The sequence below is a fragment of the Grampus griseus genome (genome assembly GCF_964374135.1).
Source record: "Grampus griseus genome assembly, chromosome: 1".
Taxonomy (NCBI): Eukaryota; Metazoa; Chordata; class Mammalia; order Artiodactyla; family Delphinidae; genus Grampus; species Grampus griseus.
The window spans coordinates 176,076,224-176,219,398 of NC_139017.1; the positions used below are offsets into that span (position 1 = coordinate 176,076,224).

Genomic DNA, 143,175 nt, shown 5'->3' on the forward strand with positions numbered 1-143,175 from the left:
ATATATATTTAATATACATATTACATATATTTTATATACATATATATATATTCTTCTTCAGAGTCCCTTCCCTTATAGGTTATTACAAAATATAGTTTCCTGTGCTATACAGTAGGTCCTTGTTGGTTGTCTATTTTATATACAGTAGTGCATATACGTTAACCCTAACCTCTTAATTTATCCCTCCCCCTACCCCCCTGCTTCCAATTTCTTGATCATAAACCCAGCAGCGACCCTCCTTGGCCCCTACCTCTGCCAATTCCTGGAGCAAGACTGTTTCCACATTGTAGGCCAGGGGCTTGCGAGCTGAGCTGAGCCCCAGCCAGTGGGAATGTAAGGTCCTCAGCAGCACGGGATGGCAGTGTCGGGGAGATGTTTCAGTTGGAACATCCAGGCTGAGAAGGAGCGAGCGGCGGGTCCAGGTGTGAAGAATGTCTTGGCAGGTGTTGCGGAAGCTTCAGGGCCCTCAGGGGGAGGCTGGCACAGGGGCCGGGGGCCGGCATGTGCCACGTGACAAAAATCACAGGGGCCCCGTCTCGGATTCTCAGTGGGTGAATCTGGGCTCAACTTCCTGCTCACCCTGAGGCTGCCCCAGCATCAATCCCCCATGATCCCTTGCAACCTGAGACACACACTGATAAAAAGAAACCAGCCCCCAGTGTGGGGAGGGCAGCCTCTCATGGGGTATTCCCATAGAGACACCAGGGAGGCCTCTGTATGAGTATCCTCTAGTTGCTGTAACAAGTTACAGCAAATTTAGTGGCTTCAAACAACACACGTTTGTTGTCTTACAGGTCTGTGGGCAAAATGTGCGACATGGGTCTCCCTGGGCTACAGTCAAGGTTTTGAGAAGCTGTGTCGCTTCTGGAGGATCTAGGTGAGAATCTGCTTCCTCGCCTCTTCTTCCAACTCTGTTTGACTCTAGCAGGTCCCGGGAATTAGGATATAGATTTCTTTGGGAGTCATTCTTCTGCAGGCTTCCATCTCCTTTTAATGAATCTCACCCACATGAAAAATTGGAACCACTTACCTGAGACACTGAAAGAGTTGTTTGTTTGTTTTTTTACAAGCCCTTCTTTTTTTAAAAAAAATAAATAAACTTTTTTTTAAAAATAAACTTTTTAAAGATATAATTTATGTACTGCTAAGGACATCCATTTACAGTGTCCCATTGGCTGAGTTTTGGCAAACGTATTCACCCCAGAAACATTGTCTCTGTCAGGATGAAGAACATTCCCATCACCCCCAAAGATTCCTGGGGCCCCTCCATATCAATCCTTCCCTCCACTGCAGTCTCAGGCAGCCACTGATCTGTTCTGTTTTTAATCATCACTATGGATTAGTTTGCATTTCCCAGAATTTTACAAAAATGGGCTCATACTGTAGTATTGCTTTGTATCCAGCATCTTTCCCTTCACATAATGATTTTGATACTCATTCTTGTTTTTGGTTGTATCAGTAGTTCGTTCCTTTTTGCCAAGTACCATTCCATTTTGGGGATGTGTCACATTTCGTTTATCCAGTCATCTAGTAATGGATATTTGAGTTGTTTCTAGTTTTGTCTATTGTGAATAAAGCTGCTACGAAATTTCATGTACAAGTCTTTTTGTCACATATGTTTTCAATTCTCTTGGGTGTGTTTCTAGGAGTAGACTTGCTGGGTCATTTGGTGACTCTATGATTAACATTGAAACGTTTGAGGGTTCCAGTTTCTCCAAATTCTCATCCATACCTGTTACTGTGTGTCTTTTTTTGCTACGGCCATCCTAGGTGTGAAGTAAGATCTCGCTGTGGCTTGGATTTGCATTTCTCTAATGACTAAACGGGGGAGGGGTGAATGCCGATGGGCACAGGGTTTCTTTTTGGGATGATGAAAATGTTCTCTAATTAGATAGTGATGATACTTATACAATGCTATGAATTTACTAAAAATCACTGAATTGTACACTTTAAGATGATGAATTTTATAGTATGTAAATTATGTCTCAATAAAGACATTATTTTTTTTTAAATTTTTTTTTTTGCGGTATGCAGGCCTCTCACTGCTGTGGCCTCTCCCGTTGCGGAGCACAGGCTCTGGACGCGCAGGCTCAGCGGCCATGGCTCACGGACCCAGCCGCTCCGCGGCATGTGGGATCCTCCCGGACCGGGGCACGAACCCGCGTCCCCTGCATCGGCAGGCGGACTCTCAACCACTGCGCCACCAGGGAAGCCCAAGACATTATTAAAAATAGAAGACTAGTATATAGAGTATAGACAGAGTATATATCATAGACATTCATAAACTTTCAGTGATCTATAGGGTTTTTCCAATTATTAGACACAGCCCAATTCTAGGAACCAATAATGTCCTTAAAATGAGGCAGAGAAGCCCCTAGTTCCTTCATTCCCTACCCCAACTTGGACATATTCTGGTTCTCTGCACCAGACTCTGAAGAAAGGATCTCAGTTTGACAGCGTTTGGGCTACTGCAGTGATCCTCAATCTTGTGTCTACGTTAGAATAACCTGGGGAACTTTTAACTTTTTCAGCTTTATATTGAACTATGTCATCTGTATTAGTTTGCTACTGCTGCCATAACAAAATATCACTGACTGGGTCGCTTAAACAACAGAAATTTATTGTCTCACATTTCTGGAAGCTGGAAATCCAAGATCAAGGTGTCAGCAGGTTTGCTTTCTCCTGAGGTCTCTCTCCTTGGCTTGCAGACGACCACCTCCTTGCTGTGTCCCCACGTGGTCTTTCCTCTGTGCACATGCGTCCCTGGTGTCTTTCTCTCTTCTTAAAAGGACACCAGTCCTATTGGCTTAGGACTCTATTCTTATGACTTCATTTAACCTTAATTACCTCCTTAAAGGGGCTATCTCCAAATACAGTCACATCGAGGGTTAGGGCTCAACGTATGAATTTTAGGGGCACACAGTTCAGTCCACAACATCAATCATACAGGAAGCACAGAAATCCTGTGTACAGCTTGGTACGTTTTCACAAGCCACACCAACGGCATCCAGCTTAAGAAGTAGAACATTACAAGCACCCAGAGCCTCACCCCTCCAGGCCCCCTTCTAGGTACTTCCCATCCCTCATAAGAGTAACTGATACCAAGCCAAACTTGGGTCTGCTCACCCGACGCACAGGAAAGCCAGTCTACTGATTGTGCATTGTGGTGAAGGAAAATACAGCGTTTAGTGCAAGATGCCCAACATGCGGCCAAGCAAGGAGAACAGGCAGCTCGTGCTCAAAAGACCCGGACTCCCCAGTGGCTTTTGGGGAAGGGATTTTAAAGGCAAGGTGAGGGAGAAGGTCGCGGGGCGTCTGATCAGTTTGTGGACATTCTTCTGATTGGTTGGTGGTAAGGCAACCGGGTGGTATTTTGGGAGGCGGCATCATCACCCTTCTGGTTCCAACTGGTCTGGGGTCTACGTGTTGTGGTCAGCAAGAGGTTAACTTCTTCCACCTGGTGGGGGTCTTAGAATCTGCAAAACAGCTCAAAGGACATGGCTCATGATATTATCTACAGCCCTTGAGGAGGAACGGAAGGTCCTTGATTTTGTTTTACGGCTAAACTATTATTTTTTTGTCTTGCTTGACAGTTTTCTTTTGTTTCCGCATTTTCTCACTTCTCTGATTAAATCTGCTCTTTGGAACTCAGAGAAGACTTAGGAGGCTAAAGCTTTTATATAAACAAGAGGCCGGAGGGGGACACTGGGGTCTGTCCCCAGGAAGACCCCACAGGGTCCTGCTTAGTTTCATAACCACTATTGTGATTCTAACCTTATAGATTATTGTTGTCTGACTTTGAACTTTTTATATATGTATTCATTTGTGTCTATCTTCTTTCATTCGATGTTGTGTTATAAGTCCATCCATGTTGCATAGCAAAAATCTGCTCATTTCATTGCTGTGTCAATGTCCACATGTGTCAATGTCCACGTTTTCTGTAATTTTTTATCCATTCTACGGTAGATGGACGTTTGGTTCGTTTCCTGTTTTGGGTCCTGCGGTAACTGCAGGAGAGCAAATAGGGACTACGCTAAATAAAGATCAACCTCTGAGAATCTAACAGGTGAAGGAATCAGATTTTTATTGAGCACCTACTATTGCCAAGCTTCTTCATATAGATTATTGCACTTGTTTATCTCTCCTTCCTCTGGGTCCCCAAGCTGCTTTGTTTGGAACTCTTGCGTTTATCTGTCTCCTTGTATTCCACCCCCCTCCCCCAAGCTCAGTTAGCTCATCAGGGGACTTCCCTGGTGGCCCAGTGGATAAGACTCTGCGCTCCCAATGCAGGGGGCCAGGGGTTCAGTCCCTGGTCAGGGAACTAGATCGCACATGCATGCCGCAACTAAGAGTTTGCATGCCACAACAAAGGAGCCCATGTCCCGCAACTAAGGAGCCCGCCTGCTGCAACTAAGACCCAGTGCAACCAAATAAGAAAAATAAATAAATAGGCTCATCAGAATCTTTGGGGGTGGGAGCCGTCATCAGCATTTTTAAAAGTTTTCCAGGGGATTCCAATATCCTGCCAAGGTTGAGAATCAGTGAGTTAGCCTCAAAATTTTAGGGCTATGTGTTAATAAGGCAGGGCAGTTCCAGCAGGCCTGTGGGCATCACTTCGGTGGCCTTGGTGAGCCCTGCGTCAGGTAGTGGGTTATAAACACCAGCCTGGGGCTTCCCTGGTGGTGCAGTGGTTGAGAGTCCGCCTGCCGATGCAGGGGACACGGGTTCGTGCCCCGGTCCGGGAAGATCCCACATGCCGCGGAGCGGCTGGGCCCGTGAGCCATGGCCGCTGAGCCTGCGCGTCCAGAGCCTGTGTTCCGCAACGGGAGAGGCCACAGCAGTGAGAGGCCCGCGTACCGCAAAAAACAAAAAAAAAAACAAAAAAAAACAAAAAAAACCCACCAGCCTGGGATCAGAAGGAAGATTGGGGGCCGTGGGGAGCAGGTGGTGCCTCCTGGAAATGCCCTCAGGATCCCTTCTCCTGGTAACAGACTATGAGCAACATCTTTGAAGCACCACACCCTTGGGCACTTGCTGGAAATGCAGATTCCTGGGTCCCTCCCAAGATCTAAGGTTCAGACTTTTAATGAGTCCCATGCACACAAAAGTTTGAAAACCACTGATTTAAAAAGTTGACAAGTTCAGGATCTGGAAGCCAGAGCATGCATAAGATCCCTGCTGATGTTCTGTGTTATCATGGGGAGAGGCAGTGCCTCAGTTTCCTCATCTGTAAAATGGGTCTTATGATCTCTAAGGTTGTTTCCTGCAAAAGGCTCTGGTCAAATTTGAACTGAGTCTGAATTCGTTAAAAGTTGAAAGCTTTTAAGTTGCCATCAAGTGCTATGCTGATACCTTTAAAAAGATACTAATTTCAAAAACTTAGCTGGTGTGTTTCTACTGATGAGTTAGGGACCAAGTGAAAGATTAGGGATGTTTATTAGGGGAAGAATGCATAAGAAAAATAACTAAAGCAACCGTCCCATTAAGCAGTATTATTGTAATGGCCAAGGATTCCCCCAAGTTCTGTAAATAAATTTTTTTAAATAAACTTTTTATTTTGGAACAATTTTATTTCTTTTAAATTAAAAAAATATTTGAAGTGAAGTACTTTAAAAGATTAATTAATTAATTAATTTAGTCTATGCCACATCTTAGTTGCGGCATGTAGGATCTTTATTGCGGCATGTGGGATCTTTTAGTTGTGGCATACGCACTTCTTAGTTGCGGCATGCTTGTGGGATCTAGTTCCCCGACCAGGGATCGAATCCTGCATTGGGAACGGAGAGTCTTACCCGCTGGACCGCCAGGGAAGTTCCTGGAACAATTTTAGATTTACAGAAACGATGGTACAGAGAGTTTCTGTATACCCCACATCTAGCTTCCCCTATTGCTAGCACCTTGCATAATTATGGTACAATCTTCACAACGAAAGAACTGATATCACTACTAGAAAAACTCTATAATAAGGTTTTGTTTTTAAATAGGTTAATATATTGGAGATCCATACCAATTCCATGTATTCTAGTGACTTTGTGGGGCAAAAATACAGCTGACAAGCAACTTCGGACTGGTTACTGCTTACTCAGCATGGAAGCAGAAAATGGGACCTGCTGATTTGGTCTCTTTCTACACTGCTCGGTTGTGCCTGCGGTCACTTGGGGCCATTTCCACCAGCCCTTCTATAAGGTCATCAGCTAATGCAGTTGGTGAATTGGCAGTGTGGAGTGAAGGGGCCAAATACAAGTGAAATATTCAATCCAACTCCCCCACCCTTTTTGCTATTTATAAGGTCAAAATAGAGATCCACGTCCCTCAGGCTCCACCACAGTGAATTTGGGAGGTGCAAGTTCATGACAAGCTGTCAGTGTCCCTGAAAACAGAAAACCAAATCTCTAGAAAAAATCCCAACTCAGCAAACCTCTCAGCAGCTGCAGGGAGGCCTCAAGGTCATAAAATGCCTTGACCAGTGATAGATGGCCACCCCATACTAGGCCTGGCAATAAAATCAACTTCAGAAAACCGCAAACTTTTCCTTAAACCAATTAGTCTTCCTGCATTATGTCTACAGCAAGTTGAAAGGGGAAATCATGCATCTCCTCGCCGGAAGGCAGCACGAGCAGTTCTTGGGGAATGTGCTGGCGATCTGGTGGGCAGGTGAGAGCTGTGCTACGTGGACTTGTGCTAATACGTATAATTTAGATGGATTAACTTGGAAAGGTCCACTAGTATTAAAAGGAAGAGTTCAGGTTGTTTAAAGAAATTCTATAAAGTGCACCAAGTGGCCCCAGCAGCGATGCCCTGACACACAGGCTGCCCGATGCTAGCTAAGGTGCCACAGGCAGTGAGGAAACCCCTACATATGTATCGTTATTAATTTCCACACGCGATTCAAGCTAAGTAGCAAATCATTCAGCTAAGTAGAGGAAAACACCAAACACAGAAAATGCTGCTATGCTCATGAATCTTGGACTCAGATCTTGGTTCTCCAAAAATTGAACAACTTTTAGTTAAAAAATAAAAAAAATCACCACCAGAAAACTCTTTCCACCTTCAGAATGGAGGGGAACAGTGAAAGGACCCCAGCAAAATTTTACCTGCACGTTTAGCCCTGGGTAGTTAGGCTACTTAATGCACTGAGTGGGGTAGGTAAACCCCCTGGGACTCACACCCAAAATTGCTTTCTGTGGGACTTCACTGGCAGTCCAGTGGTTAAGACTCCTGCACTTCCACTGCAGGGGGCACGGGTTCAATACCTGGTCAGGGAACTAAGATCCCACATGCCCCACCATGTGGCCAAAAACAAACAAACAAAACCCCCAAACAAAAACCAAACCAAAACAAAATTGCTTTGTTTAACCCCAAAAACATATAGTAGAAGTGTCACTATTTCTGCCCCAGGGGACTGTTTCTTTGACATTGCATGTGATTTTCTGGGCAGCAAGGGCAGAGCCGAAACCCAGCATCCCAGTCGGTTTGATTTTTCCCCTTCAAATCCCAGGGCTTGGGCCCAGTGGGAGACTGTCCACTCTAAGCATGGTTACTTGTCCTTACTTGGTTTAGAAGGGGAAGGACAAATCTCCCCAGAGTCAGCTGCAGCTTCATCCCTGGTCCTGTCCAGGTCCAAAGCCAGCAGCTCTGCCCATCGCCGCTGCCCACGGTCTGCTCGTGCCCCTGAGGTAAGAGGTTCCATCCCTGGGGTAGTGGATGGAACAGCCAGAGCTCGTGTCCCCACCTCTGAGGTGCGGCCTCCGGGCCGGGTGGTGGACCTGTTGTCCCTGTGAGGTCCCTCCCCACGGCCCCCAGATCCAGCCTGGCCCCTTTGCCTTTGTTGGGGTGAGGGCAGGTTGGCGGGGTCACACCAGGCCAGATATTCGCCCATCTGCATCCTCCCCATGAAGACTCTGCCTGGACTTCCCTGGTGTCACAGTGGTTAAGAATCCGCCTGCCAATGCAGGGGACACAGGTTCGAGCCCGGGTCCGGGAAGATCCCACATGCCACGGAGCAACTAAGCCCATGCGCCACAACTACTGAGCCTGCGCTCTAGAGCCTGCGAGCCACAACTACTGAGCCCTCGCACCACAACTACTTAAGCCCGTGCGCCTAGAGCCCGTGCTGCACAGCAAGAGAAGCCACCGCAATGAGAAGCCCCTGCACCGCAACGAAGAGTAGCCCCCGCTCGCCGCAACTAGAGAAAGCCTGCGCGCAGCAACGAAGACCCAAAGCAGCCCAAATTAAATAAATACATAAATTTATTTTTAAAAAAGGGAAAAAAAAAAAAGATTCTGCCTACCCCGAACCCCAGCCCAGCCTTAAACCACACAGAGACCTCACCTCTGAGTGTGGGTGGCAGACACTTTCCTCCAGACGATCCAAGAAGACAAAACTCCTAAATCAGACCCATTCCCCAGTGACTCCCAGTACGAGGTTAGAGGTGGGCTTCTCTCCCACGCCTCCCGCAGCCTGGCTCTCACAGGGACCCTCTAGCATCCTGGTTCAGCTCAGAGAGGAGGGTCAGAGCTTGTGTCTCTCAAGCCTGAAGTGTCACCACACCTGCAGGACCCCTTCTCGACAGTGGCTTCTGCCACCTTCTGCCTTCACCTCCCCCCATCGTGAGCAGCCCTCCCCACCTACTCCAGGGTCATGGCTTCCTAGGTGGGAAGGGGCTTTGGATGCCTCCTGGCCTCTGTTGTCCTACCTGCCCTCTGGGTCCGTGAAAGACCCTCCAAAGGGGCTCTGAAGCCTAGCATCTGACACTCTCCCCCTGGCTTCAGGGAGCCCTAAGTGTGTGTCCTTCCCGACACCTCTCCTTGGAGTTGAGACCCGGACATACCTGCACGCTGGCAGCCTAATGGACATTTCATTCATTATTCATTCAGGCATCAACAGCTAATGAGCCTCAACTCCAAGCCAAGTTCTCTGCTCTCATGGAAATTATGTTCTGAAGGGAGAGGCAGCCGAGGAAGTAATCTCGGTGGGCAACCACCACTTGTCACTCATGGAAGAAACCGTACGATATTGAGAGAAGAGGGGAAACCATTCAGAGCGGGCCTCTCAAGGCGGCCTTTTAGTGGGGCCTGAAGCTGTGCAGTCAGAGGAGGAGAGCTCCAGGCAGGGGCACAGCTGCCTCCAAAGGACCTCATGCAAATGCCCAGCCTATGCTCTGCCCCTGCCACCACGCTAGTTTCCCTAGGTCGGGAGAGATCCCTTCAGCCAGCCAATTGTGCTCACTAAAAACCCAGGGGTCAACCTGGACACTCCTCTGCCCCTATCTCCAATCACCAAGTCCTGTGGGTTGCCCCTGGAACCTGACAGTGTCGCTCTGCCTCCATCCCATCCCAGCTGCCATTTTCTCTCTCCTGAACCATGTAGCAGCACCCCTCCCCACTCCCAATGGTGCCCTGGTTTCGTTCCTGTGCTCTTCCTACCCATACTCATTGTTCTGATAAATCATCTTTTAGAAATGCACGTTTGCTGGGACTTCCCTGGCGGTCCAGTGGTTAAGACTCCGTGCTCCCACTGCAGGGGGCACGGGTTCGATCCCTGGCCGGGGAACTAGGATCCTGCATACCGCGTGGCACGGCCAAAAAATTTTAAAAAAGCACATTTGCTCCTGTCCCTCCTTTGCTTATACTCGACACTGGCTTTCCCGTTGGTTTTAGGATGAAATCTGAAATCCCTCAGGTGCCCCTCATGGCACCCTTGCGGGTGGCTTCTGCTCTCCTCCTGGGCTCACCTGGAGCTACTTGCACACTCCCTCCCTGGGTTCCTGCCGCACTAACCTTTCGATTCCTTGAAAGCCACCCCAGGGCCTTTGCATAAGCACTTACTCCCACTTACAGTGATACGTCTCATCTTGCCTTAAAGTTACATCTCCAACCTCAAGGGGCCGTGACCCATGACCTCACAGCTCTTTCAGGTGTGTAATTATGTACTGGGTACTTACCTAAGCCCACCCTCCTGCTCCAGGTAGGTTCTGGGGGGCAGGGGCATCTCTGTTCTGCCCACCTTGTAGCCCCAGTGCCTAGCACAGCCTGGCACATGCTAGGGGCACCACAATAATTATCGCGGAAATCTGGCTGGCAGTGGATGAAGATGCTGCGGAAATCCTGGATCTCTCGCCTCCTTCACTGTGATCCAGCTCGCCCTCACCTGCCAGACCCTTCGGGGACGGAGGGCAGCTTTCCCCACTTCTACCCCCTGCGGCAAAACGTCCCCAGAGCTCCTACCACAGAAAGCATTTTGCAGCAGTGGAGCCACTCCGGACCCCTCAAACATCCTCTAATGGGGGGCTTCTGACTCTGATCGCCCCTTAGACCCTTCTAAGGAGGTCATCATCTAGGTCCTTCAGCTCTTGTTGCACAGAGGGGTCCAGGCATCGCACGGTTGGTAAAGTAGCTAGTATGCTAGCAGCGATTTTCAAAACTTTTACTTTTTAATCTGCAGAACTTTTTTCTGACATACAACCCAAGTGGAGCCCAGCACTTGAAAACTGAGCTTCTCTGCTAGACATGGTGCTGGGCACCCTGCTTGCTGCCCTTCATCCTCCACCAAGTCCCTCCCTGGAGCCTGAGGTGCGGCGGGAACCATCTCTTTACAAATGTGACCAGAACTTCGATCTGATCTTTCCACCCCACCACATAAGTTGTCTGGTTACCAGGTGCAGATTTCCAAAGCAAAAGTCAGCTCCAGAGTTTTGAAAAAACAAACAAAAAACAACTCATCATTTTCTGTAGCTTTCTAGAATGCAACCAGGCAACGCATATAAAAAGCTTCAGAATCCTGAAAACCTTTGAATTATCCTAAGAAAAGTCTTCAGTACAGAAGACGTAGGTTCCTACCAGATGCTTACTGCTGTCCCAATTATAAAAGCAGGGAGAAATGATAAGCCTTCTAGATGCTCAGCTGTAAGGGAAGGTAAAATTACCTGCTTGTGCTGACGGGGAAGGCAGCCTTTAAGAGGGACGAGAAGTCACACTTGATATGGAAATAGGCCCATGATGGTGTAAAGTGAGAAGTAAAGTGACAAAATGTTGTGGACAGAAAGATCCCACTTTCGTAAAAGAAAAGAAAAAAAAAAGAAGATATGTATGTAGAAGAAAAGGGTAGATGCCAATATTTTAATTGTGGGATTATGAGTTTTTTTTTGCTCACTTGTATTTCTAGATTTTCTACAATAAACGTATTTCCCTTTTATAAGAAAACAACAGGACTTCCTTGGTGGTCCAGTGGTTAAGAATCCGCCTTCCAATGCAGGGGAACATGGGTTTTGATCTCTGGTCGGAGAACTAAGATCCCACATGCCACGGGGCAACTAAGCCCGCACACCGCAACTACTGAGCCCGCACGCCACAACTAGAGAGAAGCCCGCATGGCACAATGAAGAGCCCGCACGCTGCAACGGAAGTTCCCGTGTGCCGCAACTAAGACCCAATGCAGCCAAATAAATAAATATTAAAAAAAGAAAAGAAAAAAAAAACAGATGACATTAGTAAGATAATAACAGACACACCTAAAGGAAGAAATCCCTCACAGAAACAACTGTGTTTGAGCCTCCCCGCGGCCCCCTCAGCTGGGTTTCCTCTTCCCAGCACAGGGCTGGGTGTGAGCCCTGAGCAAGGGGACCCGCGTGATTTTTAAGGGAGCCTCTGGTTCTTCCTGAGCAGGCACCTCGCAGGCTCAACGGAGGAGAGGGCTCCTAAGAAGTGGGCCCTTTGGCCCCCTGAGGTCACAGCCTCATGGGACATCACACCCCTGAGGTCAGTGAACTCAGGGTGTTTGTGGCTCCACCTGCAGGCAGCTTGGTCCTGCTGCCCCAGAAGGTCGGCTGTGACCTGAGTGCAGTCGGAGTGAGCAGTCCAGCCCCGTCCCTTCCCATCTGCCCCGCTGGCCTCAGGGAGCCAAGCACCCACCACCCACCCTCCCCATGGCTGCTGGGCCCGAACGAGGCCCTCTGCATCGTGTGGTGCTTTAATTATCCCCAGCTCAGCCCTGGATGGTGGGCTTGTTACTTCACAGCATCAAAATGAAGCCCATAAAAATGCAGACTCCGCAGTCACCAGGCAGCCTGGGCCCAGAACCTGTGCTGGGACGCTTAGGACGCTGGCCCGCTGGTTGGGACGGGATCTCGCAGAGACGGCTAAGCCCCTGCTCACGCCGTTTGCCCAGAGCCTCCCGTCTCTGCTCAGCAGACTCTGGTTCACCCTCCCGCCGCCCAGGCCCGTCCAGGCCCGTCCAGGCCGATAACGTCCTGTTCAAACCCTTCAGTCCTTCTGGGGACACTGCCACTCAGAACCCACCACCCCGGGCTCTGTATCCAAGAAACAAGCGAATGAAGTCACTTCCACGGCAGCCCGGGCTCCCCTGCCGCCGCCCCGGCCCCCAATCCGAGGCCTGGGCTGCCCAAAGAGAATAAAGACGAGACAGACTGAGGTATAGTTCAAAGGTTGGTATCTTTTTTGGTTTCCTTTTTTTTTTTGCTTTTGTAAAGAAAAATAAGGTTGTGTTTTTTGTTTGAAAGAAAACGTAAGTCAGCCCTCTCCCCGCCCAGCCTCTCCCCTGCCCCTGGGGGGTGCTAGGACCACCGGCCCTGGGCAGGAGGGGCCAGGCGGGCCCAGGCGCGAGAGGAGGGGGCTGGGCACTCAGTCAGGGCTTCCTCAGAGCCAGAGAGGAAGGGTATTCGGGAATGGAATTTGGCTTGGTTAGGCAAACAGTAAAATTAAAAAACTCGACGGCCACGCCCACTGTACGAATGGAGGCCAAGAGGCACCACCTCCGAGTTGGAACCATCTCTGGCAGCTGGAGTCTGGGACGTGGCGTGGCCCCTGGCCCCCAATCCCCCTCGTTCTGGGGTGAGGGGTAGGGCAGGAAACAGTAGCTCTCAGGAGTGGGGGGATGTCAGAGCAACCTCCTTCCCCACATGGTAAAAAAAAATTACTAAAAAAGCACCCAAAGCTTAATAAAACTAAACCTCCCCGGCAGGGAGGACTGGGGGCATCCTGCTTCCCAGCAGAACGCCTTGCCTGGCAAAAATGTGTAGAAAAATAAAATTAAACTTTATCCCTGAATGACAGAGTGAAGGCCCTTCCCCTGCCGTCGCGAGCCTCCCCACACGAGTCTCAGAATTCAGAGGCTGCTGCTTCCTCCTGAAGTGGCACGAACGCGTGCACTGACACACGCACGAGTGTGCACGCACACACGCACACACGCACACACACACACACAGCCCCACACCTGCGTCCAGGGCCCAGGGCAGCGGGACGGGGATGCTGACACCCACAGGCAGTCTCTCATTCCTCACGGCATCTTGAGGGTCCCTGTGCCAGACTGAGACCCACCCTTCCTCTTCTCGGGGGCAGGATGGGACCCCAGCACAAGGGCAGGTGTAGGGGGCAGACCTGCCGTATCGGTCGGAAGGGCAGTGGCAGGACCAAGGGGCGTGGGGTAGGAAGCAGGCTGGCCACAGTGGCCTGGAGACAGAGGTCGCGCTGAGCCCACCACGACAGCAGAATGCTGAGGGTGGGCGTGAGGGTCCAGTCTCATCAGAGACCTGCAGGCTGAGGGGGTCAAACAAGGCCCCTGTGGACAGTGCATGAGGGAGGGGCCTGGAAATGGGGCGGGGCGGGCCCTGGGTAGTGCTCTCACGGCTGCAGGGCTGCTGCCAGGGAAGGTCACCAGAGGTAATAAAATGGGGACACAAGCAGGGAGAAGTGAGTCTGGGGGGTGGTGCTTACATGAGTCCAATTGGGCCCCTGAGACCCAGGAACTCTGAGGGGCCCTGGGCAGGAAACTCACCTGCCCGCCCAGGAGAGCCAGAGGGAAGGCGTCACCCACAGCCCACAGGAAGGGGCAGGACAACGGCAAAAGATGCCAGCCCTCAACGGGGCCTGCCAGGGGAGGTTTATCCTCCACCCGGCTGGAGACCTCCCCTCCCTCCTCCCCCAGGGAGCCTGAGGCGGCCCACGGGACAGAGGGGTACAGTACGAAGATGTAATCACAGCCCGCGGCTGCGGGCTCAGGGCCACAGCTCCTGATCCCGTCACAGCAGTCGTGGCGTTCCCGCCAGGCAGGGCTGGATGGTGGGGAGGGACCCCAGGGTCATGCAGCCCCTCGGGGACCCCTGGCTTCAGGATCAGAGCGTCAGCACCAAACACACAACTGATGTCAGCCAAAGAGGTGGGCGGGGAGGGCTGGGACCCCCAAGACCATGCCCAGCCCCGCAGTCTGTTAGGTGGGGAGAAGGCTTCCGGGAACAGGGCTCCCTCTGGCGAGGTCCAGGGCCCTGGAGAAAAGGGCGGAGGCGGCAGCCCCTCGAGGAGGGCTGAGGCCGGCAGTGGTGGAAGCGGCATGCACCTGGGCGCACCCTCCGAGATTCTCTGGGTGCCGGGAGGCTGCGGACCGCGGGTCAGCGCAGGCTCTGGTACAGGTAGGCCGAGGTGAAGAGGGCGTTGACAGTCAAGCTCACGGCCAGGAGGCCCCGGATCAGCGAGGGGGCTAAACGACCTTCCAGAGAGAAAACGAGAGACCTGTGAGCAATGTGGGGCTGAGGCCCCGCCCCCAGGGAGGCTCTCCTGGGCTGAGGCCCCGCCCCCAGGGGAGGTGCTCCTAGACTGAGGCCCCACCCCAGTTCTTTCGGGGCACCCAGACGCCTCTCCATCTGAAAAGACCCAGGAACGTGGGGTCACTTAGTTAGATTCTGACTCCTTTTTTTTTTCGGCTGTGCCCCGCAGCTTGTGGGATGTTACTTCTCTGACCAGGTATTGAACCCGGGCCCTCAGCAGTGGAAGCGGAGTGCTGACCACTGGACCACCAGGGAATTCCCAAGTCCTGACTCCTTGAAGATGCCTCTCTTCCTGACCCTGTGCCACCAGGCAGGTCCCGGGCTAGGGTGGTACACACCTGCACCTTGCCATGGGGTACACCAGCTTTACAGACAGGACAGGACGAGTACCCTGCCCAGGCCTCAAAGGCGGTAAGCTGCTGACTGGGGTCCCCCACCCCAAGCTGATGCTGCTGGGTCACATCCCAGACCCCACCTGATTTGGGAGCAGCGCCCATTTCCAGGAAAATCCTGTCAACATACACGTCTCCCACCCACCTGGAGGGGGCACCAGGAGCCGACCGCTGGGCTTTACACTGAACTGGGATCTGACGTCACAGCCCGCCCCCATCCCACAAGCAGAGGAGCCAGGATTTGAACCCAGGCAACTCAGTGCCCTGCACAGCCTGCAGCCTCTGCACTGGCCCCAGGGCGCCCACGCTGACACCCTCCTGGGGAACTTTCTCCAAATGTGAAAGTGTTCTGCATCTGTTCTGTCCAGTCAAGCAGCCACAGGCCACACGCGGCAGTGGAGCGCCTGCAATGCGGCTGGTGCAGCTAAGCAAGTAGATTTTTATTGTTGTTACATTTTAACTGTTAGGTGTAAACAGCCGCCTGTGGCCAGAGGCTCCTGTAAGAGCGCAGATGCAGACCCTCATCTGAGTGGGGAGGCTGCCACAGACGGGGGCCAGGAGGCCTCGGGTGGGCCGTCTCACCCTCTTCTGTCACCCAAGAGCCCTCGAGGGGCTGTTCTCGGACAGCTCTCAGGAGGCGGCTGCAGACCTGGAGACCCCGTGCTCCCCTGCCCCCCTCCCGCACGTCACACGGGGTGCAGACCTCGCCAGGTGGGGGCCTCCTCCGCGCACCCTCTGGTGGTGGTGTCCACCACACAGGAGGACGACCGGGACGAGTCGTCCTCTTTCTTGATAGAGCGGCTGCTGCACGTGCTGCCCCCCTCCGGCGCTGACTTCATGTCTGCAGGGAGAAGGGGTGTTTCAGTGGGAGCTCATGGCTCACCCCCAGGGACAGACGCGGGGCAGCTCCACCTCCAATCCCAGGATGGTCCTCAGATGTGGCCGGCCAGCCAGCCCTGCCGGTCCCAACTTGCTCGGCCCGCCCCAGGCAGTGGGCAGTGGGAGGCCAGGTCCTCATTCAGGTCCTGTCTGTGTAGCTGCCATGAAGGGAGCTGGCTTTAGATCAGGAGCAACAAACTCAAACACCGCCAGGCGGTAGAAGACGACGGCCACAAGCGAGGCTGTGGAGGGGGCAGGTCGGTGGGGCAGGGAGTGGCAGAGGCTGGGGCGTGGGACCTCAGCCTGCCCTTCTACCTGTCTGGCCCAGCGTGGCCAGATCTTCTGATATAATACGAGACACAGGAAATCCACACATTCATGTGAAAGTTCTAGATTTTAAAGGTTGAGGCCTAATTTTAAAAATTCTAAAATGCTTTGCGGAAAAACTTCATTTGAGCAAAACAAAAACATCTGCAACCAGATGCGGCCTGATGCATTTCTGACCATCCCAAGGGACAGAGGAGCCTCCAGGTCAATTGCAAAAGAAGAAAATAAAATCAGCCAAAAAAGGGCAACGTCCTGGAGGGTTCAAGGTCACCAGAAGCCAGGCCAGCCAGGCCAGGGACTTGGGAGAGTGGCCACACAGTCAGATAAGAGCCAGGACAGGCCCCGTGTGACCTCTTGACGGTGTCCCCACCGCTGCACACTGACCAGAGGCCTCCCACGGCCCGCTGGGCTCTCCTGCCTCTGAGAGGGCGGTCAGAGGGCCGTACCCACGCTGTGCTTCGTGTCCCGCGCCGGCTGCCTCTGCGGGACGGCGGGCGGCTCGATGGTGAAGAGGCTGCCGTTGCGGGGCGAGTGTTCATCGGAGCTGCTGGGGGTGTTAGGGGCCTCCCCGGGGGGCGATGGGAACAGCAGCAGCTTCTGCCCCTTCAGGTTGAGCCGGGCAGGGCTGATGAGCGGCCTGCGGTGGCGCAGGGAGCCAGAGCTGGAAGCCACGGAGCCAGCCACGGAGGGCGCTGGGGAAGGGACGGGGGAGGAGGGGCAGCTCCCCGACAGCAGAGAGAAGTAATCTGGAGGGTGGGAGGGTGACAGAAACAAAGATGACAATATCGTGTCAATGTCTGCTCTGGTTATAGGACCGGCTGTGGTCCTGGGGCTCTTTCCTGTATTGACCCAGGGAGAAAGGCGAGGCTGGGCCTAGACTGGGGGGCAGAAGGGAGCCCTGCTGAGGACTGAGGTAGGAGGGGCCTGCACCCCACCAGGCACCCGAGAGAGGGGAGAGGATCCCGGAGCCTCAGCCATGCCCCCTCTGCCCCCTTCCCCCTGACTTCTATCCAAAGCCCCTGGTTCCTCCCTCAGCTGAGAGCAAGGCCTGGGGAGAAACCAACCCTGGAGACCTGAGGTCAGCGACCCTGAGCCTCGCTGACGCCGGCACCCCCAGTGCCGCCTCCCTCTGTCACCACTGTAAGGACAGCAGCATCGCAGCTGATCCTAGAAACTCTCACGCCCACTTCCCGGAAGAGGAGACTGAGGCACAGGGCGTGAAGCACTTGCCCAGGGCTGCACAGCTGGGAGGCACAGGGTTGGGGTTTGAACGTGACCCCCTCTGGGGGCCCGTCTGACCCCAAAGCTCACGCTCAATGCGGCTGCTGTCCCGCCCTGCACACGCTCTGGAAACGCCGGCCCATGCGCTGCCCTGCCTCAGGCGGCTTCCCGGTCACTCCTCTTGGCGTTCTGTCCTCCTCACCTGAAACCGGAACCTCTCTGGATCGGGACACCTGAGACGGTGGGCGGCTCCCACTGAACAGATAACCTGAGTCTGGAGAGGAAAGAGAAAGGCAACACAGGTCCCTGCGGAGACAGGGCCCCGGCTCCAGCCCCCTCCCCCCCTCGCTCTGCCAAGACCGTCACCGTGTGGAGTTTTCACGAGGGCACGTTCCCGCCTCGCGGATGAGGAGGCCGAAGCCCACAGCAGGCTGCACGGGAGGTCGCGTCCCGGTACCTGACCTGCGCCTCCTTTGCTTCAGCCGTTTGGAATCCTGCCCTGCTCCACTAACCGGTCGCCTGACCCCCCCGCGCTGGGCCTTGGTGCGCAGAGCCCGCTGCCCCTCCCTCAGCCAAGTGCACCCCAAGGGCAGGGGCTCCATCTCACGAGCCCCTTGGTCCCCCAAGTGCCCTGCTGACAGCCGAGCGTGGAAAGAGCCGGCGGCCTCCACGCGCCCGCGTGGGGGCTGCTGCCCCACTGCCCCAAGGGCTCTGAGGGGTCCGTCAGGCACAGAGCCCCGCCTGCCCCTTCCACCCACCGGTCCGGGGACACAGACCCAGGTCAACCCCCAAGTGACTGTGTGAGGATGGCCACGTGGCCCAAGCACAGCCCGAGTCCTTTCGAGAACTGGGGAGGGGCCTTCCTGCTGGGGCTGAGCTGCAGGGACGCAGGGGTGAGGCCTGCAGCGAGAGGTGCAGAGGCCAGTAGAGCAGAGAGAGAGACGGGAAGACGGACCTGGTACTGCGCCCGCGCCCCGGACCACCAGGGCCTCCTGACACCTGAGCCAAGGACCCGCCCCAGCAACGGAGACTCCGGGATCCCACCTGAGACCAGCCTGCGTTCCACAGAACTGCTCTGCCACCCTCGGGGCAGGGGGCCTCCTGAGCCCTTGCCTCGGGCCTCCCAGGGCAACCCGGAGGCTGCCTGTTGACACAGAGAACACTCTTCTGGGGAAGGGCCCAGCTTCCGGGCCCTCCAGGTCCCTGGGTCCAGGGCATTCCATGTCCACTCTGCTCCCCTCCCCCTGGCTCCAGCTGCTGTTCACGGAGGGCCCGCAGAGGCCCTGTCCGTCAGCCCCAAGGCCTGAGCTGCGACTCGCCGGCCACGGGCTCAGGAACTCTGCTGAACAGCCATTTTCAGAGGAGGGCAGGCGGCAGCCACCCTCTGCCAGCAACACGGCTCACATTCGGTGACACAGAAGTCCCTGGAGTCCAGGTCTCCGTACGGCTCGGGGCTCTCACCCCTTCGATCCCAGCCTGAAGGCCTCAAACACTACCCACCGCTCAGCTCACGAGCTGTGTCCAGCGAGCCGTGTCTCCTGCACTGTGGCCCACCCTCTACCTACGAGGATGCTGGACTGCACACAGCAGACGCTGGGCGAGTCCCGGAGGGAAACAGGTCCAGAGGGGTGTCGGACTGGAGGGGGAGCCCCCTGCTTGGGGGAGCTGCTCAGGGGCGTAAGAGAGACACTGCACGTCAGCAAGCCCGGCTTAACCAAGATGCCGCCCACCTTCCTAGAGGCTGGATCCTGCCGCACAGCCCCGCACCCCAGGCCGCACCCCGAGGGTGAAGCAAACCCCGTGGGCACCGGGTGGCTTCCCAAGGTGAGGAGGGTCGTCACGGAAGACCCTGCTGGGGAAGGGGAGGGATGAGACAAAGCCTCCGGTGACAGGGACCAGGTGCTGGTCACTCCGGGGCTCCATAAATGTAGCAGACCTGAACCGAATCCCTGCCCTGTGGACCACACAGGAAGGCCAGGGGCAAAATTCCCAGTCCCCAGAGTCTCAGAACAACGGCAGTTAATAATAAGGGTGAGAACGGTGATAAAAGACAGAACCCCACGGGAGGGGACACGGACCCACCGGCTGCCTAAGCACGTTAAATCCACCACCCGGTTTAACCCTCATGACCACCCATGGAGTGGGTTCCACCACTGGCCTCAATTTTGAGGGCAACTGAGGCTCAGCATGGTTAAGCCCGTTGGCTAAGGCAGCCCATGAGTGGACACAGCAGGGTCTGAACCCAGTTCCGCCCGTCTCTAAGCAGAAGCACCACCACCCACCCCGGGCTCAGCCAGAGTCCCCGAGCCCGGCTGCCCCCAGCCCCGCGCTGCCCACCACGGCCCGAGCGCCACTTACCTGCTCGCGTCAGAGAGGGGATGGTTCCCAGTGAGAGGGCCCGGCTGAGGCGGCCGGGCAGCGAGGAGGGCGAGGCCCGGCGGGGAGACCGGAACAGCTGCTGGTTGGCAAGTGGCAGGAAGCCGGGCGGGGCGGGGATGAACAGAGCCGGCGAGGGGCCTGCGACGCTTCGGCAGGGGACGGCCAGGCTGGGGCCGGCGGGGAAGAGGCCGGCAGAGTCTCCCGGGAAGTACCTGCGAGAGAGAGCCCAGCGGGCATGGGAGAGGGGACTGGGTCAGCCCCGGGGGCCCCCGGAGCGGCCTCCGCACGGCGGGCCCCCTCCCCTCCCACGGTGCGAGGTGGGGCACGAGTCGGGGTCCCAGAGGAGGCGTGTGTTAGTTGCAGCAGAAAAGCAGTCCGACCACATTCACGCCATTAGGAGCGGGTGGCTGGGAGGCGCCAGCGTGACCCACCCCTCCCGGCATGCCCCCTCCGATCCCCTCAGCCTCACAGCAAACTAGGTCCACTACGAGTCTCGGTATTAAAGTGACACTGTCGCCCTCACCAGCCTCACGCCAACCCTTCACCTCGAAGCAAAAAACGCCCAGCCCTGTGCTGGCCGCTCAATTGGGCCGACGGCCTTGGGCTCCTCCGCGCCGCTACCCGCTTGGTGCCCAGAGCCTCCCGGCAGCGGCCGAGCTCGGGGAGCCCCTGCTCCCCAGGGCCCGACCCTGGGAGTCCTGCCGCTGCCCTCTGGTCTCAGACACTCCTCGAAAGCCCCTGGAAGAGCGGGGCGGAAGGCAGCCAAGCTTGGGAATCTCAGGGAAGAGGCTCTGGCCGGACACCAACTTGAACTTAGAAAGACCCGTAACGATCGCAAGGCTGCCCGAAAGACGGAAGGTGACAGTGTCTCTTTAACTCGAGAACGGTACAGATCACACGACAGGACCCGGTGGCCCCAAGCCAGAATGTCAACCATGCTTCTGATTAAGGCAACCGATTACAGAGGGGGAGGGACAGAGACAGTTAATACATGATTAGTCCGCCGTCTGGACGGAGCTGCGGGAGGTCCAGCCTTACCTCGGTCCCCAAGGGACAACTGAGCCCATGGATAATGTGCCGACGGACGGGCAGGCTGGCTCAGTCCCTGCAGCAGAGCCGGGGGGCTGCCTAAGGTACCTACCCCGTGCCCACCACGACCTTGAGCTCGGGGCACCGCTGGCCAATATCTCCACGCCACTGATTTCCCTATTTCTCATCTCTGCCCCTCTCTTTAAACAAGTTTTATGAGGAAAGTGTGGGGTCAGCTGACGCCCTCCTGGAGAATCGCGTGGCCTCCTTAAAGCCTTCCAAAGCACCAGGAAACCACCTGGACTTCAGAACCAAAGCCGGGGCCCAGTATCTGGGGGACACGGGGAAATCAAGCAAATCTACGGCAGAGTCTGGGCAACCTGGCTGGCCCCAGGCTGGACGCGCCTGCATTCCACCCGCTGACCCATCCTGCCTAAGCCTGTCTGACCCCTACACCTCCTTTCCCCCAAAACGCCTGCGGAAGGTTCTGCCTCTAAATACAAGATACGATTTTGTGCTGTCATTTTAGAATGACATACCGTTTGGCAGGACAGACGACCTTGAGGAGTGGCCTGCAAGGTGGGGGGACACTCAGCACGACAGTGAAGGGCGGTGAAGGTGCGCTGGGACCTTTGGCCAACTCGCTCCAATCACGCACAAAGCCCCGCCCCCTGCTGGGGCCTGCACCTCCCAGAGGACCCCGTCTGCCCTGTGCAGGAGCAGCCTGATGAGGGCGGGGCACGTGGGCCATGGGGGCGGGCACGCCCGGGCCCTTCCAGCGGGCGGCAGCGCGACTCTGCCTGCGCTGGGCTTCCTGTGCCGCCCCACCGGGCAGCCCACAGGCCAGGTCAGGCCGCGAGTCGGCCGAGGGCCACCTGCAGTAATCGGCAAGTAAGAGGAGAGGGTCCAAGTCAGGCTGCAGGTTTCAGAGGTGGCCAGCTGGGCCCAGGAGAAGCTGGGTCTTCTCAGCCCTTTCCTACGCTTCCCAGATCCTGCTCACACCTGGCGCTGCCCCAGAGCTTATAACCTGAGTCTCTCATCCGCCCGGTACAGGTGTCCCAATCTCTGATGCTACTAAAAATGGTGGCGCCGAGGGGGAGACGGTTCTGTGGTCTGACCCTCTCACTGGGACATGCAGTGGCATCACTCAACTAGCAGATCCTTGTGAAGCGCCAAGCGTGAGCCCTTGTCCTGGTTCCGCAGAAGACAGGCCCCAGGAGGCCCCTGTCAAAGGAGCCCCATCTCCGCCAGGCTGCCGAGCGCTGCACGGGGACCGACACTTCCTCTGGCGAGGCCCGCCCAGACCGCCTGTGCCTTCAAATCCCATCTCAGAGAGGCCCCGGCCCGGATCCAAGTCTGTGTGTCCGCCGGGACACAGGGGCTCCAGCGAGGGGGCGGGCGGCTGGCTGCACTGCCTCCCATCTGACACTGAGGGGAACCTTTGATTTTCCAAGCCAACCCCAGGCCAAGCCGGGAACAGGAGAGAGGACTGCATTTTAAGCAGCAGTTTATGGAGACGAGGAGAAGCACGAGCCAGCAGGGCGCCCGAGGATGGGGGGCCCTGAGCCACTTGGTGCCCACGCTGCCAGCTCCCAAACCTGGCTCTGGTGGGCACCCCCGTCCCCCGAAGCCCCCGCCCCCGGCACAGAAGCCTCTGAAGGAACGTGAAAGAAAAAAACCAGAAAAGACGTGGTGCCTGACGCCCACCGGTCAAAGCAGGGCCCCGGAGGCATTTATTGAAAATACAGCATCAAAAACACTACATCTATGGCCGGGAGTTGCGGTTACAGTAATTGGAGGATCACTAGACAATCATCCACGTCTGCACAAGAGAGGACGGGACACTCGGTGACAGCTGCAGGCAGAAGGGACACGGGCCCCTCCCGGCGGGCTCCTGGGCACGCGTTACGAGTGAGCCTGCTCGGCCTGGGGCGGGGACCCCAGAGCTGGAGGGAGAAGACGGCCCCTTGATCCCAGATGGTGACTGTCGTCCCCAGCGGAGGGGAGAGAGGCCCCAAGCAGGGCCGACACGTTCCCAGGTAATAAGCCACGATCCCAGTGGTGCCCGCACTTCCTCAGCTGTCGCCAGTAATGTCGGAAGGTGCTGGAATATGCTCTACGTAATGAAACTTTAAGGGACAGGTGGGTGATTTTAAAACATCACACCAAACACTAAAGAGGCCAGGAAGCCTTCCTCGATGAGCTCCATCTCAGTGACATGAAGGTGTCTTTCCGTCCCCACTAGAGGGCAGGAGCGACATCTGCTCAGCAGGCTCCTGGCCAGCAAGAGAGCTGGTTAGGGTTGTTATAAATAATTTAACTTAAATACACACGTACACACAGATGTCCTGCTTCTACTCAACACCAAGAAAAACAGTAATTAGCATCGCGCTGCCAGCTTCCTTGAGAACGGGAGATTCCAGAGGGCAGGGCACGCACAGCCAACAGACACTGGCTCCCTGCCTGGCGCCCGCCGCGCCTTTTCCCCGAGGCCGGCGGCCGGCCAGCCCACTCCCCCTCTGCCTCGCCAGCGCCCTTCCATCTCACGCTCCACCCGGGCGCTCCCCACCCGGCCGGCGAGGGGTGAGTGGCGAGGGGTGGCCGCCTCGGAGCCCGAGAACCCGAGGACGGAGGGGCCTGGGCACGACTCCTGTTCCCCGGGGGCTCTGCGAGGGGCCTGAGCCGGGCACGCTCCACCTGCCCCTCAGGCTCAGCCAGCTGGCCGCCCTTTCCTGAGTGTGACCCGCACATGCGTGTGATCCGCTCTTGCCTTCCCTGGGCTCCCATGTGTACAGCGGAGGGGCTGGCACACTTGGGGCCACACCTGGAGGGGGCTCGTGCCTGCAGTGAGGAGTTGCAGGACCCAGGGCCCTGGAGGGGCGCACGGCCTTGGTCCAGCCTCCTGCCACGGCCCTGGGAGGGCAGCCCCCAGGCTGGGAACTGCCTCCAAACGTGGACGGCACGTCAGCCTCCAGAGCACATCCACACCAAGGTCAGCACTCAGGGGCCCTGGAGAGGGGTCCAGCTCTCCACCCACAGGCAGTAAATAGGCTGGCACAGCAGGGCCTGGCCCAGGGAGAGCGAGGCTGAAGGCCTGTGGGGTCTGCGGCTGCCCTACAGGGAAGTGGGAAGCAGGAGCTGTGGTGCCCTCCCTGAGGGGCTCTAGGGGCCAGGAGGAGGGCAGTGACAGGCCAGAGAGGGACAAGGTGACAATGACCTGGTGTCATGGGCCTGCGTGTCCCTTGGGCTCCTTACTCCAGGCTAACCTTGGGCAGTTGGGACATTTCCCAGGCATCATGCTGGAGGAAGGGGGTGAGAGGAGGAAACTGGGGACACCCCTGGTATGGGGGGAAGGGAACAGGGCCAACGAGAGCAGTTCAGGTCCCGCGCTGCCTGCCAATCAGGGCCGCCTTGGCCCAGGAAGCCTGAACCCCAGTCCCTGCAGGGAATGAGTGGAGGGCTTGGCCATAACGGTTGGGGTCCTGCCTTTCGAGGGCAGAACCCAGGGGCTTCCCAGGAGAGTGGGCAGAGTGTGTGTGCCCAGGTTCTGCCTATCTGGCTCACAGTGGTGCCCAAAAGATAGAGAAGTAAAGGAGAGAGTATTTAGACCTTAGACCTCCCCCCAGCCTGGGCCAATTCTCACCACGGCCTGGCTGTTAAGATATCTGCTGACTACAGGAGAGGCAGGATTTCCTCCTGTCCACCTTGAGAAAGGCCTCCCCCCACACACTCATGGTCAAGGCCTGTCTGAGCCTAAGAACTGCACTCTCCATTCCTGGGGAAGGAGGCTGAGGGATAACAGGGTCTCAGAGCAGGGAACCCAGGGGGCAGCCCTGTCTCTTCCTGGTTTCACCAGCTCCACGGGGCTTACAGGGCAACGGGCAGGACCAAAGGGACAGACCAGAGAAGCGACGGTGGGACGAGGTAGGGGACTCTGCTCTGGCCCCGGCTCAGCACCACCTGCCCATGCCAAGCAGCCCACGTGGTCAGGCCATGCGGCCAGGGCCCACCCTGCAGCCACCACCACCAACCCATGTCAGGGGGCCCAGAGGCGGGGCAAGGTGAGAGGAGAAGCAGGCAGCAGGCCTGCAACCCTCTTCCCGTGGTGTCAGAGCCAGGAAAAGGGCCGTGGCCAGTGTGGGGTGCCTGGAGCTGCCAGCAGGAAGCCACGGGTCAGAGGCAGGCAGCATGGGCGCTGCCCGTGTTCCAGGCTCAGGACGGTGAGGGGGTCTTTGGCCAGAGGTGGAGGCAGTGAGCAGCTAGAGAGCACTCGGTGGGCTGGGGGCCTGGGCTGGGGAATGGCTTGGTGGAGCCAGAAAGGAAAGGGGGGCAGGCCTGACTCCTCGGGGAAGTGGAGGGGCTGGGCCAGGACCGGGGGCCCTAGGCTGGGCAGGGCCGGAAGTGAGGCAGGTAAGAAAGATGCAAGACAGAGGGGCACTGTCTGCGCTGCGGGCAAAGCCCTGGGCCTGTCCGTCCGTCTGTCCTCCCCCCGCAGTCACTGCTGCTTCTCTGACCTTCGGGGCCGGAATCTCCGTGGGCCCGTCGCCTTCCTCGTGGCCACAGCTGCTGTGAAGCCCACCAGGCAGCACAGGGACGTGGTGCTGAACTTGAGCGTGTCCAGCCAGCTGGGCGAGGCAGCCTGCAGGTACTGCTCGGCCAGGTGCAGCGCCAGCAGCAGGGCCCACAGGCCAGTGGAGAAGGCGTCGATCCTCCGGAGCCTGCGGGGAGAGCGGGAGTGAGGGCCCAGCGAGGCGGGATACGGCGACCCCTCCCACTCTGCCACCTTCATCCACCCCCAGCCCTGCTCAGAGGACAGAACCCAGGGCCATGAGGAGAGCGTGGGCCTCTGAATGCCGCTTCCAACAGTTACAGGCCGCATGACTCCGAGTCAGTGCTTCTCTGAGCCTCAGTGTTCTAGTCTGTACGATGGGGCTAAGAAACCTCCCTCAGAGTCACTGGGAGATGATGTGGACACCGTTCGGTACAGGGTCTGCAACCGCACGGGGAAGCAGAGCAAAGGCCCAAGGGCGCCCACTCGACCCTCCAACAGCCCGTGAGCCAGGTTATCGTCAGCCGACTGTGCAGATGAGGAGTCTGAGGTGGAGCAGCGAGGCGGTGTGGCCCCAGTGGCCCCTCAGAGCCCCGCCCCTCCAGCCTGGAGCTTTGCTCCCACCATGCCCCGCCCGCCTGCCCCCCACGCACCTGAGGCGGCCGGCCAGCAGCATGGCCAGCAGGCAGGTGAGCAGGCCCAGCCCCACGACGCCCATCTGGTGGCTCTGCCCAAAGGCCCAGGCCTCGTGCAGCTTCTCCGCCGCATGCTTGGGCAGCAGGCCCAGCAGCTGCCGCCAGCCCTCGGCCCCAGGGGCTGTGCTGTTGTCAGGCGGGGCCGAGCCATTGCTACCAGGTGGCAGGGCCGGGGGCAGGGGCGCCCCCGGGGCAAAAGGGTTGCTGGTGCCGTACAGCGCGGTGGTCAGCAGGAAGGCGCAGGCCAGGAAGGCGAGGGCTCGGAGCACGATGACCTGGAGCGGGGCCTTCACCACGGACGAGCAGAAGCTCTGGGGGAGGGAGGGAGGGAGGGAGAGACTGGTCGGCAAGAGGGACAGAGCCACCAACACCCATCCTGGTGCCCACTCTGTGCACAGGGGTCTGGCCGGGGCCCACCTGCCGAAGAACCCACCAGTTCCTGATGATCAGAGACGCCCTAAATTCTCACACCCTCTTGGCTTTGTTTCTGGTTCACCACTGGGTCCCATTATTCTGTCTCACTTCTGGGCCGTCACCCCACTGCGAGCTCCTGTGTGGGGAAGAGCTGTGCTGCCACATTCTCTACAGAAATCCTTTTGAAGTGATGGTGACCTCTTCTTTCAAGTACGTTTTTTTCAATCGTTTTCAAATTCTCATAAAAAATTCCTACTGCGGCTCTAACTGGAATTGTAATAAGTATACAGATAACTCTGGCCAAAATTAAGCTTAAAAAAACAGCAGTAAGTTGTTCAGTCTGGGAACATGGTGGAGAGGAGGAAAGCAAGGGTCAGAGCATCCCACTGTGCAAGTGGGCGTGTGGCTGGCGCGTGGCTGTGTGGTCGGGGGCCTGGCTGCAGACTGGAAACCACACACCAACCAGTCAGCGAGATGGCCACAACCAGAAGGCACCTCCGGGGACCCAGGGGGTGGGTGGGAGTTTCTTTGGGGAGGATGGATTTTACTTCTAAACCCACTTGCTACTTATATCACATTTTTTTAAGCCAGGATATTCCAGCATCTGAGTACAGTGATAAAAATTAACAGTGGTTTTAGCCAGCCAGTCCTGGGCTCAAATCCTGGTGACACCACACACCAGGTACGTGGCCCTCCGCGAGTGACTTAACCTCCCCAAGTCTGGTTTCCGTGGCGCCTTGGAGAGCACCCACCACGAAGGCGCTGGGAGGAACCCACACAGGTGTTGGCAGGTGCCCAGGCTCAGCAGGGCAGCTCAGAAACCCCTGTCACGCACGCAAATAACTAACATTCTCCTTAGGACCCCTGGTCCGCTCCGTGTCTGGGGACAGGTTGGGATGTGGCCCCACGGGACAGTTGCTGCCCCAGGGAAAAGGGCCTCAGCTCTGCAGAGCTGCCCCCCAGTCACTGGCCCAGCCCTCTGGGAAGGGGTTTCCTGCACAGACCCCAGGGCTGGGATGCCTGGAGTGCCCCATGGACGCCCCTCGGACCTGCGTGTGCGTCTGGTCGGCCTCCCGGCGCTTGAACTGGTGGCTGAGCAGCAGGGCGCGCAGCTGGCGGTTCTGGTGCTTGATGTAGTGCTCGACGGCCGCCTGGCACGGCCGGCACAGCTTGTACATCTGCTCCAGGTGGTGCCGGTACACCTCGATCTCCTCGTCATATCTGCCCTGCGGAGGGAGACAGAGGCTCAGGGTCTCCAGGGGGCGACCGTGTGCAAGTCGTCCCCAATCTGCACCTGCTTCCCCCGCTGCCCAACAGGACAAACGGCTGGGAATAAGGGGCCCCCAGAGGCCGGGACACAGCAGGGCCCTCAGCTGACAGCAGACACTCCAGCCAATTCTGTCGCTCCGAAGGACGCACGTTGAGGCCAGAGTCTGGGACGTGGCCCCTGCTTCAGGCCCTGCTCCCGGACTCCAGAGCTCCAGGAAGGCAGGTGACCCACGGGGGAAGGTAGCTCTGGGCTGACACCACCTGGACGCGGGCAGATGGACAACCCAGAGGTGGGGCTGCCTCCGCCCTTAAGCCCAGTGGTCTAGAAGACACCGGAGAGCCCCTGGCCGGGCCAGGGCCCTAGCAGAAACCAAAGGGCCTTTACGTTTCAGGAACAGCCCAGGAGACTCGAGTCCCCTCCCACCCCTCCTCCCCCAAGAGACGCAGCAACAGGCCCCTCCCTCCCTGCTTCCAGGGGAGGGTGGGAGGGTTATCAGTTTCATCTCTTGCTGGGACTGAATGTGCCAGAAGAGGTGCCCTGGCTGCCTCATCGCACATGCCTGCCCTTCTCTCTGCAGCCTCCCTGCCTCTCCCCTCCCAGCCCCAGCTCACCTCCATTTCCCTCCCTCCCCCACTCCCAGGCTGGGCCTTGGGAAAGTCAGTGTCTCTGGGCTTCAGCTGGGATTTTCTCCTGAGATCACAGAACCCCCAGAATGGTTGAGGTGACACCAGCTAGATGACAAGGCTGCTGGGCTCCACGGTGGACCCGGGGGAGGCAAAGCCCTAACACCAAGCCTCTCGGCAGCACCTGTGTCCCCTCCTCTCCCACAAGCCGGGACATCGTCTACCAACTCCAGAGCAAACTGCCCGCCAGCCAGTGGCTAAGACTGACTCAGAGGGACACGGACAGGATGGTCCAACAGGGCCCCAAGCTGGAGCCCAAGGACCCTACCTCCCCCTACCCAGGGACAAAGCCCTCTGGGCTGGCAGGAGCTGGGCTTTCCACGATGCTCCCAGGCTTGGGGCCCCCAGAGCAGTGACACGAGACAGAAAGAGCGAGAAGCGAGTGGCAGCTGAGATGGACTAGATCACACACGCGGAACACAGGGCCAGCACGGGGCTGGGGTGAGGAGGGGCCTCCCCTCCACTGCTCGAACCCCCAGCCCCTCCCACACCCGCTCACCTCGTCGCGCGGCGAGAAGGCGGCCAGTTGCTTGATCTTGGTGGTCTGGTGGTGACTGCACCGCCGGCACAGCAGCACCTGGCTGCTCACCCACTGTGGGGGCTGCATGGGGGCTCGGGGGCCGGGCGCCCCGCTCACCACGTGGTTCAGGTGCTCCAGGTACTGGGCGGGGATCGGCTTGTTGTAGTCGCCGTTCTGGGGGGGGAGGAGGACTTGAGTCAGGGGAGCCCCTCCCTACGGGCAAGAGCCTCCCCACGGGTTCGGGCCAGGCGCCGGACGGAGGGCCCGCGTGCCCGCACTCCACGGAAGTGGACCGCTAACACTCCCTTGCTCTACGTGCAACGCAGAAGCTCTTCTTCCAAAAACACTTCACGGGAACCCCCAACACAGGAGATACGCTGAGGGTGCAGCCTGGACCCCGCCCCTGCCCACACTCCCGCCTGGTGTCCCTCCTCAGGACCCAGCAGGGGCTGGCACAGGGGTCGGCCAACTCTGGCGGTGGGCTGGCTGCCCACGTCCGTGAGTAAAGCTTTCCTGGGCTTATTCACAGCCACACGCGCTCACACGTCTGTGGAGGCTCTGCAGTGCCGAGTGGTCACAAGAGACCGTGCGGCCTGCAAAGCCTGAACCCCTCACTGCCCGGCCCGCAGAGAGCCTGCCGACCCCGGCCTGGGGCAAGGCAGAGACTGGGCTTCAGAGCCAGAATGATCCGGGTCTGAACCCAAACCTGCCAGTTTCAGAGCTGGGACTTTGCACAAGTCACCCTAGCTGCCCGAGCCTGTCTGCTCCTCCTCAAAGGAGGGGCCCAGGGTCAGGGCCCAGGGCCCGCAGGTCCTGGATGGGAGGGCCGCACCTCCTGGAAGCCGTTGTACTGTTCGCAGTGGGGGCAGTCCCAGCAGTTGCGGTTCCCATAGGGCACCACCGTGTCCTGGTTGCAGAACCAGCAGTTGACGACGGTGTGTGTCGGCTTCATCCTGTGGACGAGCAGAGTGGAATCAGCGGGAAGACCTCCGTACCCATGTGACAGGAGACCAGGGAGAGCATGTGGGAAGCGGGATGGGGACCCCAAGCTGGAGATGCAGGCAGGCGGAGGAGGACAGGACGCTGTGTGTCCAACGGCAGGACCTGGGCTTCTCCTTGGCCTCTGAGGCCAAGCCTCCCCCGAGCTGGAGAGGCACCAAGAACCCAGGGCCAGCCAGGCCACGGGGCCGACAGGGACCAGGCTCTAGGACCACCCTCCACCCCCGCAAGGCCCGCAGACCTGGGCCTGTTCCCAGGATGCGGAAATGGTGCTCCCTGGGGAGTTTCCAGAGGGAAGGCACCTCCTGGGCTTCACAGAAGTCCCCAGGAGAGCGAGGGCCAAGGAGGCCAAGGGGTAGGGACTGCAGAAGGCTGCTCAGCCTGGGGCCACCCCTCCCCAGCAGGGGGACAGGACAGGCTGGCCACAGTGGCCCTTGCCAGCCACATGTGTGCTGACAGGTGGGGTGTGAAGGATAATCCCAGCCCAGACACCGACAGATCTGTGCTCTAGGGCCGTCCATCCATCTCCCTGGCTGTTGGGGGTGTGTGTGTCGAGGGGGTTGGGGAATGGACATGGCAACTACCAAGCAAACCCCTCTAGTCCCAAGAATCTAAAACAATGTGGGCAACAGGTGGCAGCTGCTTGAACCCTGGGGTCCTGGCCTTGCCACTCCTGTCTCCCTACTCACCCCCAGAGTCCACCTCCAGCTCTGGGGGTGCCGCCTGGGCCTTCGCTGGGATGGGCAGCCATACCACACACGGACACCCCTACTCTCCACAGGACAGCACGGCCCCAACCTTCTGCGAGCCAGAGCCCCCGGCTCTGCCACCTTCTCCTCTCCCAGCCTCGGCCCGCATCTGCAAAGTGGGAGCGATCACAGAACCAGGGCATCTGCGTGTTACAAGGACCCAATGACACAAGACACGTAAAGGTGCTTCGCGACGCAGGGCGCTGGCTGTCACTACCCTGTCCCCGGGACTGTCAGGGGCCTGGAAGAAAGGCTGGCCCCCCGGGAAGCAGAGCTGCTGCTTCTGACACTGCTGATGCTTCCCGGCCTTGCCCTTCCACTGACCGTGGGCAGGTTACTAGAGTTCTCCAAGCCTCAGTCTTCTCACCTGTCGACTGGGGACAAGACATGTCAAGTGTGGGAAGCGCTTACAGTGCCCAGCTAAATACCCATAAATGACAGCTTACATGGGGAGGGCAGGGGAGGGGAGGAGAAAGCCCGGACAGAGACAAGGACATGAAACCAGACCTTGCAGGGAAGGGTCCCAGGGTCCACAGAGGGCACCTGCAGCTCCAGTTCAGGCCAAGGGCCTCAGAATGGACGACAAGGGACCGCACGTCTTCAGCATCACTGAACCACAGGGCAAGGCCCAGAAACAGCAGCACTGGGCAGCGCGGCTCGTGGTCATGGTGTGGCCTTTGGGGAAAGTCCTTTCTTTATCTGGCCAAGGGGGATAATGATAATCTCTGCCCACAAAAGGCTGCCGAGGGGCTCGGACGGAAGGCACCTCCTGGGCTTCACAGAAGTCCCCACCCCAGGAGAGCAGCTGCCACCTGTCGCCCACATTGTTTTAGATCCTTGGGACTGGAGGCGTTTGCTTGGTAGTTGCCACGTCCATTCCCCAAATGAGGGAATTCAGGAAAGCGCTGAGCTGGGCAGGTGATCAGCGGAGGCATTTTGACAGCTTCACCGGGCTTCAGGCAAAGAGCAGTGGAAGGAGGCGGCTAGCGGTATGGGAACCTGCTCTGCTGAGAAGCCGGCACTTGGCTTTCTCTTTGTTAATCTGTACCTGCTTTACAGGCTTCTCTGTTAGAGTGCACAGTGCTGCGTCCAAAGGGGTGATGAGGCAGGCCGGAAAACCTCTCCCCTCTGCCCCCAGGTCCTGCTGTCCTCGTGATGGGTCCCTCTGCCCCCTTCACCCCAGAAGCTCACCGCACCACACCCCGCCTCTGGAAAGAAGCCAGCAGGAGAGCTGGCAGCCCACGAATAAAGAGAGATGGGAAGGGAATAAAGACGACCGGTGGCAGGCGAGCAGGAACTGAAGCTTTGGGCCAGGGGGCCAGGGGGCCAGGCACGAAGCCCCTCCCGCCCAGGAAGTCATCATTTCTACCCTGAACCTCCAGCTCTGTTGCTAGGGAAGTGAGCCTGGCCTGGAAGGAGGTGGCAGGAAGGGGAGGCTGGGGATACGTCCTGGTCCCTGGGCCAGCGGCTCTGGCTTGGTAATCCCTGCCCAGGGTTGGCGGGGTGAGGGTCCTCTCTCGCGGACAGGGCAGCTGCCTGCCACCTTGGCCAGATGGGGTCCCCGCGCCAGGAAGTCACCTCCCACAGCTCCCAAGGGGTGAGCCCTGAAAGCGCGTGCAGGCCTGTGAGCAGCAGACGGACCAGCAAAGCTACGGGGAGCTGGGTGTGAATGTCGGCTCCCCAAGCACCAGCGCCGCTGCCGCCTGCCGGAAGCGCCACACGTCAGACACGTGGATGAAGTGACTCACATTCGCGGGCTGCGCTTGACGGCTGACCTCACAGCTCGTACGTACTGTCCCCACAGCCACGGCGCGGGCCTGGCCTATGGGCCTGCACCCACCTCTACCAGGCCTGATGCAGGAGCCCTTGGGTCAGCCTACTCTGCGCCCGCTTAGCCGGGGTTCTGCTGCTGCTCAGGGAAAAGCCCCTCCAGCCCGCTCCCCTCCTACCCCTCACCCGCTTCTCCCGCAAGCCAACAACCTCCATCCCCAGTGAGGCTCTGGGTCAAACCACTCTTCGTGGTGGACAAGATCTGAGGGGACAAGACAGAATGTCCCTGTGACACAGGCAGGAGCAAGTTAGGTGGGTCCAGGCCAGGCCACCTCAGGTGGAAGGCTGGGCCCCAGAGGGTGAGCGGCCGGGAGGGTCTGGAAGGTACTCACCCAGCTCCTGCTACCTGTGTGCTGAGCTCTCTCAGGCTCTGCGGGGGTTGGAGGAGGCCTGAGGCAGCCAAGGGCAGGATGGGCCCCTGGGGGGGAGCCAGGGGCAGCTGCATGCTCTCGAACCGTCCCTCCACAAGCCCCAAACCCACAATGGGGAAGAAAAGATGAACACAGGCCCCCAACAATGGTATCACCCCCTCAGCCCCACACACGGACAGCTAGTTACAACAGAGCTCATGCCCTGGCATCCCGCCGTGCCCTACAGGTCTGGTGGGAGCGGGGGGTGTCAGTTCTAGCCCACCACTGGCCCACCTCTCTGAGGGCTGCAGCTCCAGGCCCTCGGTCCAGGACCCTGCCAGGGGGTGGGCACCTGCTGTGAGCCCAGCACTGTGCCACATGGAAGAGACACTGATGGGGATCAGTCCCTGTTGGGGGGCGGGGGGGTGCTCAGAATCTGGGGGAGGCCCATGCGTCCACCAGTCTCTGCCAGGCCCTGAGAAGTTCCCCGAGAGGGTCTGGCACACAGCCTGTGACCCTGGGCACCACGTGCTGGCCTGGCGGGGTCTGGAAGATGGTCTCTGAGAGTCAGGTTGGTTCCCTTGGGGGCCGAGAGGTCAGCCTCCAGCAGGGCCCCGAGGGGATCCCAGGACAGGCTCATAGGCGAGGGGTCCTTGTCGGACCCCACATGGCTCCTCACTTGCTCCTCTGTGCCCTGAGTGTTGTCCGATCCACCAGAGAGAATCCAAGGAGCAGGCTCCTGGGCAGCGGGACAGCGGCACCAATGTGCAGCTCAGTGCCACCAGGACCCAGCGGGCCTCCAGCCGCCCGCGCCAACCTCAAGGCGAATCACACTTAGGCCCACAGCAGTCCAGCCAACACCAAGACAGAAAGCCCGGATCCGCCCTCGGTGGACCACACCGGTCCCTCAGCACAGCGCCGGCTGGGCACACGCTGGATCGCAGGGAGGCAGAGATGAGCGAGGCTCTCCACTCCTGACCCGGACACAAGGACGAGAACAACGACCTCACAGGGCAGCTGGTGACAGGTGCAATAGGAGAGAGCCAACAAGTGGTGCATTTGCCGTCACCCTCAAGAACGGGTTTACCGGCCAGCAAGGCAAATGAGCAGGTGGCCCTCAAACAGATGGACTGCGGACAAGGGGGGCACCACCCGGCATGCGTGCGGAGAGCAGGGTCCCCCCAGCCAGAGTGCGCAGCACCAGGAGAGCCTGGCAAGAGGTGAGCGGGAACCAGGGACCCTGGACGCCAGGCCGAGGCTTAACTCTTTTACCTGGGAGGCTGCATCCTCTCTGTTCCCAAACACCAGAAAGTGGACAATCCGATAACCACCTACGGGGGCCTCCAGAGGTCTTGAGTAGGGATGTGATGGCAGGAGATGGATACGATGGCAAGCGGCAGAGCCTGGGGGTGGGAGTTTGGGTGGGGGAGGCACAGGAAGCCACCAAGACTTCCTGGGTACAGGGCGCGCCAGCCTGGGGAAGTGTAATTGGGGCTTCCACCTGGCCTCCTATGGGTGCAGAGTGACAGCCAAGTTGCTCAGTGAGGACCCAGAGCACGAGGCTTGGTTAGGAGCTGAAGGGCCAGAGTGAGGCAGGGCTCTGCCGTTTAGCAACTTGGTGTCATAGGGCAGGAAGCCCAATCTCCCTGGGCCTCTGTTTCCTCATCTGTAGAATGGGGCCAACAGCAGCTCCTGCCCCACGCCAGGTCATAACACACAGTCCGGTCAAGAGGACTCCGCGGGTGGGAAGCCAGGGTTGGCCCTGCCGGAGGCTCTGGGGACCGCAGCCCTTCAGAGAAGCGGGCTCTTCCCCCTGCTCCCCGGCCGATCCTCCGTCCAGGTCCCTCCATCGCTGTGCTGAGCCCCCAAACACCCAGCCGGCCAAGTCCATTTCCAGAAACAACTCTCCTCACATGCCCTCCCCAGGGTCATTCTAAACCCACGCTGTGGCCAAAGCCATTCCTCACTGTCACTGTTTCCCCCACAGAGGAGAAGGGCTCAGCCTGGTCTTGCTTCTGAATCGTGACAGTGGCTAATTTATGACCCCCAGACAAAAGCCAGCGCTCTGGTAGAATCTCAGAGCCTCCTGGGAAAGGGCTGGTCCTTCTCAATCAAAAGGTCCCAATGCCACACGACGACTCTGGTGTCACGCCACACTGGTACCCTCCTGGCTCCCCTCGAAGCAGCTCACCCAACACTGCACCAAGGCCTCAGACTCCTGTCTCCGGGAGCGGGAAAGCTGTGGCTGGCAGCCCTGGTGGGGAGACGGGACCCCCAGGAACAGCGGCAGCACAAGACGGGAGCTTGAGGCACAGTGAGCAAACCCAGTGCGAATCTAGCCACACCAACACAAGTGAGAGCTGCAAAGCCTGGACACAAGACCTGGCCCAGGCTCTGGTCCTTGGGCTGACATTCCCTGCCCCCGGTTAACTGGGAGGCAAACCGGGCTCTGGACACACCTCTGCCGTCGACACGCTCTGGGAATCTGAGCAACAGCAGGTGGCATGCACCTCTGCACCTCCGTTCCCTCGTGCATAAGATAACTGGTTTGAACCAGCTGGTCCGGCAAGCCCCTCCAGCTTCCAAATTTTGGGCAGAAGCTGGGACACGCAGAGCTGTGCGTTGTCAGGGACCCCTGAGGCCACCCCCTCCTCAGCCTGCCAGTCTGGCTCATCCTGCAGACACAGCTGATGTCCCTCCTACCCCTTCCTCCCCCAGGAAGCCTGTGACTCAGTCGCCCTCACTTCTTTTCCCTTTGGGTGAGAAGCAGTACACGGTGGTGGCTAAGGAAGAACAGACATGCCTTCCAGGTTCAAGTCCCAGCTCCCCCACTTGCTGCCGAGTGACCGTGGGCAAGTTCCTTCGCTTCTCCCACCTAAGAGCTGCGCTTCCACATCCCCTGCTGAAGCTACAAGCCCACCCATTCTGTCTCCAGAATGTTCTCACAACCCCACCTTTCTCCCCTATCCCCTGGGAAGGTGGATCAAGTGGGTTGACAGTGGGGCTGCCCCTGAGGTCCTCCTGAAGCAAGAGGCCATTAAGCTTTTATCCCTGACCATGGAGACCAGCTGTGCACAGTGGGGTCAGCATGATCTCGGAGCCAGGGTCGGGGGTGGGGAGCCGCCACTGAACCCGCTGGGCAGCCCAGCCCGGTTTAAACACCTCTGAAGTATGTCAGGCTTGCCTGCTCTTGGAGGCTGTGGAGCCCGGGGGTCAGGGAGGCAGGCTCCAGGGTCAGGATACTTCAGCTCACACCCTGACTCGTCTAATTAATAACAATTTATGTAGCTCTTTTGTCCCTCAGCTTCTCTAGACAGAGCAGGGGTTGTGACTCTGAAATGGGCTTATGTGAGATTAGAACAACGCCCGAGACAGCGTATGCGGCTCAGAAACTACCGGTCGGTGTTCACGCGACCCAACGTGCCCCTGAGGACCAGGGATCGGGGCTCAAGACGGAAAGGAGCAAGGCCCGACCCCCGCTCGACGCTCCCGCAGGGTTTGGGGGCCCTGCAGACCCTGCAGCTGGGCCAGCGCAGATCTCCGCGGGGGAGGAAGTTCGTACGTCAAGCGCTGGCTGTCCCCGCCCGCCCCACATTCCTGGGGTCCCCCAACCCACTCCTCAGCCGCTTCCCGACTGGGGATCCCCAGTCCGGTTTTCCTTCCGGGGGCGGGGCGTGCACAGTGGGTCTCGGCGCGGGGACACACGGGCCGGGCCCCACCGCCGCGCCGCGGCCTCGCCGCGCTCACGGACAGCGAGGCGCGGGCGGCCCCGGAGCCGGCGGGCTTGGGAGGACAGCGGGCGGAGGGCGGGTGCGGGGGCAGGGGCGCGGGTGTGATACTAGCCGGCCGCATGGGCCGCGCGCACTCACCTCCGTGCGATGCGGTAGAGCAGCACGCCGGCGGCGGCGCACGCCGTGACCCCCAGGCCGCCGGCCAGGCCGGCCGTTGGGTAGCGGGCCAGCAGCGCGCTCATTCCCTCCATGGCTCCTGGCGCGGGCGATGGGCTGTGGGCAGCGGCAGGCGGCAAGCGGTAGGCGGCGGCGGTGGCGCTGGCGGCTGGGCCGAGGGCCGCGGGCGGGACGCGGAGCGGCGGCGCGCGCCTCCTCCCGCCGTGACCTTCGCCGCTTTGTAGCCGGCGCGGGCCCGCCCCCTGACTCGGCGCGCTCCCGCCTCGCAGCCAATCGGAGCGTGGGGCGAGCCTGGTGGGCGGGGCGCCGGCGGAAGTCGCCGTACCGGCCAGAGCGCGCCCTCCCGCGGCCGGAGCGGGGAGGTGGCGCGGGGCCCGGCCCGGCCCTTCTCCGCTCCCGCTTCGCTCGCCAGGCGCCCCAACTTCAGCATCCCGGGCTAATAAGTCTTTCCCCGGCTAGTCCTGTCTTCCCAACGCCTAGCCAAACCGGGCCTATGCGCTCGACGCTGTTTTACGGCAAGTCGGAGCTTCTTAAGCCGCTTCCACTGAAGCCACTCCAATGGTCAAAAAATTAGTTTGCAGAAACATGAACCCCGCCCACTCCTGCCATAGGGAGGAAGGTAACTAGATCATGGGACAGCCATGCTACGGAACGTAATTCAACTATTAGAATGTCAGAGCTATAGGTATTGGCCTAGAGGGATGAAACACTTAAAAAGAAAAGCAACATGCACATTAATTTTGATAATACCTAAGTTTGAATAAACTCCTATAATATGTGTATGTTTATTGGAACAGACGATGGTTAACATTGAACTGCAAACAGCTACCTCGGGGGGGTGAAGATTCACTTCATGAAAGTGTTTTAGTATTATTGGTTTGTGCTAAATTACTTATATAACTTAAAAAAAAAAGAAGCTCAAGTTGGGAATATTTGTATTTAATTCCACAATATCTATTTCAGTGTTTCACAACTATTCGTGTTTTTTGAGGTCAACATTAGAATCCTTACCGTCCTGGACAGTGATGGGTGATTTAGCAGCAAATGTTTCCTGTTTCCTGTTGCTGGTTCATCTGTCCCACATCCTAGTCCTGTGCCTTCACCAGGAACTGCAGACAAGGGAGCAGGGCACGAAGCCTGGGCAGTGATGAGAGTCTGCCTGGACGCTCCACTTTCTTGTAAGTTAAGTGTCAGAGTAGAGGCTTTCCTTTGCTTCAGTTCTGCTTTCACCACAAATGAATGAATAGCAGTGAAGCTTCCCTTCAAAATGTGAGGCGTTGTATTTAAGCACCATTCTCTTTCCAAGGAAGATTGTCTGCAGAACGTCCCACTCAAAGGAAGGGCTCTGTGATCTATGTGGACAAAGAATGCACCCAACAGTTCTGTCCTGGGCCTGGCTAGAAGCTCACCTTGACTGGGGTGGAATCGTAAGCCTTAAGTGAATTGAATGGAATGGTTTGCTGTACCTTAGCTTCAGAGTCGGATCACTGCGTAGGCTCGGATGCCCCTTCCACCTTACACTCATCTACTCAGCAAGCAGCACAAACCCATGATTGGTCCAGTTTACTACTTATCTCTGGCGAGCCAGGCAAGCCTCAGAGCCTCTCTCATTTGTAAAATGTGCATGATGGTAATACGTGCCTCACAAGTTTGTCAGAATTAATTTAAATGAGAAAGTAAGTAACACCTTGCACAGTGCATGGCACACACGGATAAGCAACGAGGGTTTAAAAAGTCTTATACGTATGACTACTGAAAAATGGTGAAATGTCAGTGACTAAGCTTGTGGAAAAGAGAGAAATCAATCATGGGATTTTTCCATTAACAGCTCAGTGATATATACCACTTTAAAATCCAGTAAGCCCCTTTATAGAGGAAGCATCACTTTCTTCCTGCTTGTTCTCTTCCTACTTCTGGTACTCAACGTTTCTTTCATTTCAATGCCCTGTTGCAGAAGCAGAGAACTAAATTATACCAGCTTAATATCAAACTTATTACCTCAAGAATGTATAAGTGAAAATTATTTCCAAATAATTCTCATACCCAACTAGTGAATATTAAGCAACCTAACTTTTGACCTTCATATTAGATAAAATCTTGAGGAAAAATTCAGGCTTTCGTATGAACATTAAAATAGGAAGGTGTTGCTAAGTGCCACTATTAACCAGTTAAGATGAGCTTCTGGAATAGAAATATCTTTGCTGTCACGCATCGTAGAATCACTGAAGTTTGACTAAAGTCATTTATTTTGACTTCCATTTAGTGTTGACAGTTGTAGCAAATTATGCTAGAGGGCTCAAAAACACCAACCAACCTCCTTTATGACCAAAGGTGAAGAGAATTAAACTCAATTGTATTTCAATTTGAAAATAACCTCTTCTCATTCCTACCAGAGTATCTGCCACTGAATCTGATGTGACAGTGCATCAGTGATTAGAATCAAGTATCTTTCTAGATATTCAGATTGAAAAATAACCTTAATGTACAGTATATGCAAATTCCAGTGAAAGAGTTCATGGGAAGACCATCTATCTTACCTGCCTTCTGTCTTATTATCTTTCTGTCCTTTATTAAATTTCCTTTAAAAATGAGGGGGGGTTTAAAACTCTGGTGATTTCTCATTTCTAGGATTTTAACTTTTTAACCTTAAATTCTAGGGTATTTAAACAACACCAATGCCTCCTGTCAGAATAAAAGAGCACTCCCCTAGGGGTGGGCAGTCAACCGTGCTCCTTGCCCCTCTTCTCCAGTGGTGGAGCCCCGAGAACAGGGCTGCAGACGCGCCACGTTCCACACTTACAGCTGACTCGGGAGGCTGCCCTCTGACACTCTCACAAGGGACCTGGGCTTGACTAGGCTGAACTGGGGCAAGTACATCCAGGGCCAAGGTAATTGGTAAACCATTCTTTAAAACTCTTGCCTTTGGGCTTCCCTGGTGGCGCAGTGGTTGAGAGTCCGCCTGCTGATGCAGGGGACACGGGTTCATGTCCCGGTCCGGGAGGATCCCACATGCCGTGGAGCGGCTGGGCCTGTGAGCCATGGCTGCTGAGCCTGTGCTCCGCAACGGGAGAGGCCACAACAGTGAGAGGCCCGCGTAACGCAAAACAAACAAACAAAACTCTTGCCTTTGGTTCAAACTGGGGATAGAGGATAACTTCTGGAAAAGGTTTATAGTTTAAAATATTTAGTGTCAGGAAGCTGTACTTATTTTTTTAAACTCAGCAGCCGGAGAGCTTAAATGATCAATCTGTGGGAGGTTTCTGGAGACTAGCTGGGGAGTCTGTCCTGGTCTGCCCTGTGCCATCAAGACGTGGCGCTTCCTACCGGTCCCGCAGTGCAGGATCTTAGTCAGACTAGAAAACAACTGTACCTTGACTTGATAGTTTTTCTCTGCGTTTCTAGGCTTATGCTTCACTGAAGTCCTTAGCTACAGTTTACCCTATGGGCGGACATAAAAGAGGACACAAAACAAATTTATACTTAAATACCATGATTTAATTTACTGGTGCTTTATCCTGAATTCTCTTAAGTTAAAACAAAACAAAACAAAAACAACCAAAAGTTATAATTAACTGTTAACGTTAATGAAAATAAACCTTCCAGAAAGCATGAATCCAAAAGGAAATGTCCAACAGGTGACACAAGCCAGATATTCTACGGCCTTTCCTGTTTCGGTCTCAAACATTCTACACATCAATGGAAAAAAAAAAAATTCTCTAGAGTTTCTCAGTTTTATTCTTCTAGACCACAATTTTATGGTCTGTTACTGAGCATGGTCTTCTAACAGGTACACAATTAACTCATAGGTAGACAACACAATGGCAGTATTTGGTATCTGCCGGATGAGCTGGGCAAAGAGTCCTCTATAAAAGGCCAGGTAGCCTTCTTCCCTGAAGACCAGCCGAGCAGTCTGGACAAAAGACTTGTACTTGGTGCCCTCCTCCCGGAGCCGTGTCCTTATGACTTCTGCAGAGAGAAACACACATTTCAGGCTACAGATGAACTGTACTTCCACGCAACATGTGCAGAGAACGCGAAGCACACAGCTTTACAAACGTTCGCGTACAGCTATGGCTCTTCGCCACCTCAGCTCTATTTGGTTGGGGTAGTCACAGAGAGACAATGAAAAGTTCTTCTCAGAACATTTTCTAACTCTGGGAATTGGTCAATTGTCCCAAGACTGATGTATACATACAAAAGCACCAAATAACTTCTAGGGGTTTAAAAAATAAGCTTAGTTTGAATGGGACTCAATTTTAAGATAGTTTACAGTTTTCTACTCTCAGTGAAGTAAACACTGTCATTTCCCTGGAGGTGTATTTGTATCACGTATGGTGACATCTCCAACAAAACTTTCTTTCCATGTACTCCCCAACTTTCTCCTCCTGCCAGGATCCTTCTCCACTCCGTCCAGCCTCCTCCTTTTTCATACCCTTGCCCACCTGGCCCTGCCTCACCCTGGCACCCACAGCATGACACCTGTGACTGCCTGTCAAGCGGACTTCAGGGCACGTGACCCGGGAAGCACCAACCCCCTCTCTGCAAGCCCGTGGGGCTGCTCGGTGCCCCAGCACATGACGGGGACTCAATGACCTGTGAGAAGTTGACCATGTGCATTTGTCACAGCTGACAGTGCAGCGGGTGTTTGAAAACAAAACCTGTTTTTCATGGCACAATAAAATAAGCTGTTTTCTTTCTTTTAAAAGTAGTTCAGTAGAACATTAGGTCTATTATTAATCCCTTAAAAAGTAAACGTACCCAAAGTAGTTTTCCTCAGCACTCCATTCAAAATGGAGGCTGAAATTTTTTTTAAAGCTTGGCTCCTACATCATTTTTTTAAATTGAGGAATTTTAAATAAAATCCAGATTTTTGGCTTCTTTGGAAACATCAGAAGTTCCACAACCCAGGGCCCACATTCCACACAGCCAAGTTTTGGCCACAATCTGCCGCAGCCAAGTAAAGCGGAGCTCCCACTGCCCGCGTGAGCTGCATACGTGAGCTGAAGCCAGCCGAGCTGGGCTCAGCTACCCTGTCACCTGCAGGTGCTTGCACGTCCACCTGAGCTACGGAGGTCTGGATACACTGACACAAACTGATGGCTATTTTCCTGCTCCGGAAGGAAAAGCAAAACCTACCATGGGGGTAAGCGACACAGGAAGCACAGCCCTTGGAGAGAGCAGCAGCTGCCATAAGTCCAAAAAAGTTTGTGGAGTTTTTCTCAGTCCCATTTGTAGAAGAGGCTAAGGGAGCTTCTTTCAGATACTTCTTCAAATTTTCATAAATAGCAAAACAGATGATGGTTTCTGAAATTCCAGCGTACGAGGCAGTTAGTCCCCTGTAGAAACCACGAATGCCTTCCGTCTGGTAAACATAGCGAGCACACTGGAGCGTGTTCATCTGCTTGGAGCCTCTCACTCTGCACAAAGGAGACCAACGAGATGCCGTTACGACACCACGCTCAGGAGCCCGCCTGCTCAGGAGCCCGCCTGCTGCACCGAGTCACAAAGATTAGCTAAAGAGAAATTGCATGGTGGGTGCCACAGTCTTCCCTGGTCTGTGGTTGGCTGAGCCCAGCCTGCTGTGAGGCCAGGCCCATCAGCCGGGACACCCGACAGGCCCACAGGATGGGACATGCACCTGTACTGGGTCACAGACTCGTGCTCAGGGTCTTCGATCTACTTTTGGAAAGAGCTATATGGAAGGTGTTCATCACAGAGGAAAATACGACTGCAACAGAATCAAAACAATCCCAACGTCTACACATGGGGATAGATACGTAAACCGTGGTACATATACTAGATTAAAACAGTTGTGAAGGCAGTCAGATGTGGGGAAGTGCTGGACAAAATTACACGTAAAGTATAATTGCGATTACTGTACACATATGCTTTAAGAAAATACTGAAGGAAAAACTCCCCAACATTCCGACAGGGTGGTGAGTGTGAGTATTCTTTCTTATCGTTCTAGTCTCCAAAGGGTGTATTCTGATTCCATTATTTCTACATTTGTAAAATTATAAACAGAATAGACTCTACAATAACTAAAAAGCCTCCGGCCTGGATGCTCCTACCCCATGACAGGAAGTTTTCATAAACCGCCGGGATACAAACAGAATCCCAGGACTGGACAGTGTTCACACTGGGCGCACGTGGGAGGCCCCCTGTGGGGCAGCAGACCAGTGTCCTGGGCCCCCCAGCCCCACCCCCTACCTGGTGTGACCTTTGTGACACAAACGCCAAGCACCTCGCTCCCCTGCTTAACACCCTCTTGGGCAGGGCTCCTCGACCTTGGCACTATAGGTATTTGGGGCCAGGTAATTCTCCGCTGGGGGCGGGCCTATGCCTCGTAGAATATCTAGCAGCAGCCCTGGCCTCCACCCACTAGATGCCACCTAAGTCGCGAGAGAGAAAGACATCTCCAGACATTGCCAAATATCCTCTAACGGAGGACAGAAAGGCCCCCTGAACCACTGCTGCCTCAAAATAAAGCCGAGTCCAAACGCCCATTCCTCCCCAGGGCTTTTAAGGATGTGGCCCTCTCTTTTGGCTTCTCCCGTCTTATCTCCCTGCACCTCCCTCCTTCTCCAGCATATCTGCATGCAGGACACACCCCTTCTTTCTGCTGCTCGGAATGAACAATGCTTTCTTGCCTTCAGATTTTCTGCACAGCAGATTCCCTGCCTGAGACACCTTCACACCCGCCGCTGCCCACCGGTTATCCTGTAGATGGGAGGGTGGATGCCACAAGAGCCCCTCCCTGGCTGCACGTCCTGCCCAGACTGCATTAAGGACCCTCCAGGGTCCTGGAGCACCTCAGGTCTCTTATCGCACCAGCCTAGAATTCTCTTTTATTTTCTGTGAAGCTGTGAGCTTCTGGAAGGCAAGGCCCATGTCTTATTCCCTGCTGTTTCTGCTGTGACTAGTTGCACAGGAAGCATGCAACAAATACTCATTGTTGAGGGCTATGTTAACAGAGCCCACACAAACACGGCTTTCAAATGTCCTAAGCACGGGTCATTTCCAGCCAGATTTAAAAGAATGCGTATAAAGGAAGGCTCTCAGCTGACTCATGCATTTATCCGCTGCTAAACAGAAGTGACATTAGGACACTGTATGCACACCTGGAACTGGGAGCGATTGCCAAAGGTTTCCAGGAGAGGACACTGGTCTGCAGCTTGCAGGACAAGGTGTTCTTGAGGGACAAGAAGGGGAAACGGGATTCCTGGTGAGGGGACGGCAGATTCAGGGAGATGGAAGCATGAGAGCACATGACACTTTTAGAAAATCGCAAAGGACCTTGAATGTTAAGCTGAGGAGTGAGGATTTGACCCTAAGAGTAACTGACATTCATCGAAGGATTCTTCGCAAGCAATCTATTCAAAATGATTAGACCTGATGCATTTTAGAAGGTTCTTTCAGACAGAATGGATTAGGGGAAACACAGAATCAAAGACCAATTCAGAGGCTATGGGGGTCATTGAAGAGAAAAAACAAGCTAAGGCAGACCCCAGCTCCACTTCCAGGGGGCGCACTTGCTCGCTCTCTCCCCTGCTTTCTTTACTGGGTAGCTTAAGGTTAGACTGGACTAGCTGGAAGTTTCCAGCGCCCCACACAACGTTTCTAGGCAACCTAGTAACAGAAGGGCTCTTAGAATCCTATCACAAAGCATCATTTACCATCTTCACTACCTTGAAATTACAGTAGTTATGGGGCTGCTCTTTGATCTTGTTATTTAATGTGTTAAAGAATTATATTACTATATTGCAATTAAAAAAAACCCACTGATAATTGTATTTCAATAATTGGTTTTCACTCTTTTAAAAATATTGTTCTAAAAAGCACCTGCAGCCTTCACCAGAGACTGCCAAGAGAACCCACAGCATGAAAAATCCCAAGAATCCCTGGCTAGTTTCAGCGCAGGAATCTCGGATATCTGAGGGCCTTGGAGATTAGAATGCCCCTTCTGAGACCAGGGGCATTTGCTGTTCTGCCCTTCCTGGCATCTTCCCACTTGAAAGAGAGGCCACCTGGAGGAGAGCCCGCAGCACTCCAACTTGGGGGCGGTGGGGTCATCCAGGAGCAGAGACCCACCGACTACCCTGTAGATCAGGGGCCACAACTGAGCGAACTTCGACACCCCCTTGTGTGTTATTTCTGTTGGCCTTTGTCTCCCCACAAGGCTTGGCAGTATCAACCTCAAGACAAAAGGAGTTTCTACATATGCTTATATTCAGACAAAACAAGGATGGGGATGGCTAAGGACGATCTCACTCCACAGCTGGAACTGGTGGAAGAAAAAAAGCCCTGAGAATTCTTATATTAAGGAAGGAACAATTAACAACTTACTTCCGTTCTAGCTGCATCCGGGTTTTAACCATCCATATAGGATTCATTAAGGAATTTGTGACAAAAGCTGGAAGAAAAAAAGAATAGAAAATGTTATCAGTGAACAGAGTCAATGCTTATTAAAGCTGTCTATTCCATGTGATAAACTTTGAAATCAGGCTTTCAATGGCTTAATAATAAAAACGGATGGTAGGAAGCAGTTATATTTCCATACTACAGATGGAAGCTATAGTCCCCTAAAATGTAACATCTACTGGTATGTAGGACCTAACATATATCTCTCTATTTTCTAGAGCCCTGTCTAGTCCATTCAGCCGCTAGGTGGTGCTGTTGATATTCCTGTTAATGTGGTTCCATTGGTAAATATATACGAAACTATTCTAAAACTCAATTGAAAGGTTCAGGTTCAGAAATAATTTGTTTTAAAAAGTTGCTGATCTTATCCAAAAGGGTACCTGATATATAACTTAAAATAGAAGAAACTAAATCTCTATTTACCTGAATCCAAACTTCAACATTTTAATACCTGACCATTTTAGGAAATCAAAGTTTTAAGACTGATCTGCCTATAGTAACCATTTTTAAAGTAAGCCTTCTCCATCTTAATATTGTTAATCATTCCAGACCAACCAAAAAAGCAGTATTGACCCGACACGCAGTGAGTCCTCTGGAATACCTCATCCCCTCCACAGCCTAAGTAGATTGATTAGATAATAGGACCCTAGATAGTGGTTTAAAAATCTCCCTCCACAGATGAACAACAAGGACCTACTGTACAGCACAGGGAACTATATTCAATATCTTATAATAAACCATAATGGAAAAGAAACTGAAAAAGAATATATATGTGTGTGTGTATATACATAAGAAACTAATCACTCTGCTGTACACCTGAAACTAACAAAACTTTGTAAATCAACTATACTAGAATTATAAAAAAACCCAAAAAACTGAATGTTACCAGGAAGGAGGAAAAAAAACAAAACAAAAAACAACAGCAACATTAGCTCCTTAAAACAGCAAATTAAAGACTTCATTAAAAAAAAAAATCTCCCTCCAGGTCTGTTTTATTTACCAAGGTTCCTCTATGTTAATTTTGCAAAAGTTACAAAACTGGGGCACAGCCTTTCGCGTATGGCTAACTCCCTATCGGCCTTGGCAGTGAAGCCTGGCCTCCTCTGAACCCCACGCACTCCTCTCAGGCTCCGTATTCTGTAAAACACCTTTCTTGTTGTGAAGCAGCTCTGCTAATGTCATTTCCCATTTGGGGTCCAGAAATTATTATCCGTAACTACTCAGATGGATTACTAGTACTTTTATTTGGAGTAACAGGGACAAGACTGATATGTACAACTTGGAGGGTAGAAAGTTTTCATAAAATGCCAATTTAATTCTCTAAAACACCCTTCTATTTAAATAGACATAAAATTTACATCGAAAAAGACACAGTCTTCTCTCAGCAATCTACATGTCCATGTTTTTGCCAAGTATTTCCTGGGGAAAAAATCCTTTTGTGAATTTTCCATGGTAGGTGGAATGATTCCCTCAAAAAAGAACAGAAGCTACCTAATCTATCACTGATCCTACTGCAAGAATCCCGATACAAGCCCTGAGCCCTCATCATAGAATCCAACTCTTAAGGACAGAAGTGCCAACTGTACTCAGGGTAGGCTAGACGCCGTCGGGAGCCACAGAAAAAGCAGCTCGAACTTTAGAAAATAATGTAATAAAAAGGCATGAAAACACATTAATATTCCTTTAAAAGATACATCACACTAACCAGTAGTATGCATGAGAACATGTCAATTTTGAGGGAGAATAAAAAGCTTCAGGGTAAAAGGAAACGGAAGCAAGTTACAAACCGCTCTCAAACAGTCATGTTTTATCACTTCTAACATAAAGCTTTAGGAAAATGATTTTAGATGCAAAAGAAGCAGAGACCTAATTTCTAATTCCTGGAGAAAGCTGTTTGGTACAACACATGCTTTAGGAAAGTGAGCAACTCATCTCCACTCACTACGGTAACATACCTGCAGAGCCAGCTGAGAAAATGTGCACAGTATTGCTATTAGGCACGAAAATGCCATTGAACTGCTCTTTGGCTTTGGAGTAGCATGCAAAGTACACAGCCCTGTTAGAACAAAGAGAGAATGCTATCAAGACATTGGTTCGACGCTATATAATATGTATGTCCTTCCACAACCCCTGAAAAATTTAGCAATATGGGAAAGAAGTTAACATGTAACCGAAAGCTTGACCTTATCTGTGCTAAAAACCAAAACCTGTTGCAGGCATCTTCAGGAAGCTCCTGATTGGCCCTCCAGAAAGTACTCAATGATGACGGGAGTGCCCAAAACAACTGAGGAAAATGAGGTTTTGGTAATATACATACAAAGTCCGTTTACAGTCTTCATCCTGGATGAATGCCAATCCTTTTAAGCACCAACATATACCACAACTGTTAAAATTTATAATACATTTCTAAAACATACCACACTTGTCCTGCCTTACACCAAAATGAGTATGTCAGATGTACTGTGAACTTTATTCCTGATGACTCAGGATCACATAGGAACATGTACGGTGGCACACGTGTTTTCATCAAGTGCACCCTCCACTGACGTGCTCCCAGCCCCAAAAAGGGACTGCTGGGGGTGGCGGGTGCCCCACCTTGGCTCTCCGGTCTTCTCTGCCTCTGTCTGCTTCCCCGCTTCTGTCTCCTCTCCTGTTGGGGCTGGAAGGCAGAGCCTGGCTGTGATTTTCCCTGCTTCTTCACCAGCAATGTCAGGGAAAATGCTTTTTTTCAGCTGGCCCATGGATCAATTACAGAATGTATTTTTCAACTTAGGATCCTGACTACATATCATGAATGTGTTATAAAACAGTCTTTCGTTTTTTTCTAGGTCCCAACTGTTCTAAATGGGTGTGGTGGCCAGGACTCTATATCAGATTGACAGGTGTTACCAAATTAGCACTGTCCACAAGTAGATCTGACTCCATTTAAAAACTTTACTACATATATGCAGTATGTTTGCCTTCTCTTAACAATGCATACCTCATATAACCTCACAAACTAGTATTTTCTATATTTTCAATAGATTATACACATAAGCTACAGAATTCCAAAGGAACAAAAGGATTTAATAAGAATCTGCATTTTTTTATTGGCGTATAATTGCTTTACAATGTTGTGTTAGTTTCTGCTGTACAATGAAGTAAATCAGCTATATGTATACCTATATCCCCTCCCTCTTGGACCTCTGCATTTTTACAACATCCTCAGGAGATCTGCGTATAAACTGGAGCACTGATATGCAAGTATTCTAGAAGCTTTTAGTCTTAACTTTGTATAAAACAAAATTCTCATTTTTGTTATAAAGATGAATTTTGCTTAAAGTCTATTCAAGTACTATGTGGATTCACATAAGTGACCCTTGTCACTGTGCTCCCCCTCCCAGGAGGTAATTTCTAGAAGCAGTTTCTTACCTACTTTTCACAGATAAGCTGCTATGCACACACACACACACACACACACACACACACACGCAGAGACATTCACTTTCATATCCACACACGCCTATCCTCTGTATCAGCACTGTCGAAAAGAACTTTCTGCAGAGATGGAAATGTTCTATACCTATGTTCTCCAATGCAGGAGCCACTAGCTACATATGAATGCTAAGTAACTTGAAATGTGGCTGGTGAGACCAAGGAACTGAATTTTTAATTTTAATTGATTTAAGTAGCCCCACGTGACCAGGGGCTACTGCATTGGGACAATGCAGCTTGATATATTCAAGTAAGCTTTAAAGAGAATTAAACCTTGTAACACAAATAAGAATGTTTTAAATAAAGTAAGCTTGGAAGCCGTTAAAATTGCTTTAGATCAGTGCTTCCAAGTGCATATGAATCACCTGTGGGTTTTGGCAGAATGCAAATTCTGATGCAGGTCTGGGGTGTGGTCTGAGATCGAGTAGTTTTAACAAGCTCCTAGGTGATGCCAATGCTGCTAACCACACGCCATCCTTAGAGTAGCAAACACTCAGAGAAGACACCACGTGACGGGAGCAGAATAATTCTCCACTTAAGAATAAAATAACCAAGAATCTCTTTCTCACGCACACACTGAAAGACATGCCAACAGTTATCACTACTTCTATATGTCAGATGCACTTTGGCAAATCCCCCACAGAAAAAGAAACTAGACATCTAGCGGTATTGCCCCTCCAGTAAGAAAGGACTCAGGGTATTAGATACTGTATGCAGTGAGCTAGCTGAAAGATTAATGCTTACCTTGATGGTGCAACTCCAACCAAATTTGGACCCAAGCCTCTAAAAAGTGACTTTGGTCCTTCCTTCTCCAAGATCGACCTGAATAACGAGAAAAGATGTATCTTTAAAAACCTTAGGCAAGGCCTGTGCAAAATGATAAGGGTTCAGCCTTCACATTAGCTCCCTGAATAAAGAACAGAATGTTTACAAAACCCCAGGGTCTTATCTGATTATATTACAATACAAAATCAGAAGACTGATGAATACTGCTTTCATTACTACAGTGAAAAAACATGCTTCAAAATCTCCCTTGTTCAGGCAGGAGCAAGGTGTTCAGGGTTTGCACTACCCACCGACATCCCAGGAAGGCAGAGAGCAGCAAAGGGTCTGATACAGGAAATGATGTCCTTGTTATGACAAGATTCACTGAGAAACAGGTTGAGAAATTTCTTCGGATGGTATTTCTTTTGGATTTATTCCTTATTTCTAACCTATCTTCTAGATCTTTACCCATTACAGGAGAGCCCTAAACAGGGAAATGAGGAACAGAAGAATCCAGTAACTTTCATGGGACGATGACTGCTCTTTAAAGCTAACGCTTAGTATCTCAGGTTCAAAGAGAATACTGTGCCTGCTTTTTCTTTAAAAACTTTTTTACTGTGGTACATAAATTTTTTACCATTTTCCATTTTTAAGTGTATAGTTCAGTGGCAATAAGTACATTCACACTGTTGCACAACCATCACCAGCATCCATCTCCAGAACTTTTTCATCTTCTCAAACAGATTCCAGAGATGGCCTCATCCACCAGAGGGCAGACAGCAGAAGCAAGAACTACAATTCTGCAGCCTGTGGAACAAAAACCACATTCAGAGAAAGACAGACAAGATGAAAAGGCAGAGGGCTATGTACCAGATGAAGGAACAAGATAAAACCCCAGATAAACAACTAAACGAAGTGGAGATAGGCAACCTTCCAGAAAAAGAATTCAGAATAATGATAGTGAAGATGACCCAGGACCTCGGAAAAAGAATGGAGGCAAAGATCGAGAAGATGCAAGAAATGTTTAACAGAGACCTAAAAGAATTAAAGAACAAACAAACAGAGATGAACAATACAATAACTGAAATGAAAAATACACCAGAAGGAATCAATAGCAGAATAACTGAGGCAGAAGAACGGATAAGTGACCTGGAAGACAGAATGGTGGAACTAACTGCTGCAGAACAGAATAAAGAAAAAAGAATGAAAAGAAATAAAGACAGCCTAAGAGACCTCTGGGACAACATTAAACACACCAACATTCACATTATAGGGGTCCCAGAAGGAGAAGAGAGAGAGAAAGGACCGGAGAAAATATTTGAAGAGGTTATAGAGGAAAACTTCCCTAACATGGGCAAGGAAATAGCCACCCAAGTCCAGGAAGCGCAGAGAGTCCTATACAGGATAAACCCAAGGAGAAACACGCTGAGACACATAGTAATCAAACTGGCAAAAATTAAAGAAAAATTATTGAAAGCAGCAAGGGAAAAACGCCAAATAACATACAAGGGAACTCCCGTAAGGTTAACAGCTGATTTCTCAGCAGAAACTCTACAAGCCAGATGGGAGTGGCATGACATATTTACAGTGATGAAAGGGAAGAACCTACCTACAACCAAGATTACTCTACCCGGCAAGGATCTCATTCAGATTTGATGGAGAAATCAAAAGCTTTACAGACAAGTAAAAGCTAAAAGAATTCAGCACCACCAAACCAGCTCTACAACAAATACTAAAGGAACTTCTCTAAGTGGGAAATACAAGAGAAGAAAAGGACCTACAAAAACAAACCCAAAACAGTTAAGAAAATGGTAATAGGAACATACATATCGATAATTACCTTAAACGTGAATGGATTAAATGCTCCAACCAAAAGACACAGGCTTGCTGAACGGATACAAAAACAAGACCCATATGTATACTGTCTACAAGAGACCCACTTCAGACCTAGGGACACATACAGACTGAAGGTGAGGGGATGGAAAAAGATATTCCAAGCAAATGGAAATCAAAAGAAAGCTGGAGTAGCAATACTCATATCAGATAAAATAGTCTTTAAAATAAAGAATGTTACGAGAGACAAGGATCCCTACATAATGATCAAGGGGTCAATCCAAGAAGAAGATATAACAATTATAAATATATATGCACCCAACATAGGAGCACCTCAATACATAAGGCAACTGTTAACAGCTATAAAAGAGGAAATCAACAGTAACACAATAATAGTGGGGGACTTTAACACCTCACTTACATCAACGGTCAGATCACCCAAACAGAAAATAAATAAGGAAACACAAGCTTTCAATGACACAACAGACCAGATAGATTTAATTGATATTTATAGGACATTCCATCCCAAAACAGCAGATTACACTTTCTTCTCAAGTGCGCACAGAACATTCTCCAGGATCGATCACATCTTGGGTCACAAATCAAGCCTCAGTAAATTTAAGAAAATTGAAATCATATCAAGCATCTTTTCTGACTACAGTGCTATGAGATTAGAAATCAATTACAGGGAAAAAATGTAAAAAACACAAACACATGGAGGCTAAACAATATGTTACTAAATAACCAAGAGATCACTGAAGAAATCAAAGAGGAAATCAAAAAATACCTAGAGACAAATGACAATGAAAACACGACAATCCAAAACCTATGGGATGCAGCAAAAGCAGTTCTAAGAGGGAAGTTTATAGCAATGCAATCCTACCTCAAGAAACAACAAAAATCTCAAATAAACAATCTAACCTTACACCTAAAGGAACCAGAGAAAGAACAAACAAAACCCAAAGTTAATAAATGGAAAGAAATCATAAAGATCAGAGTAGAAATAAATGAAATAAAAACAAAGAAAACAATAGCAAAGATCAATAAAACTAAAAGCTGGTTCTGAGAAGATAAACAAAATTGATAAACCATTAGCCAGACTCATCAAGAAAAAGAGGGAGAGGACTCAAATCAATAAAATTAGAAATGAAAAAGGAGAAGTTACAACATACACCACAGAAATACAAAGCATCCTAAGAGACTACTACAAGCAACTCTATGCCAATAAAATGGACAACCTGGAAGAAATGGACAAATTCTTAGAAAGGTATAACCGTTCAAGACTGAACCAGGAAGAAACAGAAATATGAACAGACCAATCACAAGTAATGAAATTGAAACTGTGATTAAAAATCTTCCAACAAACAAAAGTCCAGGACCAGATGGCTTCACAGGTAAATTCTATCAAACATTTAGAGAAGAGTTAACACCCATCCTTCTCAAACTCTTCCAAAAAATTGCAGAGGAAGGAACACTCCCAAACTCATTCTATGAGGCCACCATCACCCTGATACCAAAACCAGACAAAGATACTACAAAAAAAGAAAATTACAGACCAAAATCACTGATGAATATAGATGCAAAAATCCTCAACAAAATACGAGCAAACAGAATCCAACAACACATTAAAAGGATCATACACCATGATCAAGTGGGATTTATCCCAGGGATGCAAGGATTCTTCAATATATGCAAATCAATCAATGTGAGACACCGTATTAACAAAAGAAGAAGAAAAACCATATGATCATCTCAATAGATGCAGAAAAAGCTTCTGACAAAATTCAACACCCGTTTATGATAAAAACTCTCCAGAAAGTGGGCATAGAGGGAACCTACCTCAACATAATAAAGGCCATATTTGACAAGCCCACAGCAAACATCATTCTCAATGGTGAAAAGCTGAAAGCATTTCCTCTAAGATCAGGAACAAGACAAGGATGTCCACTCTCACCACTATTATCCAACATAGTTTTGGAAGTCCTAGCCACGGCAATCAGAGAAGAAAAAGGAATACAAATTAGAAAAGAAGAAGTAAAACTGTCACTGTTTGCAGATGACATGACACTATACATAGAGAATCCTAAAGATGCCATCCGAAAACTACTAGAGCTAATCAATGAACTTGGTAAAGTTGCAGGATACAAAATTAATGCACAGAAATCTCTTGCATTCCTATACACTAATGATGAAAAATCTGAAAGAGAAATTAAGGAAACACTCCCATTTACCACTGCAACAAAAAGAATAAAATACCTAGGAATAAACCTATCTAGGGAGACAAAAGACCTGTATGCAGAAAACTATAAGACACTGATGAAAGAAATTAAAGATGATACCAACAGATGGAGAGATATACCATGTTCTTGGATTGGAAGAATCAATATTGTGAAAATGACTCTACTACCCAAAGCAGTCTACAGATTCAATGCAATCCCTGTCAAATTACCAATGGCATTTTTTACAGAACTAGAACAAAAAATCTTAAAATTTGTATGGAGACACGAAAGACCCCGAATAGCCAAAGCGGTCTTGAGGGAAAAAAACGGACCTGGAGGAATCAGACTCCCTGACCTCAGACTATACTACAAAGCTACAGTAATCAAGACAATATGGTACTGGCACAAAAACAGAAATATAGATCAATGGAACAGGATAGAAAGCCCAGAGATAAACCCATGCACCTGTGGTCAACTAATCTATCAAAGAAGGCAAGGATATACAATGGAGAAAAGACAGTCTCTTCAATAAGTGGTGCTGGGAAAACTGGACAGCCACATGTAAAAGAATGAAACTAGAACACTCCCTAACACCATACACAAAAATAAACTCAAAATGGATTAGAGACCTAAACGTAAGACTGGACACTATAAAACTCTCAGAAGAAAACAGGAAGAACACTCTTTGACATAAATCACAGCAAGATCTTTTTTGATCCACCTCCCAGAGTAATGGAAATACAAACAAAAATAAACAAATGGGTCCTAATGAAATATAAGTTTTTGCATAGCAAAGGAAACTACAAACAAGATGAAAGGACAATCCTCAGAATGGGAGAAAATATTTGCAAATTACAGACAAAGGATTAATCTCCAAAATATATAAACAGCTCATGCAGCTCAATATTAAAAAAAACAAACAACCCAATCAAAAAATGGGCAGAAGACCTAAATAGACATTTCTCCAAAGAAGACGTACAGATGGCCAAGAAGCATATGAAAAGCTGCTCAACATCACTAATTATTAGAGAAATGCAAATCAAAACTACAATGAGGTACCACCTCATACCAGTTAGAATGGGCATCATCAGAAAATCTACAAACAAATGCTGGAGAGGGTGTGGAGAAAAGGGAACCCTCTTTCACTGTTGGTGGGAATGTAAATTGATACAGCCACTATGGAGAACAGTACGGAGGTTCCTTAAAAAACTAAAAATAAAATTATCATATGACCCAGCAATCCCATTACTGGGCATATACCCAGAGAAAACCATAATTGAAAAAGACACATGCATCCCAATGTTCACTGCAGCACTATTTACAATAGCCAGGACATGGAAGCAACCTAAGTGTCCATCGACAGATGAATGGATAAAGATGTGGCACATACATACAATGGACTATTACTCAGCCATAAAAAGGAATGAAATTGGGTCATCTGTAGAGACATGGATGGATCTAGAGACTGTCATACAGAGTGAAGTAAGTCAGAAAGAGAAAAACCAATATCGTATATTAACGCATATATGTGGAACTTAGAAAAATGGTACAGATGAACTGGTTTGCAGGGCAGAAATTGAGACACAGATGTAGAGAACAAACGTATAGACACCAAGGGAGGAAAGTGGCGGGGGTGTGATGAATTGGGAGATTGGGATTGAGATGTACACACTAATATGTATAAAATGGATAACTAATAAGAACCTGCTGTATTAAAAAAATAAATAAAATAAAATTCAAACAGATTCCATACCCAGTAAACACTAACTCTCCATTCCCCCACCCCAGCCCTGGCAACCACCCTTCTATTTTCTGTCTCTATGAATTTGACTGCTCTAGGGATCTCATACAAGTAGAATCCTACAGTATCTGTCCTTTTCTGACTGGCTTCTTTCACTCAGCACAGTGTCATTAAGGTTCATCTATGTTATAGCATGTGTCAGAATTTCCTTCTTTTTAAGGCTAAATTATAAGTCCATTATATGGATGCCCCACATGTTGTTCACCCTTGGGCTGCTTCTGCCTTTTGGCTACTATGAACGTGAGTGTCCAAGTATCTGTTCAGGTCCTGGGGCAACTAAGCTCATGCGCCACAACTACTGAGCTGGCGCGCCTCAACTAGAAAGCCTGCATGACACAAACTACAGAGCCCACATGCTCTGGAACCTGCGCGCCACAACTAGACAAGAGAAAACCCTCAAGCCACAACTAGAGAGAAGCCCGCACACTACAACAAACATCCGGCATGCCACAATTAAGACCCGACACAGCCAAAAAATAAATAAATAAATCTTAAAAAAAAAAGTAGGTTAAGTGAAAGGAGTTGGACACAAAAGGTCATATGCTGTATGATTTCATTTAGATGAAATATCCATGAGACAAATCTATATAGACAGAAGGAAGATTAGCAGTTCGTTGTCTAGGGCTGGAGTCCTAGGGATGGGGAGTGACTGCAAACAGGTTAGGGGATTCTTATAGTGGGGATGAAAACGTTCTAGAATTGTTGTGATGGGTGCACAAAACTCTGAACATACTACAACAGGAGAACTGTGTGCTCTAAGTGGGCACATTGTATGGCATGTAGATTACATCTTAATAAAGCAGTTAAACAAACAAAAAAAAACCCAGAAAGCCTCACTGAAAAAGTTCTTGAAAACAGAAGACATATTTGTAGGAACAGAGTTTTAAAACAAAATTTAACCCTTGTGCTAAATCAATCGCTTAACAATAGATAAATGATAAAACTGGAATATAGACTGTAGTTAAAAAGCAGTACATCAATATTAAATTTCCTGAATTTGAAAACTGTACTGTGGTTTTAAGAGAATATCCTTTTTGTAGGAAATAAATGCTAAAGAATTAAGGGTAAAGGGACATAATGCAATGTAACCTATTTTCAAATCGTTCAGAAAAAAAAAACCTGTATGTATATAGACCAAAAACAAATAAGCAAATGTGGCAAAATGTTAAAGACAAGTGACCTGAGGTAGAGTATATAAGCAAGTTATTTGTACTGTTCCTGTAACTTTTCTGTAAGTTAGAAATAATTAAAAAAAAAAAAAGTTCTTAAAAAAAAGCTATAGGTCATAGGTTATAAAAATACTGAACTCATGTTTGTAGCCCACAAAGCCACGAAACAAGGGTTGGGGTAAAGACAATTCGTGGGTTTCTGTAAACCTAACACTCCAAATGAAGGACACGGAGTTTCAGTGCATTTTCACACTGGCCAAAACCAAGCCATTTGGTCCTTAATACAGGCATCAGAGTTTAGTGTTTTCAACTTTAAATACTTTACTGTTACTCTTTCTCAAAACAGGATTGGGCTTTTAAAAAGCCAGGCTCTCTCAACCAAAACTTCTCTCAAATAACACCCTGAAGTGACCTACACCTTATAGTATAGCATGTAAAAGATTTCAAATGGTCAATACATTCAACATTTTTTAAAGTTCAGACTCCATCTTTGGTCCCCACGAATGTTCACCGTGCAGCCGGCCCAGGGGTCACCTACACACAATTAAGGGAATCTCTGGCTCCAGGGAGCTGGGAGCCGCTCATCTATAATGCAGTAGGGAACGCATGTCCTCAAGTGACTCAGGCCTTTTAAGAACCGCAGAAAGGCTGTCTCCATAGTTACGCATACTAACAGTGGGCAAAAAGTCAAATCTGTTACATAATTCAAACTGCTAACCTAGCTGGATGTTTACAAAACTTTTCTGGAACAATCAAGTGCCTACTATAAATGGTACTCCTCAGCTTGTTAGGACTCAGACTAATTTTCCCACAGTCATAGAAACTTTCATTTAGGAAAGAAATGCAGAAAGAAATTAGAGTCCCGTTTGGAGCGTTTCATTCTCTTCACTATTTTAGATCATACTATGCATACCACAGACCAATCCAGGACAAAGCTCTCATCTGAACCCATCAGTGTTTAAAAGAGAAACGACCTCACTAACATATTACTTTTCAAAGAGGTACTTCAAAAAACAAAAATAAAGTAACCTGAAGTAGTTTAAAGAACAGGAGTTCTGATTAGGAAAAAAAAAGACTAAGTCCTAAGACATTTTAAGGCAGATGCCTGAATAAAAGGATTATTAATTACCCCTTGGTAAATTTAATATTGAGAGCCTAATTGTTTTAACATCTTGTCTTTTTTCTTTTTAAGTAACTATATTCAAAACATAAAGGTAATTGATGCTCCATTGGAGAATATTTTTTCTCTGATAGGTTAACCTAACATGAGACACAAGCAAACACTGATTTGTACTTTGAAAAATAAACTTCCTGTACACAAATTCTGTTGTCTGCTAAGTCTTAAATGCAGTACTTCTTGGGCTTCCCTGGTGGCATAGTGGTTAAGAATCCGCCTGCCAATGCAGGGGACACGGATTTGAGCCCTGGTCCGGGAAGATCCCACATGCCGCAGAGCAATTAAGCTCGTGCGCCACAACTACTGAACCTGCACTCTAGAGCCCGTGAGCTACAACTACTGAGCCCGCGTGCCACAACTACTGAAGCCCATGTGCCTAGAGCCCGTGCTCCGCAACAAGGGAAGCCCGCACACCACAACGAAGAGTAGCCCCCGCTCGCCGCAACGGGAGAAAGCCTGCATGCAGCAACCAAGGCCCAACGCAGCCAAAAATAAAAATAAATTAAATAAATAAATAAAAAGAAGTAAAAAAAAAAAAAAAAAAGATAAATGCAGTACTTCTTGGAAGAGTAAGACTAATAATAAGCAGCTTAGTTTTAAATGAATAATCATCTGATAAACCCAATGGCTTCTAAAACTGTTAACAGACAACCTTGATGGGCTTTGTGGCATAGAGAAAAGGCCTGGATCTCTGTCCTGGTTTACTATTTCCTGGATAAGGAGCTGGCTCTGCCCTAGCCTAGGGGTGACAAGTGGAAGAATCAGAAAGCAGTCCAACGAGCCAGATGAGCCAGGAGGGTGGTGGTAAAGTGAAAAGCAGTCACCTTCCATTAAAGCATCCTAAAAGATACGCTTCTTATGCTGGTACACTGTCTGATGTAAGTACTGGGTAACAGACTGCTTTCAGAACTAATTAACAGGAAATGACATACATCTGCCCCGAAGAGCAAGTGTGCTTTCTCCAGATGAGAATTATGTAGTATGAGAGTCCCCTTTTTGCCTTGGCTACCAAGAAACTCAGTTATAATTCTTATGTTTCAAAAGTACAGAAAGTATGTATTATGATAGCAGCTAATATTTATTATTTACACAGTGGGGGGAGGACTGTGTGTTAAGCTCTTTATATTCAGTATCTTACTGATGTGCCATGTTCTGTTTGTCCTGAATTCTTGCTGTGTGACAGGCGGCATTCTCAGTGCTCGGGGGTACCTCGGGGGTCAAAACAAACCGAAGTCCCTGCCTCTGAGGTACTTCCGTTCTGGTGGGGGCAGGGAGAGAAAAGAAACAATATAAATAAGTAAACTACACTGTGTGTTGGATAGAGGTCGGTGCTGTGGATAGAAATAAAGCAGGAAGGAGGCACAGGGCGTGATGGAAGGGCTCAGTTTTCAACAGCATGGTCACTGCAAGGCCTTCCCGCAAAGGTGACAACTGAGGGCCAGCCATGCAGATAATGTCCAGTAGAAAGGCCCTGATGTGGAATGTTCCAGAGTTCCCAGTCTTTTAAAGGGACAGGAGGAGGCTGATGTAGCCGAAAGGGTTCGGGAGGGGAAATACGAGGAGGTGAAGTCAGGGAAGTAATGGGAGGGGTGGGTGACAGGGGTGCTGAGACCGGCAGGCCCCGGAGGTAGCTTTGGCTTTTACTGGCGGGTGGGGCATGGGCCTTGGAGGCATCTGGGCAGAAGTTTCTCCGCTGCTCCTGAGGATGGAGCAGGGGGCAAGGTCTCTCACCAGATCACTTAGGAAAATGGGTTGTCTTGCGTGCGGTGTGGGCACTGTTCATGTGTTTTAAAAGATGGAGAGGTTCTTCTTCCCCTTTGGTTTACATTTTAGTAAACAATTGTCCTAATTGGGGAAAAAGATACATGGAGAGAGATTTATTGGAGATAGAGAGACAGAGGTACTGGGGGCGCAGAACACGCATCCTAAAACACTTGAACTAGAGAAGCAGTCCCATTTACCTTACGGGCTTGGCCCCGGTGACACCCTCAACTTCCGGGCAAGAGTTTCCCAGTTACAGTAAGTACATGAATCCACTAGTCATGCGTTGTTGGCAAGCATGTAAGAGGAAGTTCACCTTGGATGTTAGCAGAATTGGCAAATTACTTGTTTCCCTAGGTCCAAAGCATCTTAAGTTCCTCAGAAGAAAGGCGTCATTTGAGACACTGCTAGTGACTACACTTATAAAAAGGTGAACTGAGATGGGGTGTCTTCAGAGCCATGTTTTTGGAGGAAACGGGCTTGTCTCTCTCCTTACTGAGAGCAAAAGCGTGCCTCCCGTCTCTGTGCTTCCGCCTTCCCTGCGCCTGCCCCTAACTTTCTGCCTTTTGTGCCTCCCCAACATTTCTCAGCGTTCAATTAAAAAAAAAAAAAAAAAGATTCTCCTCGAGTCTTGGGTAGCAGCCGCCTCCTTCCCGAGTTGGGTTTCTGACTCTCCCACTTGGGACCTTGCCCTCGGCAGCTGGCCCTGCTGCCCAGTCTTGCCCAAGCTTGGACGCACCCTCGTACGTGTGTTTGGCATGGGTGCCTGAGTGACTCAGAAGTCGGCTTTACAAACAAAACGTACCTAAAAATAAATTTAGTGCTTTCCAATCCATTCTGCCTTATCTAAAATGTGACAGAACTCTGCCCAAAGTGCGAAGCGTTGTGGTTATTACGACAGAGCACTTCCATTGTACTGCATCTTTTTCTAACACTTCCCAATTAAACATGCACACTCATACACAGCTGTGTCTCTCTTGAACCCATGCTCTCCCAATGATCAGTGCTAGAGTTCTGAATATCAGTGTAGTCAAATTCAATTATCATTTACTGAACATTCTTTTAAAGCACAAGGCCCCAAGCTAAAACGCAGACATTGCCAAGCGCTCTTCTGAATTACTGATTTTGCCTTACACATAGAGACTGATGAGCCAAATTTGACCTAAGAATATTTAGCTACTTTGTAAACAAATGAGATATTTTAATGCAGTAAAAATAATAAATTAGGCAGATAGCCTAGGTATGAAACAAAAATTTTAAAGACCATTTTACTAAATATATACTTCAACTTTTCTATAAATGTAAAATTATTTCCAAATAAAAAGTAAAAAATTGCAACATTTTATTTCCATATTACTTCCTCTTAAAATATTCACAACCCTCCTCTTGTGTAATTTAAAAAATTTTAATTTCACCACCACCTCAGAGCCTCTCGCTAGCCCTCAGAAGATTTGGGGCAAGAGCAACACTTTGATGCAACAGTCTAAACATGGATGTTGGGTTTGCTTTGTTAGGTTTACTTTAACTGTCCTTGGACGTTGATCACGTGCACACAGGGAGCCCTCAGGCCAAGAGAGCAAGGTCAAAGTTCAAAGGTATTGGTACAGAAACCTAATTCTTAAATTTGGACAAAGCCTGTACAAACAGAACATTCCATCCGATGGGCCTGATAAACATTCTGCATTGACAGTGGGGGCGGGGGGCTGGGGGTAGGAGTTGGAACCGCCACTGAACTTACTTCAGAACCTGTAAGAGTCCAGGCGTCACTGACGTCGGTCTCACCATCCCAGCTCCGCTGATGGTCCCCAGATGAACCTGAGGATAATAGACTGTCCGAAGAGCTAATCTTGAAGACTGCAACCTCGTCTTAATGACTTCTAGTGGACAAGTGAAAATAGCACCAACCGTGCCTCCACACCTGTAAGAGAAGAAATCACAACAGGATCAGGAAAGCTATACTGTTCTGTACACAGATGAAATGGGAAACTGAACTTTTCTCTGTTAAAAAAAAAAAAAGGTACCTATGTTCATCTCATAATTAGAGCATACCAAGAGTTTAAAAAAAAATTAGTCGAAATCCCAGCAGCTTAAAAAGATAACCACTGTTAGTTAACACGTTAGTACATCCTTTAGGGCTTTTCATTAGTGGTTTTTCAATCTCACATTTTTTTCTTCTTATCTAGATATCGTGAATGTCTTTCCACATCAATAGACACCTACGCCACCATTTGTAATGGTTGCATACTATTCCTCTCTATCAGTGTAAAATATTTTAACCTATTTCCTACTGTTAGACGTTCATGTCATTTCCAATTTCACTCTCATGTTGCAATGAATATTCTAGAGAATGCATCTTTTCACAGTGAAACAAAATAGTTATTCAGGTAATGCTACTATTTTGAAAATCAGTGTTTATTACAACCCAGATTTTCATTAAAATCTGATTAATCTGGACTCCGTTGAAAATCAAACTAAAGCTTACTTTTTAATCATTAAGTCCTTGTGTTTCCCTCAGTCAGAACTAATCAATTCATCCTCTGAGATTTCATTAGATGCACTGTCTCTGTGGGTCAGCGTTCCCCAAACTACCCTTTACAATTTGTTCATATTGAAATATTACCTGAACTTAAAATTTAAATATTTTTCACCTATTTATCCTAGAATACCTACTTTCATCTTTTCTTAAACAATAATATCCACGAAACTGCACGTCTGATGGGCTGGTTCTAGGTAACAATGTCCTGTACCATCTAAAGCCACCCCCATACCACCAGCGACACAGGTTCTACTCTTTGGAAAACACTGAAGATCAGGACCTGTGTTGTATTCATCTTTGTATCCCTGGCATTAAAATGCACAGGTTCGGGACTCCTCTGGTGGTTAAGATTCCGCACTCCCGATGCAGGGGGCCTGGGTTCGATCCCTGGCCAGGGAACTAGATCCCACATGCATGCCACAACTAAGAGTTTGCGTGCCACAACTAAGAAGCCCGCGTGCCGCAACTAAAGAGCCCACCTGCCACAACTAACATCCAAGTGCAACCAAATAAATAAATAAATATTTAAAAAAAAGAGCCATGTGCTTGAAAAACAGTATAACATTTTAAACAATGGAAAACTTACAAGCTCCAGAGTAAGATAAAGAAATATCTGAAGTCAATAACCTGACTTCATGTCGCTGAAAAAAAATAAAAAAATAAACAGAGCTTTGGGTAAATTCTTTCATCAGAAAGTCAAAAAGTTCCAATACAACACGGGTCAACCACCTTTGGTTTGTCCCCAGGTCAGCAGTGCTCCTTACCTCGGCCAACTGTCATCCACACCAACGCCACCGATCAGAGGATGGCCTGCCGGACGGTGCCTGCTAACAAAGCGAACGCCCAGCGATAGCGAGCCGGGCACCTCCTGGGGATGGTGGGCCACACTCACTCCACAGCCACGGTTCTACACATTACACACCGTGCCCAGGGCAGGGGTGGGGTGGTGAAAAGGTCCTGGCCTCCTTCAGGGCAAGCTGAGGCTCTCCAGGTGCCTCTCCCACAAGAGGGATGAGGCAGCCTCGCAGCATCGCGGGAACAACTAAGAACTGGGAAAGCACTGCCAGCGGTAAACTCAGTAGCTAAGCCCTTCCTCATCTACCAGGAAAAAAAATCTTAGATGAAAAACACCCAAAGGACTTTTGTTTTTTTTCTTGGCTGCACAGCTGGGCATGCAGGTTGGCATGCGGGATCTTAGTTCCCTGACCAGGGATCGAACCCATGCCCCCTGCAGTGGGAGTGCGGAGTCTAAACCACCGGACTGCCAGGGAAGTCCCCCCAAAGGATATTTTAAATCATTAAGCTGTGTTGGATACAAATTCACGAAAATACTCTTAATTAGAAGACAAGTTCTGACATTAAACTAAATTGTCCAAAGAAGATTCTTCCTGAAATTTAAGACATTTCACAGCAGAATTTTAAACGTTAATCTTTCAGTTCAACTGCTTTTTCTTTCTTCACGAACCACATGTACTGGACATTCATCAGTCTGAGGAGATAACATCATATGAATCAAAACACTGCCTTCTCTAGATTGGCTTTCCAAATTTTCTAGAGATATTTAGTCAAGTTGAGTCCAAAGCACTTCAGAGTACAACAAATTATATTCTTTGTAGGAAAAAAACGTCCTGTCAATTCTCAATTCTTCAATGCAAAGACCTTCAATATTAGCCCGGCCCCTCACCTGGTCAACTAGCTGGGATGAAGCCCCATCCACCCTGACTCTGCAGAAGGCATTAACGGAGCTTTTCAGGAATCTCCATTCAGAGACGGTGTAGACCTCCGCTCTGTTGGCCAGTCCTCCCTGGCACTGCTTTTCAGCTGTGCTCCACCGAATCCTGCCTCTCCTACCCTTGCAGCTGTTCAAATTCAGTCTCGTGAACACACTGAGGGGACTTGGTCTGCTCTTCCGTCTTTCTTTTTCTTCCCTTCCTTTTAGGGCTCTCTGGGCACGAGGACTGGGAGAGAAGCAGTCTTACGTAAATGGTCCAGGTCTAGCCGTGGGTCCACCTGGCCATGTGTTACGTACATTGGTGGCCTCAGAGAACGTTATGAGTAGTGTAAATGGTGTGCAGGCCTCCCTGGGGTGGCGCTCAATCCCCCCAAGAGCCCCGACACTGAGAACCCCTGTATTCGGCCCACCAGCAGTCCAGCCCCCAACCTCCTTTTGGCCTAACTTGGCCTGGGAACCTTGCAGGCAGCACTAGGTGTCCTTCCTTCCTCTGGTCCCCATGCTTCTTGACACCAAGCCAATGGAAACCACTAGTGTCCTTCCACACCCACCATGAAGCAACAAGACTGGCACTGGGTAGGAAGTCAGCCCTACGTCCTTCCCAAGCACACCACACTGCCCCTTCTCACGCTGCTGGCATGGGCCGATAATGCAGCAGCCTCCCACCTTCAGGAAGCCTCTGGACACAGAGCAAGGTGCCCACCTCTCAGCCTCACAACCTCCCTCAATCTATAGCCCAGTAGGGGCTGGTGACAGGGAAGGGGACAGTGACGGGAAAAGCCTCTCTCAACACTCCAAATGCCACGATGCTGACAACCATAAGCTTTCTGCTCTGCATATACAGCCTGGGGTGCAGCGGTCAATGGCAGTCAGGCAAATTCTGCCACCTCCTGCTAAGTCGTAGAGTAGGTTCAGCTGAGGGTCCTGGTAGCCAATGCTCAGAGGGCAGGAAAAGTCACATTCGACATTGAGTTTCATGGTGACGCGGTCCTGGCATCACACAGTCAGGAAACTGACTAAATCTGATTGGATACCCATATCCTGGACCACTAAAATATGCTAAGTACTCTCCTGAATCACCATCCTGCCATGTTGCTGCTTGTTCAGCAGTTAAATTACACATGTCTCAAAGCAGCCACAAGAGGTAGTTGTTCTCTGAAACCTATTTGCCTAATTTTCTAAAAAAAAAAACCCATTACCTGTATTTTTCTGCACCTTTTTCATCTTTAACGACTTGTTCCTTCCCCTTCCCCTCATTCTCTACCTTCTCTCATTCTTCCTGCCCAGAACTGAAGTCTTGTGTTTATTACATAAAGGTGTATTTAACTGTCTACCTTTACCCACATAGAGCTTGCTTGTTTCTTCCACCTGTGGATTAGACTCCTCCCCTCCACTTTACAGCAGAGCAGAACTGGACTATTACTACTACAGTATGTACACTACATTAATCTACAATCTTTATGTGATCAGAGACAAAATTTTTAAATTATGTACACAAATTTTTACCTTTTAACTCTGAGTTTCAAGCACCAAGGAGGATTTTAAAACCTAGATGTTTTCAACAAGAAGCTGTTTTCTATACACTCACTCATTTTAGACACTAAAGCCAAGACCAAGATGCTCTTTATTATAATTGCTACCCAACTGATAGTAAACTGGTTTCCAGACTCACAGTTTATACATTAACTACAATATGGATTCTACTAACTAATAATACGGCCAGACACCCTGTGATCCCAATCTTTGGAGCTTTTGGTAATTTCCTCCGTTTCATCTGCTACCTCTATTGTCACTACTTGAAAAAAAAGAGTGCCTCTTTATACACAATTGTCTGGAATGTTTTATTTGAATACCTAGCATAGGGCTCAGAAGATTTTGATTATGCAAATTCTGTATTCACTCAGTAAAAGCAAAACGCGTATTTTTTGATGCAGGTAACTACCCTTTAGATGCCATTTTCTATATTCTACCTCATTTAGAAAAAAAAATCTGAAACAGCACCCGAATAAAAAGACTCTGTAGGCTTCCCTGGTGGCGCAGTGGTTTAGAATCCGCCTGCCAATGCACGGGACATGGGTTCGAGCCCTGGTCCGGGAAGATCTCACATGCCATGGAGCAACTAAGCCCATGGGCCACAACTACTGAGCCTGTGCTCTAGAGCCTGCAAGCCACAACTACTGAGCCCACAAGCCACAACTACTGAGCCTGTGCCACAACTACTGAGCTTGCATGCCATAACCACCGAGCCTGCGTGCCTAGAGCCCGTGCTCCGCAACAAGAGAAGTCACCGCGATGAGAAGCCCGCACACTGCAACGAAGCGTAGCCCCCACTCTCCGCAACTAGAGAAAGCCCTTGTGCAGCAACGAAGAGCCAACACAGTCAAAACTAACTAAATAAAATAAAAAAATTTATTTAAAAAAACCTCTACAGTACCTGCTGAATCTGAAGAGAATCATTATCTTTCACAAACACACAAATCCAAAATAATATTACCTTATGCCAATTCAGTTTCAGCAAATCTTACTACAGAACCATGTTCATAATTCACAAATAAAGTACTGTTTTTCTTTATTTGGGACAATTTAACAGGCCACATCAATTAGTTACTCATTAAACAAGTATCTCTAACATGTGCGGTGGGCAGTGTACTTAGGATGGACCAGTGAAGAAAACAGACACGGGTGCTACCCTCATGAAGCTTAAATTCTAGCAGGAATCTTTCATCCAAACACAATAAATTTTTTTAAAATGTCACATATATGAAATCAAAGTTAATTTATAGCCTTAATACATTTATATAAGTCTTATATAAGATAAATGGGCACACTATATCAAAACTTCTTTCATCACTGCAAATAAATCTTGCATCTTCTCTACATCGTTCCTTAGCAGATATATTAACATGTGTCTAACACTTCAAAACTAACCATTAGCTGATACAGATTAAATCGGCAGGGACAAGGACAGTATAGGAGTACACCAGGTGACAGCTGTCCGTAATGGGGGAAATACTGAATTATGAACATTATCTTAGGTTACATATTTTAAAAACCTTAAAGACATACCGTATCCCCATTAAAATACATTTTAAAGGCTATGTAAGTACATTTAATGACAAAACCATGCCATAAAAATAAGACTTAATGCAATATTATCGAGGCCATCAACCTCTAATCTAAGGGCAGCTTAGCACAGCTATTTCAGGTGCTGAGTACTCTCCTGAATCGCCACCTGCCACGTTGGGTTGCTTGTTCAGCAGGCGAAGGACGTCACTAACACTACACGCACAACCAGAATTCCCAAGTCATTTGATAGGGAAAGTTTAAGAAGAGATTTTTCTCAACAGACATAAGGCCTTAGACACAGAAGGGCCACTTCGGAGGATTTCAGTGTTTCTCTTAATGGTCTGGTTTAAACAGTAGAAAAGGAATGATAGGTTTACAAAAAAATTTGTTTAGGTTTTTTGTTTTGACAACAATACTACCCAGATTTTGGGATAGGAGGAGAGAAAGCAGAAAACAGCAGAATTCCTAAAAATACTAAAAATCGACATCAAATGAATGAGGTTCCCTCACACAGAAGCAAACCACCCTAAGAGATGGCTTATGAAGATGCTGGTAGCTAGCAAAAGCCTTAAAAATGTGTTTTGACTCAGCAATTGTACTTCTAATGGTTTATCCTAAGGAAGTAATCAGACAACTACACGGGTACACATAAGGATGTCCAGTTTATAAAGGCAAAAAATTAGCAATGAAAGATCAGAAAGAAATTATGTAATCAGAATAAATTAGGTAGCCCTGTCATAAATCACTATAAGAGCCTCCCTGAATTCCTGTCACTGGGCTTGGAAACTGTTTACCTTCTTCACTGCAACCACAGAACAGTAACGATTGATTAGGAGTACACTCAGAGAATTCACTACCATGCTGCCATCAAAACCCAACATGTTTCTAAGGAGGAAGCAATGTATAAAGAATGGGAGCCTATTTTATTTTATTTTTTTTTGCGGTATGCGGGCCTCTCACTGCTGTGGCCTCTCCCGTCGCGGAGCACAGGCTCCGGACGCGCAGGCTCAGTGGCCATGGCTCACGGGCCCAGCCGCTCCGCAGCATGTAGGATCTTCCCGGACCAGGGCACGAACCCGCGTCCCCTGCATCGGCAGGCGGACTCTCAAACACTGCGCCACCAGGGAAGCCCGGGAGCCTATTTTAAAATTAACTATGAAATTACATTTGGTGCACATACACACACACAGACCTGATTCTTAAGTGCTTATTTCTAGGTGTTGGTTTGTGGGTGTTTCTCCTCCAGTTCTCTTCTTTCTTAAAAGGCAACACTATATTAAAAAGATAACTATTACAGGTTAACTTAGGAGTATTTTTGCCTTGCAAAGAACACACAAAACTGCTTAAAAATTTTTTAAGAAATTTAAAAGACAGTGAGTTATTTTGGGTGTAGTTTTTACTTTCCAGGATCTAAAATTAATTTTCAACTATTCATAAGCCTGTTATACCTGATAAAAAAATTTACTCAGTATCATTAATTAGTTATAGCATTAAACTTGTTTGATGTTAGTTTCCAATGGCTATTCAATAATCAGGAGAAATGTCACAGAGCCCCCCTTAAAAAGCAGGGGCTCTGACTCCTTTTCAAAGAAAGTACTCAGTTCTTTGGAAAGAGGCCAGCTTAACAGTGGAAACTAGTTACTTGGAGCAAAGCAACACAGCCCTCTACCACACAGGGGGGGACCATTGCACCACTGATTTTCACTGCATGACACACCCATTTGATACTTAGCTCCTTTAATGATCTTCCCTAAAAGAAATGGAAGTAGTATATTTTAGGCTAGTGGGAATGAGTCGAAATCCAATTAGTTACTCTGAAAGCATCCTTTTCGAAGATTTATTTTCTTTCTTGAACATCTGCAAGGAATCCCAAACTGCTAATGAAGGAAAGGAAACCTATTAAATACAATAGGCCCAGGCACCCCTCTAATAAACTCCAAGTTTTAATCAGTCCAGAGCTGTGCTGGCTCCTGCAGTTTTCCTCCATCACAAGGTAAGAGGCTGGTGCTCCGGGAGGGGAATCAGCACCCAGAGGGCACTGTGAAGGGCGCACAGGGAGATTCATGTCGACAGGGGAATCAATTACCAAGCAAGCCTCACAGAGGCTGCTCCAGAGCAAGTAACTCTCCCAGTTCGGAATACAAGAATTTTTTTAAAGACCACCTCACATAAAAACTGCAAATCAAAATCACTGAGTATAAAATCATTAAAAAGAAAATGATTAGCTATCCTTCTTAGCTTGAGAAATGACTTAAATAACATGGTCAACTTGTTTAAAATTCCCCACAATGACAAATTAATGTACTGTCTTAATTTAGGAATCCCTCCCCAAACCTTGTGTTACTCTCAAAGTAAATATCAAGGGGGAGATGAAGCAAAAGGAGGGGGATTGATAGGGAAGAGCTGAAGGAGAAATCGTTCCTGTGTATGAAGAACCACCAATTTTCTGACCGGAGAAACAACGTAACTGGGTAATCCACTACGATAAAAAGCACAGAGCGCTCAGGAACACTTTCATCATGGTCATTTTTGCAAATAAATTCTCAACCATTACTTGTTTGTAATAAGGAACATATCTGGGTAGTAACTAAAACACTAAGCTGCAACTAAAATACACAAATCAAAATAATAATCCAGGATAAATTCTACTTTATGCAGAATGTCCTACAATTAAAAATGGCTGTGCCAGGCCTGTGAGGTCCTCAAATAAGACTCCAAACATCTAGAAGACTCCAAAAGGACCCAAAGGTTGTATTAAAAGAAAACAAATTACTAATACAAAACATTTTTACTTTTATTTTCTGAAAGAAACAAAAACAACAGCTCCCTTCCTAACCCCCTACCACCCCACCTCCCTAAAAATACGTTGCCTCCACTGAAAAAATTCAAAGTGCCATGACGATTAAGCTAATGATACTTTCAAAACAGGGCACATCTTAGATTTAATGTTGTTTCTGACGTTGGACGCTTCAACCAGCAGGTGAGAAGCATTTCAGCACACCTTCCCGACTCCACTTAGTCCCGAGGTCCCCCATCAGCTCTCCCACAGGTTGTTGACCGCTGCATCACGGTTCACTAGCACTTTCCAGGCCCCTGCTGATGCCCAATACCGGCAGCGCTCTCGACCATCTGAACTCGCCCCTGCACTACCCTGAGGGACTCCCGGGCCAAACTAAGCATCCCCAAGACCGCCCAGAGCCTTCGGGAAAAGGCCCAGGAGGAGAATCTAGGCAGAGGGTCGTTAAGTGCAGCGTGGCCTGGCAGGACCGCCCCCGAGTGACACTCGTCAGACCAGCCACTAACTGTTTAAAAGGAGAAAAAGCTGGAGGTGCCGTGGGGATGGGGATGGGGGTGGGCGTGGGCGCGGCGCACGCGGCGTAAAATCACCCTCTGGGGATGCGACCAGGAGGTGGGACAGGCCCTGCTCCCCCCGTGGCTCCCCACCACCCCCACGCCGGGACTTCCTCTTTCGGCAGGCGGAGCTTCAGCCCCGGGAGGGCCGGTAACCGGCCCCGGCGCACCGAGGGCGCGGCGCGGGGGCGCGGAGTCGGGCCGGGACACTCACCCGCCGGCGAAGAGGTGTAGCAACGTGTTCTCCTTCTGCTGACTGCCCGTCGCCATGGCCGCGCCGGCTCCGCGGCCCGCAGCCGCCGGGTGCCGCGGGCTCGAGGCGGCTTGACGGATGCACGAGGTGGCCTCTCCGCTCTCCCGGTTGTCCTCAGGCAGCCGCCAGCACCGCCTCCATGCGCGCGCGCCCCCACGACTGGTTCCCTCGGCCCGCGCCCTCTGCCGCGTGGCCACAGGCGCCTCACCTGCCTCTGCGGCGCGAGCCCGGCAGTCAGCGGGAGCCCAACGGCCAGCGGGAGCCCGGCGCGCCACTGTCACGTGCGGGGGCCGGGCCGTGACGTCACTCGGCGGCGCGGGCCCGGGGCGGTGCGCGGCGGGGGTGTGGACCCGGATCCCGCACGCCCATTGGCTTGCGGGCGGACATGGGCGGGGAGACTGCCTGAGCCAATGCGCGTGAAGCGAGAACCGGCCAAGGCTGCCTGGTCCCTGGTGAGGGAGTTACAGAAACGGGGTCTTCGTTGAGCGTTGTGAGACCCTGCGCCTGGCCTTTTTTCCTTTTTTTAGTCAAGTTTACTTTATGATACGCTGTGTAAAAAAGTATATAAATTACATATGACATCTCACAGCTCTGTATTCATCGCCCAGTTTAGGGGAAAAACAAGATCCAAATAGCCTTAACCCCCAGTGTACCCGTGGTATCATTTTGTGTATCTTTGATTTTTCTAGAAATAGCATTATATGCTGCGATACGGTTTTTGGCCTCTTTTCTGATCATCTCCAGCCCAGATTTCTGAGCTTCTCTATCCGAGCTGCTTCTCTGCTTGTATGTCCTTGGGTCACCGTCAAACTCAACCTGGCAACTTCTTAACTCCAAGTCTGGACACACAGGCCTTCCTTGGCCCCCCTTGCAGCACACTCAACCACACGACTCTGCTTAATTTCCTCACACAGGCTTCTGCAGTTACTTTGTTGTTTTATTTGTGTAAACTGTCCTTCCGCCCCTGGAGTGTAAGCTTCAGGATTGCAGGGACTTTGTTTCTTTTGTTCACGGTTTTTCCTGACAAGGTATCTCCCACTAGCAATGCCCAAGAAACGAATGAATAAATGTCCTGAACAGAACTCGTGACTTAATTCTTCCCCTCCCCCAAACCTGTCTGCTTCTTGTATTTCCTGTCCTGGAAGATGGTGACACCACCATCTGCACAGTCACCAACGCCAGAAACTTTCCTGTTACTTTGGACTCCTCTATCTCTCCCCTACCCACCCACCCCCAGTCCACCTGGCACTTCTGTTTCCTGGAATTCTCCCAAAGTATCCCCCTATCTGTGCTCCTTCCACTGCTGCTGCTGGTTTCAAGTCCTCATGTCTCTTGTAACAAAACTCTTCTACCTGCTCTCACAGGCCAACCCTTGAGTCTGTCGGCCTCCACTCTCACCCCTCTCCAGAGGCGCCAGGTACAGAATATACCAACACTTTGTCTTCAGTCTCCCAGAGCTGCTAAAAGCAGTACCTTGACCAGACCAAGCTGCTAGATGTCCTGTGTGTAAACACAACAAGAGCTTGAGCAGAAGGGAAATTGTGTGCAAACACAGGAGCTAGGTATTTGATTGCTGGGAGGACTCTTTAAAAACAGCTCTTAGGAGCAGTCATCCAAAATACAAACACAGTGAATGCTGTATATTAAAGCCATTACTGCCCCTGGGAAGGGGGAAAGCCATACTAGTGCTCCATATTTGGGGAAAAAGAAGGAAGGAAGGAAATGAGCGAGGCAGGGAAAAAAGAAAGGTTTTTCTTCATGCTTCCTGGATCTCCCAAATCCCTTGATTCAGTTGCTCAGAAAGTCAGTGCTGGTTTTAGCTGAAGACGATTTATGAGGCATGAGTAGAAACAGGAGAGAGTAATGCAACCCTATTAACCAGGAGGGAGCTGTTCCCATCCGGATGGGATTCTAAACCCAAGGAGATTCCATCCTTGGAGCACAGCCCTCCATCTTGGCTGTGCTCCCGTAGAGGTGTCTGAGACTGGGACCCAGGCTTCTCACACCACAGCAGCACCCTGCCCCCTCCTTCTTTCCCTAAGGACTGTCAGTCTAGGCTGTGCTGGACACATAAACAGGCTTCCCCATCCCCTTGTTAATAGTAATACTGCCTTCATGTTAAGAGTTTTTGCAAGGTCTTTCATGTATTTATCTCATTGGATACTCACACTCTTTGGCAGCCCTGTTGTTTTCCTTCCCTTTTTATGGATAAGCAGGATAGATTTGCTCAAGGTCACACATCTAGTTAGTGGCTGATGCAACAATCTTTCATGCCTCCCTGCCTTGGAACATGCTGTTGCTTAGGATGTCCCCTTCCTCCATTGGCCAGACTCCTCTGGACCTTTTCTGAGACCAGCTCAGAAGTCACCTTCTCTGTGAAGCTGCCCCCTGCTTGCCTGGGGAAATGGAGTGCTTTTTTCTCCTATCCCTCACGGCTCAGCCGAGGGACTGTGGCTGTGGTTACCAGGCCATGTTGCTGTGCCATGTGGCAATGAGCTGGACCAGCATTCATTCCCTGATGTATGTGTTGGTGGGAGAGAAGACTGGGACATTTTCAGAGGGAAGTCTGGACATTTCTGACAAAATGTTGAAAAGCATATATTGTTTGATCCCCATGTCAAGGAAGCTATCTGATTCATTCATTCATTCAAGACATTTTTATTGAGTATCGACTCTGTGCAGAGAAAGCATTTGACAAAACAGGATACCCATTCCTGAAAAGAGCTCTTAGCAAACTGGAGCAAGGAATCCCTCTACCTGCTGAAGGGTGTCACAATAAACCTACAGCTGACATCATAATTAATGGCATAAGACTGCATGCCTGCCCCCCTAAGATTGGCAACAAGGAAAGATGTCTGCTCTTGCCATTTATTCAACATGGTACTAGAGGTCGTAGTCGGTGCAATGAGGCAAGAAAAAGAAATAAAAAGCATAAAGATTGGAAAGGAAGAATCATAACTGTCTTTAGTCATAGGTGATATAATAGTTTACTAGGAAATCCTAAGGTATCTATATAACAATTGCTAGAACTAATTAGTAAATTTAGCAAGCTCAAAGGAGACAAGGTCAATATACAAAAAAAGAAATACTTCTTTTGCTAGCTGCAAACAGTGTGAATATGAAGTTTAAAAATATTTTATTTACAATAGTATCAGAAAACCCCAACAATAACAACAAAGAAGCCGGACATAAAGGAGTACACGATTCTATATATGAAATTCAAGAAAAGGCAAAACTAATCTACAGTGACAGAGAACATATCAGTAGGTGCCCGGGGCTCGGGCTGAGCCTGGGGCTGGGAAGGGGATTAACTACAAAGAGGCCAGAGGAACTTCTTGGGGTGATGAAAGTGTTCTGTATTCTGGTCAGGGTATACACACTTGTCAAAACTCATTAAAACTTACTCTTAAAATGGGTGCATTTTATTGTATGTAAATTATATCTCAATAATATTCATTAAAAAGAAAAAAGTAAGGCAGACTACATAACTGCATATGTGTACATCATATCAAGTTCAGAAAGGTGGAAGGGCACAGACAAATAGTTACACCCGGAGATCCACTTAGGCATTGCTTAGTTTCAGACGTGGACTGCTCCCAGACTTGGTGGGGTCTGGATGAGAGACTTACTTGGGTTTTTGGTAACCAAACCTGAGGTTTTGGTTTTGAAGGTCCTGAGCCTTCCTGCTGACCTGTTACCAGTTTCTTTTTGCTTTCTTCTTCTGACAGCTGGCTGTCAGACCTTTAATTGCTTCTTTAATCCTTGTTTTTCTGCAAAAGGGACACTATTGGGAAAACATCCCACTACCCATCCCACCCCCAGGGCCGGAGATTTCATTTCTTTGCAGAGATTCGTAAGGAGCATTTCAGGTTCACAGAGTCTAAGGCTGGGTCAGGGACAAGTCTCTCCTGAGGGGTCCCACATCTCAGGAGATGCTGAAAGGCCCGTGCCTGCCTGGGGGCTGGAGGGAAGCAGGGGCAGGTGGTGTGACTGGGGGCAAAGGACACAGGCCAGCAGCCTCTCTCCCTCCTTTCCTTTCTCTTTACCAGACTCAGCCTGAGCCGGGTTTCTGGTTACAGTCCTAATGAGGCTCTGCAGGCCAAGCCTTCTCATTAATGAAAGGCTGTGTTGTTCTGGCTCCTGCAAGGATAAGCCTCTGCCAGTGGGTCTCCCTCTCCTTGTCCACAGGCTGGAACCTGTTTTTCCAAATGTTTTGTGAGCTCGTTATTCCCGACCCCACGTTTTCCTGACCGTTTCTTAGAAGGAAAGCACCTTCGGTAAAATGTAAATTCTCGGAGGCCCAGACTTGTGCTTCTGATATATTTTGAATAAAGCCTGGGACGTGACTGGACAGTCTGTCCGGCTGGGCAGGCGCTGCCGGGGTGGATAATGCCCTTTTTCTTCCCTCCTCCCTCCCTCCCACTCCTCCCTTTGTCCTGACTTCTGAGAGGCAGTAGAGTATAGCACTGTGTCACCCAACTGCCAAGTTACTCAGTCTTCCCATGCCTCAGTCACCCCACTCGTTCAACCAGGCTAGTTATGGTATGTACTACAAAGTGAAGATTAATAATAATAATTCTGCTGACACTGAGTATGGGCTACATGCTGTCCTAAGTCCTTCTAGGACACTTTCGGTTGGAACTATGACTGTATTCCCATGTATTATGTTATGGGGTGGGGGGAGGTCATCACACAGCAGGCCTTGCTAATAAGTGACAGAGCTGGGATTTGAACAAAGGGAATGTGCTTAAGCACCCAGCTACGTGGTCTGAGGTAGGACACATGAAGAGCTTAGAGCCCTACCCATGATCAATACTGAATACACAGTAGTTATGACCAGGATTCTCACCAGGTATCTATTTGCATCCATTGAAATGCACAAGAACTGTCATTTCCAATTTAAAAGAGCAGAGCAGGCTGGAGAGAAGGGTTAAGGACGTGTGTAACCCTAAAAGAAGAGAGAACGGTTATTTACTGATCACCTGCTATATGCCAGCCTTGTGCAGAGGATGCTATAAACACAACCCCTTATCCAAAACGCTGGGGTGTGTGTCACAAGTCAGAGCTATTCTGATGATTTTAGAAACACTGGACGGTGCATATACTGCATGCTAGATGACACCCCAGGCCCAGGGCAGCACTCCATCCGCAAGCACAGAACAGTTCTGGATAGTCACACCGTGTGGGATTAAAAAGCACCGTGTAAACAGCTTCAGGATCCAGCAAGGTCAGAGTTTCCGCCACGAGGTGGCTCCAGGTCAGGTTCTGCTGCCGAGGGAGTTAGCTTCCAATTTGCGGGGCTTTCTGCATTTTAGGATGGTGGATGAGGGATTGTGGAGGAGTGGTTCACTTCATCCTCCCATCAAGGCTGGGAGGTGGGTATTATCCCACCAGGGCAGCCAGGCTGAGGACTTTGCCTGAGGTCACAGAGCCCTGAGACAAAGGCAAGAGCATTCCCGCTAGCCAGGTCCAGTGCTATCTCATTTAATCCTCCCAACAAGCCACAGCCTCTTATTATACCCATTTTGCAGCTGAGCAAACTGAGCTTAGGGGAGGTTAAGCAAGCTACCCTGCCTGCAGAATGGGAGTGCTTTACCACCAAGTGGTGGCCAAGGTTAACCATACCCACCTAGAGTCAGGCCATGTGGGTTCAAGTTCCAGAATTTTGGGCAAGTCACTTAACCTCTCTGAGCATCTGTTCCCCTACTCTAAAGAGGAGATAGATATTAACGGTGCTTGCCTCTCGGGGATGTGGAGAGGATTACATAAGCTAATTGTGCCTTGGCCAGAGAAACTGCCGGTAAACATAAGTCTCATTATTATCATGCTTTTTGGCTCCCCAGCCCCTTGATATGGGTTTAAGCTACACTGACTGGGGAGGGGGCTGCTGCTGGCAGTTGGCAAGGCTGTTGGGTGAGAGACTTTGAGAAGCGGGGTCTGGGTTTTTGTCCACAAGGTGGGGCCTTGAACTGGGGAGAGGCCCCTTGCTCTCCTCAACCCGGTACCCAGTGCTGACTGTGCTGACCTCTGAGGGATGCTGGGCCAGGAGCATCAGCGTGGATGAAGCCATCCCACAGGGAGAGGCAACGGTGTCTAGACCCAAAGCAGCTTCCAACCACTGAGGCGGTTGCGGCTGAGCGGGAGAGAGAAACAGGGCAGACACTTCTCATTCATTCGTTCATGCATTCATGCAACAAATACTGATTTGCCCGCTTCTCTGTTGCAAACCTGAGCCTGGCACACGGCATCCTCAGTGGATGAATTTTATAGGGTCCTGCATGCCTGGGGCTTCAGTCTCTTGGAGACCTGAAGACTGACCTGGAATGAACCAGGCTAAAAGGAGGGGGGAGAATGGCCCATGGAGGAAGAGCAGCAGGGGCAAAGGGCCTGAGGTCTGGAGAGAAAACAAGTCCCATGGGGCCGGAGAATGGCAGGGAGAGAGGGCAGCCAGGTCAGACCAATAAAGCCCAGGATTTTGCACTTTATCCTGGGGGGAATGGGAAGCCACTGAAGGGTGGTGGTTTCAAAAGGGCAGTGGTACGACCTGAGAAGGCGTCTGAAGAAGATGCTTCTGGCTGCTGTGTGGTCAAAGAATTGGTTGGTGGAAGATTAGAATCAGAGAGATGTTTGGATGGTTCAGACAAGAAAAGAGTGGTAGCCTAGAGCAGGGTCAGGACATAGGGGGCAGAGGAAAGGGCTGTGCATTTATTTAGGTGACAGACCATGTGAGGGATGGCTGTGAGGTGGGGATACAGACCATGGTCCCTGTGGCAGACAGCTGGTTTTCTGAGCCCACGTATAATGGAGTGGGGGGCACTCCTGTTACAGCCTTCGGCTGGCGGGAGAATGGCTTCCTCTACCTCCTTCCTCCAACTTGATGACTGTCACGCTGGGCTCTCCTGGCCTAGCCTGAACCAGTTATGATTTTAAAGTGGGGGCCCAGGGACTTCCCTGGTGATCCAGTGGTTAGGACTCAGCACTTTCATTGCTGTGTCCCCGGGGTTCGATCCCTGGTCGGGGAACTAAGATCCCGCAAGCCGCGCGGCAGGGCCAAAAAAAAAAAAAAAAAAAAAAAAAAAATTGTGGGCCCAACGTAGATGGCCTAGAGCCAGGGTGCTCGTGCCAACTCCAACGCTGATGATGGTGGATGTCAGAGCCCAGTGACGACCCCAGTGTTCCCCTTCATCCTGCTCCGAAAACCACCCACCCGTGTAAGCAAAACAGGAGAAAGGCACTGAGGATCTGCCTCGGGGAAGCTGGGTGGAGAAGGGCTCTTTTTCTTGGGGCAGCTTCAACTCAGTTGTACCTGACAGAACTGGGGGAAATCACAGCTCTCTCTGGCTTTCTGTAGGACCACAGGGGAGTTGGTAGACAGGGGACATGAGAGAAGGGGTGGAGTCCCGGTGAGTCCCTGCAGACGTGCAGGAGGGCACAGGTGCCTGTGTGTCCTGGGTCTGTCCTTCAGGCTCTGATGGCTGACTTCTCAATGGGCTTCTTTCCTGGGCTGCCTGGCCCAGGGAGGGGGAACCACGGCACCAGGGTTTGAAGGCTTCACTAGCTCTTGGCAATTATCCCATGTTTGCTGTCCTCCCAGGGGGAGCTGGCTCTGGTCGCAGGCCTGGCAGCCCCCCAGTCTAAGTGGGGCAGAGCTGGGCTGCTGTTACCCTGGGCCCAGGTCAAGGGAGGGGGCAGGTGTACAAAAGGGAGCCAGAATCCTAGTAGCCTTTATAAAGCACCTGTGCCTGTATTAACTCACTCAACTGTCCCAACAACCCCGTGAGGGGAGAATGTTATTCTTGTCCCTATTTTACAGATGAGGACACTGAGGCACAGAGGCTTTGAACCAGTGTGGTTGGGCTCCAGACTCTATGTTCCAACCTCCCAGGACTGGATTAGGGGCTCTCAGGGGAATGCATAGTTATTCTTTCTCCCTGATCTGTAAGCCACCTTGCCATCGATCACCCCTCTTTGTGCTGATTTGTAAATCTATTACTAGTGGAGGGAGAGGAAGGCAGGGGTAGGGAAAGAAGACAAGCTGGGTTCTCATTACCAGAGGGCTTTGGCTGCCACGGCCATGGCCATGAGCATCAAAGCTAATGATAGCCGAGCATGTCACTGTGTGCTCTGCCACTTACGGGCTGTGTGACCTGCAGTGAACCCGACTTTCCTCTTTTATAAAAAGATGCTTAAAATGCTTACTTCATCGGGGTGTTCAGAATCTCCCCAACACACACCCTCTCTCAGAGTTAGAAGTGGTCCCTCCTGCTTCCTTGGGACTCAGCCCACTCCTTCCTTGTAGCTCTCCCACTAAACTGTGGGGTCCAGGACAGGGACAGGTCGTTCCCAACACCAGCATGCGAGGGCACTGGGGGAGTATAGTTGGATTATTGATAAATAAAGTAAGTCATGTGCCCCACAGTAATTTTACAGATGGGGAAACTGAGGCTTAGAGACGTTGCATCTCGATAGCTCTACAGATTGTAAGGGACAGAAATAACAGGAGACCTGAGTCTTATCATTCCCGATTCCATGGGATCCCGATGCCCGTCACTGAGGGCTACGTGCTGGGTGGTTGACAAAGTGTTTTAAATGTGGTCCCTACCGCTCAAAGACAGCCAAGCCACCCAATGTTGTGATTGGGGGCCAAACCCTCTCTCTAGGTGACGTCATCAAGTTCCAAGACTTAAAAAACCATCCATATGACATTCGTGTTGACTCCCAATTTCTATCTGCAGCTCCACCCTTTCCCTAGATTTGTTCTGGAATATCCACCTACTTGACACTTCCAGATGGGGATTGAATAGGCAGGTGGGGACGAACATTGACAAAGCCCGTCTACTGATTCCTCAGCCCATCCTCCCCAGCCCACCTCACCTGCCCCACTGGATGGTCTCCATCAGAAGGACATCGCCACCCACGTGTTGCTTTCTAGGCCTGGAATCAGTTCAGGACTTAATGGAGTCACTGAATCATGAAAAGTCTGATTTTTTTTTCTTTTTTCACAGCTTCTAGCTGAATTCCTTCTGATCTGAGCGCTAGGGACTCAGGTAAGAACAAGAAGTGGTCCCCACCCATCAAGGAGCTCAAATTCCATTAGGCAAGACCATCAATAAACAAAGGAACAAATGGTACAATAAACTATAACCTCGTGTCCAATGCCACGAAGGAAGTAAGTGGAACACTGTGATGGTAAATGCTTTAAGTATCTAACATTTCCTTTGGAGAGGGTGGTCAGGGAAGGCCTGTCTGCAGAAGTGGCATTAGGCTAGATGTGGAAGATGCAAAGGAGCTAGACATGTAAGGACCTGGGGTGAGTGTCCCCACCAGCGATATAGCAGATGCAAAGGCCCTGAGGTGGGAGTGAGCTTGGATTGTGTGAGAAGCTGGAAGAAGGAGGCCTATGTGGCTGGGGGCTGGTGAGCAGGGGAGGGGAGATGCCAGGGGATGGAGAGGTAGGTCCTCACCAGGCCAGGCAGGCTGTGTGCACAGACACGGACTCCAACCTTCAGGACCTGTTTTTACCCCACCCCCACCCCCTCCCCCCGAGTCTGGGGATTGGTTTGCAGCAACTTACATTCTGAATACATCCTAGTTCACATGCCGAAACTTCACCGATTCAAGCCCCGTGAGTCTGTAGCAGTGCAGACATGGCTGAATCACACAGCCAGGGAGGAACAGGCTCGCAAAGCAAACCAACCGTGTTTACAAGTTTGTAAAGGGGATGGTGACAGGGACGCCGCGGGACCCTCAAGGCCCTTCACTCCTTGGTCCCAGAGCCTCTGTTTCTGGAAATACGGCTGATTTGAGGTCCCCAAAACACCCTTTGCTACAAAACTCCTCCAAATCCAAGACGAGACACAAAGGATAATGTTTAGAACACAAAACCAAGTTATTCTCTGTGTTTATTTTTAATTGTAGTAATATAGACATCACACGATTTACCATTTTAACCTTTTTCAAGAATACAGTTCAGTGACGTTAAATACATTCACCTTGTTGTACAACCATCGCCCCCATCCATCTCTAGAACTATTTCATCCTCCCAAACAGAAATTCTGTCCCCTCTAAACATTATCTTTCCATTCCTCCCAGAGCCGCTGGCAACCACCCTTCTACTTTCTGTCTATGGATTTGACTGCTCGAAGTACTTCCTATACGTGGAATCCTACACTATTTGTCTTCTTCTGACTGGCTTATTTCACTCAGCATCATGTCCTCAGGGTTTGTCCATGTTGTTTTTGTCGGTCCTTCCTTTTTTTTTTTTTTTTTTTTAAAGATTTATTTGTTTATTTTAGGCTGCGTCGGGTCTTAGTTGTGGCACGCAGGATCTTTCATTGTGGCACGCGGCCTTCTCTCTAGTTCTGGCGTTTGGGTTTTCTCTCTCTAGTTGTAGCGTGGGCTCCAGAGCGCGTGGGCTCTGTAGTTTGAGGCACGCGGGCTCTAGTTGTGGTGCGAGCTCTGTAGTTGTGGTGTGCGGACTTAGTTGCCCCATGGCATGTGAGATCTTAGTTCCCTGACCAGGGATCGAACCGGTGTCCCCTGCATTGGAAGGTGGATTCTTTACCACTGGACCCCCAGGGCAGTCCCAGTCCTTCCTTTTTAAGGCTGAACAATATGGTACCATACTTTATTTACCCATTATGCGTCACCTGGGTTGCTTCCACCTTTTGGCTTTTGTGAATAAGACTGTTCTGAATGTGGGTGTATAAATAAATGTCTGTTTAGGATTGCAGACAGCTTTCAGTTCTTTTGGGTATTCCACAGAAGTGGAATTGCTGGATCATGTGGTTGTTCTATTTTTAATTATTTGAGGAACTGCCATATTGTCTCCCATAAAACTTCGAGAAATTACTCCAGGGGGTCTATGGAGAGGGAATCACGACTACCCTTCAGTTGTTGGCTGAACTTTGTAGCCAGGATGTTTGGCATGAGGAGACTGAAGGAATAAGGGTGCAGGGGCCCCTCCAGGGCCCAGAGCTTCTGTGAAGGTGGATTTTAACATAACTGCCAGCAAAGACAGGTGAAGAAACGTGTCTGTCCACCTGGACTCAGGAGGAAAGCAAAAAGAAGCTCCTCTGAAAATTTGTGGACTGAAGCCCGCGCACCTAGAGCCCGTGCTCCACAACGAGAGAAGCCCGCGCACCTAGAGCCCGTGCTCCACAACGAGAGAAGCCACCGCAATGAGAAGCCCGCGCACCGCAACGAAGAGTAGCACCTGCTCACCGCAACTAGAGAAAAGCCTGCGTGCAGCAACGAAGACCCAATGTAGCTAAAAATAAATAAGTAAATAAACTTATTTTTTTAAAAAGACAATTTGTGCCCACAGGCCCGCCTTCATGTGAGTCTGGGTTTTGAAGTTATACCGCCTTGGTGACCCAGAAAGACCCCAGGGCCTGTGAGAAAGCCCGGCTGTGGGCAGCTGGTGGGGCACATGGTCCCAGGCTGGGCAGGGTGGTGAGTGGAGGGAGGGAGGGTAAGCAGGTGCCAACGAGCTGTTACCACCGCGGGGATGTGGAGCCAGACCCCACGGGGCCCCAGGGAGGCGGAGTGGACGCAGCTCAGGACGTCCCCGAGGGGGCTGGGGGCTGGGCGTCTCTCCCTCAGATTTGCTCCTGGGCGACCAGCTCCTGGTTCCCTCCGACCGTGTGTGTCCCCGGCCCGGGCATGTCCTCATGGAGGATTCGGGAAGCCACTGGGGCTTGCCTGGGAAGTGTCCGCCATGACTCTGGGGCTGGCTGAGGGGATGCAGGCGGATGCCTGAAAACACTTAATCCATTAAGTTAAATAGTCCAGGGAGCAGGGTTGGGGGCGTCTAGCAGAAGGCCTACGCCCTCAACCATGGCTCTGCAGGATTTCCATCCTAAGGCGCAAGCTGAGTGTGAACTCAAAACCACCATTTCAAAGCACAATCAGGACTTCCCTGGCCGTCCAGTGGTTAAGACTCTGTGCTTCCACCGCAGGGGGCGCGGGTTCGATCCCTGCTGGGGGAACTAAGATCCTGCGTGCCCTGCATCTAGGCCAAAGGAAAAAGCACAGTCTACCCCGGGAGTGTTCCCAGATTCTTCTGCCGCGTGACACTCTTTCATGCCCCCATGCCTTTGTATATGCTGTGCCCTCAGCCTGGGACTCTTTCTCCTTTCCCTGCTGTAGGTTTACCTTCTCCCCGACCCAAGCATCCTTCCCCTCTGCACCCCTAGGACACCTCAGCCAGATGTCCCATTTGTTTACATTTGTCTTTCCTGCCTTAGCGTTGACTGCCCAGCCGGTGGCCAGCCCAGGAAGTACACGTGAAGTGAGTAGATAACAGAGTGGTGAAAGGTACTGCCCCGCCCAGACCTCCCTCTCATCCCCTTGTCAAGGGTGAGTCTTGCTATGGAAAAGTTGGTCAACTTAGTTTCAGTAACCCTGTGTCTGTGAATATAATAACACTTAATTCTTTAAAACAGTCTGTGAATTTGAGACCAGGTCTCCCTTGAAAGTGTGGATATCTATGTTTTTGTCTTTGTTTTAAATTGAGGTGAGATTCACCTCCTGTTCAGTGTAGAGTGAGGTTTTTTGAATTTATCTTATTGAAGTATAGTTGATTTACAATGTTGTGTTAATTTCTGCTGTACGGCAAGATGATTCAGTTATACGTATGTACATATATATATACATTCTTTTCCATTATGGTTTATCACTGGATATTGAATATCATTCTCTGTGCTATCCAGTAGGGCCTCGTTGTTTATGCATAGAGTGAGGTTTTAAATGTGTCTCTTGGTTTGGGGCACGCACTGGCCAACTCGCTGCTGCTTCCTTTCCTTCTCTGTCCATCCCTGGGAGACCAGCTGGTCCTGGCAGTGGTCCCGGGAACTTGCTGTACTGTGAGGTTGGAGATGTTTCCTTCCTCCGGCTCTGCCCTCTCTCTCCAAAGGCCTTCCCCTGGGGGAGGATAGGGGGGCTCAGCTGATGCTCTAGGATAAGCCTGGGGTTGCCAGCATTTCTTAGGCAACCACAGGGCCAGGCCAGTCTTCCAACAGAGGAGCAGAGCCAGCACTTCAACCCTGGTTGTTAGGGACACCGTGCAGGGACTTGGCCCCATCTGTGCCCTCACAGGGGACCCCACAGTCATGGATCACATTTCCATCCGCAGAATTTTAGAAGCAGACTGGTCACAAGTCACAGGTCTTGAGTGAGGAGTAAACTGGGAAAGTGAATTTAAGTGAATGTTTTCATTCCAGAATCAGCTTCCCAGGAGGAGCCGGAGGTGGGGGTACCTATCCTGCAGAAACACTCCTATCTTTTTTTTTTTCTTACTTTCTTTTTTTTTTGGCCATGCCGTGCAGCATGTGGGATCCTACTTCCCCGACCGGTGTTCCCTGCAGTGGAAGCGCGGAGACCTAACCACTGGACCGCTAGGGAAGTCCTGCCATCTTTTTCTTTTTTAACTGACGTATGGTTGATTTACGATGTTGTGTTAGTTTCTGCTGTACAGCAAAGTGATTCTTTTATATGTATATATATATACATACACACATTCTGTTTTTAGTATTCTTTTCCATTATGGTTTAGCAAAGGCTATTGAATATAGTTCCCTGTGCTATACAGTAGGACCTTGTTGTTTATCCATTCTCTGTATAATAGTTTGCATCTGCTAATCCCAAACTACCAATCCATCCCTCCCTCGTCCTCCTTGCTTGGCAACCACAGTCTGTTCTCTATGTCTGTGAGTCTGTTTCTGTTTTGTAGACAAGTTCATTTGTGTCATATTTTAGATTCCACATATAAGTGATATCATATAGTATTTGTTTTTCTCTTTCTGACTTACTTCACTTTGTGTGATAATCTCTAGTTGCATCCATGTTGCTGCAAGTGACATTATTTCGTTCTTTTTACTGCTGAGTAGTTTTCCATTGTATCTATAGGTCACACGTTCTTTATCCATTCATCTGTCGATGGACATTTAGGTTGTTTCCATGTCTTGGCGATTGTGAATCATAGAAACAGCCCCATCTTAGCTTTGATTTTTGTAGCTCAGATATGACATCAAGAATCATATCCGTCAACAAGGACTGAAACAGAGGAACCCTGATGAATCAGTTAGACTCGGGGTCATCTTATTATACATCTGGCTTGATGAATTTTTTTTTTAATTAGAATAAGGGTCCTCAAACTATAGCCTGTAGGTCTGTTTTTGTATGTCTCGGAAGCTAAGAATGGTTTTTACATTTTTACTATTTTTTAAAATTTTTTAAGAAATAAATAAATTTTTTGGTCATGCCATGCGGGATCTTAGTTCCCTGACCAGGGATTGAATCCGTGCCCCCTGCCCTGGGAACGTGGCGTCCGAACCACCGGATCATCAGGGAAAGCCCTGGTTTTTACATTTTTTAAGGATTGGGAAAGAAGCACCAGAAGAATCATATTTCGTGACAGGTGAAAACTATAGAAATTTAAATTTCTGTGTTCTTAAAGTTTTGGTGGGGCACAGCCATGCCCATTCATTTACATATTGCTTGTGGCTGCGTTCCCTACGAAGGCAGAGCCATGTAATAGAGACATAGATGGGGTGGCTGCAAAGCTGAGGTTACTCTTTGGCACTTTGCAGAAGGTTCACGGAGCCTTGGGTTGGGATATTGGCGATAAAGGAGTTCATGATGCTGCCGCATCCAGTAAAACGCCCCGCTACTGAGCATTCCTCGCATATCGAAGGACAGACGAAGGAATGGATGGAGTGAGCGAGCAAAAAGATCACACGGTCTCACGTGGAGACCATTCCCAGATCCAGGTTGCACCAATGTCAAGGTCTGAAAGAGGACGTGGTGGTTATGGCCCCCTGGAAACCCACACACTTCTGGAGAACGAAGGTTAATGCCAGCATGATGAGACTCAGGGCATCAGGAGACTGCCCCCTGGCCAGCCACCCAGGAACCCACCCACTCTACTCAGGAATTCACCCCTCCCATCCAAGTGGGTGTCAATGCCACTCCCTCTTCTCAAATGTCAGGTTACCTAATGTCTTAGTCTGCTTGGGCTGCCTGAACAAAATACCAGACTGGGTGGCTTCAACCACAGAAATTAATTTTCTCATAGTTCTGAAGGCTGGAAGTCCAAGATCAAGGTGCCGGAGGTTTGGTTTCTCCTGAGGCCTCTCTCCTTGGCTTGCAGACAGCCGCCATCTCCCTGTGTCCTCCCTCACCTGGTTTTCCCTCCCTGGTGTCTCCCTCTCTTCTTAGGAAGACACCAGTCCCATTGGATGAGAGCCCATCCGTATGACCTCACTCAATCTTAATCACATCTTTAAAGGCCCTGACTGCAAATACAGTCACATTCGGAGGTCCTAGGAGTTAGGACTTCTGAAACTGAGTCCATCTCAAACCGAGTTCTCCTGCCAAGTTTATGATTAAGCTCTTTTTCCAAAACTTTATTCTCTTTCTCATCCTGTCCCCTGTTACCCTCAGGATTGAGGAGTATCTAAGAAAATGGGGATTGAAAGTAAGCAGGACCCTCCGGGGTCCTATTGGGTACAATAGCCCATCCGTGTCCCGTTTCTTTTTTTTTTTTTTCCGTTTCTTTTTTGTAGAAAAAAGACTTTAGTCTCCTAGGCTTCCCCGCCCGTAGTTTCAAAGAGCAGATCCAGCAGTTAATGATCATAACAATACAGTTACAACAGGACTCCTAGCTCCTCCTGAAGAGACAGAGATAACAATCTGATGCACACCTTTGAGCTGTTCTGCAGAAACTAAGACTCCCACCTAGTGGAGGATGATGCCGACCTGCTAATCACAAGCACTAGACCCCAGACTGGCTGGACCCAGAGGTTGATGATTGAGGTTCTGGAAACATCTCCCTATTACCTCACCACCAACCAGTCAGAAGAAGGTGCATGAGCTGATCAGGCAACCTACCCCCTAACTCTGTCTTTAAAAACCCTTGCCTATAAGCCATTAGAGTTTGAGTCTTTTAATCATGAACTGCCCCTTCTCCTTGGTGCCCTGAAAATAAACCTTTCTTTGCTTCAAACTCTCTGACATTTTGGCTTGTTTGGTCCCACTGTTAGTCAGGCGCATGGATTTGGGTTCGACAATAACTTCAACATATGAATTTGGGGGGACACAGTTGACTCCATGACACTTTATTTTCTTCTTCTTTTTTTTTTTTTTTTTTGTTTGTTTTGCCGTACGCGGGCCTCTCACTGTTGTGGCCTCTCCCGTTGCAGAGCACAAGCTCCGGATGCGCAGGCGTAGTGGCCATGGCTCACGGGCCCAGCTGCTCCGCGGCATGTGGGATCTTCCCGGACCGCAGCACAAACCCGTGTCCCCTGCATCGGCAGGCGGACTCCCAACCACTGCGCCACCAGGGAAGCCCTCTTCTTTTTTTTAAATGGTAGCATGCCATACTTATTCTTTTTTTAAAAAATTTATTTATTTTATTTGGCTGCGTCGGGTCTTAGTTTTGGCATGCAGGACCTTTTGCTGTGGCGCACAGGCTTTTTGGTGCAGACGTGTGGGCTTCTCTATTTGTGGCGCGGGCTTCTCTCTAGTTGTGGCGCGTGGACTCTAGAGCACTTGGGCTCAATAGTTGAGATGCGTGGGCTTCGTTGCCCAACGGCATGTGGGGTCTTATTTCCCTGACCAGGGATCGAACCCACGTCCCCTGCATTGGAAGGCGGATTCTTAACCACTGGACCAGCGGGGAAATCCCCGGACACTTAATTTTCTTTAAATCAAAGTGTATCTGCTCTGGGGCTGGGTCATGCAGTACGGAAGGGAAATTTCATTATCAGGCTTTACTGCAGCTCCGCCGTCCTGCTTTCCCACCTTCGGAGATGCTGAGGGTCCTCTCAGGCCATTGAGACGTTGGGGCAGGACCGTCGGAACTTCTGGCCTCATTGGTCGCTGCTGCTCTGCCCTCCGTCCTAGCTGCCCACTTCTGGATGAAGCTGGGAGGCCCAGTCCCACCTGGTCCCCACATCCTCCAGGTGGCTGTTCCACTTGGGCCCCCAAGGACACAGGCCGGCCCTCAGTCTGCCCTTTCCCTGCCTGCCACTCCCTCAGCCCCCGGCTGCAGACAATTCAACTCTTTTTGGAGACTAAAAAACCTCTGAACTTTGTCCCAGAGCAGAGAATTCTGAGCGTCCAGCCCCAGAGCCCAGTCGGTATGTCCTAAGGTGGCAAAAGGGAGAGAGTCATAGATAGTTGCGTTTTTTTCTTTTCCAAGAGTAGGGAGGCAAAATGCTCGTATCCCATAGTTTAGTAGATGACGTCAGCACATTCAAGCTCTCTGCCCTCCGCTGGGTGTTCTCCCAGCAATGGCCTCTGCAAACCTCCTCTTTGCTCGGACTCCACCCCCCCCCCCCTTCCCGGCCCCTAAAAGACGCCAGCTTGTCTGCAAAGGGAAAACAGATGACGGGGCTGCTGCCTTGAACTCCCGTGGCTTCCTGCCAGGGACCCATGCACACGGCACCATCCCTTCTCCCCTCCTTCCTGGGAGGTGGAAGGGCGTGGGGCCCAAAGCTCCCGCAGCCCCTGCAGCTCCATCCCGGTCCCCTCTTATACGTTGTGGCTTTGTTTTCAAATAGACCTTTTATGTTTCGAATCGTTTATGATTTACAGGAAAGTATACAGAGTGTTCCCATACACAGCCCTCCCACCCAGTTATACATTATGATTAACTAAAGTCCATACTCTATTCAGATTTCCTTAGGTTTTTCCTAATGTCCTTCTTCTGTTCCAGGATCCCACCCAGAACATCACATGACATTTCATTGTCATGTCACCTTAGGCTGCTCTTGGCTGTGCCGGTTTCTCAGACTTTCCTTGTCTTTGATAATCTTGACAGTTTGGGGAAGTGCGGGTCAGGTGTTTCTGTAGACTACCCCTCGTTCTGGGTTTGTGTGGTGGTTTTTGTTTTTTCCTCATGACTAGACTGGTGTTTATGGGCTCTTGGGAGGAAGACCACACAGGCAAAATGCAATTCTCGTCACGTCATATCGAGGGTGTCTGCTGCCAACATATCAGCTGACTGAGGTGATGTCTGTGAAGTTCTTTCTTGTCCTCCTTCCATACTGTGCTCCTTGGAAGAAGGCACTAGGTGCAGCCCCTACTTAGTGGGTGGGGAGTCACGCTTCACATCCTTGAGGGGGTCGATATATATATTTTTTAATTGGAGTATAGTTGCTTTACAATGTTGTGTTAGTTTCTGCTGTACAGCAAAGTGAATCAGCTATACGTGTACCTATCTCCCCTCCATTTTGGAGCTCCTTCCCATTTAGGTCACCACAGAGCACTGAGTGGAGTTCCTTGTGCTATAAGGAGGTCCTCATTAGTTATCTGTTTTATTCATAGTAGTGTATATATGTCAGTTCCAGTCTCCCAGTTCATCCCATCCCCTGAAGGGTCAATATTTACTTCAATTATTTAGAATTTTCCTGTACGGGAGATTTCTCTCCCCCATTTATTTGCTTATTCAATCATTTATTTGTATCAGTGTAGACTCAGAGATATTTATTTTATTCTTCGAGTTGTTATCAAATACATTATTTTTTGTTCAAATGGTTCCAACGTTTGCCACTGGGGGCTCTTTTGTTGGCTTTGTGTTCCTTTGACGTAGCCCCATCGCTTTGTTTTGGGAGCACTTCCTTCCTGGCTTTACAGGATGCTCCAGGCTCCTCCCCCAGGCTAGAATCAGCCACTTCTCCAAGGAGCCCTGGTGTCTGTTACTGAGGAACGGGCTTAGGAATCCAGGTCTGGGTGCTGTGTGTGCTCCCTGCTATGTGGGTGTCGTTGCTTCCAGCCCTCTCAAGGGACAAAACTGGAAATGTATGTGTAAATATAAGAAACCTGTGTATAGACACGTACTTAGGATTTCTGTGTTTACGCATCTATATTTATATAAGCTAAACACGAGTCCCTACTGATGTCTCCAGCCCTAAACCAGTACCACGTGGTTCATTCTAGCCTCGCCTTGGCTTATCTGTAACTTCCCTCTCTGACTGGGAGACACCAGGCTCCCACCACCCGTCATCCCTTTACTTGTTTATTTATCCGTGAGGTTCAGGGTTGTTAGCCTGTTTACCATGAGAAACGACTCTATCAGCAAGAGCACAGTGCTACGTGCAGCCCCTTTTGTCTGAAGACCCTGTCTAAAGTCTTATGGTTGCCACTCATTCCCAAAGTTGCTTAGGTAACTTTAGATCAGCACCTCTTCTCACCCACCTCCTTCAGGGAGGTTATGTCACTTTTCTAACGCAGTTAGATTCTCTTCTCACAGTCTGCATTCCATGCTGTCATCCCTCAACCTCCTAACTGAGTTTTTAAAAATTTGCCTCCATTAAGGTACTCTGTACTGGGGGCTTGACAATAGGCAATGTCACACGTATCATACAAAACGGTTTCACACCCCCCCACAAATCCCCTGTGCTTCACCTATTCAGCCCTCCTTCCTACCCTTGGCAAGCACTGATCAGTTTTCCATCTCCATCTTCTGCATTTTATTTATTTATTTTATGTTATTGTCTTCTCATAGCTTTATAGCTCATTTTCTTTTTAAAAAATTTTTTTATTGGAGTATAGTTGATTTACAATGTTGTGTTAGTTTCAGGTGTACAGCAAAGTGAATCAGATATATATATATATCTCCACTCACTTTTAGATTCTTTTCCCATATAGGTCATTACAGAGTATTGAGTAGAGTTCCCTGTGCTATATACAGTAGGTCCTTATTAGTTATTTATTTTATATACAGTAATGTGTATATGTCCATCCCAATCTCCCAATTTATCCCTCCCTCCCTTACCCCCTGGTAACCATAACTTTGTTTTCTACATCTGTAACTCTACTTCTGTTTTGTAGATAAGTTCATTTGTACCCCTTTTTTAGAGTCTACATATAAGTGATATCATATGATATATGTCTCTGTCTGACTTACTTCACTCAGTATGACAATCTCTAGGTCCATCCATGTTGCTGCAAATGGCATTATTTTGTTCTTTTTTCCATCTTCTGCATTTTAACTGAATCGATTTTCTCCATGGGCTCCTGCCCACCAGCATTTAGCATCTTTGAAAACCCTTCTCTCCGATCACCTTGGGTATCTCCCACTACAGCATCACCTGTCATCTCCCTTTCACAGCCAAACTCTGTATTTGCCCTCAGCCTGACTTCTCTCTTCGCCACTGAAACTGCTCCTGCCAAGGTCCCCAGTGGCTTCCTTGTTGCTAAACCCAGAGGGCCCTGCATCTCCTCTGTGGTCACCTCCTGGGGCTGGAAGCCTGGGCCCACCCTTCTCACTCTGCGGTGTCTCTCCTTGGTGACTCATTTCCTCTCTGGGTGCTAATAAGCTTCCACGTGGACCCCTCCTGCCCGAACTTGTTTGAACACCAGCTCCTCCGGATCTCCACTGGACCTCCCGCTCAGATGTTCTCACAGGTGCCTCTAGCACAGCAGGACCCAAACCAACCTCTGTTTCTGCTACCCTCCATGAGACAAGAAGAAATCATCACAAAGTGGGGAACAGACAAAAAAAAAAATCAATCCAGAAAAAAAAATATTTTTTATTTTATTTAAAAATTATTTATTTATGTATTTGGCTATGCAGCATGCGGGATCTTAGTTCTCCAACCAGGGATTGAACCCGTGCCCCCTGCACTGGGAACATGGAGTCCGAACCACTGGACCATCAGGGAAAACCCTGGTTTTTACATTTTTACATCCTAACCACTGGTCCGCCAGGGAATTCCCAGCATTAAAAAATTAACCAGCAGGACTTCCCTGCTGGTGGTGAAGAATCCGCCTTCCAATGCAGGGGATGCGGGTTTGATCCCTGGTCGGGGAACTAAGATGCCACATGCCGCGGAGCAACTAAGCCCGCGTGCCACAACTAGAGACAAGCCCTCGCGCTGCAGTGAAGAGACCGCGTGCTGCATCTAAGACCCGACGCAGCCAAAAAAAAAAAAAAAAGAATAAATATTAAAAAAAAAATTAACCAGCTGCCCAGCAGGCAGTTTCCTAGTGCTCTTTTCCCCACATTTGGCTGCAGGCTCTCTGACCTCGCACCACCATCGCTGTGGGAGACGTGGGAGCAGTGGAGGCATTTCCGGCAGACTTTTCCACAATAACTTCACATATACCGACTTGACCATAAGCTGTATAAATATTCTCCACCAAACCCAACTCATCTTCCCCTGACCAGATCCCCAAACATGGTTTGCAGCCACTGTAATGTCCCCTGACAGGAGGGGAGGAGAGTTAGAGGGAAAGTCTGAATGGAAAGAAGCAATGTTTAACTAATAGCAGTTAAATATCTCACTTTTGCAAATATTTGACCACAAGAGGACCATTGCTAGGGTCCTTGATGCTTAAGTCACATCCACCTCTGTGTCAAGCCATTGAAGGATTTATAACTCACGCTTTCTTAGTGCTGCAGGCTAGACAGTGCGTGTGGCTCTCTTAAGGGCATTTGTACATCTTCTGGCTGGTGATTTCAAAAGGAAAGCAACATTTAAAAAACTTGCATACATGAATATTCATAGCAGCATATTCATAATAGCCAAACGGCATAAAGATCTAAACGTCCATCAACTGATGAATGGATAAACGAAATGTGGTCCATCCACGCAATGGAACGTTACTCAGCGTAAAAAGGAATGAAGTGCTGAGACAGACTACGGCATGAATGAATCTTGAAAACATTAAGCTACGCGAAAGAAACCGGCACAAAAGGCCACGTATTATATGAAATGTCCAGAACAGGCAAATCTATAGCCAGAAAGAAAAGACTAGTGGTTGTCACTGGCTGAGGGGAGGGAGAATTAGGGGGTGATGGCTAAGGGGTTAGGGGTGATGAACACGTTCTAAAATGGATTGTGGAGATGATCGCACAAGTCTGTGACTATACTAAAAACCATTGAATTGTACACTCTAGATGGGTGAATTGTATGCTATGTGAACTACAGTTTAATGAAGCTGTTACAAAACAAAACAAACAAAACCGTACCCTTATCGATTGCTTTAAGGTGATAGTCCACTGAGATTAGTCACACTCACGGTGAATTCTCAGGCTGACTCAGGGTTACTTTCATGACAGCGCCAACTGCGGCTTCAGGCTGACTCAGGACCTGCCAAGGAGGCTTATTCAAAGGTTCCCAGATCTGTCCTTACACAGGAGCTGGCCATGCACACCTGTGAAGCCTCTTAGGCTGTGGGTCCCAGAGGTGGAGAAGGTCGTGCACAAAGAAAACAGTCACGGTCGTTTCACCTTTGGACCCTCGCCTCCCTCTGCTCTAAGACGCGAATTGGGATTGGAATGGGGGACAGTTTTGCAAGTGACAGAATTTTAGCCCCGTCTTCAGGACTGTGGCCCTGTCTCGGGGCAGGGACCACTTTCTGATGCCAGATCAAATGTGATTACAGCAGCAGGGTTAGGAAATAGCAAAGCAGCCAAAGAAATCAGTTCCAGAAGCTAATCTGAGAGTGAGTGTCATGTGTACAGAGTCACACGCATCTGTTCTCAATGAGAGTGACTTGTCACGGGGGAAGCAGGGGGAGGCCAGGTGGCTTTTCAGAGCAATTACGAAGAATTCGCTCCCCCTCCATTTCCAGCTCTACCTGCAGACCTGTTGGCCTTGCTTGTAACCTCTCAGCACGTCGGTGGGGAATCTGGACGCTCCGTGTTTCCTGGTGCCCGGTTCTCCCCGTCCACCACCGGCGGGCATTGAAGGAGCTGGTTTATCTTCCCTTTCACCATGAACTCACATGGGGTGTTAGGCCCCGTGGTGGGTTGAATGGTGCCCTCCCTTCCCCAAAACATAGGTCCACCCAGAACCTGTGGACGTGACCTTATCTGGAAAAAAAGGATCTTTGCAGATGTAATTAAAAATCTCTACTTGAGATCATCCTGGATTATCTGTCATTGGCCCTAAATCTAATAACTGGTATTCTCACAGAAGACAGTAGGAGGAGAAGGTCGTGAGGAACAGAGGCAGAGACTGGGGTGGGGCAGCCACAAGGCAAGGAAGGCCTGGAGCTACTGGAAGCTGTTAGAGGCCAGGAAGTTTCGTCCCCTAGAGCCCTTGGAGGGAGCCAGGTCCTGCCGACACCTTGATTTCAGACTCTGCCTCTGGAACTGTGAGAGAGTACATTTCTGTTGTTTTCCACCACCCAGTTGGTAGAAATTTGTTATGGCCGCCCCAGGAAATTAATACAGTCCTGAGTCTCTGTTCTTCATCTGTAGGGTATATTAAAATAGAGCAGCCTTCGCCGTGTGTCAGGGACTATGTAGGCTAAGCCTTAACCTACTTACACCATCTAATCCCTGGAATAACCTGTGCGGCGGACACTAGTATTCCGCTTCGCCCACGCGGGAGGGAGATGCCGTGGGAGGCGGTGATCGGGCCGTGGCCAGGCAGGGACCTGCTCTGCGGTCAGCTCCCCCAGGGCTCTTGCCCTTGGCTCCCTAATACTCAAAAGAGCGCTGGGAATCTAATTTAGAGAGCCTCTGGCCTGGCCTCTCCCTGAGATCTTCCATCCCGGCACCAGCTAGCACTGCAGGAACCTGAGGGGCATGGGGTGGGGGGCTGGGGGGGATTAAAGGGTTAAACCCAAACCTCAGCGGCCAGGCCTTGGAAGTGGTCCTGGGGGTCACCTACTGCCCTGCCCAGAAGGTCCTCTCCTCGGCAGCTCTCCCCACCCCTAAAGTACCCTAGTCAGGAGAGGGATGCTTAGTCAGGCTGGGAGCCAGAGGTCAGACCCGGAAGTGGCCCCAGAGAGCATCCTCTCTTTGTGCAGGGAGACACTGAGTCTAAGCTGGATGGTGACAGGCAGGTTGGCCTGTTGCTTCCTTTTGGTGTGTGTAAGCGGGAGTGATGGCAAGATGTTGACAGCTTGGCAGGGCACAGCCAGGCCCCGTGAGAAGGGACAGTGCCCACGGGACAATGGGCTCACTGAGACCCCCCGAGGGTGGCGACCCCTCGTCCCTGCACACAGCCACAGCTTCTAAGCCCGACGGCTCTTAGGAGTCTGCCCACGTGCACCCCTCCTCTCACATCCTTTCGCCCTGGAAGAAAGCAACACGGGTTGTTAAAACACATTCAAAAAGAGTCAGGTACCAAAATGTTCATTGCAGCTCTATTTACAATAGCCCGGAGGTGGAAGCAACCTAAGTGCCCATCATCGGATGAATGGATAAAGAAGATGTGGCACATATATACAATGGAATATTACTCAGAATAAAGAGAAACGAAATTGAGTTATTTCTAATGAGACGGATAGACCTAGAGTCTGTCACACAGAGTGAAGTAAGTCAGAAGGAAAAAGACAAATACCGTATGGTAACACATACATATGGAATTTACGAAAAAAAAATGTCATGAAGAACCTAGGGGTAAGACAGGGATAAAGACACAGACCTACTGGAGATCAGACTTGAGGATATGGGGAGGGGGAAGGGTGAGCTGTGACAGGGCGAGAGAGAGGCATGGACATATATACACTACCAAACGTAAGGTAGATAGCTAGTGGGAAGCAGCCGCATGGCACAGGGATATCGGCTCGGTGCTTTGTGACTGCCTGGAGGGGTGGGATAGGGAGGGTGGGAGGGAGGGAGACTCAAGAGGGAAGAGATACAGGAACATATGTATATGTATAACTGATTCACTTTGTTATAAAGCAGAAACTAACACACCATTGTAAAGCAATTATACCCCAATAAAGATGTTAAAAAAAAAAAAACACATTTCATAATAAACACGTTTGGGTCCCAGGCTGCGGGGCTCTGAGGGACACTCGTTCAAAAGGCAAGTAACATTAGCCCCGTGACCTTTCCCACGCTGGCTGGCTGGGAGCCTGTCTACTTGTGGGACCAGAGCAAGTGCACCCATGAAAGTCACCTGAGCCGCCTTCTGCCACTCCCTCCTTCTCTAGCAGCAAATAACAGCTCACTGATGCCACGGGTGCCAGCCGAGGCCCAGGCAGGACGGTCTGTACGCGCTGGCTCCAGGGCTGGGGCCACGCCACAGTTATTTATAAGCTCCGGCTGCCGCCAGCCCTCCTGGATCAGAGCGGTTTGTTTGAGTCTCTGGTGCCAAGTGTTTTCCTGTTTCTCTTTCTCCAACGAGAATCTGAACCTGACCATCGCCAGGGAAACCCAGAATCAATCACTGGATCAATACTTTCTGTCATCCACTGTCAAGGCCTCGAAGGTCCAGATGTGTGGTTTATCTTCCACTCTCCCCCAGGACAACAGTGGGGCTGTGGGCATGGTGGGGGGGCCCCAAGAGCATCTGCCTGGAATTTGTCCTTCACTGTGTCCTTTTCAGAGCTTTGTTGTTATTTGCAAAGTGGACTGACATCCCCGAAGAACGGGCGTCCAGAACGTTCGCACACTGTAGGGCTCAGGGCTGTGCTCTGACTTCCACGGGCCCCGAGAACTTCTGCTTTCCTGGGTCCCTTCCTTCATTAAAATTGTTTTAAGATATATTTTATAAGTGCATTGGTATAAAGACAAACATAACTCAGGCTGGACTTGCCGCTATACATTCATTACTAATATATTCACTTTTTTTCTTCCGATTTTGTAAAGTAATTAAAACAGGTGTGTGGTCTCCTAAAGGTCCCAGAGCCCGGTGCCTCTTGCTGGGCCTCCATCCCACTGCTGTTTCATTCTTTGATGGTCACCCGTATCCGGGTTTATGTGCTAAGCGATTTACATGCAAAGTCCTATTTCTACTCCGCAAAAGGCCCGTGGGGTGGGTGGGTAGCCTCGCTGCCCCAAACCCACAGATGTGGAGGCTGAGAAATGAGATGACTGGTCCAAGGTCACGCACAGCTGGGGCTGAACCCGTTGCTCACCACACCCACAGCCTTGTTCTCGATCTCCATGCTAGATGCCTCTTCACCCACACTTGACTTTGAAAAGTTTACACGCCCACAGCTTATGGTAAAAACCACACACAGCTGCCTGGAGGCCTCCATTAATCAGTAGCCACTCGTACCTGGCCCAGTGGGAGCCACCAGGAGCAGAAAGTCCGGAACAGGGGGAAGCCCAGGGCTGAGGCTGCGTCTGGAGCCATACTCTCCCCTCCCCCTCCTTCCCTCGACTTCCCTGGGCCCAGCGTCCTCAGTGTTGTTCAGCACCCGAGGCAGCTGGCTTCCTCCAGCCTCGGCTACCTCAGGCCCAGGGCCATTGCCCTGGGAAAATTCGTAAAAGGCATCGCTTCCTCAAGACCCTTGATTGTCAAGAAACTGGTGCACTAAACATACAAATCTATGATGTCCAGCGTGCCCGTGATGTGAATGGTACCCCCTTTGATGTGCGATGGGCACATCCCGCCCGACCGTACAGGGTGGCCCTGTCCGGGCTCCCAATGCCCAGTGCCACTGAGCGCTTTCAAGGATGCTTTAAATGATGCTTCTCTAGTCTTGGGAGAAGGCTGGAGATTAAAGCGCTTGCAGCAGAAAGGAGGGGGACTGCTGGCACCAGAGGGAGAATTGGGGGGATGCTGTTGGAGCTGGAAGCAGAAGCCCAGGCTGCCTGGTGGGACATGGTGGCCACATAGGAACCAGCATTACACTCTCCTAGGGAGTTGTACTTGGGGTCAGGAATATCCAGTGTAGCGTGAACCAAAGGTGGGCCTTGGAGATGCATCAAATGCTATAAAAGCAAAGACCAAGGGGCAATTAAGTCTGCCTGAGCAGAAAGGACAACCAAGAAACGATTCACGAAATAGAAAACATTTGAGCTGAGTTTTGCAGGATGAATAGGAGTTTGCTGCACCAAGAATCCAGGAAGAACTTTCTTTTTTGGCTGTGGCTCGTGGGATTTTAGTTCCCCAACAGGGACTGAACCCAGCCACAGCAGTGAAAGCGCCGAGTCCTTAACCACTGGACCACCAGGGAATTCCCCAGGAAGAACATTTAAAAAGGTGAGTAGAAGAGAAGGAACAGAGAGGCTGGAGACTGCAGAGCTTCTAAAGACCCCTGTGTCACCCTTGTTCTGGCACTGACTCCCCCACTGTGTTACAGGGGTTGGTTTACTCACATCTCTTTCCCACAGCACTGAAGGCTCCTGAGAGCAGGGACCGGGTCTAGTTCGCCTTGTATTGCAGAACCAAGCTTAGGGCCTGGCATAAAAGGGCTCTTGGTAATTATGTACAGGATGAATGCCCTACCCATTGATTTATTGTCTGTTGTAGCCAGAGTTTAAGGGGCCGGGAACTGGAGTGGGGAGGTAAGAGGAAGTAAGGCTGAAAAGGCCAGCTGGGGACATTGTGTGGGCCTAGGGGCTCGGCCACGGAGCCTGTGTTTCACCACGTAGAGTCAACAGAAGGACGATCCAGACCTGCTAGGCCCCTGATCTGTCGCCTAAGGTTTGGGGTGGCTTCCAGTTCAAGTGGGCAGAACCCTGAGATAGCAGAGGAGAGAGGAGGAAAGTGTCAGGATTGTGGGCTCCTGGCCATATCTACTTGCTCTAAAAAGTTGGAAACTGAGGGAAGGAGGGAGCTCTCCAAATCAGAGGCATGAGTCAGGACGAGCATTGCAATCTCACGCGTCAGCTTTGTTGGGGTGGGCGGGTGTGGTAGCACTTGAGATGCATAACCTGTCACAGGGCTAGTGCATAACATTATTCGCTCAACACCATGACCAAGTGGGATTTATGCCAGGTATGTAAGGCTGATTCTACATTCAAATATCAGTGAATGTAATCTATCACATCAACAGCGTAAAGAAGAAAAATCACATGATCATATCAATAGATGCAGAAAAAGCATTTGACAAAATCCAACACTCATTCATGACTAAAACTCTCTGCAAACTAGGAAGAGGGGAACTTCTTCAACTTCATAAAAAAATCTACAAAAAAACTACAGCTAACATCATACTTTTTTTAAATGTATTTTTAAAAATTTATTTTTGGCTGTGTTGGGTCTTTGTTGCTGCACGCGGGCTTTCTCTAGTTGTGGAGAGCAGGGGCTCCTCTTCGTTACGGTGTGCGGGGCTTCTCACTGCGGTGGCTTCTCCTGTTGCGGAGCATGGGCTCTAGGCACGTGGGCTTCAGTAGTTGTGACTCGCGGGCTCTAGAGCGCAGGCTCAGCAGTTGTGGTGCACGGGCTTAGTTGCTCCGCGGCGTGGGGGATCTTCCCCGACCAGGGATTGAACCTGTGTCCCCTGCATTGGCAGGCGGATTCTTAAGCCCTGTGCCACCAGGGAAGTCCCAAGACTATGGGAAACTTAAATGTATGTTAGTAAGTGACAGAAGCCAATCTGAAAAGGTTACATACTTTATGATTCCAACTACATATATGACATTCTGGGTAAAGGCAAAACTGTGGAGATGGTAAAGGGTCAGTGGTTGCCAGGGGATGGGGAGAGAGAGGGATTAATAGGAGGAGCTCAGAGGATTTTTAGGCCATCAAACTGCTCTGTATGCCACTCCAATGATGGATACCTGTCCTTACACATTCCTCAAAACCCATAGAATGTACACCACCAAGAATGAACCGCACAGTCAGGTATGAACTTTGGGTGATGACGTGTCAACGTAGGTTCATTGACTGTAGCCACAGTACCACTTGGTGGTGGATGGTGGTAGTGGAGGAGGCTGTGAGTATGAGGGGGCAGGGGGTAAATGGGAAATCTCTGAACTTTCCCCTCAATTTTGCTGTGACCCTAAACCTGTTCTAAAATATAAAGTCCATTAAAAAATTATTCACTGGGCTTCCCTGGTGGCGCAGTGGTTGAGAGTCCACCTGCCGATGCAGGGGACACGGGTTCGTGCCCCGGTCCGGGAAGATCCCACATGCCGCGGAGCGGCTGGGCCCGTGAGCCATGGCCGCTGAGCCTGCGCTCCGCAACGGGAGAGGCCACAGCAGTGAGAGGCCCGCGTACCGCAAAAAAAAAAAAAAAAAAAAAAAAAAAAAAAAAAATTCACTGAGCCAAAAAACCCCTCACCCTGGTCATCAGCCCCTGAGCTGCGAGTGGAAGGAAAGCTGGGGCTCACAGGAGAAGGGTCCCCAGGAGAGGATGTCTAGAGAGGCGAAGGACAGCCGTTGTCCCACATCCATGCCTGCCCGGGTCATCCTCATCTCCCCAGGCCTCATCAGCCTTGGAGGGGACACTTGAGGTGCCAGCGGTGACCATAAAATAGGGGCTGGGTGGAGACTTCCTTGGCGGTCCAGTGGTTAACACTCCACGCGTCTACTGCAGGGGGCGTGGGTTCGATCCCTGGTCGGGGAACTAAGATCCCACATGCCGCGCAGCCGACAACAGCAGCAGCAGCAGCAAAAATAAAACACAAGGGCTGAGTGGTTTCCCACCTGTGGGCAGACTGCGTCTGGGCTCCAGTCCTGCTTCACCACTTTTCAGCGGGGAAACTTGCCAAGTCTGTGGCTGTCTGTAACATGGCGATGGCACCCCCCGTGGGCGTCGGTGAAGATTACCGAGGTGACACGGGTGGATGGCCCGGGGTTGACAGTTGGACAGCAGTGGCGGGAGGGCATTGTTGGCGGGAGGGAATTGTCAGTTCACCGAGCTCCTGCTGGCTCCGCTGCGCCGCCTGGTGGCCGCATCTGGAGCGGCCGCTCTGGCCGTCTCTTGGCCACACTCGCCCCTGCAGCTGCCTGCAGCTTGCTTTGCCAGCGGTTTATGACGTACTAATCGAGGTCCCCAAAGGTGGCCATGCTGAGTTTTCCCCCAGCTTCCTCTTCTCGGGTCCTGGGGTCGCCATCCCCAGGACAGGACTGGGGGATGCTTGCAGGATTCTGCTCTAAACCCTTTCACACACCCATAACCATAACCCGGATGGAGACCCTAACCCTGGTCCTCTATCTCCGCCTACACCGTGCCCCTTGGGCTCTCCCAGGACACATCCGCAGAGGTGGAAGGAGACAACCCCTTCCCCTCTGGAAAGCCCACACCAGCCCTGGACAGCCCACCCCACTAAGGCGGACTGCTAGGGCTGGGTATATAGACAGGTCCTCCTTTGGGACCCTCCCTCAAGGGGCAGGAAGTCCAGAGAAGGGCCCTGCCACCTGGTTTTTGAGGGACGCTGAGTGGCAGCACTTGGAGGGGATTTACCCACTCCCATCTTCTCCAGCAACCACAAATAAGGATAAAAAAATTGGCAAAGTACGTGTTTCAAATTCCCAGATTGATGGGACTACTGGTTAACTCATGGAAGGAAGAAATTACGAGAAAATGGTAATGTACTGGTGAAGTAATTGATTGGTCATTAGGGGAAAATTCTAGATTCCACTTTAAAAAACCCTATTAGTAACGTGTTTGTAAGGAAAAGTTTTTTTTTTTTTTTTTTGCGGTACACGGGCCTCTCACTGTTGTGGCCTCTCCCATTGCGGAGCACAGGCTCCGGACGCACAGGCTCAGCGGCCATGGCTCACGGGCCCAGCCGCTCCGTGGCATGTGGGATCTTCCCGGACTGGGGCACGAACCCGTGTCCCCTGCATCGTCAGGCAGACTCTCAACCACTGTGCCACCAGGGAAGCCCAAGGAAAAGTATTTATTTGTTTATTTAAACATTTATTTAAAAAAAAATTTGTTTTTAAATGTCATGAAGAACCTTGGGGTAAAACGGGAATAAAGACACAGACCTACTAGAGAATGGACTTGAGGATATGGGGGGGGGAAGGGTAAGCTGTGACAAAGTGAGGGAGTGGCATGGACATATATACGCTACCAAGCGTAAAATAGATAGCTAGTGGGAAGCAGCCGCATAGCACAGGGAGATCAGTTCGGTGCTTTGTGACCACCTAGAGGGGTGGGATAAGGAGGGTGGGAGGGAGGGAGATGCAAGAGGAAAGAGATATGGGAACATATGTATATCTGATTCACTTTGTTATAAAGCAGAAACTAACACACCATTGTAAAGCAATTATACTCCAATAAAGATGTAAAAAAATAGATAAAAAATAAATAAATAAATTTTAAATGTTATTATTTTTTAAATTAAATTTATTTATTTTTGACTGTGTTGGGTCTTTGTTGCTGCGCGCGGGCTTTCTCTAGTTGTGGTGAGCGGGGGCTGCTCTTCGTTGCGGTGCGCGGACTTCTCATTGTGGTGGCTTCTCTTGTTGCGGAGCACGGGCTCTAGGTGCGTAGGCTTCAGTAGTTGTGGCTTGTGAGCTCTAGAGCACAGGCTCAGTAGTTGTGGCGCATGGGCTTAGTTGCTCCGCGGCATGTGGGATCTTCCCGGACCAGGGCTCGAACATGTGTCCCCTGCATCAGCAGGCGGATTCTTAACCACTGTGCCACCAGGGAAGTCCCGGAAAAGTATTTATTAATAACATCTTTCTGGATTATTTTCTGGTGCTGTCCTCAGTTGACTGATGGCAACTTTCACGTCAATGTGCCCTCAGCTCTAGCCCAGCTAAAGAGCCACCCTCAACCCCTCTGATGAGGGAGCCCTGGAGCCCCACCCACCTGGCCATTAGTATCTCAGTAAAGGTACCCATCCCAGGACATCCTAAGTGTGATTGGATTCTGGAGGAAACTGGCAAGGGGCACAGGTCTGCTGACCAGAAGCTGAATGGAGGTCCCCCAACCGCCGCCACTGCTGGGAGAGCACAGTGAGAACCACGGGGGAGGAGGGGAGAACACTGTGTGTCGTGTGTCCATTTGGGGTTTTGGTCTGGACCTGAGCCGGTTGTGAAATCAGGACATCTGAGCCATGTTTATCTAAATTGCAAAGGGCCAAGTTGGCCCAAAGTGACATCTGAATCGGTCACAATATTTAAAATCACTGATGTTGCCTTGGATATCAGAGTGCTGCCAGCAAACAGGCTGTGTGACGGGGCCACCAGGGCTGGAGGATGGCAGACTCTTCTGGAAGGAGAACAGAGGAGGGCCTCCGAGCTCAGGGAAGAGGGGCAGCTAAGAGAGAGAGGTCCAGGACTCCCTGTGTAGACTGGGGCCAGCCTGGGAACCGAGCGGCCTCACCTGCCCAGACCTGGACTCAGGATCTCAGAGATCCTTGTATTTCTCACCGCCTCCTTCACAGGCTTGGAAATCTCAGAAGGACTTGGACAAATTTTAGGTTCTGGTCATTTGAAAGACATCAATTGTGTGGTATCTGTCAGTTTTCTCTGACAGAGTATCAGGTGTATTTTCTGTCTTAAAAATCGTTTTTCTATGATAAAAGTAATAGAGCTACAGAGAGCTGGGAAAACTGGGACAGAAAAGCAATAAAACTGTAGCTCCAACCACAACCATGGTCGGCATGCGGCCATTCCCTCTGTTTGTGATCACGGCTGCAATCCCAGGCCACTTGCAAATCTAAATTATGTGTTAAAATAGAAAAACACTGGGCTTCCCTGGTGGCGCAGTGGTTGAGAGTCCGCCTGCCGATGCAGGGGACACGGGTTCGTGCCCCGGTCCGGGGAGATCCCACATGCCGCGGAGCGGCTGGGCCCGTGAGCCATGGCCGCTGAGCCTGCGCGTCCGGAGCCTGTGCTCCGCAACGGGAGAGGCCGCAACAGTGAGAGGCCCGCATACCGCAAAACAAACAAACAAACAAACAAACAAAAATAGAAAAACAATGAGAGAGTAGGTCTTAAGTGGTCTCACCACCACCACTCACCCCCCCCCCCACATAACTATGTGAAGTGATGGATGTGTTAATTAGCTTGATTATGGTAATCATTTCACAACCTATACGTATATCAAATCTTTTTGTTGTACATTTAACGTATATAATTTTTTGTCAATTATGCCTCAATAAAGCTGGAAAAAATAGAAGAGCAGTTTTCTTCAACAAATAAGAGGCAAGATGAACAGGGAGCCTATAACATTTTTATCTAAAAGAAATTTAAATGTCAGACCAACCAAACTTAGTGGATCCTGATTCAGTCTGTTTAAAAAAAAAAAACGAATATTTTTGGCATCGAGGAGACTATTGATAATAGGACACTAGTAATTTAATTATGTTGAAGATTTTTTTTTTAGGTGTGATAGTATTGTGATGAGATTAAAAAGAGTCTATCTTTCATGCATTCAGAAATATTTACAGATGGAATATTAGGCTCTCTGGGATTTGGTTTAAAATAATACAGTTGGAGGGAGTGGACGGAGGTCAAGACAAAATGAGGATGAGACTGGCCACACGTTGGTAATTGTTGAAGCAGAGTTGTGGCTACGTACGGGTTCGTTAGACTATTTCTTTATTTTAAAAATGTTTGCAATTCTCTATAATAAACGCCCATAATAAAAAGGATTTAAATTTTTTTTAAAGGGTCACACAGGGGCTAGAACTGACCTTCTTTGGGTGCAAAGGGACTCAGACACCAAGAGGTACCCCTGTGGGCCAGGCTATTCAGACTGGTCCAGCCGCCAGCTCCCTCCGTATGCCCCTCTCTAAGGCTCAGTCCCCAGTGTCCACCAGGGGGCGGCTGAGACCACATGAATTGACCCAGAGCAGAGGGGCTGGACAGGTCCTCCTGGCTCTTTTCTCCACCTCCTGTGAGATGTGCTGAGATTTGACTCCTCCGTGGGGGAAAGTTTGGGCACAAACCTAAGAGATGTGCATGAAGGCAAGGCGAGGACCGAGAGTGCAGGAATGTTGCTGAAAACTTGAGGATGAAAACTGGGCTTTCCTGCTGCTTTCTTCAGAGAACTTTATTTTGTTGGCTTCTGTCCCAGAGTTTCTCCAGTCTCCCTTGTGGGTTTTTTTTACACAATTGTTTTGGGGGATATAATTTACATATCATACGGATCGCCCACTTAAAGTGTACAATGCAGTCTTTTTTAGTATATTCAAAGATATGTGAAACTATCACCTCCTACAGTGTTAGTTCTTTTTTAAATCACTTTAAAAGGAAACCCTATATGGTTTAGTTATCCCCCGACTATCTTCCCATCCCCTGTCCCCAGCCCTAAGTCACCATCAATCTACTTTCCGTCTGTAGATTTCTCTACGCTGGACATCCCCTTGTGGTTTTGATGAACGAGGAGGCTTTTTTCTCTCCCACCCTGGAAATGAGAGCATCACGGGACACCCCAGGGGCCTCCTGCCCCTCCCTCAGCGAGCTTGGTCCAGAACACGGAAGCTGCAGGTTGCCATGATACTCTCTAGACTGGTCGATAAAACTGGCTTCTCTAAAATTAGAGTCTAAAGAGGTTGGGGTCCACTGGATCACACCCACCCCATACACACATGTGTGCACACACAAAGAATTAGAGCAGGGTGATGAGCAGTTACAGTTCAAAAAGACTCTGACTGCCCTCATACATGGTTGGGGGATCGTACAACGGTGCAGCCCCTGTGGGAAATGAGCCGGTAGTTCCTCAAAAACTTAAAGTCACCACAAGACCCAGCAATTCCAAGACTAGGTTTACACCCAAGAGAATTGAAAACATAGGTCTGTACAAAGAACCGTACACAGATGTTCATAGAAGCATTATGCACAATAGCCAAAAAGTGGAGGCAACCCAAATGTCTATCAACAACATACAAGGTAGTATCGCCGTCCTGAATACTATTCAGCCATAAAAAGCAGTGAAGTGCTGATCCATGAGTGAACCCTGAAAACACGATGCTCAGTGAAAGAAGCCAGACACAAAAGGCCACGTGTTGTATGATTCCACTGATAGGAAATGACCTGAATAAGCAAACTCACAGAGACAGAAAGTAGATTAGTGGTTGCCTGGGTTGGGGGAGGGGGAGTAGAAGTGACTGCCCATGGGGGTGGGGTTTCTTTTTGGGGTGATGAAAATGTCAGATAGTGGTGACGGTTGTGCAACATTGTGAATAGGCTCACAACCAGTGAATTACACACTTTAGAATGGTTAAAATGGTGAGAGAAAAAAAAGACTGGACCTGGGGGGCCGTCTTTCACCCAGGTGGGCAGAAGGTCTGAGGTTTCCTTCTAGAACTGGGGTGCACAGCGAGATCTGGAACGTTCCCAGTCTCAGGCTCCGGGCTGCTGTTGCCCTCACCGTTCCCCTGAAATGGCTTTTGGGTCACGGGTGATGCTCCCCTGGTTTTCTCCTGCTTCTCTGGTGGCTGCTTCTCTGTTCCCCCTGCTGGTCCCTCCTCCTCTGCCAGCTGGCAATGCTGGTGTGCCCTACACCCAGCCCTTGGACCCCTGCTCTTCTGGTCACCCCCAGGTGCCTCCCAGCCATCAGTCCAGCCCGAACTGTCCCCTGACTCCAGACTGCCCCATCCACCCGCCTCTCCATCTTGCCGAGTTGCCCAACAGGAAGCTCAAACCTAACTTCTGCAAATCCACTTCTTCCCTCCCCACCCCAACCGGCTCCTGACCCCTGTGACCTGCACTCCATCCTGCCAGTTGCCCAGTCCAAAGACATCGGGGTCATCCCGGCTCTTTCTCTCACACTCAACATCCAACCTGTCTGGAAATCCTTTCAGTTCTATGTGACATGAGAAGATGTTCCGGATGTGACTGTTCTCACTATCTCCCCTCGCCCGATTGCTGTAATAACCCCCTATGGAGTCTCCCTTTTGCCCTTCTAGAATCTTCTGAACACAGCAGCCACATTGATCCTTTTAACCATAAATCGGATCATGTTTCTTCTCAAAACCTTCTGCGGCCCCCATTTCACTCAGAGAAAAAGCTGAAGTTTGTACAAGGTTCACAGGACCCTCTTTGATCAGACCCCTTGTGTGGGCCAAATAACAGCGCCCCAAAAGATGGCCATGTCCTATCCCCTGGGACCGGTGAATATGTCACCTTACCTGGGAAAAGGGTCTATTGATGATGTGATCAAGTGAAGGATCTTGAGAGGAGGAGATCATCCTGGATTATCTGGGTGGGCCCTAAGTATGGTTTCAAGTGTCCTTATAAGACGGAAGCAGAGGGAGATTTGACCCCAGAAGAGGAGAAGCCTCTGTGACCACAGAGGCAGAAGTGGAGGGGCCATGAGCCAGGGAATGTGGGCGGCCTCTGGAAGCTGGAAGATGCAGGAACAGACTGCCCGGGAGCCTCCTGCGGGAACCAACCCTCCCCACACTTTGATTTTACCCCATAGGACTTGTTTTGGACTTCTGACCTCAGGGCACCACAGGAAAATAAATTACTGATGTGTTAAGCCACTAAGTTTGTGATGATTTGCTACAGCAGCATCAGAAAACAAATACACCCTCCTCATCTCTTTGACCTCATGGCCTAGTCCCTGCTCCCCCCCTTCTCATGGTGCCTCCAATTGGCCAGGCACTTGCTGGCCTTGGGGTGTTTGCTCTGGCTGACCTCTCTGCTGGGAACACCCCCAAATGAACCCATGGTCAGCTGTCTCACCTCGAGTCCTGAGAAAAGCCACCTTCTCCAGGAGGCCCACCCTGACCACTCTGTTTAAAAAGGCAGCCCACCCCCTCCTTCCACCCCGAGCACTTCCAAAATCCTTTCCTTGCTCTGCTTTTCATAGCACTTACAGGTATCACTTTGAGCACAGCATGCCAGTGACTTAGTAGCCAAAGCCAGGTACCACTGATGATAAGCTTCCAAAGTGATAAAGCATAGAACTTAGAGCATGATTTGCACGTGCGTGTGGAAAAGACCTGGAGAGGATGGAACGAAGACACCACCAGGGATGGTCTCCAGGTGGTGGTATTCTAGATGACTGCTGCAGTCCGTAAACTTTCCTATGTTTTCAAAAATTTCTGCCAAAGCTTAAAAAGTACCACTTTCATTTTTTTATTATGGAAAATGGTGAGCATATGCAGAAGTGGACAGAACATCATAATACATCTCTACGCAGCTGTCAGCCAGCATCTGCAATGGTCAGCTCATGGCCAGTCCTGTTCTGCCTACATCTCCACTCACTCCTCCGCATATCCCCATCCTGTATTATTTTGAAGCAGATCTCGGCCATCATACTGTCTACAAATGACAAGACCCCCCCGAGGCTAACTCCGCTTCGTTGCTGTAAGGAAAACGCGTGGGCCTCCATCGTATCTTGGAGGGCAGAATGGGCAAATGGGCAGTACGAGATCATACCAGGTTCCCTTCCAGCCACTTTACGCAGTGAAGGATGGTAGAGCTGTTGTGTCCGCCAAGAGGGGTCTGCAATGCCAGCCTGGAGCCCCATTTAATTTTCGTTTATTGTGGTAAAATACACATGACATGAAGTGTACCATTTTAATCATTTTAAAGTGTATACTTCAGTGGCAATAAATACGTTCACCGTGTTGTGCAACCATGACCGTTATTTACTTCCTGACCTTTATCACCTCCCCAGAAGGAGCCCCCCACCCATTAGGCAGCCACTTCCGGTTCCTTCTTCCCTCCAGCCCCTGGAAATCACTTGTCTGCCTTCTGTCTTTATAGATTTACCTATTCTGGACATTTCTTTTCTTTTTTTTTTTTTAATAAAAAAAGAACTTAAAAAAATTTTTTTTTGGCCACGCCGCGTGGCTTGCGGGATCTTAGTTCCCCGACCAGGGATTGAACCTGTGGCCCCTGCCATGGAAGTCCAGAGTCCTAACCACTGGCTCACCAGGGAATTCCCTCTGGACATAAATAAAATGCAGTCATAGAATATGTGGCCCTTTGGGTCTGATTTCTTTCACTGAGCACGTTTACAAGGTTCACCTGGGCTGCGGCGTGTGCCAGCGTTTCATTCCTTTTTGTGGCCGAGTGACATTCCATTGCCTGGCTGCGCCACCCTGCGTTCATCCAGTCGTCTGTCTACGGACACGTGGGTGGTTTCCACCTTGTGTGAATAGTGCTGCTGTGAACATTCGTGTCCAAGTTTGTTTCATGTATTTAATATTAAAGGGGTAAATGTGAAGGCCTACCTAGAAGAACCAAACACCAAGTGCTCAAGCACAGGACAGTTCTGGGCCCCGAATCTGGAGTTTCCTGCATTCTCATCTCATCAAGGACCGACGGTGCGATGCAGTTCTTGGGGAAGTAGATGCACGAGTGCAGCCATTGGAGTATCTGTTGCTCAGCTTGGATCAGAGATCAGAAGCGCATTGGCTGTTCACTGTTGGAGGTAGAGCAGTGTCTGGAGAACAAGTCCCTCTTTCTTTTTTTTTTTTTTGTGGTACGCGGGCCTCTCACTGTTGTGGCCTCTCCCGTTGCGGAGCACGGGCTCCGGACGCGCAGGCTCAGCGGCCATGGCTCACGGGCCCAGCCGCTCCGCGGCATGTGGGATCTTCCCGGACCGGGGCACGAACCCATGTCCCCTGCATCGGTAGGCGGACCCTCAACCATTGCGCCACCAGGGAAGCCCGAACAAGTCCCTCTTTACCAGAAGTACCAGCTCCATGGTGTCCCGGCTGATCGGCCACAGCCATTGAGGCATTACGGGTTCCACAGGAAAGGTGAGGCCTTGGGTTCAAATTCCAGTCCGGCTGCTTCCCGACTGTATGGCCAAGTTTGTTACTTAACCCGTCCAACCCTAGCGTCCACTCCCTATATTGGAAACCCTCTAGGATTGTTGCTTCAGAGGAAATAAGATAATGTGGCCAAGCCCTCCGGCGTTACCTGCCACATGGAAGATGCTCCACGGACATTTGCAGGGGCCCTGGGATGCAGGAACGACCAGCAGAGGCGGCTGGTGCGGGCGCAGGGCTCCAGGATTACCTGCTGAGCCCCACGGCTTTGTTCCTCAGGTTGAAAGTGCTTTAGGCAGAAACAGATCATAACACAAAGCAGTTTCCTCTTACAGCTTGATGAAGAGGATCCAGGGAGAGCAGGAAAGCAGGCTGGGAGTGGGGAGAAAACCCACGCTCAGATAGAGCATGTGATACCACGAGTATCGCAAATATGCTCGATGCAGCCAAAATCGTGTCTGCAGTCGGGCTGATGAGAAGTCCTTGCACAAAAATAGCACCTTGGAGATAAGAGGACGTTTCTTATGGGGAGAATTTTCTTTTGGGTCTTCACATGGAGAGTGCACCGGCGACCCTGGAGGGAATTTTGAGGAGAAAAGGCAATAAAAGTGATGAAGAGGCTGGAGGGCCTGATTATGAGCAAAGATGAAACGACAGCTTGGCCGTAGCACAGATTTTGGGGAGACACGGCCTCATCTGGCAGATGTGGAGGGTCCCAGATGGAAGGAGAGGTTGGGAAAGTCTGGGAGGATGTAAGTAGGAGTAAGGGTGTGATATTATGAAAAGAAAGTGATAGGCTGTGGATCAAGACGATTTCTGGGCAAAGAGCCTGTTTAGGAGAATAATAGGATCCCAAGGGCCGTAGACATGCTCCAGGGCTTGATACAGCTAACATTTGACAAGATTAAAGTCTTAGAAGCTGCTCTGTTGGAAGTGGCCACCTCCTCCCCAACTCAGATGTTTCATCTCCAGGCCCCTTGTCTCTTTCACAAGTTTGGAAAGGCCGTGTGGGTTTGCAGCCCAGGTCTTCAGGGCGGTGGACAGGGCTCTGGCCTGTGAACACAGGCTTAGAAGAGAGCTTAGCAAAGAGAAGCAGATGCGTGAGCCGGCTGGAGAGCATCTCTATCCACACGGGGAGCGAAGGATGGATGGAGGACCAGATGAAGGGGATGCTGTTGGAACCCCGGGGTAAGCAAGCAATGCCCTTCTGGCCTCAGGTCTGAGCCGAGCACACGCTGGGCTGGTCGCTCCCAGGCCAGTCTCTGATTTCTATGGCTCCTCTGCCCACGGGGTTATGATGCCTCCACGTTTCCGGCTGACAAGGCACTTGCATGCCTATTACCTCCTTTATCATTGTTACTACTTGAGGCTGACCTTCAGAGCGGCAGAAGTATTCGCATCATCTTCTCTGGTCCCCCGATTCGCTGATGAGGAAATTGAGGTCCGCAAAGAACAAGTGACTTGATCAGAGGCAACCAGCGCTCCCAGGCCTTGCACGTATAACGCGGAGTCCACGGCGCATGACTCCATGCCCGTGACACCTACGAGGGTGACGCTTCGCTGAACTCCAGAAGGTTGCCTCTGGGAGAAGTGGGTGGCTGTGGGTGGACAGGGGTTGGAGAGAGATTTACTGTATTCCCCTTGCGTACATTAAAAAATTTTTTAAATGTATTTATTATTTTTTGGCCACTCCACATGGCTTGCGGGATCTTAGTTCCCCGACCAGGGATCGAACCCGGGCCCCAGCAGTGAAAGGGCTGAGTCCTAACCACTGGACCGCCAGGGAAGTCCCCCCTTGTATACATTTTAAATTCGAGGCCATATACATGTAGTACTTATTGAAAAATAATATTTACAAGAAAGAAAAAAGGAGGGGACTAGGGTACCTGGGAAAAAGGTGCTCCCTTTCTGGTGGAGCAGCTGACCTCAGAGAGTGTGATCAGGAAGGCCAGTGTCAGGAATTTGAGTTCTATCATGGCTAGCTGTGTGGCCTTGGGCAAGCTACTTAACCTCCCTGGGCCTTTGTTTCTCAGGCCCTACCTCAGGGCTCTCCTGAGGGGCAATGAGTGAGGTGCTTCAGTGGTGCCTGGCAGACAGACCCCTCTTAAGATCATGTACTCGTCCATGGAGATGGGCGCCACGGGAGGGCTCTGAGCAGAGGCGTGACTTGCCCGAGAGCTTATGCTGTCACGGGGTCCCTCTGGCTGCTGTGTGAAGGGGGGTCAAGCAGAGACCAGGGAGAGAGGAGACCAGTTAAGAGGCTTCGCCTCCATCCAGGTGAGAGGCCAGTGGCTGGGGCCAGCAGGAGCAGTGAAGGTGGTGAATGTATTTTGAGAGTCTGGCCAATAGGATTTTCTGATGGATTAGACAGGGGCTGTGAGAGGAAGAGAGGGCTCAGGAGCGACCCCAGGGTTTGGGGGCATGGCACCTGAGATGGGGAAGCCCGTGAGAGGAGCAGGTGTGGGGCATGGAAGCCTCGAGATGCCTGCCCCATATCCACCTGGAGATATGAGTGGGAAGCTGATGGCCTTAAAGCCCCGACGTGGGGTGAGCTCACAGAAGGTGTGAGGGTGGATGGAGAAAAGAAGAGCCCAGGCCTGGGCCCTGGGGACCAACAACCTTAGGGACTAGGAGAGGAGGGGGAGGGGGAGGGGGAAGGACAAGGGGAAGGGGAAGAGGAAGGCTGAATTTTTCCTACAAGCCTTTATTGAGCACCTACCATGTTCCAAGCCCCGTGGAGGCCCTGGGATGGGGATGGAAAGCCCAGGCTCTGCACTTAGGAGCTTCCAGGCTGACGCTTGAGGCCAAGGAGCAAACCGCTGTCCTCAGACTTGGCATCAACCGCACCGGGGTCCAGTTTTGGGGCTCAAGCGATAAAGAGAAGGGCATCTAAACCCGACTGTGTATTGCGAGAGGCTTCCCAGAAGTGGGATGCTTGAACTGGGCCTTAAAAACAATCAAGCGGGGCTTCCCTGGTGGCGCAGTGGTTGAGAGTCCGCCTGCCGATGCAGGGGACACGGGTTCGTGCCCCGGTTCGGGAAGATCCCACATGCCGCGGAGCGGCTGGGCCCGTGAGCCATGGCCGCTGGGCCTGCGCGTCCGGAGCCTGTGCTCCACAATGGGACAGGCCACAAGAGTGAGAGGCCCGCGTACCACAAAAAAAAAAACAAAAAAACAATCAAGCGTAGGAAAGGGAGGAAGAATGATCCAGAAGAGCCCACAAGAGAGGTGTGAACTGAGAACCGCAGATGTTATGTGGGGTCCATGGGGTCCCAGGGGGCCCTAACTGGTGGAGTGTGAGAAGCTTCATGCTTGCGTTTGATCCCAAAGGTTGTGCAGCCACCACGTCAGGGGTCGTTGGCCAAATCCAGCTACAACCTGTTTTTGTACAACCTGAAGACTAACGGTGGTTTTCACCTTTTTAAACGCTTAGGAGGGAAAAAAAGCAAAAGAAGAATGCTATTTCATGACACGTGAAAATAACATGAAGTTCAAATGTCAGTGTTCATAAATAAAGTTTTACTGGGACAAGCCAAGCCCATCCTTACGTACTGAACAAGGCAAAGCAGCTGTGGCAGAGTGATGGTCTCATGTGGGTGGTGGGACCTGTGGACTTAAACAGCTGGTTGTATCGTCCTTTACAGGACGATTGTGGGGCTTTGGGATGACAGACGTGGTGAAGAAGACAGAAGTCGGGCCCTGGTGGAGTTTCCATCCGGGTGAGGCTGTCCCAATCCAGAAGGTGCTCCTTTCTGAGAGCAGAGACCATTTGGAACATGATCCACTCCTGCTTCTAGAATTTCACGTGTCCATTTTCCCAGGAGAGAGTCAGCTCTCACGAGGGAGGCTGCAAGCTCCTAGCCGGGCCGCCCTCTCAGGCTCCCTCCCAAACCCCTGGGAGAGGTGATGAGGCCGCCGGGGCCTCGGAATGTTCTCTCTGGCTGGCATTCACGTGGTGGTCAGCGGTCCAGGCAGAAGGGACCACACGGGTCCTGGAGCTCCCTCTCGGAGCCCATCCCCTCTCCCTGGTAGAAGGAGAGGCCCTTTACCCAGTGTCAGGTTTCATTGTGTTGCTTTTCCTTCAAAAACAAACAGTTCATTCAAGTTGAACGGGGGTGTAAAACCTTGTTCTGAGGGGTGGGAGGCCACCTCCTGCTCTGCACTGCACGGACCCGTGTGGCTCCTGGAGTCCACCCCTGATGGCTGGTGGACAGAGACAGAGCTCTCCTGCCTGAGAGCCCTACAGCCCTGCGTGGAGCCCTCAGCTCGGCCGACCTCTGACCTCAGAGTCATTTAGATCCTGGTGGGCTGGTAAGAGCAGGGCCACAGCCAGACTGCTGGGGTACAAAGAGCACTCTGCCACTTAGCAGCTGTGTGACTTTGGGCAACTCAACCTCTCTGTGCCCTGTGCCCTCCAGCTTCCATAAAATATGGCTATAATAATACCGACCCCACAAAGCTCTTAGGAGAATGAAATGGCTTAGTGTTTGTCCTTAGAACAACGCCTGGCACCGAAGGCTCTGTAAGTTCTTGTCACATAAACTAAATCAGGGGGGGCGAGAGCCTCGGAGGGACCCCGGCTCTCTCGTTCTCTCGCAGGTCCCAGAGTACTCTGTCACTGTGCTCTTCCGGCACTTAGCAAATATGTTTTGTTTTTGGCATGCTGCACGTCTTGCAGGATCTTAGTTCCCCTACCAGAGAGTGAACCCGGGCCCTTGGCAGTGAAATTGTAGAGTCCTAACCACTGGACTGCCAGGGGTTTCCTGGGCACTCAGCTATTTTTAACTCATATTACTGTTATTGGGTCCGGGGTGGGCACTGCACCCCACACACTACCTAGCACAGCATCTGGTTCATAGTGGCTCTGGATGAAGGTTTAATAAATGAATAAGTGAATGAAACATCCCTCTTCTCCCACATGAATAGACTCTTCCTGGAAAAATGAATCCTTAAGAAGCAACCTTTGACTCCCGGGGCAGCTGGGTCCTGTGCTCATCCGCCGGGGCAGCTGGGTCTGGCTGGGAGCTTGTAGGGTCACTGAGTGACCCTGGAGGGGAGTACAAGGGCCATGCAGGTGCTCCAAATGCAGGCAGCTATCTGGTGAGTGGCTTGGCTTCTCAGAGGATGAGGCTTCCAGTGTGCCCGGTCCTGACCTGCTGACCGCAGGAGAGAAGCCAAGGGTGGGTTCCCCAATACCTGCCAGAACAGTGGGACCCATTCTCCCTGAGTGAGTCCTAGGATGGGCCGGGTCATTAGAATTCTAGGGCCCAGGTGTGCAGCTGGTCCAGGGAAGTTAGACCAGCAGTTGTAGGAGGCACGAAGTGTCCAGAGAGGCAACATTTTTTTTTAAAATGTCATTTCTACAAATATATAGACTTCCTTTTATTTTTTTTAATAATTTTATTTTTATACTATTTGGAATACTGTGCATTTTAAATTTATTTATTTATTTATTTATTTTTGGCTGCGTTGGGTCTTCGTTTCTGTGCGAGGGCTATCTCTAGTTGTGGCAAGCAGGGGCCCCTCTTCATCGCGGTGCGCGGGCCTCTCACTAACGCGGCCTTTCTTGTTGCGGAGCACAGGCTCCAGACGCGCAGGCTCAGTAGTTGTGGCTCACGGGCCTAGTTGCTCTGCGGCATGTGGGATCCTCCCAGACCAGAGCTCGAACCCGTGTCCCCTGCATTGGCAGGCAGATTCTCAACCACTGCGCCACCAGGGAAGCCCCAGAGAGGCAACTTTTACTCCCTGACAAGTAACTGGAGGGACTGGTGGGGGAAGGAAACCACTGCGAACCAGCTAAAGTTGCCTATTATTGAGGCAAAGGCATCTGTGCATCTTCATCCTTTGACTCAGGATAGCCAGTTCCCAATGTCCCCGGTACCCAACTCAGCCCCACCCCACCTGTTCACACCTTAAGCGGCATCCAGAGGGGGGGTCCTTTCTGGGACACCCAGAAACAAGGAAAGGCGTGCCTGGCAGGCTCCTAGTCCCACCCTGCCACTGTCACCTCCCGACGCCCCTCTCTGCTCACGGAGGCTCAGACATTGCATTTAAGGGCATGGAGCCAGCTAGCCCAAGGCAGGCAGAGGCCTGACATGATTGCCTCGGCCGGTCTGCAGATCAGTCATCGGTGAGGAAGGGGGGACGACAGGTGACCCCCTCTGACAGCCTCCGGGCTCTCACATTTAAAGACATGATTGTGACCGCTACGAAAAGCCTTAGACAGGCTTTGGGTGGCATCGAAGGGCCTGATCTGGATCATCCCAGGCTGGGGGAGAGATCTCCGTGCTCCCCTGGCCTCAACAGTAGGAGTCAGGCCTCCCTGTGAGCGGGTCCCATCTCTCCGCATTCTCGCCTTCCCCCAACCAGGGGCGGGGGTGGTGCGGCTCCAGGGAGAGGACGGCTCCAGAGTCCAGTCTCAGCCCAAACAAAGACCAACCACTGAAATATCAGACATCGCATCCTTTTTTTTTTTTTTTGATTTTCAGAATCTGAATTTTTATTTTCTTATTAATTAATTTTTATTGCAGTATAGTTGCTTTCCAATGTTGTGTTAGCGTCTACCGCACAGCAAAATGAATCAGCCACACATACATATATCCCCTCCCTTTTGGGTTTCCCTCCCATTTAGGACATCACAGTGCATTAAGTAGAGTGCCCTGTGTTATACTGTATGTTCCCATCAGTTCTCTATTTTATACGTAGTAGTAATAGTGTATAGTGTCCATCCCAATCTCCCAGCTCCTCCCACCTCACCCTCCCTTCCCCCTTGGTATCCATACATTTGTGTTCTCTGTCTGTGTCTCTATTAGACGTTGCATCCTTAAGTACAGGACAGAACAGAGCTGACGCTTGCCTGGATGAAAGCTTGCCTGGATGAAAGCATAAATTTAAATCTTTGGGAAAAACTTGGGAAATAAGCTTTCTTTGAAAGCAGTTCAGGGACCTCCCTGGTGGCCCAGTAGTAAAGAATCCGCCTTCCAATGCAGGGGATGCGGGTTGGATCCCTGGTCAGGAAACTAAGATCCCACATGCCTCAGGGCAACGAAGAGCCCGCACCACCGCATCGAAAGATCCTGCAGGCCTCAGCGAAGACCCCACATGCCGCAACTAAGATCCGAGGCAGCCAAAAAAATAAAGGAAAAAAAAAATAAAGCAGTTCAGCCTCACGGTGGCCCAAGCACTGTACTGTCAGCAGAGCCAGGCACACTCTTGGCCCTGGAGGACCCCTGTTTGTGCGGGGCGGGGTGGGGGGGAGGCGGGGGGGGACGGAGTGGAGACCAGACTTGGGCAGATAATGAACAGCAATGTGTGGGCAAGATCTGTGACTGAACCACACTCAGGGCTGTGTGGAGCCCGGGGGACACGCCTTTCTGCTGGAGGAGAGGTGGGACACTGAGTCAGGGAAGGCTTTTTGGAGGAGGTAATGCCTGAATCAAGTGATAAGGGATGAGTAAGTGTTTGGGAGTCGGGTGGGGGTGATGAGAGCATTCTGGACAGAGGAGACAGAAAGAGCAGAGACCCTAAGGCAGGAAAAGCATTGTGTGTGTGTGTGTGTGTGTGTGTGTGTGTGTGTATGAACTGTGTGGCTGGCATATTAAATGAGGAGGGGGTGTTACAAGGGATGAAGGAAGAAGGAGACAGGGCTGCGTCAGGAAGACTGTATGTTCCTCGCTAAGGAGTTGCATTTTATTTCATAAAAGATGGGAGTATGCAAAGGCAGGTGAGTGAAATGCCACATGTACTGTTTGGGTCCCTTTTAGTTGCGCATTACAGAAACCCAGTTCCAATCAGCTTGATCACAACAGGATGCGATCGACTTTCAAAAGTGAAATGTTTTGAGGATAGTGCTACCTTCAGGCAGAGTTGGATCCAGGTGCTCAGACAATGTGGCCAAGAACCAGCCTCCCGCTGAAACCGACTAATGTATAATTAAAATAATTTATAATTAAAATTTAAAAATCTATAATTATAATTAAAATTTATTAGTCATTATAATGACTAATTTATAATTAAAATAACACCCAGGTTTCTGTTCTTGGTCTTCTTATTCCTCTCTGTCCTAGGCCATACCTGTTCGATCACGCTTGCCTAATTAATAAGGGGTAGCGAAGGTCATGGGCCTTGAGCCGCAGCTTTCCAATAAGCATCGCCGTTTATGTGATGTTCTGGGATATCTTCCGGGTCAAGATGACCTGTACAGACTATGTTGACACAGATGCCCCCGGTTCACAGACCACAGGTTCAAAGACACATAGACCACGATGATTAAGATGATTAACCCCAGCTCCTTTGTTCTTTGCCTTTAGAAATCCCTAACTCAGAGACCAAGTTGGAGTGGGTCTGAGACTTGTCTCCCATTCCCTTGCTTGGCACCCTGCAACAAAATCCTTGCTTTGTTGCAAACGCCCACCCTCAGTTTGGCTTTCTTTGCTTCGGACACACGAGCCCTTTGTGCGGATTCAGTGCTCTGTCTCTGCTTTCCTTCAGGTGCGTTTCTTTCCCAGGTGGGCACTCCTTCCATGGTGACAAAGGGGGCTGCCAGCAGCCTCAGTCTCCCGTTCTGCTGCTTCAGTGAGCCAGGCAGAGAAGCCGCTTGCTCCAGAAGTCCTGTGGCTGCTCTCATTGGGGGAGATCGAGTCACAAGCCCATCCCTGAACCAATCACGTTGACTGATTTGCCAGGTTTGAGTCATGCGCCCGCCCCTGCACGCAGCGGGTGGGCAGCCAAGTGGACTTAGGGGAGCTGTGGGGTGGCTTCTCCAAAGTGAAATATGGTCGCTGCGATCAGAAGAGGGGGAAATGGAGCGCTGGGCAGCTACGAACAACAGATGTCTAGTTTCATGTTGTATGACTCCATTTATATGAAATGTCCAGAATAGGTAAATCCAGAGACAGAAGGCAGATTGGTGGTTGCCAGGGGCTGGGAGGAGGGGTAACGGGAGTGATGGTGGTTTAATGGGCAGGGGGTTTCCTTTTGATGTGATAAAAATGTTTTGGAACCAAATAGAGGTGGTGTTTGCACAGCACTGTGAATGTACTAACTGCCACTGAGTTGTTCACTTTATAGTGGTTCATTTTATGTTATGTGAATCCCACCTCAATAAAAAATTGTTTAAAAACCCCAGAAAAATGGCATACCCAAATTACGAGAAGAATTTCTTTCGAGAGGCATTAGATGAAGAAAATGTGACTCTTACATTGGTTCCAGTTAATGAGGGAATTGTTGAAGACCGTCAAAGGGAACCAGGTGTTTCTTCAACTTCACAAGTCAACGTGGAGGGACCTCCCTGGTGGCCCAGTGGGTAAGACTCCACGCTCCCAATGCAGGGGGCCCGGGTTCGATCCCTGGTCAGGGAACTAGATCCCGCACGCACGCCGCAACTAAGAAGAAGTCCGCGGGCCGCAACTAAGAAGTCTGCATGCCGCAACTAAATGATCCCGCGGGCCACAACAAAGATCCCGTGTGCCACAACTAAGACCCGGCACAGCCAAAATAAATAAATAAACAAAAATATAAAAAAAGAAGTCAGTGTGGAGCCACTGAATACAGATGATCAAGCTCATTCTCCTGAAACAAGCGAAGGGTTCAAGGCTTGCCCCAAATCTAGTTGTAGTAAACCAGTTTACCTCTTGCCGACCATGATGCCTCCAATTAATAAAGTGAGTTGGGACGCCTTATGGAACTGTACCGATGGCCAGAAAATAGGGGTTTATCTGAGACTCCAGAAACATGCTTATCCCAAAAAGGATCAGTATATTCCTCAATCATCACAGGAGTCCAGATTGCAGTCACGTTCAAGGAAACGCGAGATGGTGACCAACAGAACAAGTGTTCGGAAAAGTAGGATGAGGGAGAGCAGGAAAGGACTACTGTGGGTGGAGTGATAACTTCAGCTCAGGAAGCCATGTTGGCAGCATGGTCAAGAATTGCTGCAAGAACGTTCAGCCCAAGGCTGTGAATTCACAGCCCCTTCCCACCTCCGTTGAGTCCCTTCTGCCGCAAGCCTCAGCTGTCCAGTGGTGTGTGGTCCCTGGCAGACCGCTCTTGGCAGACACAGAAGGTTGGGCTCGCCTGCAGTTCCGTGCAGGTCAGGCCTGGGTGCCTGACACTCCCTGGGGGATGATCTCTCTCTTTATGTTCCCTGCCTGCACTTTCCCATCCCCAGACCTAGAAGATAATATGTTATACCCTGAATGTGCTAAGAGGAATAAGAAAATTATGAAAAGATAAATTGCAATGGGGAAGAGGAAGAAACTTGGTTTGGACACACCAGCATCATTGCTTTTAGATGGTCCATGTCGGGAATTCCCCGGTGGTCCAGTGGTTATGACTCGGTGCTTTCACTGCACAGCCAAAAAAAAAAAAAAAAAAGGAAGTTAAAGAAAAAAGGGGGGGCTTCCCTGGTGGCGCAGTGGTTGAGAGTCCGCCTGCCGATGTAGGGGACACGGGTTTGTGCCCCGGTCCGGGAAGATCCCACATGCCGCGGAGCAGCTGGGCCCGTGAGCCATGGCCACTGAGCCTGAGCGTCCGGAGCCTGTGCTCCGCAACGGGAGTGGCCACAACAGTGAGAGGCCCTCGTACCGCAAAAAAAAAAAAAGAAAAAAAAGAAAAAAAGGGACATAGATGGTCCATGTCTTAATACAAAATAAAAGGTTACCAGAGGGGAAGGGGGAGGGGTGGGTGAAATCGGCAAAGGGGCGTGATTGTATGGTAACTAGACTTATTGTGGTCTATTATTTTGTAGTGTATACAAATTTCGAATTACCCTGTTGTACATCTGTAACATAATGTTATATACTAATTTTACCTCAATTAAAAAAATGTTTGTTAGAAACAAACAAACGAACGAACCCCAAACACAGTGGATGTCTACTCTCCAGGCATCTTGGGATGCTTCCTTATTTCACAGGGCCGCCTGGATTGTGCGACTCCTTTCTTTCCTTTATTCCCTGTTCTTTCCCTTCTTAAACCTCAGAGGGTTTGGGACGTGCAGTGAATTTTAAGCCAGAGGTGATTCTGGGTGTGGCCACCGGCAGAGCCACTGCCCACTGCAGTGGTCCTGGAGACCTGGGTGGTTGGTCCAAAAGCTGAGCTCATGTCTTTTCATGAGACCTGGTACAGAGGCCTCTAGTGAGATGCCAAGGACGTCTTGTTCACCAGCTGTACCTGTTTTCCTCCCCGCTTTGGGTGGTGGACAGGAGCTGTACTCTGTAGGGTACGAGGCTGCAGCTCCAATTGGCCGGGAAGACTTGGATGCCGATTTCCATCATCGCTTGGCACTGAGGATGCGCGGATGACGCCACTATGAAAGGGCTGGTTTGGGGAAAAGCTATTGGCGCTGGAATTGTAAAGGGGAAAGAGGGTTTTGGCTCATTCTCTGGGCCTTTCCAAATCCTCCATGCTGGGGTTTGGGCAGAGCCCAGAGCTGCCTTGGGGCTCTCCCAGAATGAGCTTGCATTAGCTCCTTCAGGAATGGGAGTTTGAATCCAAACACTCCTCCTTGGGTTGCTCGGCACCAGCTGGCTGTGGCGGGATGAGGCCCTCTGGTCCCTGGCAGGCCTGGCCCTCCGGGCTCATCTGGCACAGACACGGGGAGCGGTCGCTCTGGCTGAGCTGTGCTCCCTGCTCCTGCCTTGAGCTGTGACGGGCTGATCTCAACCCCAGGGTCTGATCTCAGTGATGCTTCGGGGATTCTCAGGTCATGGTTTTGGACCCGCCTGGATCACCTGTACCTGGTCATCTGGGGTTTAGCGTCCTGTTTACAATGCAGATCCAGCTGACTGGGTCAGAACCTCTGAGAGGGATTTTACAAACTCCGTTCGGGGATTTGTTCACCAGCTGAAGTTAGAGAGTGACTGGAGGATGGGACTATGTTTTGCTCCCAAAAGCTGAGGATTTCCTACTTGCTTTACCTCCTACCTGGATGTGCAGGGTAGGAATTCTTGCAGATGCTGGGCTCTGGCAGAAATATTACAGTGGGTCCTGGGGCCATGGGGCCTGAGTTTGAATCCTGACTCCGCTCTGTCACTTTCCAGCTGGGGGACTCCGGACCAACCACCTTGCTTCACTGGTCCCCAGTTTCCTCATCTCTAAAAAGGAGTCCCTCAGGAATTCCCTGGTGGTCCAGTGGTTAGGACTCCGTGTTCTCATTGCTGAGGGCCCGGGTTCGATCCCTGGTGGGGGAACTAATATTCCATAAACCACACGGTGTAGGCAGAAAGTAAAAAAATAAAAAAACTAAAAAGGGGGCTCTCGAAATTCATGTCCACCCAGGCCCTCTGAATATGACCTTATTTGGAACCAGGGTCCTTGCCTATGTCATTTGTTAAGGACCCCCAGATGACATCAGCCTGGATTTAGGGTGGACCCTAAGTCTGATGACTGGTGTCCTTGTAAGAAAAGGAGAGGAGGGGACTTCCTTGGTGGTGCAGTGGTTAAGAATCCGCCTGCCAATGCAGGGGACACAGGTTTGAGCCCTGGTCTGGGAAGATCCCACATGCCATGGAGCAACTAAGCCCATGTGCCACAACTACTGAGCCTGTGTGCCGCAACTACTGAAGCCCGTGCATCCTATAGCGCATGCTCTGCAACAAGAGAAGCCACCGCCGTGAGAAGGCCGCGCACCGCAATGAAGAGTAGCCCCCGCTGGCCGCAACTAGAGAAAGCCCGTGCGCAGCAACGAAGACCCAACACAGCCAAAAATAAAATTAATTAATTAATTAATTTAAAAAAAGAAAGAAAGAAAAGGAGAGGAGGACACGCAGAGATATACACAGAGTGGAAAAGGCCATGTGAAGACAAGGCAGAGAGGAGAGTGATGTGGCCATAACCCAGGAAGGCCTGGAGCCCCCAGAGCTGGAGGAAGCCAGAGAGGATTCTCCCCAGCAGCCTTCAGAGGGAGCATGGGCTGCCAACACTTGGATTTCCAGCCTCCGGCCTCTTGAACTGCGAGAGAAAGAATTTCTGTTCTTTTAAACCACCCTGTTTATGGTCATTTGTAGTGGGCACCCTAGGAAACAAAAACACTGTCTCAAAGGACAGTCATCACCTAGAACATCTGACACACAGCATACAGAAGGGGCTCAATCACTGTGTAGACGGAACAGCAGAGAGCTCAATAAATTTTCAGGGAGCAGCCCGTGGCTCTGGAGAGGACAACCAGTCAAAAGGAGCATGCCCAGTGTGTCCGGGCCGGCCCTGCCGGTGCACTGCCTCACTCCACTCCCTCCTGGCTTCCAGAGTCTGGAGCCCGGGCAGGGAGCCGGGAGGGGACAGCACCAAGGAGAGGGCCGAGAAGGGCAGCCCTGGCCCAGGGCGAGGAATGCCCCCGCCCCTCGAATCATGGCATGCGGGCCAGTGGCTGCCTGCTGACATATCACACCCCAGGGGCAAGACAGTGGTGACCTAATGCTGGTGTCAAACACTCAGGGCCCCTCCCAGCACCGCCCTCATGCTTCAACGTTGCCCAGAGGGAGCTGTCCCCACCCCACCCCTGCCCAAGCTTGTGTGCTCTTCCCTCCCTTGCACACACAGCAGGACAAGCAGACTGCCTGAGCCAGGACTTCAGTGGAGGTTTATTATTTGGATGCTTCGGAATGGGCGAGGCGAACAGTTTCCACTTCCCCGAGGGCAGCCGCATCGTAAATCCTGGAATACGCACTGCACATCTGCCACAGCTGCCCGGGGAGCGTGTGATGGGATGAGCTTCGCAGGGACTGTTCCTGGGGCTGGAGTCCCACTCTCTCTCTCACCTCCGTCTATAAAAATAATGGCCTACAGATGGGGAAACTGAGGCCCAGAGCTGCTAAGGACCTGTTATACACCTCCAAGTCAAAGAGCTTCTTGGCAACAGAGCCGGGACTGGAATGGAGAACTTATCTTGGGCAAAGTTCTGTTCTACTTCCTGGACCAGGGTTGTCATCTTCTCGGCCACTGCTGCTAATCTCAGCTCATCCGCTCCTGGGTCCTGGAGGTGCCCCCACGCCCACCCCGCCCCTGAGTCAGGGCATGGTGGCTTCTGGGCTCTAGAAACAGCTCTTATTTTCTTGGCCCTCACCTTCTGAAAGTGAGTATATCTTACCTTCAGCAGTGATCTTAGCTCCATGAATTTCCTCCGCGCCCACCCCACCTTCAGAGAGAAAGTTTTCCCGAGGCTCTGGATTGGGGTTCTTGGCCTCTGTATCACCACACGACCGTGAGCAAGGATTTTAGGACAGTCTGTCGAGACCGGGCATCTAGTATGGTGAAGGGTCCCTGAGCATCCGGGACACACGCGGCCCCTAACCTGTGCTCCGTTCCCCAGGAGAGAGTTCCATGCTTCTCTGCTGGTGAGCCAAGTCCAAGTCCTCGCCAGGGCTTTGACAGGCATCTGGAACACGGGGCAGGGCCACTTAGAGCTCCCCAAGGCTTCTGCTTGTTTATTTTACCATCATAACCTGAAGCCAATATTTAAGCATTACCAAGGCAACAGCCGAAATCTCCCAGCCCTTGGCCCCCGGCCAGCCCCACATGGAGGGGACAAGGGCAGGAGGGGAGAAAGGAAAATGAGTCTACCGTCCCCCCACCCCCCCGACCACCTGGGAAAACAGTGACCCAAAAAACAGATCCCAGCTTCTCTTACAGGGTAACTGTTCTTTTCGGGGGGCCTACGACTCGGCGCTTTTCACACAACAGGAAGAGAATAGAGCAAGGCTCTACCCCGATATTTTATTTTGTTTTCGCCATTATGGTTGGAAACGAGAGGCTCTTCCAACGTTTATTGAAGCATAATGTGCGTGAGGAAAGTGGACAAGTTATAAAGGTACAATTTTTTTTCTGCAAAGTGAACTCTCCTTTTCACCAGCACCCCAACAAGAGCAGCCCCCCCAAAGGTCCCCTGTCCCCTCGTCACTATACCCCCAGGGTGACCATGATCCTAGCGGCTCACAGTTTTGCCTGTTTTTGTACTTCACATAGAGGGAAGTGTACGCTATGTTGCATCTTGGGTTGAAGCCAACAGCATGTTTAGGTTCTAGGAGGTTCCCGTGGCCCTTCTCACCACCATTCCGGGGAAGAGAGAACGCAGAGGAGAAGACACCTTCCCTGTCCCACAGGCCATGTGGGTGTCAGGAGAGGGACGGAGAGCATGTAGAGAACGGGGCGGGGGTGGTCTGATATTAGAAAGAAGCCGCAGCATCCTTTTCCCTTGTGCTGTGCATCTCGAATCTCCACCTGACGTGCATGATGGGAGAAAGGAGGGGGCCGCGGGGTCACAACAAAGCCTGCCCAGTGGGTCTCCAGAGCCCCATTCCCAGAAGTCCTCGTGTCTCGTGGCAGGACGCTGGGGGCACCCACCTCCTCTTTACTGTCCAGTGAACCTCTCCACTGCAGGGCTGGCTCTGATCGCCTTCGTTCTTATGCCTGGTCGGGGCAGGGCAGGGATAACCCTAACCTGTGTGTCTTGGTGGGGTTGGCAGTCCTGGGCTCAGTACCCCTGTGTAGCCCCTGCTGCCACGCGGATTTCACTCTCTGTCCCGGGATCGAGGAGGGGGTTCTTTTTTTCTGTCTCTCTCTCTCTTTCTTATTCGGGGGTGTCAGCTTGCGGGATTTTAGTTCCCCAGCCAGGGATTGAACCCGGACCCCCTGCAGTGGAAGTGCGGAAGCCTAACCACTGGACCGCCAGCGAAGTCCCGAGGAGGGGTTTATTTTCTTCGTGCTTCACATCCCTCGGGCCAGTGAGTATCTGCAGAGAAGGACCAGTTTTCAACCTTTCCAGGCCATCACAGACTGCTGCCTTTGTGAAATACAATAGCCGTGACACAGGTGAGAAAAAGAAATGCGCGAAATAAAAGCCATCCAAAGTACACGCTCCCACTTCCTTTCTTATCATTAGACTCAATGGCCACAAAATCGCATCTCACAAGATCTAACAGGACAAACCTAGCGAGGGGCAAAAGGCATGTAGAAATTTCTGAGTGCTGACGCTCGAGTTCTATACTTACTCTGTGGGTTGTGGGCATGCTGTTCGCTGACCGACGCAGGTCTGTGCGCCACACTTGGAGCAGCCTTGCCTTAGACCGCCCTCTGCCCCGCCCTGGGCTGACCTGGAGTGGTCCCCGCTGTTTGCATCTGCCTGGGGCCCCCTTCCCAGCTCCTTGCAGGTCCCGTCCTCTTCCTATTCCCGTGTATGTTGCTTTAGCGGAAGTAAAAGAGAGAGAAGCCTCTGTCCACCTTGTATGAGACCCTGAGAGCAGAAGCCTTGCTCTTTTCAGTTTCTTACAGATCCTTAGGAATCACACCTTGCTTCTTCTGGCACCTCGTGGCTTCTCTGCCTTAGATGTGGGACAAGTTTCCTCTGGGGCTGGGTTGGAATACTGCACTGCTGACATGAAGACGGTGCCGCACCCCGATTTCCCTGTGCTCCCCCCTCCCCCAACCCACTGTATCCCGGCAGCCCGATGTCACCCTCCGGGAGATGCTGAGGGCATGGGAAGGGGGTTGCTGGAGGGGGTACGGGGCATCTCTGCCCCTTCCTTGCTTAAGAGTCTCCGTCCTGTGGTTCAATCCTGAGCCCGAACGTCCTGGGCTTTTCCTTGAGGGAAGGCTCTCGGGATCCAAGTGGGCTGGCAGCTTCATCCCGGCTGAGGTCACCACCAGGGACGTAGCCACGCCCTCCGCCCACTTCGTCCTCGGTATTCCCGCAGGAGATCCGTGGTCTCGGCTCCTTTCGCTCAGGGGCATCTCCGAGGTTGCTCATCGTCCGTCACCGTTGCGGAGGGACAGCTTCCCTGTGACCAGCCACGGTGTGACCGGCCCCTCCAGAGGGCAGCCCACGTGACCTCTGTGGCTCTAAGAGCCCCCAGCCCCATCTGGCCAGAGTGTCATGGGTACGTGTGGGATGGTGAGGAGGGAGGAGTGCGTTTTCTACCTGCGATTGGTTTTATTGGGGCTTCTTTTGGGACAGATGGGCTCAGTGAGGACCCAGTAAGCCCAGCCAGAGACACATGCAGAACCAGTGGCATTGGGATTTATGAGCTGTCACCGGTCCTGCTGTGTACAAGCCTTCCTGCCTTTCCCTTTCCTCTCCTCATTTTTCTGCTTTTTTTTTCTTTTAAACCCTGGCTGCATATTTTCTCTAAACCAAACCATCTGTTTACTAGCTTTTCTAAGCAGTAATAAAGACAGCAGAGACCTGAGAGCCCCTTGGGTCCAGGAACCTTCTCTGGCTGTCCCCAGGTGGCCCAGGGAAGGAGTTAAGTGCCCCAGAGTGGGCCCTGGAGGTCGCGTGTCCGGCAGGGTCCTTTCCTTTCTACCTGAAGTTGCCTGTGCAAGGCAGTGTCTCCTTGGAAAGGGGCTGTGTCTGCCTCTCCACTGCCGCCTTTTGCAGTCGATCACAGGACAGTGGGGTCACCTGCCCGCGGCAAGCTGCCTGCTGGATGCGGATGAAGCTGGAGCAGAGGCGCTGGGCAGTGAGGCTGCTGGGCCATCCGGGCTTCCCGGGCGCCAAGTTCTCTCCTAGGGAATGTACTGAGTTACCAGGACGGGTGAGCCCAGGAAAACATTTCGACAACAATGCCGAGCGCCTAGGTGACAGAGGAAAAAAAAAGAGGAGTCTGTTTGGGAACAGATTTCGGCCCTCACATCCAAGGCATTAGTAATTCAAGCAGCAGTGAGTGTCATATTTACTTGGGAAAGTATGAAAAGTCAAATAACAATGTTCTCTTTACAGCTTTCATCATCGGCTTGCTGGGTTCCCAGCAAGTCAGCCACCTGATCATAAACAGGGTGCGCTCTGCCATCTGGCAGCAAGGGTGAGCGTGCTGCTGGCAGCTGGGAGCCAGGCCCCTCAGTGCCAGGTGGACTCCACCCCCAGGCCTGGTGTCAGCCGCGCGGCCCCTGGAAGCCCAGAATGTCCCCCCCAGGCACTGTTGTCAGGACGCACCACCGCACACCGCTTGGACTAGGAAGCGGCCGGGGATGGCGGTGCTGACAGCACCGTGTCTGGCCCAGCAAGCTGGCCGGAGGAAAGATGAAATCTTAGGTCAAAAAACCTCCACTTTTTTGTGTTATGTCATGTCATCATTATTATTTTTTTGGCCGTACGGCACGGCTTTTGGGATCTTAGTTCCCCGACCAGGGATCGAACCCGGGCAGTGAAAGCACTGGGTCCTAACCACTGGACTGCCAGGGAATTCCCTCGTGATATGTTTTTTGTTGGGAGAGAAGGATGGAAAGTGAGAGGGAGGGTGACCAACCATCCCGGTTTATCTGGGACTGAGAGGGTTCCAGGCTACAGGACTTTATGTTCTAAAACTGGGATAAGCCGGTCACCTTGGTGGAGGAGATGTTCACAGCAGGAAAAGGCGCAGGCTTCAACGTCAGCATTCATGGTTTGCCCCTAACTCACTATTTGCAAAATGGGGTAAACTCCCCGGGGTTTATCTATAAAAAGGAGAGACTGACTATTAGGGGAGGAACAAGCTCAGCTCTTTACAGGCAGGGTAGATAACCTGACAGGGAAGGGGGCAGGTCTGGGGACACAGGTGGCCTGTGGGATGGTGAGACCAAGGAGACCTGGAAAAGAGGCTCCTCCCCTCAGCCAGCCCATCACCTCCAGGCAAAATGCGGGCCCTGGGCTGCCAGACATCTGATTTTTTAAAGAATTTTTTGTGAAAATTCCCAAATTCTGAAATGTTGGCTCACAAATTAAGGACATCCTGTATAGGCCGCACAAACACCTCCGGTTGCCAAGCTGGCCTCTGGGCAACCGGTTTGCAACCTCTTCGCTACACAATTTCTAAGTTTCCCGTCAGTTCTAAAGTTCAATGATTTTATTTAGCCAGCCAACCGTCCCCTCAGTTAACCGGAAACGAATCACATGGTTTACTTTGAGTGAGATATATAAGCAGATATATGTGTTACCAAAGCTGATTCCAGGGGGTTCATTCTAAAAAGCGTTTTCTCCAAAGGAGGCATTATGCTTCCAGAAAAATCTCAAGGGAAAGTATTGCAAGCAGCAATAGTAGCTGTTGGATTGGGCTCTAAAGGAAAGGGTGGAGAAATTCCACCAGTTAGCGTTAAAGTTGGAGATAAAGTTCTACTAGAATGTGGAGGCACCAAAGTCGTTCTAGATGACAAGGATTACTTCTTATTTGGAGATGGTGACGTTCTTGGAAAATATGTGGACTGAAATACTTCACCATTGAAGTGGCAACTTGTGAGGGTGCCCATTCCACTGAAGTTCTGAAATCTTTTCATCGTGTAAATAATTTCCATGTTTCTTATAATGAACTAATGATTTTTTTTTTTTAAAGAGGTTTCTGCAAACTTTCCAAGTTGGTCTACGTCTCCGTTGATTTAGATGCTGTGGATCAATATTGTTAAGATGTCTGTTATAACCTAGATGAACCTGGGGAACAATCGGCTCAGTGAAAGAAGCCTGACACAAAAGGTCACATGTTGTATGATTCCATTGATAGGAAATATCCAGAAGAAGCAAATTCATAGAGACAGAAAGTTGATTAGTGGTTGCCTGGGGGGAAGGAGCGATGGGAATTAACTGCTAATGGGTACAGGGTTTCCTTTTGGGGTGATGAAAACGTGATAGTGGTGATGGTTACACAATGTTGTGAGCATACTAAAAACCACCGAACAGTACACTTTAAAATGGTGAACTTTATGGTATGTAAATTATATCTTAATTTAAAATATACTGTCAAGTTTTTAATTCTCAGATTGGTCTGTAGATTGTCAATCTCAGTCAAAGTTCCAGCAGGCTTTTTTGGGGTAGAACTTGACAAACTGATTCTAGAATTCAAATGGAAGTGCAGTGGACTTAGAATAGCCAAAACAACTTTGCAAATGAAGGGCAAAGGAGGAGGTCTCACACCACCTGATTTTAAGCCTTGTAACGCTACAGTAATCAAGACAGTGTGGTATTAGCATAAAGACAGATAGATCAGTGAAGCAGAATAGAGAGCCCAGAAATAGACCCAAACAAACACGGACAACAGACTTTCAACAAAGGTTCAAAGGCAATTCAATGGAAAAAGGAGAGTCGTTTTAACAAATGCTCTGGAAAAACTGGATATCCATATGCCAAAAAAAAAAAAGAAACGAAGAACCTTGATCCATACCTTGCATCATGTAAAAATATTAACCCCAAACAGACTTAAATGTAAAACTTAAAACTATAAACTTCTAGAAGAAAACACAGGAGAAAACCCTGTAATCTTGGGTTAGGCAAAGATTTCTTAGATATGTCACCAAAAGCACAACCCATAAAATAACAAAAAATTGAGCTTATCCAGATTTAAAAGTTCTATTTTTTTTGAAAGACACTGTTAGAGACTGAAGACAAGCCACAGACTGGTCGAAAATATTTACAAATCATATGTCTGATAAAATATATAAAGAACTTTCAGAAGTTAAGAAAAGAACCCATTAAAAAAGGGGTGAAATATTTGAACAAATAAATAATGCTTATTTTGTTTAATAAGCTTGTATTTTTGGATGGTCAATAAGCCTATGAGAAAATGCTAAAATCATTACTCACTAGGGAACTGCAAATTAAAACCACTGAGATAACGGCTACACACCTATTAGAATGGCTAAAATTAAAAAGACTGACCATGCCAAGTGATGGAGATGTGGAGCCACTGGAACTCTCATATATTTCTGGTGGGAATGAAAAATAGTACAACCACGTTGGAAGGTAGTTTGGCAGTTTTAAAAAGAGTTAAACATACGCCAGCCTTGGGCTTCCCTGGTGGCGCAGTGGTTGAGAGTCCGCCTGCCGATGCAGGGGACGCAGGTTCGTGCCCCGGTCCGGGAGGATCCCACATGCCACGGAGCAGCTGGGCCCGTAAGCCATGGCCGCTGAGCCTGCGTGTCTGGAGCCTGTGTTCCGTAACAGGAGAGACCACAGCGGTGAGAGGCCCGCATACCGCAAGAAAGAAAAAAAACAAAACAAAAAAATACACCAGCCTTATGACCCAGCCATTCGACTCCTAAGAATTTATCCAAAGGAAAAGGAAATATATGTCCGTACAAAAACAAACGTTCACAGCAGCATCATTTATAATAATCAAAAACTGGAAACAACCTGGGCCTCCATCAACAGGCGAGTGGATAAATTAATTGTGTATCCGTGCAATGAGATATTGCTCAACGATAAAAAAATGAACTAGTGATACATGCAAAAGCATAGATGAATTTCAAAATAATGATGCCTCATGAAGAAAGAAAACAACCCACACATACTTATATTAATTTGTTAGGGCTGCCATAACAAAGTACCACAGACTGTGTGGCTTAAACAACAGCAATTGATTTTCTCACATTTCTGGAGGCTGGAAGTCTGAGGTCATAGCATTGGCAGGTCTGGTTTCTTCCCAGGATTCTCTCCTTGGCTTATAGATGGACCTCCTTCTGGTGCCCTCACATGGTCATCCCTGTGTGTGTGTTTGTATTCTGATCTCCTCTTCTTATAAGGACACCAGTCATATTGGATTAGGGCCCTCTAATGACCTCATTTTAACTTAATTACCTCTTAAAGACACTATTTCCCAGTTTTCTATTTTACATTTGTTCAATTTTTATGTTTTAATATATTTTTTGAACGGCCGCACCGTGTGGCATGCGGGGTCCTAGTTCCCCAGCCAGGGATGAATCTGCATCCCCTGCAGTGGAAGCATGGAATCTTAACCACTGGACCGCCAGGGAAAGCCCCCTGAGGTCATGGGGGTCAGGAGTTCACCATATGAATTTGGGAAGGGGGGTACAATTCATTCCACAAAATACTGTATGATTGTTTTTATGTAAAAGTCTAGAAAATGCAAGCCAGTCTATAGTGACAGATCAGTGGCTGCCTGGGGATGGGGGAGCAGAAGCGGTAGGAGGAAGAACTAACCAGGGGCCTGAGGAAACTTTTTGGCATGATGGATATGTTCATTAGCTTGATTGTGGAGGTGTTTCCATGAATGTATACGTATGTCAAAGGTTTTCAAATTGTACACTTTAACTATGTGCTGTGTATTGTGTGTCAGTTATATCTTAATCAAGCTATTTTTTAAAAAAAAAATCAATTTCAGGGGTTTAATTTTCAAAGGCAGTCTCCTCCAAGTGTCCTGGGCTTGGTTTACTTCCAGCTCTGCCCTGTCCACGGCTGTCTACCACAACCCTGATGGTTGAGAGGGTCTCACCCTGCAGCTCACCCCCTCTCAAGCCATGCTCCACGTCACATGCTCTCCTGCAGCCCACGCTGGCCTTTCCGTCCCTCACACAGACCAAGCACCTTCCTCCCCCAGAGAGGATGCTGCCTCCAAAGCCCACATGCTCGCCTCTTCCTCCTGCTCCAGGTCTCAGCGTCAACCTCTGCTTTTGCAATCCCACTCCTGGGCATATATCCGGAGAAAGCCATAATCTGAAAAGATACTTGCACCCCCAGTTCACTGCAGCACTATTTACAATAGCCAGGACATGGCAGCAACCTAAGTGTCCATCAATGGAGGAATGGATAAAGAAGATGTGGTACATACATACAATGGAATATTACTCAGTCATAAAAAAGAACGAAATAATACCATCTGCAGCGACATGGACGGACCTAGAGATTGTCATGCTGAGGGAAGTAAGTCAGACAGACGAAGACAAATATCATATGATATTGCTTATATGTGGAATCTAAAAAAATGGTACAAATGAACTTGTTTACAAAACACAAAGAGACCCACAGACGTAAAAAACAAACTTATGGTTACCAGGGGGGACTGGGTGGGGATAAATTGGGAGATTGGGATTGACATATACACACTACTATATATAAAATAGATAACTAATAAGGACCTACTGTATAGCACAGGGAACCCTACTCAATACTCTGTAATGACCTATATGGGAATAGAGTCTAAAAAAGAGTGGATATATGTTGTATAAATGATTCACTTTGCTGTACAGAAGAAACTAACACAACATTGTAAATCAACTATACTCCAATAAAAATTAATTTAAAATATATAATAATCTCTAGGTCAAACAAACAAATAAACCTCTGTCCTTGGCAGAATTATAAAAATGCCCTTCCCCATTCTATGTCCTAAACTCTGGAAGCTGTGAATATGAGGAGACATCACATCACTCCTGCTGTTGTGCGATGTTCTATGACACAGCTGACCTTAAGGTGGGAAGACACGAGACCTTAAAAGCAGAGTGCTTTCTCCAGCTGGTGACAGAAGAAGTCGAGGGCTGCAAGGTACGAGGAAGACTGGATACTACTGTTGCTTTGAAGATAGAGGGGTCACGTGAGAAGGGTGCCGCAGAGCTGCTGAGAGTAACCAACCCTTTGCTGACACCAGCCAGAAGATAGTACCTCAGTCCTTGCTTTTGTTTTGTTTTGGCCGAACCACGGGGCTCGCGGGATCTTAGTAACCAGACCAGGGATCGAACCCGTGGTGCCTGCAGTGGAAGTGCAGAGTCCTAACTATTTGACCACCAAGGAATTCCCATCTCAGTCCTTGCTATAGACTAAATGTTTGTGTTCCCCCAAGTTCAGATGTTGAAACCTAGTCCCCAGTGTGGTGGTGTTTGGAGGTGGGGTCTTAGAGAGGTGATTAGGTCGGGAGGGTGGAGCCCTCAGGGATGGGATTAGTGCCCTTATAAAAGAGACCCCCGAGAGCTCCCTGACCCACTTCTGCCATGTGAGAACACAGCCAGAAGAGAGCTGTCTACGAACAAGGAAGTGGCCTCTCACAAGACCCTGAATCTGCTGGCACCTTGATCTTGGACTTCTCAGTTTCCAGAACAGTGAGAAGTAGATGTTTGTTGTGTAAGCCGCCCAGTCTATGGTATTCTGTTACAGCAGCTCCAACAGGATAAGACAGAGTCCTATGGCTGCAAGAAACTGGATTCTGTGAACAACTGGAATGCGCTTGGAAGTGGACTCTTTCTGAGAGCTTTCAGGGAAGACCCCAGCCCAGGCAACACCTTGATTTTGGCCGTGTGAGACCCTAAGCATAGAACCCAGGTGAGCCCAACCAGACTTCTGACCTACAGAACTGAGAGCGAATAAATGGGTATTGTTCTAAACTGTGGAATTTGCGGTAACTTGTTATGGCAGCAAAACTAATCTACCTCCTCAGAGGGAATTCCCTGACCATCCTGTCTGAGGCAGCCCACCCCTACCCCCAGCCATCCAACACCTTTGTAATTTTCTCTCATTCCTCTGTTACCTTCAAAGAAATAATTTTGTCTGCTTTGTCTGACTCTCTCTGCCACACTACAACGTAGCCCAGGAAGGGAAAGACACTGTCTATTTTGTTCGCCTGTGGATATGGAACACCCAGCCCCCAGGCCTGACCTGCAACTGGCCCTTAATTAGTGCTAGTGAGGGGCGGAGGGAGGGAAAAATGAGGAGTTGGGGATTAACAGCTACACACTACTATATATAAAATAGATAAGCAACAAGGACCTACTGTACAGCACAGGGAACTATATTCAATATCTTGTAATAACTTATAGCAGAAAAGAATCTGAAAAAGAATGCATATATATATGTGTAACTGAATCACTCTGCTGTACACCTGAAACTAACACAACATTGTAAATCAACTATACTCCATTTAAAAAAGTATTAGTGAACGGATGAGTGATCCTTGAAGATGGAGCATCCTAGCTGACAAGGAAAGTCAGATGATCTTCCCTGCTCCCTTCTTTCTAAGGGATGACATTATAACGTGCCAAATTGAATTAGCATATTTCTCAGCAGAAGTTAAAACAAAATGGGATTTTTAAAACGTATTACCATTAATTTCATCTACAAAGCAGCCAGTTAGCCAACTTTCTTAGCTAAAATTGAAATTTAACCCTGGTACTTGTTTAGAATCTTTCTGGAAAGGTCCAGTGATTCTGTTATTGTTTTGCCAGACATGACTGACCAACTCTTAGATGTAAAGTGACTAGGGGTGGAAACAGCCTGGAAGTTCCTGGAAAGATTAAACGTAGAATTTCCATATAATCCAGCAATTCCACTCTTTGGTGTCTACCCAAGAGAAATGAAAACCTATGTGTAAACAAAATTGTGCTCACAAATGTTCATAGCAGCATTACTCATCATAGCCAAAAATTAGAAACAACCCAAACGACCATCAATTGGTGAATGGATAAATAAAATGTGGTATTTCCATGCAATGGAAAATTATTCATACCTAAAAAAAATGAAGTAATGATGTATGCTACAACATGGATGAACCTTGAAATATTAACTAAAGAAGCCAGATACAGAAAGCAGAATATTGTACGATCCCGTTGATATGAAGTGTCCAAAACAGGCAAATTCATGGAGACAGAGAGTAGATTAGTGGCTTTCTAGGGCTAAGGGGATGGGAAGATTGGGGATGATGACTAAAGAGTGCAGGGTTTCTTTTTAGGGTGATACAAATGTTTTGAAATGGACTGTAGTGATGGTTACACAACTCTGTGAATATACTAAAAACCATAGCATTGTATAACTTTAAAAGGGTGAATTGTATTGTGTGTGAATTATATCTCAATAAAAAATGTATATGTCACAAAAGTAAGAATAAGAAAAAAGTGAATAGGGGTGAGAGCTGTAGACATCACAAAGATGAAGAATGGATTGGGACTTCCCTGGTGGTCCACTGGTTAAGACTCTGTGCTCCCAATGCAGGGGGCACGCGTTCCATCCCTGGTTGGGGAGCTAAGATATCCCACATGCCACATGGCCCCAAAAAAAGAATGGATGGGGCTTCCCTGTTGGTGCAGTGGTTGAGAGTCCGCCTGCCGATGCAGGGGACGCGGGTTCGTGCCCCAGTCCGGGAAGATCCCACATGCCGCGGAGCGGCTGGGCCCGTGAGCCATGGCCGCTGAGCCTGCGCGTCCGGAGCCTGTGCTCCGCAACGGGAGAGGCCACAACAGTGAGAGGCCCGCGTACAGCAAAAAAAAAAAAAAAAAAAGAATGGATGGACACATCAGAGGGAGGAACGGAGTGTGGAGGCCTCTTCCCCCCAAGCCCAAGTCCCTCCTTGGAGGGCAGACTCCCCCCAGCACCACCACCAAGGCTCTGAATCTGAGACAGCTTTTGCTTTCCTGCTCCCCTGAAAGTACAAGGATGTTTTCAAGTTTGCTCATTGGTGTTCTTGTACTTCCAGAAAAAAAACCATCTGAAATCTGGCATGTATATGCAAGCTTCAGACTGTCTCTAGTGGGGCCCGTAATGTTGTGAAGGAATCTTCTGAGTTTCTTTCTCAGGGTCCCTTCTGGGCCTTCCTAGAGCCCAGACTCAAGGACCTTCAAACCCTCTGCAGGAGGTGGGCGCCGGCCTCCTCCACGTGTCAGGGTCCACTGAAACCCCTCTTGCCTGGCTCTGAGTCTGTGGCCAATCCCTCCGAGGAATATCAAATGCTTGGAAGGAGCTCAGCTTCCAAATAACACATATGGCGGAGAGAGAAATTCCTGTTGGATCCCCGGTGACTCGCGGTTCACGCCCAGATCCCCTGATCAATGCTGCGCAGCCACATATGTTATTTACGGGAATCAGATCATCCGCCCCTGAATGGAATCTCGGTCTGGGACCTGGAAACGTCAGGCGTGTAAATCTGGCCTGGAGAGACTCTTGCAGCATCGGGGCTGCGTCCAGAGCTCACTCCCTATAACTTCCTCTAGGCTTTAACTGGGCCCTGGAAAGCACAGAGTCCATCTTCTTTGGCCTTTCGCAAACTTTTCCACTTGACCCAGAAGACGAGTCCTGGTGTTGGGTTGTTCCGAGAACAGGCCCTTTCACAAGCTTGTGGCTTTTGTTTTGAATCTTCCCTGGGAATTTCTGTAATCATATCTGACAAGTGTGCTCTGATCCCAGATGGACAGAGATGCTTGGTTCAACTTGGAGGCTTCCTGGTGTCTGCCCAGTCCTTCCTTATCTTGGAGGAACACCCTGGGGCCCCAGTAGTGACAGCTGGCCGGTCACGGCTTCCTTGCCTGAGTCCTGTGGTCAGCGTTTGGGACCACGAGGCCTGAACCCCTCAGCCATCTGGCTTTCCGTGATCTCAGCCCCTCCATGGTCTGTGTATCTCCCCTGGGATAAACACTTCCCTCCCCACTTGGCCAAATTCTCAATTAGGTCTTCCAAGAATTGAACCACGTCAGCTCCACACTGCCCGAGGAGGCAGACTCCGAAGGGCCACATGCAAAACTAGTCATCTTGGGTTTTGCACAAAGGTGGGGAGATGTTGGGCCTTAGGAGAAGGAGGCCCGAGTCCACGGGCGCCCACTCTGGGCGCTCGGGAGGGACGTTTTGATCCGCTCTCGCCAGAGGGCGCCACACTCCTTTACTGCTCCCCTGGTCTCGCTTCCAGATTTCAGAGGCTCAGGAAAGCGGGTGGGCGTGCCTTCCAGATTCTCACGATCACCATTTTGCAAACTACTCACCGGCATCAAGGTTGCCTCTTGGGGAGCCTGACGATTTTATGAGAGAAAACTCAGCGGACCTGACAAGGGCTCTTCGATCAAATAACCAACTTTTGTACTGAACAACAGACTGCAAACGGGGTTTTCTTCTTCGTTTCCATTCCATTTAATAACTCAAAAATAATTTCCCCCTTTTCCAAGGACAGCATCAACCCCATTTGGGATCTTCAGTGGTAAAGAGATCTGAAAAAAGTACGTCTGAAAAAATGGAGGCTTTCTCTAAGAAGAGCCTGTTTACAGACCTGTCGATCTTGGCTGCAGCTGCCACGCCGAGGAACTACACCAAGACATTTTCCTTCTTGGTGCTGTTGGTCGTTCCGAGGAGACCAGGACGGAAGCGCTCAGCCACACAGGGGGTGGGCCACGGTCCTCGGCCAGGGGTGCCAGGGGAGGGTGTCCAAGGACAGACTCTCCATTGTCACAGTACTCCCTGTGATGGGCCCCATGCGTGAAAGCTGCTCAGAACACTATTTGGGGGAGCCCAGCCCAGGAGTCCTTGGAGAGGGATCTCAACTCTCCCACCAGGTGAGCGCAGGGAGGGGGTTGTACCACAAAACGGTGTGTGTGCACCTGTGTGAGCGCCTGTGTGTGTAAAAGTCACAAGGATGCAATCTGGGGTGGTCCCTCCCCCCCTCCCCCCGCCCCATTCTGCCCATCAGTGCAGTTTGCATTCGGGCAGCAGAAGCGAGGCCCTAGAGCAGTCAACGTTCTTGGCCTGGGGGTCTGTGTTGTTTCTATTTCCCCAGGTGGCTGGTCTCACTGTGCCTCTTCCACCCATGGGTGTTTCTGGCCTCACTGGGCTCCATGTCGCTGATAACACAGATGGCTTTCCCACCTGATCCCCACCCACCTGCTCCAGGGAGCCCGGAACGTTGGGGAGGACGGCCCAGGAGGCATCACAATCTAATACTTTAATTGCAGAGCCCCCAGGCCGCTCCTGGGATGGCTGGGGGCCCTGGATGGGAAAAGCAGCTCTGGTTTCAAACAGGGCCTCTACAGGTCAGCTTGGCCCTTGGTCCCCTGGGATCTGTGTTCTGGCCACCACCGGCCTGGATGGGACCGGCCTCTGTGCACACACGCCATGTCCCTGAGCCTAGTTTGAGCAAGCTTTTGCCCTGGGACATTTTTACAACAGAGATTTCATGTGGTGATTGTTGCGGGGCTGGGGGTGTGGAGAGAAAAGGAAGCTCGGTCTCGTTCCCAGAAAGAAGTCAGAAAAACTTGTTTCTCCCCCGCAGGCCTTCCTTCTGGAGCTCTCCCTGCAGAGGGCCTCGCTTGCCAGTGCCAAGCTGGGAGATGGAGAGGTGCCCTCAAGTTCACGGCCTCCCAGAGCCATTGTTTTCCTTTTTAATTGGAAGGACTTAATGTTTCTGACTTCTTGCTTTGCCAAGTAAGAACTTTAAGGGCAACAGACACATACTATTCCTTTTTTTTTTTTTTTTTTTTTAATTTGGCTGCATTGCGCCGCTGGCGGGGATGTTAGTTCCCCGACCAGGGATTGAACCTGTGCCCTCGGCTGTGAGAGCAAGGAGTCCTAACCGCTGGACCGCCAGGGAAGTCCCTATTCTGATCATTTAAAAAAATATTTTTTCCTCTTTATTGGAGTATAATTGCTTTACAATGGTGTGTTAGTTTCTGCTGTACAACAAAGTGAATCAGCTACACGTATACATATATCCCCATATCCCCTCCCTCTTGAGCTTCCCTCCCCGCCTCCCTATCCCACCCCTCTAGGTGGTCACAAAGCATCAAGCTGATCTCCCTGTGCTATGCAGCTCCTTCCCACAAGTCATCCATTTTACATTTGGTAGTGTATATATGTCCATGCCACTCTCTCACTTCGTCTCAGCTTCCCCTCCCCACCCACTGTGTCCTCAAGTCTGCTCTCTATGTCTGCATCTTTATTCCTGCCCCGCCACCAGGTTCATCAGTACCATTTTTTTAAATTCCATATATATGCGTTAGCATGCGGTATTTGTTTTTCCCTTTCTGACTTACTTCACTCTGTATGACAGACTCTAGGTCCATCCACCTCACTACAAATAACTCAATTTCGTTCCTTTTTATGGCTGAGTAATATTCCATTGTATACATGTGCCACATCTTCTCTATCCATTCATTTGTCGATGGACATTTAGGTTGCTTCCATGTCCTGGCTATTGTAAATAGTGCTGCAATGGACATTGGGGTGCATGTGTCTTTTTGAATTATGGTTTTCTCTGGGTATATGCCCAGTAGTGGGATTGCTGGGTCATATGGTAGTTCTATTTTTTAGTTTTTTAAGGAACCTCCATACTGTTCTCCATAGTGGCTGTATCAATTTACATTACCACGAACAGGGCAGGAGGGCTCCCTTTTCTCCACACCCTCTCCAGCACTTAATGTTTCTAGGTTTTTTGATGATGGTCATTCTGCCCAATGTGAGGTGATACCTCATTGTGGTTTTGATTTGCATTTCTCTAATGATTAGTGATGCTGAGCTGATCATTTCTGAAACAGAAAGCTCTTCCAAGGAATCGTTTACTCTTAGAATGAATGACCAATGGATGGCCTTTTTTTTTTGTGGCTGCACCACATGGCATGTGGGATCTTAGTTCCTGGACCAGGGATCGAACCCATGCCCCCTGCAGCAGAAACATGGCGTCTTAACCACTGGACCGCCAGGGAAGCTCTTTAAATGAAATGTAGGTTTGCTTTATGGCCTTTAAAGGAAATGTAGGTTTGCTTTATGAAAAACTTGCCACCTTTGCCCTGGTGTTTTTGCATTTCCCTGCTCATCTGTGACCTGTCCTCAGGGCCCAGCAAGCCCTGCAGACCTGGGCCCTCTCTCTCACTGTCCTCTTCTACCTTGGGTCCTGTGTCTGCCTCTGGTGGGATTGGCACTGCTTTGTCACAAAGACACTTACTTGCATTGTAGCCTTTTGCACATCTCTGCGTGCTTGTCCTAGTGCATGTCTCTAAGGCTCCTCCAAAGTGGCCTCATTACCTTGAATCATGGTGGGTGGGGGCGCTGCTCAGAGTGGCTGGACCGGTGGCACCCAGCTCGTGTGTTTCCTCGCTTCCTCTGCTAAGCCCTGACCAAGCCAAATGGATATGGGACAGAAATATATAAGTGAGGGGGGAAAAGTCTGGATTTGCATTGAAAACCTTTGAAGCATTCCAAGAAGAAACCAAGAGTTTGAGTCAAACATCGAAGGGTCGGGAACATACCAGAACTTTCAGCAAGTTCCCAATCCCTCTAAGACAAGGCACACTGAGAATCTGACACCCCCTGGGGGCTGAGGACCAGGTGCTGCCCCTGGAGATGTTCTCTGCTGAGCACGGCCCACACCTGCTGGTCCAGAGCATTCTCCAGCCCTGGCCTTGGTGCTGCCGGGCACTTCTTGTTCACAGCTCGGGTAGCTGCCTCTCGGCTTCTTCTACTTCATCCATTTAAAACTTATAAAGCACCGAGCTGATCTCCCTGCGCTATGCGGCCGCTTCCCACTAGTTTGGTAGTGGTGGGATAGGGAGGGTGGGAGGGAGGGAGACACAAGAGGGAAGAGATATGGGAACATATGTATATGTATAACTGATTCACTTTGTTATAAAGCAGAAACGAACACACCATTGTAAAGCAATGATACTCTAATAAAGATGTAAAAAAAAAAACAAACTTATATTTTCTCCTTCCTCCAAACGGCTTCTCTTTCCACCTTCCCCATTTCATCATCGCCCTTCCCCACTCTCCCTCATCCCCAGAGCTGATCCAGCGAGCCCCTCCTCTTCCCTCCATCAGCTCCATCTCGGAAAACCAATTAGCTGCCCTGGAGTGTTAATTCTTCCCATACGAGGTCATGGGGAAGAGCGCTTTTCCCATCCTGTCTGCTCCCAGCACCACGGGCACGTTTCACCTCTGCTTTCTACACTTTATACAGTGTGGCCACCCATGGAACATGTGATTAAATACCAAGTCAAAGTGCTCTAGGTTAAGTCTTTTTTCCTGCTAAAGAAAAAATTATTCAATGACAGTTGTTGAAGACGGGAAAGCAGACTTTATTCAAAGGGGGGCCATGGCGATGGGCGCAGGGACCCCTGCAGTGGGGTCTTGCAGTGGGAGAGAGATTGGTCTCAGCTCTGAACACTGCACAGGCAGGTGGGGATTTATAGCCAAGGAGCAGGGGTGGGGTCGGTGGGTGGAAAATTCCTAAGAGGAAACATCAGGGTTTAGGGGAGTTCTGGCTAAACGAACCTCAGAGGATTCTTGCCGGAAACAGGCCAGGGTGGGCAGACAGCCCTGGGGGCTAGTGGGGCATAAGAAACTGATCAGATATCAAGGGCTGGGGGCTCTTGCTGAACTGACTTAGCAGGGTTCTTGCTAAAACTGGATTTTACAAGGAAGGGCACAGATGGACCTAGAAGGTTCAGGAGTCTGAAAAAATTTGGTCAAGCAAAGAATCTTTGTCGTTTTCCAACATTTGCCCTAAGGACAGTTCTTATTTTTCTTGTCCCCTATGGTGCCAGGTATAAACTAAATCACACAGCTGCTCCATCATGCTGTGATATGGGAAAAATGACTTTCTTACCTTATGGGACCAGCATTCTTCTTAGGGAGCAAAAGGTCTTTGTTTACGAAAGTACACCACTAAAGGGTGAAAGGTGAAGCGGTCAGAGTTCGCAGGAAAGGAGACCAAGAAACCAAACCAAACCCCAAACACCTTAAACTATCCCGCATAGTCAAAGAACAGGCACTTGGGAAGGGAGAGAAGGGGAGAAGCCTGGAGGGAGAGGAAGAAGCAAGAAGTGGGGGGAGCAGAAATGGCTTACGGTTGTTTAAGAGCAAGCAGAAGGCTAATGCTCCGTTTTAAGTTGTTAGCGTTTGTAAACTTGCTTCAGCTCCCCAAACCTTCAGCCAGAGCACACAGGAGTGTCTTTTGCTGTTGTTATGGTTATTACTTGGGTTTCAAATAGAAGGCCTGAGGCCACACCCGTGCCAGGGTGGATGCCAAGGTGGAGATAAAGCAACAGGCAGAATCAGAGCGGAGGCAGGGCAGAGCTGGGCTGTGGGGCAGAGAAGTGAGATGGGAAGAAACCTTGGGGAGGCTTGGACCCGCCTAAGGGGCTGGAGGGGACGGTGCCTGCAGCCGCCGTCCGGCGCCCAGCGCGTCTGCCCGGACTCATCTCATGGACGGTCTGCACACATTACCTCCAGACAGGGGTGTAGATTGGTGAGTCTGCTCTTTCAACAGGCATTTATGCTGTACCAGCTGTGCCAGGCATGGTGCCACCAGAGACACAGGAGGAACTTGCCCACAGATCCACAGTTTCCCCTGCTCCCTGGAATAACGACCGCTTCCCGGCTTAGAAAGCTTTGCCAGCTCCTCCTGCCTGAAGGCGCAGTTGGCATTAGTGCGCGTTCCTGGGCATGGACAGTGACCCTTTTCGGCCCAGCCCTGCTCACCTGTTCAGCCTTTGCCTCCGAAATCCCTCAGGAAGCCCCTCTCCCCTCAGGTCACGGCTGATTTCTGGATGTTCCCAGAATGCACCAGGTCAGGCTGCAAAACCTCCACACCCTGAATTCTATTCCTTCCTCCCTGGACCTTTCCTGTCCATCCCACCAAGCCAGGTTAGCAGTCATGGCCTTGTGGTCCTCCCTGACCACTCCTTCCCCTCTCCCCACCCCATCTCCATTCCCCAAGGCCCAGCAGCCTCCATCACGTTGGTGTCTGTGTTCCCGAGGCGCTCTCAGCGGGCAGAGCTGGACCACATCATCACGGTTTACTTTCACAAGGTCTCCCCTCCTGGACTGTAACGAGGAGAGGGGCCTGTCTTACTCACCTCAGGGCCTACCCGGCACCTGGTGCCCCACCAGCACCTGCTGAATTGAACTGTCTAGGCAGCAAGGCTGAGAGGTATTTTCACCTGAGGATCCCGAGGACTTTCCCCAGCGTTGAGAAGGCAAGGAACACCAACTATGGCTGCAGCCCGCCCTCTGGCTAATTTTCATCCAACTCCCGGTATAAACAGCTTCCTTTCCCCCTATCAGAAACCACCTGCTCCCACTAGCTGCTCTCATGTAGCAGCGCTATAAATATCCAGCTGGATCCAGCCTGCCTTGGCCCAGGGGCCCAGAGGACTCGGAGAGAGCCAGCACCAAGCGAGATGAGGGCAGCGGGGGTGAAGACGCAGAAATTGCCCAATTTCATGCTTTTTGCACCTCTGGACACAGGCTGACGACGCTTCCCACGTGGGCTTGGAAACCCCCGTGGTATCCCTGGGAATTCGACAGAGACAGATAAAGATCAGCTACTCCTGGTCTGGTGGTTTTCAACACACTGTCTGCCGCGTCTCTCACCGGCTGAGACACAGCTTGGAACTCGATTTGAGGCCACCCTCCCAACTCCAGCGGGATTCTTGCGGGATGGGAAATGATACGGCTTTGGAAGGAGTTGCTTTTCAAGCACATTTAAAACGGAACTGTGTAATTCTATGCTCCTCGAAGCTACTTTTTACTTTTAATAAACCAAAGGTCTCAATTCCACACGTTATTGTGCTCTAAAACCTACGCAGATTGCCAAGGAGGGAGAAAGGAGTTTAGCGTTTGGGAGAAGAGACCTGGGAAATGTTTGGGTTCTGCCTAAACACACAAATCATCTGCAGGCGTCACGCACCATGTTTGTGAAAACGAGGTGCGGCGCTTATGGGGTTTGTGGGTGCAGCAGAGTGAAACTCTCTTCTTTAGTTTCCAGGGCCCCTCCCACGCTTCCTGGGGGGCTGGTTTCTCTCTAGCCACCGCCACCCCCCTCCCCAGGGCAATCTCTGCAGCTCTGTGACCTTCCAGCAGCCGGTGGATGGCAGAAAGTCTTCTGGTAATTTCAAGTCCACAGGGTCTCTGTGCAACATGGATGTATAGAGGTTACATTTCTTCCCACTCAGCTCCAGAACTCCGCGCCCCGCCAGCAGCCTGCGGTGGGAGACGGCAGAGGTGCCCTTCTCGAAGTTCCCCCTGTGCTTTAGGCTGGGGTCTCCAGAGGACGGATAGGAGACAGAGATACATATTTACCCTAAAGAACTGACCGTCATGGATCATGCAGGTGGAGCCGTTCAAGATCTGCAGACAGCAAGCTGGAGACTGAGGAGA

At 50.3% G+C, this 143,175-nt stretch overlaps 2 protein-coding genes and 1 pseudogene across 4 annotated transcripts; 1 reads left to right on the forward strand and 2 right to left on the reverse strand.

Moving 5' to 3' along the window:
- Nucleotides 1-14,402: 14,402 nt before the first annotated feature.
- TMEM201 (transmembrane protein 201) lies at nucleotides 14,403-36,846 on the reverse strand (the record flags this gene model as incomplete). Of its 2 annotated transcripts, none has more annotated exons than XM_082660703.1 (11): nucleotides 36,714-36,846; nucleotides 29,749-29,869; nucleotides 28,896-29,090; nucleotides 27,493-27,669; nucleotides 25,988-26,340; nucleotides 25,300-25,503; nucleotides 19,736-19,968; nucleotides 17,580-17,651; nucleotides 16,603-16,848; nucleotides 15,654-15,791; nucleotides 14,403-14,500 (listed from the first exon to the last, which is right to left on the reverse strand). In XM_082660703.1, the coding sequence occupies exons 1-11, from the start codon at nucleotides 36,824-36,826 to the stop codon at nucleotides 14,403-14,405; spliced, it is 1,950 nt and encodes a 649-aa protein (XP_082516829.1). In that variant the 5' UTR covers nucleotides 36,827-36,846. The 2 variants fall into 2 exon arrangements, with proteins under 2 accessions (XP_082516829.1, XP_082516828.1); XM_082660702.1 differs by having other exon boundaries at nucleotides 16,603-16,902.
- A 3,404-nt stretch (nucleotides 36,847-40,250) lies between these two features.
- SLC25A33 (solute carrier family 25 member 33) lies at nucleotides 40,251-70,561 on the reverse strand. Its single transcript, XM_082648838.1, has 7 exons — nucleotides 70,272-70,561; nucleotides 61,111-61,290; nucleotides 49,392-49,469; nucleotides 47,129-47,229; nucleotides 45,099-45,165; nucleotides 41,889-42,169; nucleotides 40,251-40,718 (listed from the first exon to the last, which is right to left on the reverse strand). Exons 1-7 carry the CDS (start codon nucleotides 70,325-70,327, stop codon nucleotides 40,516-40,518), a joined length of 966 nt encoding a protein of 321 aa, XP_082504964.1. The 5' UTR covers nucleotides 70,328-70,561; the 3' UTR covers nucleotides 40,251-40,515.
- Nucleotides 70,562-118,234: 47,673 nt separating this feature from the next.
- LOC309836653 (developmental pluripotency-associated protein 2-like) lies at nucleotides 118,235-120,233 on the forward strand (annotated as a pseudogene). The gene is made up of 2 exons: nucleotides 118,235-118,893; nucleotides 120,154-120,233. The product of its transcript is annotated as a developmental pluripotency-associated protein 2-like (transcript).
- The last annotated feature ends 22,942 nt before the right edge of the window (nucleotides 120,234-143,175 follow it).

Bases quoted from the DNA above. Each gene is read 5' to 3' on its own strand.
- SLC25A33 (XM_082648838.1), bottom strand. From the start codon at position 70,327: ATGGCGACGGGCAGTCAGCAGAAGGAGAACACGTTGCTACACCTCTTC. The intron at 42,170-45,098 runs GTAAGTTGTTAA...TCCTTTGTGCAG, and splicing joins CGGATGCAGCTAGAACGGAA to AGTGAGAGGCTCCAAGCAGA. The intron at 40,719-41,888 runs GTAGGTTTTGCT...TTCTCTCTGCAG, and splicing joins CTGTGTCGCTTACCCCCATG to AAGTCATAAGGACACGGCTC.